Here is a 144,179-nt window from a genome sequence, read left to right on the forward strand (position 1 = left end):
TCATTTAAGACCCCTGAAGTCTTAGCTGGGAGCTCTTGGTTGAACTCTTCCAGCCCTTCTTCTAAAGTCCCAACTTGAGCTATCCCCAAAGAGGCAGCTGTTGGATTCCTAATCCCATTTAGTTTCGTAAAGATAAATGAACTCCCCAAGAGACGACCTGCAGACAAAAGGACAGAGAATAGCAAAGGTGAGACTCCTCTCCAAAGAGTCTTCCTCCTTAAGAACCACCAGCTCTGTTAGACCTGTGGAGGGAAAAGGGGGTGGTTTCTATGACCTCCTCCACCCCCCAAAGTGATCTTCCAGGTGCCAAGATGTTCATACATTCTTCCTTGAGAAGGCTAGGTCATGGAGGGAGGGGATATGTGGCACAAACACTTTCTCTCAACTGTACTGGGAACACTTCCTTATCTTGTTTGTTATATGTACCACGATGCTTATTGTTTTTGTTGTGTTGGCTGATTTCGATGTTCCTCAGAGTGGGGCACTGTTCTAGTTTGCTAGATGCTGGAAAGCAGTATACCAGAAATGGAATGGTTTTTAAAAGGGGGATTTAATAAGTTGCTAGTTTACAGTTTTAAGGTCAAGAAAATGTCCCAACTAAAGCAAGTCTATAGAAATTTTCAATCTAAGGCATCCAGGGAAATATATCTTGGTTCAAGAAGGCCGATGAGGTTCAACAGTTCTCTCTCAGCTAGAAGGGCATGTGGCAAACATGGTGGCATCTGCTAGCTTTCTTGTGGCTCTACAAAAGGGGCTCTCTCCAAAATGTTTCCTCTTTTAAAGGAGTAATGGGTGGAGTCACAACTCCATGGAAGCTATCTGGTCAAAAGTTACCACCACAATTGGGTGGGTCACATCTCCATGGGAACAGTCAAAATGCTCCCACCCAACAGTATTGAGGATTAGAGGACATAGCTTTTCTGGGGTCCACCACGGATTCAAACCAGCACTGGGCTCTTGGGAAACATGAAGCTTTTTAGCACCCGTTCTACACCTACATATCTGCAAGGGGTGGAGGTGGGGTATAGGGATCTTCATTTTCACTTTGTATCTTAGCTATATTTTAGGCATAGCTGATTTATATGAAGGTATAAACCTTGCCCTTTCATCTTTACTACCAAACCTTGCCTATTCGTCTTTATTTGAAACCCTGCCACAGTGACTAGCATGGGGAGGGTGTCCAGGAAATGTGGAATGAATGAAGGAAGGAATGGTACAGCATGTGTAGGGGGGAAATCTAGGGAGGGAAAGTGAGCAGTGAACTTGGAATCTGTGATGGGCAGCAACAGGAGGCAAGAGCAGATCAGCAATTTAATTTCACCGACTCCCACAGTAAGGTATTGGAGATAAACTTTTTAGGTAATATGGATTCACTCCAATGAACATTTTAAATGTGGTATTTAAGGAAAATGTCCAGAAGCAGCATTCCGCAGATTTGGGCAGAGAGAGGTCAAAAGCAGGGAGGCCAAAAAGGACAGAAAAGCAGGTGGAAGCTGATGGACTTGGTTTCTGGTGGCAGCAGAGATCTTTTGAAGAACAAACTCCTGCACTTTGGTAGCTGACCTTATCTTGGGAATGAAGGCGGAGATGAAATCCAAAAGGAGTACAAGATTTCAACACTACTTATCCAAGAGAAATAGTGGGATCTGTGACAGGAAAATGGATGTGGGGTGGGGAGTGCTGCATGGAAGGAAGGACTGTCAGTTCAGTTTCAGACGTGTGGAGCTTGAGGAGCTACGGGGCAACTGCCTGAGTGAATGCTGTATAATCACTCTTTGGACAAAGATGCAATGAGTGCCAAGAAAGTAGAGCATCTATCTTTGAGACACATATATTCTGGTGGGGAAGAAAGAAAAGCAAGCTGAAAAATTACAATAGTAAGTGTGGGCAAAACAGATTAAAACAGAGCCTGGGAAAGGGGTGGGGAATAGGAGACTGAATAATGGGGAAATACAAAGAATACTTTCTAAGGGAAATAACATTTGATCTGAGCCTTGAACAAGGGTGACTAGGATCTTACGTGAGGGAAAAGAGAAAGAAAGTCATTCCAGGGACAGGGAACAGGATGCGAGTTCAATGGTGTTGGAACACAAGCTATGAGTGCATAGGGTGTTTTCGCCAGTTTCATGGGGGAGCGGGAAAACGTAGCTTACATGCTGTCATGTCAGAAGTCTATCTCCCTTCCGTTCATTCTTTAAGATCATTGTATTCAATTTTTTAAAAAAGCACATTAAGATCTTGAGCTGAAGTGAATTTATATGAATTGGGAGAGAAGTCACATTTTTATAATGTCTTTGCACCTAAAACCTCATATGTCTTTCCAATTTGCAAGTCTTTATTTATGTCTTTCAATGAGATTTTATATCCTTATTTGTGTGGGCTCTGGCCATTTTTTATAACTTATTCCTAAGCAATTTATAATTTTGTCACTATTGTGAATGAAATATTTCCCCCCAGATTAATTTCCAGGGACTTGTTGCTAGTATAAATAAAAGCTATTGATTTTACATGTTTATCTTATATTCAGCCACCCTACAAAATTTTTATTGATTACAGTAGTTTTGTTTGAACTAGAATCTTTCAGCCAAAAGAGATTTTTAATCCAATTCAAGTTTTAATCAGTAAATGTGTAAAAAATGTGCCTAAAATTTAGCAAGTAGAATTAGAAAATGATTTTAAACTTCTCAGTTTATGTTTAAGTGCCAGCTCATATTTCAGATATTAATTAAAAGAGGCTTCCAAATGGGTAAGCTGTCTGGGCTTTTGTGACCACATCATAATTTTTTTCTCCTGTAACAAAGTACTTCTCCAATCAGTTGCTTTAATTATGCTTTAAAAAGACCACTTTTTTACTTACAACCAACAGTGAATATTTCATAGAGGGTTAAAGGAGCCCTGATGACTTACATAAAATTGGAACTTGAGTTTAGAGGGCTGAGGGTTTCATCAGTTTACATACTGTCAGCAATTTTCCTCCAATGAATTTTTGAAAAGGTGGAAATTGCATTAATTTGAATAGAAATATGAAATCGAGATTGCAGAGGTTTAACGGGCCATCGTCCCCTGCCTTGGAGACAGTCGAGATGCAATAGATTCATAGATCATCATCCAAATGGCAGGAGTAGAGGCACTCTGCTGCCACCCCTTCTCTCTGTCCTGCCTTCTCTCTTGAAGTCTCCCCTTCTGCTGTTCCACACCACTCCCAGCTCAGTCAGGCCCACGGTTGTCAGCAAAGCTGCAATTGAAGCAAATGTCCAACCAAGAGTCCAACGATGGAACAGAGCCTAACCTTCTCTTTCTGTCGGTGGCTTCATGCCTCCAGTGACTTCACTGGAAGTGGTGGGAGTGGGGGGAGAGTCACCTCATCATGAACACTACACTCCACACAAACTTGACCGAATCCTCTTCTCTCCAGTCTTCTTCTAAAGACTGGAAAGGGAGAGAGATGAGGTTTGGGGCTTCATTCCCGTGCTAGTTTGAAGCATGGCCCATAAAAGGCTATGCTCTCTTATCTATCTTAGAGGGATAGTTGTTTCCACTGTTGGGTGGGTTGTTTCTATGAAGATATGACTAAGCCCATTCAAGGTAGGTCTTTGTCCTTTACTGAAGACCTTTAAGGGAGCTGAGAGAGAGAGAGAGAGAGAGAGAGAGAGAGAGAGAGAGAGAGAGAGAGAAGAAAGAAAATACCCTGGGAGAAGCTAAGAGAGAAAGAAATGCCCAGAGACATTTTGGAAAGAAGTACCAGCAGACATCCCCATGTGCTTTTCCATGTGACAGAGGAACCCTGGATGCCAGCAGCCTTTTCTCAGAGATGGTATCTCACTCTTGATCCCCTCATTTGGACATTTCCATGACCTTGGAACTTTAAATTTGTAACCTAATGAACCCCACTGACAAAGGCAACCCATTTCTGGTATATTGCATTCCAGCTGCTTTAGCAAACTGAAACAATTCTCCAACCTCCAAGTCTCCTAATAAGCACTGGAGCAAGGTAACTGGTTCTGATGTGGGCAGCTTTTTTAGCTTGTGGGGCACTTCGCTTCTTTAGTTTGACTCGTACATCTGTGGGCCTTCATGACAATTCTGGAGCAAAAGGAAGTGTTCCATGCAGCATACCCAAAGATTGACAGGAAGCCCTTTGAAAAGTTCCATGGAAGATGTTAATTTTACACTGAAGTTTATTGATTTTCCTGGCTCAGTTTCTGTGCAAAAGTTGTGGGAAACTGGCAGTTTAATCAGAATCACTCATTCCCCACAACATTGCATCCTTTGAGTGATGACAACAATACAACAGCGGTATTATTTGTGCAATTAACAGAGTGTTTTTAGGTTTCATCAGTTCTGTTCGTCGAGTAGCCTTATTTTATGAAGTCACAACAAACATTTAATTAGTGAATGCTGAACCATTGCTACTCAGGGAAGCACAGGCTTAGGTGCCTATGATCCTCTGTTCACATTTTCATCAACTGATCAATAAATAAATTTAGGTCATGTGTGTTTCTGTTTAAAGACATCTTGTTTAATGTATTTTTTTTAATCCCTTAGCATTAGGCAACAGCACTGTCATACATGCCTGACTGGACCTTGTCTAGCTCAGCTATTTTTTCCATAAGACACACTACAGTCTTCTTGCATTTAGGAACACGGGATAGCATTTCAGGACCACCCTTGGGAGCAATTTTAAACAGGGAAATCACCAAAAAAAAAGAACAAAAATGTGAAAAATGTGGCACTAAATATACCATGAAAAGGACACTTATTTAGGGTATGAGAGCTGAAAGAAGGCAGAGTGTCGCTTTGTTTGACCTCAGCTGAGAATGTGTGCATCAAACAGCTCAGACTTTTCACTCTCTGTACATGTCAGCAAATGACCATAAGAGTGCTACAAGTACTGATTTGAGGGCTACAAATAAATTTTAGCTACTAGGTGAATTCGCAAACACAGAATCTGCAAATAATGAAGATTGGCCATATATGCTCACACATGAAGCCTGTGGTTGAGGCAGGGGAACAGTGGTTATTTTAAATGTTTACAGATACCAAATCACAGCTCAGCCCAGTTGAGGCACTTGTCTAAGGTATTGGGAGCTTGCATGAGGTTGAGTCAGGACCAGAGGCCATTTCTTCTGACTCTTTGTCTAGTGTTTGTTCCATATTTAAAACTACGGATCAAAGACAACCTCAAACAAAGACCTAGTTTTTCCTTATGCAACATTTTCAACCATTAGCTGACTGACTGAAACCCTCTACAGGAATTAGGGGTTCTCCCTCATAGGATTAACCCTGACTGATCCATTGGTTCCATGTAATGTGCTCTGGATACCTTCCAGAGGCCCCTCTAGATTCACTTGTTGCCACTCTCCACCCTGGCTTCTGTCATGGGAATCTATATGGACATTTATGGACTGGATCAATGCCTTCTGGTGTTGTTGGGTTGCTCCAAAGGGGAGCACCTGCAGGAGATCAGAGGATGGGAGGGAAGTGTGTTTGAGTACTTATTCCAGCTGTCTCTGCAGTAGGAAGGTCTAGTTGCCTGAAATCTATTGAAGTGAGATATTCCACTTCTCAGATCCTGCTGTGACATCACTCTAACTCTTCCCCCACATGCCTACTGGATGTTGATATTCAGGGAAACCTCTCAGAGCTGTAGGTCAAAGATGGTAGAGCTTTGTCCATTGGAGTCTCTGAAAGGACTGTACAGGGCAGAACTTCGAACCCTGCCTCACCCCATTCCCTGCCCTGATAATTAGATCTTATGTGAGTGAGAAATAAATTTCTATTGAATTAGACACTGAAATTTGGGGAGGTAGCTATTTAGCAGTTAGCATTATCCTAATCACTATATTGCATTTGGTTTGTTTGAGTAAGTTATATCTGTTACTCTCAAAAAAACCAGAAACAACCATTTCCTTAAAATACTCATAAACACGCATGAAAATAGACTCTATATCAGTAGTAGCTTTCATGCTTTTTAGATTGTAGCTTCATGACCAACTAATGAGTTCTGATGATAGCTTAAAAACTGTCCTCAATATGTATTTTACATACACACATGTAAATAAAGACCTGCCCACTGTCCACTCAAGGGCAGCAATGGGGAAAACTGCTGGTCTTATCTGTTTGATAAACCCTTGGATTAAATACTGCCATTGAACTCTTCTGAACAGGTTGAATATCACATCAAGCTTGTCCTCCCTACTTTATATAACACTGCTGCTCTTCTTAGAGGGCTGCAGGGACTGGGACACAATCCTTAACCTATGACCTATTGAGGAGTCAATTCATGTGTACTTCTCCTTGCTTTGCTAAGCTTTTTTTTTCCTTGTCAGTCCACAGGTTAAGTAAATATCTAGCATTAAAAGTACCTACACCACTTAAAAAAAAAAGTACCTACACCATTTTAGCACTGTCTTCATCTAAATGAGAAAAAATATTTAAAACCTTCAGTAGAGAGCCTAGCACACAGTAAATACTTGTCATATGCATGTGTGTATCTATTTCTATGGATATTATCCATCCACCCATCCATTCATATTTTGAGAAGAGTCACATTCTCTTCTACCCCATAGGACTGCTGATTCTCACTGAAAGAACTATGTCTAATCTCCACAAAGTATTCAGTAGTTAGGTGGACAGAAATGTGGGGTCTTGGATATTTGAGTTGTTTCCAAGTCAGCCCTTTTGTATTAGTTTTCTATTGCTGCCTAACCAGTTACCACAAACTCGGCAGCTTTAAACAGCATCAATTTGTTATCTCGTTGTTTCTGCAGGGCAGAAGTTTGAGCATGGCTTAGCTGGGAACTCTGCTCAGAGTCCTACAAGGCTAGAACCAATGTATCACCCAGGCTGTGTCCCTCTCTGGAGGTTTGACTGGGAAAAAAATCTGCTTCCAAGCTCCTTCATGTTGTTGGCAGAATTCATTTCCTTACAGCTATTATTGAGGTTTCTTTTTTCTTGTTAGCTGTTGGTGGGAGACCCTTCTCAACTCCTAGAGGCTGCCCTCAAGTCCTTGCCACATGAACCTCTTACAAGCTGTTTCACGACATGGTAGCTTAAGAGAATGTCTCTTGTTTGGACCCTCTTTTAAAGGGTTCACTTAATTAGGTAAACCCATCCAGTATGACAACCTTTGATAAACTTAAAGTCGGTGGGTTTGGGACCTTAATTACATCTGCAAAAATCTCATCACCTTTTCCATGTAACATAATATAATAATGGAGGCAATATTCCATCACATTTTCCATATTCTATTGAATAGAAACAGGTCACAAGTTCCACCTGCACTCAATGGGAAGAAGTTACATAAAGGTATGGATCCTTGGGGTCATTTCAGCATTCTGCCTACCACATCCCTTCAGATTGGTTTGTGCAATTCTCACTTTCCTGCCCTACTGGACAGGAAAACTGTCCTTGAAGATGAACTTCCTTGAAGATGAATGAATGAGAAGATGATGGATTCTAAGCTCTTTGGAAAGAGAAGCCATGCAATAACGTGGCAAATACTATGAATAGCTTGTCTTGTATCAATCTCCTGGGAAGACTGAGAAGATTTTAATCTTTTCTTTGGTGGTTTGTTAGATGTTGCCACTTACTGAAGAGAATAAGAGGAGATCTTAAGACATGGTTGTGGAGACCAAAGATCTTCATCCAGTTAAAATAAATAATTCTTATTGACCTCCTTGCTATGTATTAAAGCTTGTCAGGAATCTTAGGAAAAATCCTTAATTTTTAGAGACACCATTGTTCAAACTACTTGAATTTCTACCCTATTTCACAAGGTCCCTTGAAGTTTTCTCTAGGCCCACGTTGAGAAGAGTGTAATACTAAACACCATGATTTATAAGAAGTGAGGGAGAATGGTGATGAGTAGGGAAAGGGACTTGCTTTTCTCAGCAACAGATTCTATTCTCTCTTCAAAGTTTTAGAGGAGAGGACCATGAACAGAGAAAGAGAGAGAGAGGGAAAAAAAACATGTAAAGAAATTACTTGAAATCGAGTTGAGATTTGGCCTTATTCTTTGTCAGGCTTAAACTGTGAGACTAAAATACAACTTTTTTTTTTTTTAAGTGACTTAATACCAATGACCTGATTCTCCCCCTACTCCCTACCTCTAGGTATTTCTTTATACAAGAACTTCTGGGGTTTAATATTCCAAGATTATCTCCAGATGGTCTGAACTATTCTTTCAGTGATTTCCTAGTGGAATTTTTTTTCTTACCTGGGGAGAGGTACCACAGAGATCAATGCCAGAGGGCATTATTGAAAACATTGACCCAAAAGACGCTCTCCAGGCCACTGGAAGCATCTGCTTCACAAATGTCAGGCTGGGGGACATCACCAGATGTTAGTGTTAAAATACCATTTCGAAGACAAACATTGACTTCAAGGGCCAAGGGTCACCTAAACAAAGAGCCAGACTGGCAATGAGGCTCAAAGTGAGGGTAGAAAAACTAGATTCATGTGGCCATGACTCCTTCTGTGTTCTAAGCCACAGCTCACCAGACTTTCCAGGACTGTGGAAACCTTCTGCCTTCCATGGATAAGGTTGGCTGTTCTGGGGGAGGTGGGAGGGGAGTGATGGGTGGGAAACAGGAGATAATAGGGTAGGCACAAATTTAGCATCGAGATATTAAAATAGTTTCTTCGTATGGGATTTGGGGGATTCTTGGCACACAATTTAAAAAACAGAATATGAGAGGATTTTTAGGGTACCTCACCAATTCCATAAAATAAAGTAGGGGTCATTTCTTTTCTTGGTGTTGAGAAGGATAATCACTTAGCCATTCTAAGAATGGAGGGAAGATTTTTGCCCTTTTTGCTCACTGCTCTTGTCCATATTCTTAGTTCTTTCAGTATGGAGAACAGAGGATTGTGAGTAGGTAGGTAGGTTGTATGTTCTTCACAGCTCCTTCTTCTGGCATCTTTTCTCTATCCCAATCACACATTCTTTCATGCTTATGCATTTGAGGCAATGTTCACAAAAGATAACACCATATAACATTTATCATGTGGGTTCAGATTGGGAGTGGGAGCTGGGCCAAGATGGAGACTAAGAATAGAAAGAGAACAATGAAGAAGAGCCTGGCTTCTTTCCTTTCTTTTTTTGCATGGGCAGGCACCGGGAATTGAACCTGTCTCTGGCATGGCAGATGAGAACTCTGTCACTGAGCCACTGTGGCCCACCCTTCTTTCCTCTTTGACTCAATAAATTAAAGACACTACGAGAGACCAACAAGATACTGGATTGGTCACGAAATACCTTGACCATTAACCTGAAAATATGGAAACTTTTATTCCCTGCACCACCAAATACTTTACTATACCAAGAGTGATGAAAAGCAATCAGACTCTGCCGGCTTAAATATCTTATTTCTCTGAATCTGAGAAATACTTCCCCCAAATGAAATTTTGATGTAAGACAAATTTGTAGAGAACTATTTTAAAAAATAACTCACTCAAACATTTTTTGCAGACCTGGAAAGAGTATGAGGTGGTAAAACCAATAAAATTGACATTCTTCTTTTTTTCTCATATGTCACACATTGTTACTTGGCTCAGATGAGAAAACGTGCAAGAGTGATGACTGTAAATTTGGAAACCATTCTCACTTCAATAGAGTATCTTTTTAAAGAATCTTGGACTTTCAATTTTTTTCTTGATCAAAAGCTGGAGGATTTAACAGTTATTGAACTCTCCAGTTGTTTAGCAACAAGCCAGTAGAGAACACGATTCAGAGAATCCTTGTAGTTTGACTGCCTGATTTCATCAGAAGAAAGGCATTGCAGTTGGGCTACATTCTCCTGGACCTTTGAGGATGAGGTTGATTGAACATCAATGGCTCCAGTTGGCTTCAGGATGACTAGTGGATGCTGGGGAAGGAACAAGAGGTATTTAGTGCAAATGTACCACACTAATGCAAGGTGCTAATAATAGGGTGGTATGTGGGAAACGTGTATTGTAAGCATGATTTTTCTGTACACCTACAACTTCTCTAATAAATTTAAAACAGGGAGATGCTTACTGTGGAGGTACAGAACTGGGGTCTGTGGGCTCCATCAGGCATGCAGTGACTGAACACTCACTACCTCAAAGCACAGAACTTCCTTTGCAAAAATGAATGCTCTACTAGAGGCTCAGTTCTCTGCTTTAAGCCAGAAAAGAGATTTGAAGCAGCATTCATTCACCCTGCTTCCTGTCATAGTTCCCTGGTTTCCCATGGGAAACTGCCCCTCTTCCACTGTCAGATGCTAAAGTTCAGATGAAACGGACTCTACTCCATTCTCTAAGGTTGGCCACTGTGGTAGAGTGAATTATGTATCTCAACAAAGAGATACTCTTAATCCCCATTCCTGTGTGTGCAAGCTCTTCTGTAACTAGAACCCTTTGAAGATACATTATCAGTTAAATTGTGGATTCATTTGGGATCTTCTAAGCCCCTATTTAGGTATGGTTGGACTGAATCAAGGTGGGCCTTAAACTGTGCTACTAGAGGCCTTATAAAGGAACGTCAGAGAAAGCCACAAGAAGAAGAAAGGAGCCAGAAGTCAGCAGAAACTGTGAGAGCAGACACAATGAGAGAGAGATCACCGTGTGACAGGAGGGAGAGAATCCCAAGGCTTATGACAACCCAGCACCACAATGCTACAGACTTTAGGGAGAAAACATGACCTTGATAATGTCACGAGTTTGGATTTCTAGGCTTCCAAACTCCTGTTGTTAAACCAATCCATTGGGTGGGATTGTAAGCCAGGGTTCTCTACTCTCTTCCCTGTGGGTCTCACTTAATGACTCCTGGGGTTCACTTGTAGCATGGTGCCTGGGCTCCAAGAAAGAGTATTCCAAAAGGTCAAGCCCTACTGGACAGATACTAATCAAGCTTCCCCACTCATCACATGGGCAAGCCTAGAGCCAATGTAAGAAGGGACAACACTGGGCGCACGGGTGGTTCAGCGATAGAATGCTCACCTTCCATGTGGGAGACCTGGGTTCAATTCCCAGACCATGCACCCCAAAACGAAACCAACCAAAAAAAAAGAAAAGAGAAAAAGAAAGGACAGCACAGGGGCAAGAATCCTGGGATCAATGGATAGTAGGGGCACCAGATTTCAGTAGACCACTTTTATCTTCCTGTGTCTTCATGGTAAAGATCTTGAGAGCTGTGGTCCAAAGCCATATGGTACGGAAGTAAGTGACAGTTATCACGTTTCTTAGATGTCTTCTCAGACAATATCCTCTTGGTCACTCTTGATCCATGTGGAGGTTGAGGCTACCCATAGAACATATTATTAAATTATAGTGAACAATTTTATTTTGATTTCTCCTTTCTACTTCTCCCCAGGAACTTAGGGTGAGTTTCTGAACTTGTGATATTGACATAAGGTATTTCCTTCCATGTGGACGAAACAAATATTTTAAAAACAAAGAGGAAAATTTTATTTATTCATTTAGTCCACAAATATTTAGTCCAGTAAACTCAGAGCTTACCACATATTTGATACTTTCTTACATATGCTTGGTTTGGGAGAGTCATCTCCCCATGGAATAGTCTTTCTCTCTCATGTAATATCCTAAAAGGATGACATAAATTTCGATATTAAAACATTGTCATCCACAACCAGAAACACTGGTCTCTAGTCAACCAGAGCCTGCTATATGAGTGAGAGGCAATTTTTTTGTGGCCCAGTGAATCTCAAGTGACCAAAACAGGCTGCCTCTATGGAAAGACACTGGTGCCTTTGCCCAGTGGATTATCCATGTGTTAATACTGGTGAGAGAGATATTTCCGCAACTGTGCATTATGAGTGAGGTGGTGGGAACCAAGGAGCTGATGAATGAGGAGTGAGATTCTAAGTTTACACCGAAGGATAAAATAGTAATTCAAAATGAGCACCGGTCAATAGAAGACAAAAACAGCCTTGCTTGGAGGAAGGTGAGGCTGACTTCATTGAGAGAAAAAGATAGGCCGAACCGTATGGGTGAAATCAAGTTAAAACATACTGTATAGATACTATCCCTCCCCTAACAATTATATCATTGAAATTAGGAAGAGGAAGGATGATGAGGGCACTTTGAAAAGGTAAAGAAATCTGAAAAAGGAATTAGATGTTAGGGAGCTGGGAAAGGCTATCAATTCCATTGTTTTGCCTTGGTGAAAAGGTGAAAAGTAGTGATTGTGGCCACAGATCATCTTCGCACCAGCTAGGAGCTACCTCCTCCTACTTTTTTCCCTCTACCTTCTTGAGAAAGGTAGCCAAGACCTAGCTAAGATCTTGAACCAACATGGGGTACCCCTGAGCATGGGGGCTAAAGAATTTGTTGGCACAGGGTTAGGCCCCTAGGGGTGGGATTTGAGAACCTTGCTGGGTCCAGTGATAATCCTGGCATTATTTGCTCTGGAGTCAAGGCAAGAGAGAGCTTTTCTGAATTTGATGGTAGAATAGATCATTTATTTACATGTTCACTTCCCTCACAAGTCCAGGTTCACTGCCATTGGCTGATGCAGTGAATAGTGGTTGTTTTAGTTTGCTAGCTGCCGGAATGCAATATACCAGAAATGGAATGGCTTTTAAAAAAAGGGGAATTTAATAAGTTGCTAGTTTACAGTTCTAAGGCTGAGAAAATGTCCCAAAGTTAAAGCAAGTTTATAGAATTGTCCAATCTAAGGCATCCAGGGAAAGATACTTTGATTTAAGAAGGCCGGTGAAGTTCAGGGTTTCTCTCTCAAGTGAGAAGGCACAAGGTGAACATGGTCAGGGTTTCTCTCTTGGTTGGCAGGGCACATGGTAAACATGGTGTCATCTGCTAGCTTCCTATCCAGCTCCCTGGGAGGCATTTTCCTTCTTCATCTCCAAAAGTCACTGGCTGGTGGACTCTGTTTCTTGTGATTGCATTGTTCTGTTCTCTCTGAATCTCCCTGGCTTTCTCCAAAATGTTTCCTCTTTTATAGGATTCCCATAAACCCACCTGAATGGGTGGAGACATGTCATCACCTAATTCAGTTTAACAACCACTCTTGATTGAATCACATCTCCAGGGAGATGATCTAATTGCAGTTTCAAACATACAGTACTGATAGGGATTAGAAAAAATGGCTGCCTTTACGAAATGGGATTAAAATTAAAATGTGGCTTTTCTAGGGTACATACATCATTTCAAACCAGCACAGTGGTGTTGAGAGAACCTAGTACAATTCCATGCACATAGTAATTCTCAATGGTGCTGAATGAATGAACCAACTTTTCCAGCTGTATCTTACCTTTATAACCTTGTTATCCAATCAAACTGTATGTGTGTGAATGCATGTGTGTACTTTTGTTTGGGTTTGTGTATTTTTAAAGCCACCACCATTACTATTTGTTCCAGGGCTTGTTCAAATGCAACTTTCTCCATAAGCCTATCTCTGATCATTCCTAAGCTGAAGCCATCTCCCTTTCTTAAGAACCACCATAATATTTTCTTTATACCTTTATCTTCATTATTTTGTACTATAGTTTCATAATTACTTGTCCATCATTCCTTCTATATCTGATGGCAAAATTTATGCCCAAACCATCTTCCTGTTTCCCTAATACAATGTCCTACATCTGGTAGGACTTCAGTTAATGTTGGGTGGGTAGATGGATGGATGGATGGTAGATGCATGGCTGAATGGGAGATATGTAACACCATTAACTGTGTCTCCAAAATCTTCTCAATTGCTTGCCCCTGCTTTGTCTGAAGTCCTAGGAAGACAAGCCATTGGCCTCTATAAGCAAAAAGATGCTGTTTATTCTTAGCTGGAGCTTTCACCTAAATCCTTTCTTGCTTTTTATTCTGTTCAACTAAGATAAACTAGAAACCTCAAGAAATCTCTTTACCCTTCTCCCTTGTTGATGAAGGCCCAACAAACTGATAGCCATCCCTCTCCATGTTTTATTTCCTCATTCTGGCTCTTCATTGTTGCTCTCTCCCCTAAGCATCAGGACCTTCAGTCTCTGTCTTAGTAATCCTCTGCCAGAGGAGATGAAAGAGAAGCCACCATGATAAAGAAAATTTCCATCACTTCGCTGTTTCTAACAAAGGCTCCAAACTTTGTAAGTGATTTCTTGACCTCTCTGTGGGCATCTGTGTATACTTGTATGTGTGTGTGTTTGCATGTGTTGTGCCATGAAGAGTGATACAGTGTATGTCTAGATTTAGTATATTATTTATGATTTCCAAAGAACATTAGTCTGTGCCATTTCTATACATATGCATATACCCACACGTATAACCCACAAAAACTCCTTTGGATGGTTGCCTGAGCTGTCCATTGCCCAAACTCATTTTTAGAACAAAAGAAGTTTCAGGGTAAAAGCTGTCATCTGTTTCATTACAGAGTGGACATGTGGGAATACTATGATGCCTGAAGCTTTTTAGTTGAAGGAGACTTTGGGCCAAATCCGTTCCTGGGGCATTCAAGTGTAGATCCTATATATGTGGCCCATACTGAGTAACCTGTTTACAATTTCTTTAAAAAGCATATGGCAACCAGTTGTCTTTTGCTTTCTTCACTTAGAAAGACCCATGGCAGCTAGCTCTCTGGACTTACAGATGTGGGTTAGCTAAAACTGAAACAGTCAAGTACACAGGCTGGGTTTGCTCATGCATACTGCTCCCAGGTCATTCTGCCTATGGTCAGCAGTTGGGTTTGCTTGTTTGTTTATTTGTTCTGCTTTTCCTTACTCAGATCATATTGCTTATCTATGATTGATTCTGAGCAAAAGTCTAAAGAGGCGGCGATATCATTTTTTCCTATTTTGTAGAATGATTTTTGATATATATTATATATATATATATATATGCACACACACTTCTGTAAGCGTAGTGGTTTAAAAAAAATTTTTTTTTTAAATAGAAGCTTGGAAATTAATGCAGAATCTAACATAGTCGTTATTTATGTTTCAAGTATCATTTGCATGCTTTGAAATGTGTATGCATGTTATATATTGGATCATGCCCCCACATAAACATGTCCAAGTCCTAACTCTGTGTCCTGTGGATAGGAACCCACTTGAAATACGGTCTTCAAGGATTCCATTCAGATGAAGCCAAACCGAATCAGCGTGGGCCTTACTCCAACATGGCGGCAATGTTGTGAGCTGAGGAAATTGGACGCAGGAGTTGATGGGAGGCAGAAGGGGGCAGGTGGCCATGTGATGGAGAGATTGGGTTATGGACGGCTGGCAAGTCCTCATCAGAATGTTACAGACCGTGGAGAAAGCATGGGGTGCTGGAGCCTTGGTTTCAGACATCTAGCCTTCAAAACTGTGAGACAATAAACTCTTCCCGTTCAAACCAATCAGCCTGCGGGTTTTTGCTTTTGTTTTTGTTTTTGTTTTTTTGTATGCTGTATGGCAAGGGTCACATTTCATTCTTTTTCCATGTGAGTATCCCCTTATTGCTGCACCATTTGTTGAATTTGTTTGTTTGGGAAGAGTATGGCCTGGGAATTAAATCCGGGTCTCCTGCATGGCCGGTGAGAATTCTACCACTGAACTACCCTTGTACCCCCAGCCTGTGGTATTTTTATAGTGATCCCAGAAAACTAAAACACTGGGTTGCCCCAGAAAGCATGTGAGTCTTCCTCCACGTAAGGGGAGGGCTTAACGGCATAGCTATAAATATGACAATGTAAAGTTATAGGAATTGGGTTATAGCCTACTATTTTTTGCTCCCCTTTTTGGAGGAAAGAACAAATACAGTGGCAAAGAGTTGATTGGAAGATCGAGATTGAGATTATTATACATTGGCTCTTACTAATAGCTAATCTAGGAGAAATTAATTTTGACAGCTTTATTTACTCCATTCCTAAACAATAAATCAGCTGTCACAATAATATTTATGGCTAGACTTCAGGAGATAAAAAAGGGCCATCGGGCGGTGCGACGGTGGCTCAGTGGCAGAATTCCCACCTGCCATGCCAAAGACCCAGGTTTGATTCCCAGTGCCTGCCCATGCAAAAAAAAAAAAAAGGGCCATCGATGTGAAAGTAATATCTGAAGTGTTCATTTACACATTTGTGTCAAGCAGACATGATGACTGACCACTAAATGCTATCCACCTAAAACAAAATAGCAAAGATGTAAACAAACAATGGAACACAAAAATCTGGCAGATAAGTTCAGGAGAGTATTAGGTGTTATATCAGAATGAAACTGAGTATGATCTATGGACACGTAATGAAATGTGAAAATAGAAATAGGCAAGTGGAGAAAACCATCACTTCACTAGTTGGATAAAGCAAGCTGGGCTTTTATAATACTGACCCTAGAAGAAAATATTTTCAGGTTCCTTTTATTGCATAATATTAATTTTATTTGGTATACATACACACAGATAAATGTATATGTGTGCAGATTATATGTGTGTTGAAAATCTCCTTTATTTTTTACTCATCTGGTAACTTTTCTTCCTTCTGAGAGTTGACACTTGGAGTAGAATAGAGTCTGGCCTAATATAGGGGAAAATACCAGATTTTGTCTCATTTCAATTTTTTCAGAGGCTACAAAAAGGTTAGGGAGAGACAATAACCTGAAATGTGGTATCAGGATTCATGAGTCCATCTGGCATGAACCGGCTCTCTGATAATAATCCAAGTTGGCTGCACCTGAAAACAATGTGATCATTCTACAGAACACTGGGAAATGATCCAGTGGTCTGGCAGACTTCCAGAACAATCCTTCAGGGCCAGAACTTAGTTCTCCTTATCGCTCTGGGGAGATAGAACACCTAGATTCTAGGGTGCGAAGGAGTTGATAGATGAACTGGCATTTGCTACCTGAGAAAAGGTGTGGAGGAAACCACATTCTAGGAAACCCTAAAAAGGAAGACAATACCTGTTGATAGAGACAGGTCAGTCTGCTTTTATTATTAAGTCCCTTTTTGAATCATTTTACTCAGGCGCCAGCTATTGTAGGCTTGCATTATTTCCATGTGACAAAATTGAAATTTGTACACTGGGTAATTATTTTGTTCACTCAGCTAATGGCTTGGCATATCATTGGACTTTATTTGAGGTCACAGTTGTCTTCTTCCCTTATGATTCTTGGGCTGGAATGCAAACTTGGCCTTCTTGACCTCATCTCCTTTCACTTTTCCCTTGTTCATTATGCTTAAGCTTGTCCTCATCTCATGGCTTTGGTACTTGCTGTTGACTGTCTCTGGAACACTCTGCCCTAGAGCTACAGAAGGCGGGCTCCTCAGTGGCCTTCTTACGTCTGTTCATACATCATTCCACACGCTGTCCTCTCTAAATAAGCCTCTCCCTATCCTCAACTAGTCACTCTCTAGCATATCATCCTGTTTTATTTTATTTATCATGTTCTAAGATGAATTTGCATCCTTCTTTGATTACACATTTATTGGCTGTTTTTACTAATAAAGCCACACGTACGTCTGTTTCCACAGTGCCAAGCATAGTGAATAGCATATAGTGATACTTAAAAAGTTTCAGTGACTAAACTGGGTTTCGGGTTCTTCTTCAGCTCACAGAGCTCATCAGGTTATGACCACACTTGCTATGTTATAGCTTAAGGTTGGCTAAGTATTCCAGACTAAAATACTGATGGTGGAACAAATATAACAATATTTTGACTGATTTTCAATAATGTTGAGGATGATTTTTGAGAGGATAGGAAAGGGGTAAAAGGAAGGTAAACATTCTTAATTGTGAGGTGCCAGGGGTTTTCTTGGTTCTACTTTGTTGGCTGGCTTAGGACATCTGTTCGTTGGCTAGAAGCTGCCTTATTTATCCCCAAGCTGTTTGGTCTTTTCTTTTATCATGAGGAGGCCTTTGTGTTGGGAAGGAATTGTAAGACTTCCTGCTTACTTTAGCATAGACATCTGTTAGTCAAACAGACATTTCTCCTTAGACTTCACATGACTACTTTCAATGGAAATACGCTGGCTGTAAAAATTTTTTCCATCGGATATCCTTATAAGGAAAGCAGAAGACATGCTTATTATGTGCAAACAGCTATTACTATGAAAAAGAATTATTAACATGAATTAACTTTGATTAAAACAAAAACTAAATCACTTTCATTGATATAAACAGTTTGCTTTTCAACTGGGTTATTCATAAACTTCAATTATAAAATTAATGACAGATGCACAAGAAGTAATATATCTGGCTTCCACATGTGTGCAATGGAACTAGCCTTTTTTAAATACCCATTTAAAATCTCTTCCTTTTTTCATAATACTGGCAATTTGGAAATGATAAACTTATTATTCTAACCTATGCTATTTTATAAACTTTTCTCATTTAGACATCTTTTTTAACCTGAACTGTTTGTCCTTTGCTTTTACACTTGCTTATCTTACTCTTGTGCTCAAATATTTCATTTTCCTGTTGATACCAGGGCTGGGGTCATGAAATGTCCTTTTGCAAAGGATGAGGTGGGGCTTCTCCTACCCCATGATCATGTTTTCATAAACAATGAAATTTCCTGAATTGCTGTATAGTGGGATAAGAAAAATACTTATATTTAGTTGTTTTAAGCTTCTTATATATTATAATTTTTTAAACTACCTTGGGACATGTGAAACATCTTTTAAATATCCCTTCATTCACAAAGTTACATAGGACTTCTGATTTGGAGATAGCCTTAACATTGAGTGAGAGTCCAACGAAGGGAAGATAAACTGTCAATCATTCCGAAGGAAGCAGGTGCCATACCTTCTTTCCAATAGTACCTACCAAAGAACAGGATTAAGGAATAACGAGAGAACTGTAAAACTCACACAAGCAATGCAACAAGGAATATTTGCATATTAATCTTATGATGCTTTGGCCATATATGAATGAAGGGAAAATTATTTAGAAGTTCAAACATCTAGGGATTTATCACCTGGGGCCCAGGGAAACTCAAAATCCATGGATGAGTCACCATGGTCTGTGAACCCTTGAAGTTATGTGCAGCATTTTGTGTGCATGTAGGCATGCAGGCTCATATTTCAATCTTAGTGGTGGGAATAGCCTTTGTTTGGTTCTCAAAAAAGTGTGTGACCCACAAAGATGAAAACTCACTGAAAGAGCTAGCCAGTATTCCTCAAACTCCATTTAATGGAATTTAATGTTCTATGTGATGTCCTTAAATATCCACTGCAGTCAAATGTTTGGGAAACTTATTTAGTGTATTTTACCTATTGGAGAGTCATTGTAAACATTAACTTATCAAAAGCTCTAATATGTCCTACAGCAAAGAAACGTGTTTTACTTTATTTTACCTAGTATTTTATTTGAAATGAAACCCTGTTTTTGAACATCCCCTGGGCACTAGCAGCCCACAAAATGAAGTGTGAGAAATATTGAGCTAGATCGTGTTATCCAGAATCCCTACCGTTTAACATTAGGGACACTTCTTGAGGACCTGTTGTTGAAGGTTCTTTCTTGGATAGTCTAAGATGGGACTTCACAGACTAGAAAAATCATAGAATCTAAGGGTTGGAAGGGAACTTGAGGGTCTGGCTAATCTTCCATTGCATGGTTGACTCATCTCTATACATATCACATAAATGATTGTTTCCAGAACTTTGAAATCATGTTCTTGGTAAAGAATTCACTAATTCCCAAGGCCATCCCACCATTGCTAGGTTATTCCATCCCTGGTCTAGCTCCTCTCCAAGGAAACACACATCTGTCTTCAACATGATAGCCCATTAGCTATCTGAAGAGATCTGCAGCAACAGCAGCAGATCTTCTTTTTTTTTTTTTTTTTTTTTACATGGGCAGGCACCAGGAATCGAACCTGGGTCCTCTGGCATGGCAGGCAAGCATTCTTGCCTGCTGAGCCACCGTGGCCCGCCCAGCAGATCTTCTTGAAGTCTCCGCTCTAGAAAAGTGGCCTTGGGTCCTCCCATTGTTCCTTGTGGTTTGGGGGTCCCTCACACCCCTGGCTCTGAAATCTAGTTTCCCCTTAACTGAGTCTCACGCAAGGCATTCTGCCCACTCAGAGTGCTTTGCCAAGGTGAATGAACACTTAATTGAGGGGATGCATCCTCTTAGGTCCCCTTTTTAGAAAAATTCACACTTGAGTGTTTCCACCTTGTGTCTGTGACCATGACCACATATTCTCTCACCTGGGTGGGTAGAGTTGCATTTGTTAACTTTGTCCCAGCCAGTGCTGCTAGGGGAGGGGTGGGGAAGGGGGTGCAGATCTGACCTTAGCTTGGCCAATTGGATGATCTCTCCTGTGACTGAAATTCACTTACTTTAATCCACCTAATCTTTGCTAGAGGGTGGGATAGGGGCTTTTGTGGTCTGGAGGTGTGGGAGCACCAAATGCTGGGAGAAGCTCAAAAACATGACTAGAGGGAAGGAAGCATGGGTCAGATGTGCATGGAGACGTGGAAGTGTGTGTATGTGTGTGAGAGATACCGAGAGATAATACAGACAAAACTACCACTTCCTCCTCCCCATTTCTTCTGGGGCTTCATCAGACCTCCTGCCTTTGGGTTCACAGAAATACTTCTGATTCTTTATAATCAACTCTCCTTTTTTGCTTAAGCTAATTTGAGTGAGTTTCCATTTCTTACAACTTAAATACTCTTCACAAAAAAAACTCCAAGAGCTAGAAATTCCTCAAGAGAATCCCATAGGTAAGATCACTCATGTCTTGTCTTCCTAGAAGAAAGTGAGTGGCATACAGGGAGGAATGAGATTATTGCCAAGTTCTCCTAACCTGGCTCTTTCCTTCCTTTCCTCACCCTACTTTCACTCAATTTATTCATTTACCCTACTTCCATGTCTCTGCTTCTGTTATTCCTTCTCCTAGAACACTGACCCTTTCCTTTCAGTCTATGCAAATCCAACATCTTCTTTAAGTATACAGTTCAATTATTTGTCTTCTATAAAGCATTCCTTGACCACTCAGTAAATACTTGTTAAATGAAGAATAACTAGACTAACTGAAGAAACAAGAGAATGGTCCAATAAGGAAAGATGAAAAATATTATAATTGATTTAACTAGAAGAGAAGGAGAATTGTTAACTCACTAACATTGGGTACATAGAGTATTATTTCACAACTTTTGCCAAAGCAATCCTTCTCTTTCTTCATTCAAGCCAATGAAGCAGGACTTGCATAAAGAAGTGTTTGAAGCCATTGTATTTCTCAACTTTTGTGGGATTTACTTCTAGAGCAGTTTTTCAAGAGATGGTGGAGTTTCTTCTAGGGATTTAAAAATAACAAACACCTTTCTGGGACCCTTCTGAAGAAGTGACTTCCAGGGACTATTTCTAGCTTTTGGAGTCTCTTCTTTAGCACTTGGTGCATAGGACATGTTGAATACATATTTTCTGACTAAAGAAGCAAATGAACGAATATAGCTTCCATTCCTGAAGTTCAACCATGAGACAAAGAGCTGGGAACCACCAGCTAATTTGTTTTGGTGAAATGCTTTATCTGGAGGTTGGAAGAGATATCAGATAGAATCTGACATGTACAGAAATGCACTGAATTCTTTTATTTCCAGAGGAGACAACTAAAGTGTGTTTAGAGTTGATACAGGGGCAAGCAGGCCTGATGTTTAAATGCATGAGCCACTAAAAACACATTCCTGAATTGTGCTCCTTGGCTAGCAAACCAGCATTCCCAAATCCCCAGAACCCATCTCTACCACCAGCAAGGGAGCCAGTCTCTGCTATCGTGGTGGTATCATGCCATACTGAATATTTGAAAGGAGGAACAGCTATGTATATATCTGTCAGGCTCATTTGGAGTAGTTGGCACAGTCTGGAGAGACCAGGTGGCCCACTTGAGGATTAGAAAGAATCCAGCCCTGTTGCCAGATCTCTGAAGAGTAATTCAGGAGGAAATGGAAGCTCACTTTCATTCATCAATAAGAAAAGCCTTATCTGTAGAAAGTGAGAGGAAAATGCAAACAACAACAAAAACCCCCTTTGAGTGTGGTACCCAGGGCTATGCACAGGATGCCAGTTGGAACCTGGGTTCCTCAGATCTGCCCATATGGGCAGGAGAGGAGCAGCATTGCTGGATGCTGTGTTCAAGTCACCAGTTGAGTGTAGGCTGCCAAAGAATGTCGGGGCCCACTTTACCCCTTTTCCATTTCTATGGGTCATCAGATTGAGAGGCTTAAATTGAGTTCTCAATGTCTGAACATCCTGTTGTAAGATAACCAGCAGATTCAGGTCATTAGGTCAGCAGATTAAGTTGATCTTCATGAGAGGAAAAGGATTTTTTCCATCGCAATGGGTGTTTGAACTAAGTTAAAACCTGGCAAAGTGATCTGGATTCAGGGTTGAATGATTTATGTGTGACTTGGGAAAAGATATGATTGCAGAGTTATTCCTAATCTTTAGTTACAAAATAAACTTCACTCCTTTTATTTCCCTCTCTCAAAGGTACTCTGGTTTGAGCAATTGTGCCAACTTCCAAAGTGTTGATAGGAAGGTGGGATGATTAAAAGCCTTCCTTTTGGAATTCCCTGCAGACCCAGCCCAGATCCTGCAGGCCTGACCCCCATCAGCATCCGCTTGCTGGACTCTCTTCTCCCATTTATGTTCTTATTTCTACCATTGTCATCTTAAGACTTTTTGTTCTGTAAATCACTTGGAAAAAGAGTGAATTTCCATCAGCACTAATGAGAAACTTTGGCTTTATTGGTATAGAGCATGATTCTTATGCTTCTCTGCTGAGTGTATTTTTTAATTCTCCCAATTGAAGTATATCTGAAGTACAGCCTAACTTCTCAGTTAGGTCAAGGGCATTAAGTTAATCAAAATACCAAAGAGTAGGTCTACGTCCAGACGCAGTAGGAATGCTCCTGAAAATTGAAAAAATGGAAGGAAAAACAAACCCATTCAGAAGAATAATTTATCAAGGAAACATAATGGGGAGTGGAGACAGGTGGGGTATGGGAAGCTTTAATTTCAAATACCATGTTCTTTCTATGACAAGAAAATGTGAATGATAAAGTTTTTGTGTTTGTTTTCCATTTTCGTCTTGTTTGGCTTTGCTTTGCTTTTTTGTTTGAACAGCAGGGCTTCCTTATGGATCAGTTCTGGTGTCATGAAAACCTCATATGTAAAGCTATAATTCCCCCAGTATGGAGAACCAAAATTGATAATAGCTAAGCAAGAGAATTGTAGGTGACTTGCAATGTCACCTGATTGCTGGCCTCTGTTTCTTTAAGAATAAACTCTTCTCTGTTTATTTTCATGGAGGCAAAATAGAGAAAATTAATTATGATTACAACCCATAAAATTCCAAGTCCTGTGAAGGAAGAGAAACTTTCCATCCTGTCAAGAATTATATCCCCAGGGCGTGACTCAAAAGTGGGGTGGTCTCTGCCTAATGCATTCAAATGATCAATTCTGAAGACACTGGAGTTTCAAAGAGAGAAAGAGTTTATTGGTAAGCACAAGGCAGGAGATCAGATGGCCTATTGGCCTAAAAGTCTGTGTCCCCAGATTTTAATAATTTTAATAGTTTTAGAGTAGCAAAAGATGGGCAGGTTTTAGAATGACAACAGTGGCTCAAGGTGAAGTCAGAGATGATCTAATTATTGAGCATGCACAGTTTGATTACATGCTTAGTCACAATGTATGTAAGAAAATAACAGTCTTAATATGGTGATGGGTATGATTTTTAGTATTATAATGAGGTATAGATCACTTATAGGTTAAATTTTAAGCTACTGTAAATGTCAGGCAGGACTATTTTGGATAGATTCAGCTTCGTGTAGAATGATAGTTTAGGAATTATGATGGGTTATTTCTGAGCTGACTCAAGTTCCTGTATAAATAAACTTTAGGGCTGTCTTTTATGATCTTAAGACTCTAAAGTTGAAAGGATAAGGGGGTACAAATAGGGACAGTCAAAAAATTTTTACAATCACAAGATAAAGGTTGTATAGCTATAAGATCGTTATCGAAGATTGAGGCAGCTGGGTTATAGTTCAGTAATTTCATGTACTTCCTCGTGGCTATTCTAATAAACTAGAAAGTAAAAAGAGCATCTTTATAGTGATTCAGTAATCATAATTATTTGGTAATTCTTAATTTCTCAGTTACACTTGGTACATAGCATATTCTCAATATATATTTATTAAAAAGAATGTCTGATGAGGCAAACATAGGTCAAACTGTAGGGAGCAATAGATGTTTCAACAATAATAGTAGAAGACTTCAATATACCACTCTCCTCTATAGATAGAGGAGAATAGAAGGAAAAGAGAGAACTTAAACAATTTGATAAATGAATTAAATCTAACAGACATATATAAGTCATTACACCCCCAAACACCAGGATATATATTCTTCTCTTGTATTCATGGGACATTCTCCAGGATCGATCATTTGCTGGGGCATAAAACATGTCTTTATAAACTAAAAAAACATTAAAATTATTCAAAGCTCTTTCTCTAACTACAATGGAATGAAGCTGGAAATCAATAATGACCAAAGAACAAGAATTTTCACAAATATATGGAAATTAAGTAATGTACTCTTTTTTTAACTTAAAAAAAATTTTTAAACATAATAACATACAAACATGAACATTCTTACCATATGATCATTCCATACTTGGTATATAATCAATAACACACAATGGCATCACATAGTTGTATATTGATCACCATGATCATTTCTTAGAACATTTGCATCAATTCAGAAAAAGAAAGAAAAAGAAAAAAACTCATACCATATCCCGTATCCCTCCCTCTCATTGACTGCTAGTGTTTCCATCTACCCAATATATTTTAACCTTTGTTTCCCCTATTTTTCCTATACCCCTTACCACTCCCTTTCATTGATCATGAACATTTCAATCTACCAAATTTATTTTAACATTTGTTCCCCTATTATTTATTTATTTTTAATCCATATGTTTTAGTCATCTGTCCATACCATAGATAAAAGGAGCATTAGACAAAAGGTTTTCACAATCACATAGTCACATTGTGAAAGCTATATCATTATACAATCCTCTTCAAGAAACATGGCTAATGGAACACAGCTTACATTTTCAGGCACTTCCCTCCAGCCTCTCCAATATACCTTAACTAAAAAGGTGATATCTATATAATAATGCCTAAGAATAACCTCCAGGATAACCTCTTGACTCTGTTTGAAATCTCTCAGCCATTGACACTTTATTTTGTCTCATTTCTCTCTTCCTCCTTTTGGTCTAGAAAGTTTTCTCAATCCCTTGATGCTGAGTCCCAGCTCATTCTAGGATTTCTGCCCCACGTTGCCAGAAAGTTTTACACCCCTGGGAGTCATGTCCCATGTAGAGAGAGGGAGGGCAGTGAGTTTGCTTGTTATCTTGGCTGAGAGAGAGAACGCCACAACTGAGCAACAAAAGAGGTTCTCTGAGGGTGATTCTTAGGCCTAATTTTAAGTCGACTTAGCCTATTCTTTGTGGGGATAAATCTCATATGAACAAATCCCAGGATTAGGGGCTCAGCCTATTGCTTTGGTGGTCCCCACTGCTTATGAGAATATTAGGAATTCTCGACATGGGGAATTCTCGACATGAATTTTTCCCCTTTCTCGTCATTTCCCCAAGGGGACTTTGCAAATACTTTTTAATTCACTTTTCAAATCACTCTGGGATTTATCAGGGCATCACTCTGGACAAACCTACAAAATCTCATGCTCAAGGTTCCATGTACTATAATGTTCAATTAAACTGTCCACATAAGTTATATTAGGAAATGCCCTAGTCAAATTACAAATTTTGTACCAAATAAACATTTTTTGCTTTAGTCTTACACGCAAGTTAAAGTTTTAAAATATGAATTACCATCTATTTTCAACACCCTGAAATATTGATGTTCCTTTGTTCTTCCTCATGAAAAAACATCTTTTAAATTTGTACATTTAGTCACTATCATTGTACACTCTAGGCATTCCTAGATTAAACCATCTCAGTCTTCATCGTCTAGCTTTCCTTCTGATTTCATTTGTGCCCCGAGCCCTCCTCCCTCTATCATTCTCACATTCAGCTTCATTCAGCGTTCTAACATTATTGTATTACAGTTAGGTAGAATTGTGCTACCCCTTTCTGAATTTTTACAATCAGTCCTGTGGCACGGTCTATATCTCTTCAGCTCCAATTATTCACTATCTATCCTATCTCTATCTCCTTATGGTCTCTGTTCTTAACTGAAATTCTCCAAGTTCATTCACTAATGTTAGGTCATATCAGTGAGACCATAAAGCATTTGTCCTTGTTTCTGGCTAATCTCAATCAGCATAATGTCCTCAAGGTCCATCCATGTTGTAACATATTTCATAACTTCATTCTATCTTACAGCTGCATAATATTCCATCATATGTATATACCACAGCTTGTTTAGCCACGTATCTGTTGATGGACATTTGGACTGTTTCCATCTCTTGGCAATTGAAAATAATGGTGCTATAAACATTGGTGTGCGAATGTCCATTTGTGTCCTTGCCCTCATATTCTTTGAATAGATACCTAGCAGTGGTATTGCCGGATCATATGGCAATTCTATACTTAGCTTTCTGAGGAACTGCCAAATTGCCTCCCACAGTAGTTGCACCATTCAACATTCCCACCAATAATGGATAAGTGTGCCTCTTTCTCCACCTTCTCTCCAGCACTTGTCATTTTCTGTTTTATTGATAATGGTCATTCTCGTGGGTGTGAGATGATATCTCATAGTGGTTTTGATTTGCATTTCCCTAATAGCCAGGGAAGTTGAGCATCTTTTCATGTGCTTTTTGGCCATTTGTATTTCCTCTTCTGAGAAGTGTCTGTTTGTGTCTTTTGCCCATTTTATAACTGGGTTGTTTGTCTTTTTATTGTTGAGTTGAAAAATCTCTTTATATATTCTGCATACTAAACCTTTATCTGAAATATCATTTCCAAATATTGTCTTCCATTGTGTAGGCTCTCTTTTTACTTTCTTAACGGAGTTCTTTGATGCACAAAAGTGTTTAATTTTGAGGAGTTCCTTTTTATTTCTTTCTTCCTTCAATGCTCATGCTTTGGGTATAAGATCTAGGAAACTGCCTCCTATTATATGATTTATAAGATATTTCCCTACATTTTCTTCTAAAAGTTTTATGGTCGTAAGTCTAATGTTTAGGACTTTGATCCATTTCGAGTTAATTTTTGTATAGGGTGTGAGATATGGACCCACTTTCATTCTTTTGCATGTGGATATCCAGTTCTATAGTCACCATGTACTGAAGAGACTGTTCTGTCCCAGGTGAATCGGCTTGACTGTCTTATCAAAGATCAATTGTTCATAGCTGAGAGGGTTTATATCTGAACAATCTATTCGATTCCATTGGTCATTATATCTATCTTTATGTCAGTACCATGCTGTTTTGACCACTGTAACTTTGTAATATGCCTTAAAGTCAGGTACTGTGAGACCTCTGACTTTATTTTTCTTTCTCAGAATATTTTTAGCTATCCAGGGCACCCTGCCCTTCCAGATAAATTTGGTTATTGGTTTATCTATTTCTGAAAGGTAAGTTTTTAGGATTTTAATTGGTATTGCATTGAATCTGTAAATCGATTTAGAAAGAATTGACATTTTAACTATATTTAGTCTTCCAATCCATGAACACGGTATGCCCTTCCATTTATTTAGGTCTTCTGTGGTTTCTTTTAGCAATTTCTTGTAGTTTTCTTTGCACAGGTCTTTTGTATCCTTAGTTAAATTTATTCCTAAATATTTTATTCTTTTGGTTGCAATTGTAAATGGAATTTTTTTCTTGATTTTGCCCTCAGATTGCTCATTACTAGTGTATAGAAACACTGCAGATTTTTTAGTGTAATCTGCCATTTTGCTGTACCCACTTATTAGCTCTAGTAGTTTTGCTGTGGATTTTTGGGTTTTTTTCACATATATATCATACCATCTGCAAACAGTGAGAGTTTTACTTCTTCCTTTCCAATTTGATGCCTTGTATTTCTTTTTATTGTCTAATTGCTCTGGTTAGAACTTCCAGTACAGTATTGAATAACAATGGTGATAGTGGACATCCTTGTCTTTTTTCTGATCTTAGGGGGACAGTTTTCAGTTTTTCCCCATTGACGATGATGTTAGCTATGGTTTTTTCATATATTCCCTTCATCATGTTGAGGAAGTTCCCTTGTATTCCTATCCTTTGAAATGTTTTCAACAAGGATGTTGAATTTTGTCAAATGCTTTTTATGCATCAATTGAGATGATCATGTGGTTTTCTGCTTTGATTTGATTTGTTGATATGGTATATTACACTAATTGATTTTCTTACGTTGAAGCATCCTTGCATACTTGGATAGATCCTACTTGGTCATGATGTATAATTCTTTTAATGTGGTGCTGGATTCGATTTGCAAGAATTCTGTTGAGGAGTTTTGCATCTATATTCATTAGAGAGATTGGTCTGTAATTTTCTTTTCCTGTACTATCTTTGTCTGGCTTTGGTATGAGGGTGATGTTGGCTTCATAGAATGAATTAGGTACCCTTTCCTCCTCTTCAATTTCTTTGAAAAGTTTGATCAGGATTGGTACTAATTCTTTTTTGAATGTTTGGTGGAATTCACATGTGAAGCCATCTGGTCCTGGAATTCTCTTTTTCGGGAGCTTCTGAATGATTAATTCAATTTCTTTACTTGTGATTGGTTTGTTGAGGTTGTCTATTTCTTCTCAAATTAATGTTGGTTGTTCATGCCTTTCTATGAAGTTGTCCATTTCATCTACATTGTTTAGTTTATTTGTATAAAGTTGTTCATAATATCGTCTCATTGCCTCCTTTATTTTTCTGGGGTCAGTGGTTATGTCTCCTCTTCCATTTCTGATTTTATTTATTTGCATCTTCTCTCTTCTTCTTTTTGTCAACCTCACTATGGGTCCATCAATCTTACTGATTTTCTCATAGAATCAGGTTCTGATTTTGTTGATTTTCTTGATTGTTTTCATGTCCTCAATTTCATCTATTTCTGTTCTAATCTTTGTTATTTCTTTCCTTTTGCTTGCTTTGGTGTTAGTTTGCTGTTCTTTCTCTTGTTCTTCCAAATGGACAGTTAATTTCTTCTTTTTTGCTCTTTCTTCCTTTTTGATATAGGCATTTAGGGCAATAAATTTCCCTTTTAGCACTGCCTTTCTGTATCCCATAAATTTTGATATGTTGTGTTTTCATTTCATTTGCCTCAAGATATTTACTGATTTCTCTTGTAATTTCTTCCATGACCCACTGGTTGTTTAAGAGTATGTTGCTGAGCCTCCATATATTTGTGAATTTTCTGGCCCTCTCCCTATTATTGACTTCCAAATTCATTCTCTTATGATCTGAGAAAGTGTTTTGTATGATTTCAATTTTTAAAATTTATTGGGACTTGCTTTGTGACCCCGCACATGGTCTCTCCTTGAGAATGATCCATGAACACTTGAGAAAAAGGTATATCCTGCTGCTGTGGGGTGTAATGTTCTATAAACGTCTGTTAAGTCTAGCTCATTTATTGCATTATTCAAATTCTCTGTTTCTTTATTGATCCTCTGTCTAGATGTTCTGTCTATTGATGAGAGTGGTAAATTGAAGTCTCCAACTATTATGGAAGATGTGTCTATTTCTCTTTTCAGTGTTTGCCTCATGTATTTTGGAGCACTCTACTTCAGTGCATAAATATTTATGACTGTTATGTCTTCTTGTTGAATTGTTCCTTTTATTAATATATAGTGCCCTTCTTTGTCTCTTTTAATTATTTTACATTTGAAGTCTAATTTGTTGGGTATTAGTATAGCTACTCCTGCTCTCTCCTGATTGCTGTTCACATTGAATATCTTTTCTCAACCTTTCACTTTCAACCTACGTTTATCCTTGGGTCTAAGATGCATCTCCTGTAGACAGCATATAGATGGCTCCTGTGTTTTAACCCACTCTGCCAGTCTATGTCTTTTGATTGGAGAGTTTAATCCATTAACATTCAGTGTTATTACTGTAAGGGCAGTACTTTCTTTTACCATTTTGCCTTTGGATTTTATAGGTCATATTTAATTTTTCTTCTTTTTTACTTTTACTGATACTCTTCATTTCTACACTCTTCTCCACCCTCTCTCTCCTGTCTTTTCCTATCTGTCTCTAGTGCTCCTTTTAGCATTTCTTGCAGAGCCGGTCTCTGGGTCACAAACTCTCTCAGTGATTTTTTTCTCTGAAAATGTTAATTTCCCCATCATTTTTGAAGGATAATTTTGCTGGATATAGAATTCTTGATTGGCAGTTTTTCTCTTCTGGTATTTTAAATATATCATACCACTGTCTTCTTGCCTCCATGGTTTCTGCTGAGAAATCTATGCATAGTCTTATTGTGCTTACTTTGTATGTTATGGATTTTCTTTCTCTTGCTGCTTTCAAGATTCTCTTTCTCTTTTAAATCTGACATTCTGATTAGTGAGTGTCTTGAAGTGTGCCTATTTGGATCTATTCTGTTTGGGTACACTGTACTTCTTGGATCTGTAGTTTTAAGTCTTTCATAAGAGTTGGGAAATTTTCAGTGATAACTTCTTCTATTAGTTTTTCTCCTCCTTTTCCCTTCTTTTCTCCTTCTGAGACACCCACAACACATATATTCATACCTTCATGTTGTCATTCAATTTTCTGAGTCCCTGCTCATATTTTTTCACTCTTTTCCCTATATATTCTTTTGCTTGTTGAATTTCAGATGTCCCATCCTCCAGTTCACTAATCCTTTCTTCTGCCTCTTGAAATCTAACATTGTAGCTTTCCATTGTTTTTTTTTTCATGTCTTTTACTATGCTTTTCATTCCCATAAGTTCTGTGATTTCTTTTTTCAGACTTTCAATTTCTTCTTTCTGTTTATTCCTTGCCTTCTCTATATCCTCCCTTAATTCATTGATTTGATTTTTGATGAGGTTTTCCATGTCTGTTCAAACTTTCTGGATTAATTGTTTCAGCTCCTGTATCTCATTTAAATTGTTGGTTTGTTCTTTTGATTGAGCCATGTCTTCAGTTTTCCTACTATGATTCATTATTTTTTGCTGGCATCTGAGCATTTAATTTCTTTCAACTTGCTGGGTCTCACCCTCAGGGAAAACTGATGCAGGTGACTCTTTCCTTCTGAGAGGCAGACCCTGCTAAGGGGGGAAAACAGGTACCATACAGGCAGGGCAAGAAACAAGAAAACAAGAACTGAAAAACTCTGATCTGTTAAACAAAACTAATGTTCTAGTTTGCTAGCTACCAGAATTCAATATACCAGAAACAGAATGGCTTTTTAAAAGGGAGAATTTAACGAGTTGCTAGTTTACAGTTCTAAGGCCGAGAAAATGTCCCAATTAAAACAAGTCTATAGAAATGTCCAATCAAAGGCATCTAGGAAAAGATATCTTGGTTCAAGAAGGTCGATGAAGTTCAGGGTTTCTCTCTCATCTGGAAAGGCACATGGTGAACATGGTCACGGTTCCTCTCTTGGCTGGAAAGGCACATGGCGAATATGGTGTCATCTGCTAGTTTTCTCTCCTGGCTTCTGGTTTCATGAAGCTCCCTGGGAGGTATTTTCCTTCTTCATCTCCAAAGGTCGCTGGCTGGTGGACTCTGTGCTTCGTGGTGCTGCAGCATTCTCTGCTCTCTCTGAATCTCTCATTCTCTTCTTTTATAGGACTTCAGAAACTAATCAAGACCCACTCAAATGGGTGGAGACATGTCATCCCCTAATCCAGTTTAACAACCACTCTTGACTAAATCACATCAACCAGGGAGATGATCCAATCACAATTTCAAACATACAGTATTGAATAGAGATTATTCTACCTTTATGAAATGGGATTTATATTAAAACATGGCTTTTCTTAGGGGGCATGCTTCTTTTCAAACCAGCACAACTAATTAGCCTGTTCTGGAGATTGTTTTCACTTTTTTTTACTTAGGATTTTCTTGTTGGATGTCTTTGTTGTCTATCTGTTCTTTGACATTCAGTTCAGCTTATTCTAGACCTCTAGTTTAGGTTTTGTTTAACAGATCAGAGTCTTTCATGGCAGATACGAAAAACCCACCTCTTATTCGATGGTGAGAGACTGAAAGTCTTCCTGAGTAACTCAAGAACAAGACAAGGATGCCCTCTATCACCACTATTATTCAACATTGTATTGGAAGTCTAGCTAGAGCAATCAGGCAGGAAAAAGAAATAGAAGTCATCCAAATGGAAAAGAAGAAGCAAAACTTTCATTATATGCAGATGACATGATATCATACTTGGAAAATCCTGAGAAATCTACAACAAAGTTATTTGAGCTAAGAAACTAATACAGCAAGGTGGCAGGATGTAAAATCAATGTATCCAATCAGTAATGTTTCTATACACAAGCAATGACGAAACTGAGGAGTTAATTTAGGGAAAATTTTCATTCAAAATAGCAACTAAAAGTATCAAGTATCTAAGAATGAACTTAACTGGGGATGTAAAGGACCTGCAGACAGAAAACTACATAACATTGCTAAAAGAAATCACAGAAGAGCTAAAAAGGTGAAAAGACATCCCCTGCTCATGGATAGGAAGGTTAATTGTAATTAAGATGTCAGTTCTACGTAAGCTGATCTACAAATTCAATACAGTATCAATCAAAACCCCAATAACCTACTTTGATGACATGGAAAAGCTAGCTACCAAATTCATCTGGAAGGGAAGTAGACCCCAAATAGACAGAAAAATCCTAAAAAAGAAGATTGAAGTGGGAGGATTAATATTCCCTGATTTCAAAGCTTATTATGAAGTCACAGTAGTCAAAACAGCATGTTACTACCAAAAAGATAGAAGCATTGACCAATGGAATTTAATCAAGAGTGCAGAAATAGACCACAAAATCTATGGTAAACCTCTCTTCACAAGGCCCCAAATCTACTGAATTGGAACAAAATAGTCTTTTCAATAAATGGGCATGGGGGAACTGGATGTCGTTAACCAAGAGAATGAAAGAGGACTTTTACCTTACACCCTATACAAAAATTAACTCAAAGTGGATCAGGCACCTAAATATAAGAACCAGTACAATAAAACTCTGAGAACAAAATGTAAGGAAACATTTTCAAGAACTAGTCATAGGAGGTAGCTTCCTAAACTTTATACCTAAAAGCACCAGCAACAAAAGAAAGAATAGATAAATGGGAACTTCTTAAAATCAAATGCTTTTTTTGTTTGTTTGTTTTTATTTTTTTTCTTTTTCTTCTTTTACATAAACAGGCACTGAGGATTGAACCCAGGTCTCTGGAATGGCAGGCTAGAATTCTGCCACTGAACCACTGTTGCACCACCCAATTCAAATGCTTTTGTTGCTCAAAAGACTTTGTTAAAGATGAGTAGGCATCCAACTCAATGGGAGAAAATATTTGGAAATCACGTATCAGATAAAGGTTTGATATCCTGTATACATAAAGAAATCATGCAACTCAACAACAAAAGCACAAACAACCCAATTATAAATTGGGCTAAAGATATGAATAGGCATTTTTCTGAAGAGTGAATACAGATGGCTAAAAAGTACATGAGGAGATGCTAATTTTCACTGGCTATGAGGGAAATGCAGATCAAGACTACAATGAGATACCACCTCATACCTATAAGAATGTCTGCCATTAGACAAACAGGAAACTTCAAATGTTAAGGAGGATGTGGAGAAATTGGGATACTAATGCACTGCTGGTGGGAATTGTATAATGGTGCAGCCACTGTGGAAGACTGTTTGGCGGTTCCTTAGGAAACTATATAATTTAGTTTCCTTAGGAAACTAAATTATTGCCCTATAATCTAGCAATAGTACTACTTGGCATATACCCAGAAGAGGTGAAAGCAATGACACAAACAGACATTCGCACACCAATGTTCATAGCAGCATTATTTACAATTGCCAAAAGTTGGAAACAATCCAAGTGCCCATCAACAGAGGAGTGGACTAACAAAATGTGGTATATACATATGACAGAATATTATGCAGCAGTAAGTCAAAATGATGTCCTGAAGCACATGACAAAGTGGATGAACCTTGAGGACATAATGCTGAGTGAAATAAGCCAGACACAAAAGGAAAGACACTGTATGATTCTGTGTTTATGACTATGGTAAAGGTAAAGTCATGGGTTTATAACACAGAATAAAGTGACCGAGAGATACATAGAAGCTAGAGATGGGTGAACAGTTAGCTAATGACGTTGATCTTAAATGTAATGGAAAAGATAGTTCTGAAGGCGGTTTATTAGTGGGTCTATAAGTAATATTGCCATATTGAAGGTGAACGTGATTGAAAGAGGCTGTATAGACCCATGTGTCCTAGCAATTAATGCTACAAATATAAATAAGTTCTTGTATGAACTACTTGAAAGGTATGAATCTTGTACAAAGAGCATATAGTTTGGGGATTTGGGAGAAAACTGCATTTGCATGCTATGGGCTATGTTTAACAGGAAAACATCAACAGTACCACAGCAATACCAGGGCTAAATGATGGGGGAAGAGACAAGAGTTAAGGGGAAATTTCGATTTTTCTGTTTGGTGAGGGTGTGTTTATCTGTAATTTTTCTCTTGGGAATAATGAAATTGTCTAAAATTGAGAGTGTTGATGGGTTGTTGACTTTTGGTATTATGTATAATGCTCAAAGGATGAAGGTGGCAGAAGGGTAAACTGACTGAGAAGTAGAACAGTGAATGATGGTTTATACATATGAACAGATTTTGTGCTGCTACAACAGGAACAAAATTGTGAGGCATATAACATTGCAATTGAACCTGTGGGACATTTGTGAAGCATAATAAGCCAGAAACAAAAGAGCAAATATTGTATGATCTTATTTAGAAATAAGAAAACAAGGACTAGATCATAAGCTCTTATAATAGTCACATTTAGTCTGGAGTGATAATTGCTATCTCTGGATTTTGAGAACCTGTGCTATATATGTATAACCTGGTATTTAGAGATAAGAATGAAGCTGATCAGATCAGGATTAAGGTAATTCAGAATATAGGGGTAAAGAAGTCATTGTCTGCATTTAGAACTTCACCTACTCTATGAGACCAAAGGAGAAAAGGCTCATTTTGTCCAGAACCTAAATTTTCTGTAGCATATAATCTAACTCAATTTGTTTGGATAAATCATTTAAACAACCCAAACACATCCCAGAGTATAATAAGCACATAATAAAAAATTATTGGCAAGACTTTTATTCTGTGAAGATGGCCAACTAGAGTAGCTTGAAATTAGCCCTGCTCCATGGAAAAGTTAGAGAAGGGACAGGAGGGCAACTGAGGTGGCAATTCAGGAGTGCGGCTGACCTGGGAGATTCTTCTGCACCACATGGGGCAGCTCTGGTTGCAGAGGCTGAGGAACTGAGAGGCAGAAAGCTGGAGCCTGGCACAGAGGTGTGTAAGCATGGAGCCTGCGAAGTGCAAGGATGGGAGCCCAGGACTAGAAAGTAAGTGAGGTTGTGTTCTTTGGGTGCACTACCCTCACCAGCACAGCCCTGTGACCAGCAACTCACCCTAAACCCCATGTACCTGAATCATGTCACCTGCTCCCGTTCCTGGTGCTCCAGGCACCCCCACCCTCACAGCCCCCAGTGCATGTACCTGCCCCACACCCTCACCCCAAGTGCAGCCCAACCCACTTCTCCTGCACCCCTCCTGACCACTACCTCCCCCTCCTGTACCCTTTATGGCAGCACATAAAGGCTGTGGGCACTAACCTCCATGCCTAGGCTACCCCTGTCCCCCACCCATAGTGTCACACAGCCTCACCTCATCCTCCCTGACCTCAGCACATCTGTTTATGGCACTCCCAGGCCCATACATGTACACGGGCCCCCAATCACATCATTCAGCTCTGGGAACCGCACTTTACAGCAGTACTAGAACCACACATGTGCACAGCCCTCAGCCTCACTTCCCAGCTCTGAGAAAGTGGTGACCTACACAGCTGGGTCGCATCTGCCCCCAATCCATGAAGGCATAACACCAACCTGCTGCTACAGCTCTACACATGTGCACAAAGGGCCCCCTGCTTTAGACCAGAGCACACCAGGGTTACACCCCACAGACCGGGGCACAGCTACATCCTCCTTGGCCACTGGGCACCCACATTCACAAACATCAGTATAACATCCCCAACCTGCACCTATACCTGCCCTGAAACAAATCACTGTACTGAATACTCCACCCTGTGCCCTGCTCCCTGCCCTACAACCATCCCACAAACACAAGGCCTTAGACTACTGAAAGAAGTCAACTCCCAAAGTAAATCAATCAAGATATTTACATGCTATGAAGACAGCAGAAGATCACCAAGCATATCACAATGAAGACAGATGTAGCCCTGCCCAATGACCAAATTAAAACACATGAGGAGACACAGACATTGGAACAGCTAATCAAAGATGTTCATACAACACTACTTAATAAAATAAGCAGGATAGCAAATGATGTAAAGGAGATCAAGAAGACAGCAGACGAGCACAAAGAGGAATTTGAAAGAATAAATAGAAAAATAGCAGAAATCATGGAGATTAAAGACTCTATTGACCAAATAATAAACATACTAGAGACACACAACACCAGGTTTGAAGAGACAAAGAAAGAATAAGTGATATAGTGGACAGGATAATTGACTTCAAAGACTCAAAACAGCTAATGTCAAAAGAGATGGAAAAAGTTGAATGGGAACTCAGGGAAATGATAGACAAAACAAAGCCCTCAAATATAAGAATCACTGGTGTCTCAGTAGGAGAACAGAGGAGTAAAGGGCTAGGAAGAGTAGTTGAGGATATAAGGGAGAAAACTTCCCAACCCTCATAAAGGGCATAAATATACAAGTCAAAGAAACCCAACAAACTCCAAACAGGATAAACCCAAATAGGCCTTCCCCAAGGTGCATACTAATCAGTCTGTCACATTTTGAAGAGAAGCAGAAAATCCTCAAAGTGGCATGAGAAAAACAATTTATTACATACAAAGGGAAACCAAATAAGACTGAGTTCAAACTACTCAACTAGCACCCTGGTGGCAAGAAGGCAGTGATATGATATATTTAAGATCCTGAAAGAGAAAAACTTCCAGCCAAGAATTCTGTACCCAGCTAAATTGTCCTTCAAAATTGAGGGAGAGATTAAAGTTTTAACAGACAATGAAGCTCTGAGAGAATCTGTCAACAAGAGACTGGCCCTAAAAGAAATACTAAAAGGAGTTCTGCCAGCTGAAAAAAAAGACAGGAGAGAGAGGTCTGGAGGAGGGCATAGAATTGAAGAGTACCACTAAGGGTAATTTAATGAATACAAAGAGAAAAAGGGAAAAGAATGTATAGATCTGACAAATAAAATAAAAAGGATAAATGGTGGAATCAAGAAACACCTTTTCAGTAATAACTTTGAATGTTAACAGTCTAAACTTAACAATTAAAAGACGCAGATTGGTAGAATGGATTAAGGAACATAATCCAGCTAAATGCTGCTTACAAGAGACTTATTTTAGACACAAAGAGGCAGATAGATTGAAAGTAAAAAGATGGAAAAAGATTTTCCATACAAGTTGTAACCAAAAGAAAGCAGGAGTAGCTATACTAATATCGGACAAAACAGACTTTAAATGTAAAGACATTATAAGAGACAAAGAAGCACACTATATATTAATAAAAGGGACAAGTCACCAAGAAGATATAACAATCATAAATGTTTATGCTCCCAGTCAAGGACATTCAAAGTACATGAGACAAACATTAGCACAACTGAAGGGAGCGATAGGTGTTTCAACAATAAATGTAGGAGACTTCAATACACCACTCTCCTCTATAGATAGAACAACCAGACAGAAGATCAACAAGGAAATAGAGAAGTTAAATAACTTGATAAATTCATTAGACCTAACAGACATATATAGGTCATTGCACCCAAAGTACAAGGTTATACATTCTTCTCTAGTGGTCGTGGAACATTCTCCAGGATAGATCATATGCTGGGGCACAAAACAGGTCTCTATAAATTTAAAAATATTGAAATTATTCAAAGCACTTTCTCTGATCACAATGGGATGAAGGACGAGAATATTCACAAATATATGGAGATTAAATAATACACTCTTAAACAACCAGTAGGTCAAAGAAGAAATTGCTAGAGAAATCATGGGCTATCTGGAGGTGAATGAAAATGAGAATATAACTTATCAGAATTTATGGGATGTGGCAAAGACTGTGCTGAGAGGGAAATTTATTGCCTTAAATGACTATATTAAAAATCAAGAAAAAGTAAAATTGAGGACTTAACAGTAACCCTGGAGGAACTTGAGAAAGAACATCAAACTAACCCCAAAGCAAATAAGAGAAGAGAAATAACAAAGATTAAAGCAGAGATAAATAAATGGAAGAACAAAAGACCAATAGAAAGAATCAATAAAACCAAAAGTTGATTCTTTGAGAAAAATCAATAAAATTGATGGGCCACTAGTAAAACTGACAAAGAAAGAAAGAGAGAGGATGCAAATAAATAAAATCAGAAATGAGAAGAGGTGCGTTACCACAGACACTGAAGAAATAAAAGAAATCATAACAGGAGACTATGAACAACTATACACCAACAAATAAAACAACTTAGATGAAATGGACAAATTCCTGGAGACACACAAACAATTTACACTGACTCATGAAGAAATTGACGATCTCAACAAACCCATCACAAGCACAGAGATTCAATCAGTCATCAAAAATATTCCTACAAAGAAAAGCCCAGAGCCAGATGGATTCACAGGGGAATTTCATCAAACATTCCAGAAAGAACTAACACCAATCCTACTCAAACTTTTCCAAAAAACTGAGGAAAAAGGAGCTCTGCCTAATACATGTTATGAAGCTAATATCATTTTAATACCAAAACTGGATAAAGATACTATAAGAAAGGAAAACTACAGGCCAATTTCCCTAACGAACATAAATGCAAAAATTCTCAGTAAAATATTAGCAAAGCACATCCAACAGCATATTAAAAGAATTATACACTATGACCAAGTGGGGTTTATACCAGGAATGCAAGGATGGTTCAACAGAAGAAAATCAATTAATGTAATACAGCACATTAACAAATCGAAAGGGAAAAATCACATGATCATCTCGATTAATGCTGAAAAAGCATTTGACAAAATTCAGCATCCTTTCTGAAGAAAACACTCCAAAAGATAGGAATTAAAGGTAACTACCTCTTTCAATAAAGAAAATATATTTAATAAAAACTGAGAGCCAGCATTGTACTCAATGTAGAGAGAGACTGAAAGCTTTCCCCTTAAGATCAGGTATAAGACAAGGATGCCCATTGTCACTACTATTATTCAACACTGTGTTACAAGTTCTAGCTAGAGCAATCAAGCCCCCAAATCCTCTGAACTGGACAAAATAGTCTTTTCAGTAATGGGGCATAGAAGAACTGCATATTAATAGCCAAAAGAATGAAAGAGGACCCCTATCTTACACCCTACACAAAAATGAACTCAAACTGAATCAAACACCTAAATATACGAACTAGCACCATAAAGCTTCTAGAAGAAAATGTAGGGAAACATCTTCAAGACCTAGTAATAGGAGGTATCTTCCTAAACTTTATACCCAAAGCATAAGCAGCAAAAGAAAAAATATACAAATGGGAATTCCTCAAAATCAAATGCTTCTGCCCCTCAAAGGACTTTGTAAAAAAGGTGAAGAGGCATCCAACTCAATGGGAGAAAATATTTGGAAATCACGTATCAGACATAGGTTCAATTTTCTTTATATACAAAGAAATCATACAACTCAACAACAAAAGAACAAACAATTCAATTATAAAATGGGCTAAAGATATGAATAGACATTTTTCTGAAGAGCAAATACAGATGGCTCAAAAGTATATGAAGAGATGCTCATTTTCACTGGCTATGAAGGAAATGCAGATCAAGACTACAGTGAGATACTACCTCACATCTCTAAAGATGTCTGCTATTAGACAAACAGGAAACTTCAAATATTGAAGAGGATGTGGAGAAATTGGGATACTAATGCACTGCTGGTGGGAATGTATAATGGTGCAGCCACTATGGAAGACTGTTTGGCGGTTCCTTAGGAAATTAAATATCGAGGGGCCCTATAACCCAGCAATAGCACTACTTGGCATATACCCAGAAGAGCTGAAAGCAATGACACAAACAGACATTCGCATACCAATGTTCATAGCAGCATTGTTCACAATCGCCAAAAGATGGAAACAAATCAGATGACCATCAGCAGATGAGTGGATCAACAAAATGTGGTTTATACATAAGATGGAATATTATGTAGCAGTAAGACAAAATGATATCCTAAAGCACATGACAAGATGGAAGAGCCTTGAGGACATAATGATGAGCAAAATTAGCCAGACACAAAAAGACAGATACTGTTTGATTCCACTTTTATGAGCAGCATAATGGTATAATCAGAGGTTTATAATATAGAATGTAGGGGACTTAGAGATACATAGAAGCTAGAGATGGATGAACCGTTAGCTAATGATGTTGAACTCCATTATAAGTGAATAGATAGGAGTGAAGGTGATTCTCTAGTGGGTCTAGAAGTAATACTACCATGTTGAAGATGAACAAGATTGAAAGGGATTGTATAGACATGTCCCATTGACTCACACTAGAAGTATGGATGAGTTTTTGTAAGAATTACTTCAAAGATAGGATTCTTGTATAAAGAGTGTTTAAGTCCAGGGTACAGGGGAAAACTGCTATTGCATGCTATGAGCTATGTTCAAAAGGAAACCATCAGCACTACCACAGCACTACCACAGAGGTAAATAATGGGTGAGGGGCAAGAGTTAAGAGGAGGTTTAGATTTCCCATTTGTTGAGGGGGTGTTTATTGGTTTTCTGACTCTTTGGAATAATGAAATTATCTAAAATTGAGAATGTTGATGGACTGTGGACTTTGGGCCCTCTACATGATGCCCCATGAATGCAGGTGGCTGAAGGATGCACTGACGGAGAAGCAGAACAATGGTGTATACTTATGAATGAAGGTTGTGCTGCTACAAAAAGAAGCAATGCTATGAGGCATGCAATGATGTGAATGAACAAGTGGGACATTTGGTGAGACGAAATAAGCCAGGAACAAAAAAACAACAATGGGTTGGTCACCTTTGGAAAATGCTTATAAGAAAACAGGGGCCTAGACTGTAAGCTTTTAGAGCAGACAAGACACATTAAGTCTGGAGTGGTGATTATTATTTCTGGATTTTGAGCATCTGTTTTATATATATAACCTGATATTTAGAGATAAAAATGAAGCCAACCAGGTTGGGGTTAAAGTAATTCAGAACATAGGGGTAAGGAAGACAGTGTCTATATTTTAGAAACACACATACTGTTTGAGACCAATGAAAGAAAGTTTTATTTGATCTGGAACTGAAATTTTCTGTAGTACATAATCTTATTCAACCTATCTGTATAGCTCATTTGAACAACTGAAACACAGGAAGCACAGAATTAAAAAGAGGTCCTTTAATCCTTTATCAATTATTGCAATGCCTGGAAACATCCTAGAGTATATTAAGCAGATAATAAAAAAGTATTGGGCGCCATCCTCTCCCTCTTTGTCCACCGGCCCGGCGCGTGGCACCCACGCCCCGCCAGCCAGCCAGCCCGCCCGCCTTCCTCTCCCTCTTTGTCTGCCGGCCCGGCGTGCGGCGCCCACGCCCCGCCAGCCAGCCAGCCCACCCGCCCTCCTCTCCCTCTTCCCCCTTCTGCTCCGGCGGCACTCCATCCACCATCTTATCCTTCCCTTTCTCCTCCTGCTCCGGCGGCTCTCCAACCACCACTGTGCCCTCTTCCGCCTTCACCGGCTCCTCCACCACCGGCCTCGACAGCCTTGCCACCCTCACCGTTCCTCCTCCAGAACAGCTACTGGGGGAGTGGAGACAATACAGAGCAGCTCCCGGAGCCACGACAGAGATCAAAGGGACAGCGTACCCCATCCTGGAACAGCTGACTGTCTGGGAGAACCAGCTACGGTGAGATCGCCGAGGGGCGCGGGCTTTCCCGGGCGGGATGGCAAGCGGCCGGAGTCCCTCCCTTCCTCCTTCCCAGGCCAGCTGGCAGAATTCGGCAGGCGGTCCTCTTGGGCCATGGTGGCTGGCGCCCCCACCACGCGAGGCCCCCCGGACCATCTGAGAGAGTTGGGTCGGAAATCCCCAGACTGCGGAGAACGGTGACCGGGGGGGTCCCTTCCAAACATGTGACTCCCCGATCCGGCTGGGAACAGTGCACTCTCCCAGGCTGCGGCAGCTGGCGCCCTCCCGCCACGCTTGGCGCCCCGGGCCGACTAGGAAATTCGGTCGGGCGCTCTCCCGTGCTGCGGTGGCTGGCGACCCTCCCCACGTTCGGACCCCCAGGTTGGCTGGCACTCTTCCAAGACGCTTTGGCTGCCAAACCTCCCCTACGGCGAGAGTTTTCCAAAGTTAAAGGACCCACAGCAACTTTCACTGGTGGAACCCGTAGACAAACGTGTGCCACAAGCACCACCTACTGGGCAGGATAAGAAAAACAGAACCCAGAGATTTCACAGAAAAACCATTCGACCTGTGGGGTCCAACACCCAGGGAAATCTGACTAAATGTCCAGACGCCAGCAGAAGATAACGGATCACGCTCAGAAAATTGAAAATATGGCCCAGTCAAAGGAACAAACCAATAGTTCAAATGAGATACAGGAGCTGAAACAACTAATGCTGAATATACGAACAGAAATGGAAAACCTCTTCAAAAACGAAATCGATAAATTGAGGGAGGACATGAAGAAGACATGGACTGAACAAAAAGAAGAAATAGAAAAACTGAAAACAACAAATCACAGAGCTTATGGAAGTGAAGGATAAAGTAGAAAAGATAGAAAAAACAATGGATACCCACAATGATAGATTTAAAGAGACAGAAGATAGAATTAGTGATTTGGAGGATGGAACATCTGAATTCCAAAAAGAAACAGAAACTATCGGGAAAAGAATGGAAAAATTTGAACAGGGTATCAGGGAACTCAAGGACAATATGACCGCACAAATATACGTGTTGTGGGTGTCCCAGAAGGAGAAGAGAAGGGAAAAGGAGGAGAAAAACTAATAGAAGAATTATCACTGAAAATTTCCCAACTCTTACGAAAGACCTAAAATTACAGATCCAAGAAGTGCAGCACACCCCAAAGAGATTAGACCCAAATAGGCGTTCCCCAAGACACTTACTAGTTAGAATGTCAGAGGTCAAAGAGAAAGAGAAGATCTTGAAAGCAGCGAGAGAGAAGCAATCCATCACATACAAGGGAAACCCAATAAGACTATGTGTAGATTTCTCAGCAGAAACCATGGAAGCTAGAAGACAGTGGGATGATATATTTAAGTTACTAAAAGAGAAAAACTGCGAACTAAGACTCCTATATCCAGCAAAATTGTCCTTCAAAAATGAGGGAGAAATTAAAACATTCTCAGACAAAAAGTCACTGAGAGAATTTGTGACCAAGAGACCAGCTCTGCAAGAAATACTAAAGGGAGCACTAGAGTCAGAACTGAAAAGACAGAAGAGAGAGGTATGGAGAAGAGTGTAGAAAGAAGGAAAGTCAGATATGATATATATAATACAAAAGGCAAAATGGTAGAGGAAAATATTATCCAAACAGTAATAACTCTAAATGTTAATGGACTGAATTCCCCAATCAAAAGACATAGACTGGCAGAATGGATTAAAAAACAGGATCCTTCTATATGCTGTCTACAAGAAACACATCTTAGACCCAAAGATAAATATAGGTTGAAAGTGAAAGGTTGGGAAAAGACATTTCATGCAAATAACAACCAGAAAAGAGCAGGAGTGGCTATACTAATATCCAACAAATTAGACTTCAAATGTAAAACAGTTAAAAGAGACAAAGAAGGACACTATATACTAATAAAAGGAACAATTAAACAAGAAGACATAACAATCATAAATATTTACGCACCGAACCAGAATGCCCCAAAATACATGAGGAATACACTGCAAACACTGAAAAGGGAAATAGACACATATACCATAATAATTGGAGACTTCAATTCATCACTCTCATCAATGGACAGAACATCTAGACAGAGGATCAATAAAGAAATAGAGAATCTGAATATTACTATAAATGAGCTAGACTTAACAGACATTTATAGGACATTACATCCCACAACAGCAGGATACACCTTTTTCTCAAGTGCTCATGGATCATTCTCAAGGATAGACCATATGCTGGGTCACAAAGCAAGTTTTAGGAAATTTAAAAAGATTGAAATGATATACAACACTTTCTTGGATCATAAAGGAATGAAGTTGGAAATCAATAATAGGCGGAGTGCCAGAAAATTCACAAATACGTGGAGGCTCAACAACACACTCTTAAACAACAAGTGGGTCAAAGAAGAAATTGCAAGAGAAATTAGTAAATACCTAGAGGCAAATGAAAATGAAAACACAACATATCAAAACTTATGGGACACAGCAAAGGCAGTGCTAAGAGGGAAATTTATTGCCCTAAATGCCTATATCAGAAAAGAAGAAAAGGCAAAAATGCAGGAATTAACTGTCCACTTGGAAGAACTGGAGAAAGAACAGCAAGCTAACCCCAAAGCAAGCAAAAGGAAAGAAATAACAAAGATTAGAGCACAAATAAATGAAATTGAAAACATGAAAACAATAGAGAAAATCAATAAGACCAGAAGTTGGTTCTATGAGAAAATCAATAAGATTGATGGGCCCTTAGCAAGATTGACAAAAAGAAGAAGAGAGAGGATGCAAATAAATAAGATCAGAAATGGAAGAGGAGACATAACTACTGACCTCACAGAAATAAAGGAGGTAATAACAGGTTACTATGAACAACTTTACGCTAATAAATACAACAATTTAGATGAAATGGATGGGTTCCTGGAAAGACATGAACAAACAACTTTGACTCAGGAAGAAATAGATGACATCAACAAACCAATCACAAGTAAAGAGATTGAATTAATCATTCAAAAGCTCCCTAAAAAGAAAAGTCCAGGACCAGACGGCTTCACATGTGAATTCTATCAAACATTCCAGAAAGAATTAGTACCAACTCTCCTCAAACTCTTCAAAATAATCTAAGTGGAGGGAAAACTACCTAATTCATTCTATGAAGCCAACATCACCCTCATACCAAAACCAGGCAAAGATATTACAAAAAAAGAAAACTACAGACCAATCTCTCTAATGAATATAGATGCAAAAATCCTCAACAAAATTCTAGCAAATCGTATCCAACAACACATTAAAAGAATTATACATCATGACCAAGTAGGATTCATCCCAGGTATGCAAGGATGGTTCAACATAAGAAAATCAATTAATATAATACACCATATCAACAAATCAAAGCAGAAAAATCAGATGATCATCTCAATTGATGCAGAGAAGGCATTTGACAAGATTCAACATCCTTTCCTGTTGAAAACACTTCAAAAGATAGGAATACAAGGGAACTTCCTTAAAATGATAGAGGGAATATATGAAAAACCCACAGCTAATATCCTCAATGGGGAAAAATTGAAAACTTTCCCCCTAAGATCAGGAACAAGACAAGGATGTCCACTATCACCACTGTTATTCAACATTGTGTTGGAAGTTCTAGCCAAAGCAATTAGACAAGAAAAAGAAATACAAGGCATCAAAATTGGAAAGGAAGAAGTAAAACTATCACTGGTTGCAGACGATATGATACTATACATCAAAAACTCAGAAAAATCCACAACAAAATCAGTAGAGCTAATAAATGAGTACAGCAAAGTAGCAGGTTACAAGATCAACATTCAAAAATCTGTAGCATTTCTATACACTAGTAATGAACAAGCTGAGGGGGAAATCAAGAAACGAATCCCATTTACAATGGCAACTAAAAGAATAAAATACCTAGGAATAAATTTAACTAAAGAGACAAAAAACCTATATAAAGAAAACTACAAAAAACTGCTAAAAGAAATCACAGAAGACCTAAATAGATTGAAGGGCATACCGTGTTCATGGATTGGAAGACTAAATATAGTTAAGATGTCAATCCTACCTAAACTGATCTACAGATTCAATGCAATACCAATCAAAATCCCAACAACTTATTTTTCAGAAATAGAAAAACCAATAAGCAAATTTATCTGGAAGGGCAGGGTGCCCTGAATTGCTAAAAACATCTTGAGGAAAAAAAACGAAGCTGGAGGTCTCGCGCTGCCTGACTTTAAGGCATATTATGAAGCCACAGTGGTCAAAACAGCATGGTATTGGCATAAAGATAGATATATTGACCAATGGAATCGAATAGAGTGCTCAGATATAGACCCTCTCATCTATGGACATTTGATCTTTGATAAGGCAGTCAAGCCAACTCACCTGGGACAGAACAGTCTCTTCAATAAATGGTGCCTAGAGAACTGGATATCCATATGTAAAAGAATGAAAGAAGACCCGTATCTCACACCTTATACAAAAGTTAACTCAAAATGGATCAAAGATCTAAACATTAGGTCTAAGACCATAAAACAGTTAGAGGAAAATGTAGGGAGATATCTTATGAATCTTACAACTGGAGGCGGTTTTATGGACCTTAAACCTAAAGCAAGAGCACTGAAGAAGGAAATAAATAAATGGGAACTCCTCAAAATTAAACACTTTTGTGCATCAAAGAACTTCATCAAGAAAGTAGAAAGACAGCCTACACGATGGGAGACAATATTTGGAAACGACATATCAGATAAAGGTCTAGTATCCAGAATTTATAAAGAGATTGTTAAACTCAACAACAAAAAGACAGCCAACCCAATTACAAAATGGGAAAAAAAGACTTGAACAGACACCTACCAGAAGAGGAAATATGGATGGCCAAGAGGCACATGAAGAGATGCTCAATGTCCCTGGCCATTAGAGAAATGCAAATCAAAGCCACAATGAGATATCATCTCACACCCACCAGAATGGCCATTATCAACAAAACAGAAAATGACAAGTGCTGGAGAGGATGCGGAGAAAGAGGCACACTTATCCACTGTTGGTGGGAATGTCAAATGGTGCAACCACTGTGGAAGGCAGTTTGGCGGTTCCTCAAAAAGCTGAATATAGAATTGCCATACGACCCAGCAATACCATTGCTAGGTATCTACTCAAAGGACTTAAGGGCAAAGACACAAACGGACATTTGCACACCAATGTTTATAGCAGCGTTATTTACAATTGCAAAGAGATGGAAACAGCCAAAATGTCCATCAACAGAAGAATGGCTAAACAAACTGTGGTATATACATACGATGAAATATTATGCAGCTTTAAGACAAGATAAACTTATGAAGCATGTAATAACATGGATGGACCTAGAGAATATTATGCTGAGTGAGTACAGCCAAAAACTAAAGGACAAATACTGTATGGTCCCACTGATGTGAGCCGACATTCGAGAATAAACTTGGAATATATCATTGGTAACAGAGTCCAGCAGGAGTTAGAAACAGGGTAAGATAATGGGTAATTGGAGCTGAAGGGATACAGACTGTGCAACAGGACTAGATACAAAAACTCAAAAATGGACAGCACAATAATACCTAATTGTAAAGTAATCATGTTAAAACACTGAATGAAGCTGCATCTGAGCTATAGGGTTTTTTTTGTTTTTTTTTACTATTATTACTACTTTTATTTCTTTTTTCTACATTAACATTCTATATATTTTTTCTGTTGTGTTGCTAATTCCTCTAAACCGATGCAAATGTACTAAGAAACGATGATCATGCATCTATGTGATGATGTTAAGAATTACTGATTGCATATGTAGAATGGTATGATTTCTAAATGTTGTGCTAATTTCTTTTTTTTTTATGTTAATAAAAATTAAAAAAAAAAAAAAAAGTATTGGCAAGGTCCCCTGAAGGAGGGGAGGAAACCTGTGGAATTATTAAACCTTACCATCAGGGAATCCCTTGATACTGTGTCAAATCTTAGGGATACCCAAATCAATAGGCCATACCCTCGATCACAAGGCTTACTCTTGTGAAACTTATGTGGGTAGCAGAGAAGCTTAAACTTCCTATAGGCACGCCTAAGAGTTACTTCTGGAGGACCTCTGTTGCTGCTCAGATGTGGCCTCAGTCTCTCTAAGCCCAATCTGCAAGTGAAATCATTGCTCTCCTCCCTATGTGGGGCATGATATCCAGGGGTGAAAGTTTCTCTGGCGATGTGGGAGATGACTCCCAGGGATGTATTCAGACCTGGCACCATGGGATCAACAATTACATCCTGACCAAAAGAGGGAAAAGAACTGTAACTAATAAAGTATCAGTGTCAGAAAGAGTTTAAATAGAGTTGAGAGGCTACCCTGGAGGTTGCTGTTATGCAAGCTTCAGGTAGACCTTGCTACCTGTCATAACCTGCCAACCCCCAACTAGGACCATTCCAGCCAATCCTAAAGAACACCTAGGACAATATTTATGATTTGACAAGTGTTCCAGCACTAGAGTAACTTTCCAGAAACCTACAATCTCTGGATAGGTCCCTGGTCCAGATAAGTCCTGATACTTAGCCCAGCCTCTCGAATATTAGATAGTTTCATCTCCCTACCGCATCTTAGTGACAGACCCTTCCAATATAAAAAATTTAGAATTGCCATAGCCCAAACAACCCCAATGAGAGGTATGGAAACATCAAAGTTGATGGTGGAATTATACATAGAAGATAGGATTTAACAAATGAATATGAATGCTGAATCATTAAATTGATATCTCTTTTAGTCTCCAGCATTTTAGAGCAGCTAGAAGTAAAAACCTAAAATTGTGAAATTGTAACCCATGTCAAAGTCTGAAATATGTCCTACAACTAATTGTGGTGCTGTTCTTTGAAATTTATAGCTTTTTTGTATATATGTCATTGTTAACAAAAAAAGATGGAAGAAAAGTCGATTGTGATGATAAAAAAGTATGTAAGACCTCTAGCCTCCTATATTCTGGAGGAGCTAAAAGAAAAATATGAGAGGATTGTATGGCAGCCCAGGACAAACTCTGGGTTGTATCCTGTAATCACTTTTTGAAGAGTGCTTTGAAAACTATTGCTTTTTTATTTCTTTGTTTGGTATATATGTTATACTATATAATTAAAAAAGTTACAAAAAAAAAAAAAGGATTGGCAAAGTCTCTTGAGGATGGGAGAAAAAATATGGAACTATTAATCTTTACCACCAGGGAAACCCCTGACACTGTGCCAAACATTAGAGACACCTAAATCAGTAGGCCAAGCCCTTGATCTTGAGGCTTGCTCTTGTGAAGCTTGTGTATGTAGTGAAGAAAGTTAGCTTACTTATAGGTGTGCCTACGAGTTACTTCCAGAAAACCTCTTTTGTTGCTCAGATGTGGCCTTTCTCTCTCTTGAAACTGAACTCTGCAAGTAAAATCATTGCCTTCCCCCCTACATGGGTGCGGAGGGCCAGGAGCAATCAATCAGGCCCAAAGAGGAGCAATCAATCAGGCCTAAGTAGGGAAAGTCCCCACAACATTGGGGCAGAATGTCCCCAAGAGTTAAACAATAACCAATGTTAGGGAACTGAGGGAGTGGGATGTGTTTTGGCAACAGCTAACGGCATTTTTTTTGCTTCTATGATTATGCTTGTTTGCTAGTGCCTGCAAACCCACAACATGATTTTAGCCTTTATAAGCACACCTTGAAAACCTCTGGGGCTGCTCTCTGAATCTCCCTTCTTGGAGGTTTCTAAGGCAGTCACTGGCCAACTAATAAAGACTCCAAACTGTCTTGCAGTTTTGAATCGTGTGGTCTCTCTTTCAGTGCGCCCCACAATAACGGGTGACATCCAGAGGTGAAAATCTCCCTAGCAGCATGAGACATGTCTCCCAGGGATGAGCCTGGCCCTGTCACCATGGGATCAACAATGCCATCTGACCAAAAGGGGGAAAAGAAGTGTAACAAATATGGTATCAGTGGTTGAGAAAGTTCAAATAGAATCGAGAGTCTACTCTGGAGACAACTCTTACAGAAGCTTTAGTTAGACGTTGCTACCTTTCATGGCTTGCCAAACCCCAACCAAAACCATTCTTGCCAATCCTAAAGAACCTCTAGGGCTTTCTATAAGATTCTACAAAGGTTCAAGGCACAAATATTACTTTCTAGAAAACTACAACCTGCAAATGAGTTCCTAGGCCAGATAGATCCTGAAATGCCGAAGGGCCAGCCTCTCCAGAACAATAACCAGTTCCATCCCCTTATCCCATATTATCAGCAGCCCCTTCAACATAAAAAATTTAGAATGGGCATAGCCCAAATACCCTTTAGATAGTGTTGGAAAGATCAAAGGAGAAGGAGGGGTTATAACAGAGAAGATAGGATTTAACAAATGAATGTGATCGCTGAATCATTACATTGATATTTCTCATAGTCTCCAGTGTCTTGGAGTAGTGAGTAGTAAAAACCTAAAACTGTGGAACTGTAACCCCTACCAAACTCTGAGAACTTTCTTACCACTTATTGTTGTGGTGTTCTTTGACATTTATTGGTTTTTTGTATATATGTTCTTTTACACAAAAAAGAAAATAAAAGTTGATTGTGATGATAAATACACAGCTATATGATGATACTCTGAACCACTGATTGTACACTTTGGATGATTACATGGCATGTGAATATATAAAATATATCAATAAAATTGCATTAAAATAAAAATGTCTGAATTAATACATATCACAAAGACACAACAGAAGTAAAGACACAACAGAATTTTCATTGCTAGTTACTAAGAAATATTTGATAGAGTTAATCCTGCATAGTGAATATATGTGATACACACCTTCGTCTTAGTATATACTACTGGGATTTCATTGTAGCCATATCAAGGAAACCCAACCAATAGCTGCTTTTGTTATTTCAAAAGATTCTTATTGCAGAAACGTATGTAGCAATATTTCTTTGAAATGAGCATTCGCTCTATCTCTGCCTATGCTAATTCTAAGGATCAGTCTGGAATATCTGGCTGGCTATATGAAATAAAGATAGTTTGGATATTGATCGAAATGTACACGGTAAAGGTCATTGGTATCTGCCGCTGGGTTTGTAATAGACCTTCATGGGGTCTCAAATAAGTCCAAGTTGGAGAACTCAAATGATCCTTTCTAACAGATCCAAGCTCCATTGTTCAAAGTACAAACCTTGTTTTCTGAGCAAGATTTTATAAATAAATCTTGATTTAAATATTTCCTTGACAACGTTTCTTGATGGTATGTTCTTATGTATTTCTTGAATGAATGACTATAGAACCAGTTAACAAATCAGAGAATGCGGTGATTGGCTCCTCCATGCTATCAGAAGGGAAGGCACTTTTTAAAACACTAACTGTATGAATCACAAGGGGGGAAGAAACTACAAGTTTCAGTAACTTTTAAAGTCAAGGCCAGCCACTTCTGTTAATTATCAGTAGCAGTAAATACTAAGAAGTAATAATATTAAGCACCATGACAGCCTGAATATGTTTAGCAAAGTAATTCCTAAAAGGAATGTTAAGTGAAAAATTAAAGTGCCACATTAAGCCTTAAATCAAATCCACAAGCCTTGGCAAATATCTCTGCTCACTTTTGCTCCTAATGCTTATTATAAATGCTAATGCTAACTTAAATGCTAAATGTCCGTCCCCTTGCTGGCAGCAGAGGTTTGTAAAAAGGGCTGACCTTCAGGAGTGCAACACATGCTAATTAAGACAGAACATCTCACAGAGCTGCCTTGCACAAGTATTATGGGACAGATTTTTCTTTCAAATGAAAGAAATACCATCTCAGAACTACACTGAGGCACATGTAGAATATCAGCATTGCATACCAATGGCACTGTGCCAGTTCTGAACAGTAGCCCAGGAGAGCCCAACATCCCAGCTCAGGCTGAAATTCCAGTTCAGGTGAAAGCAGCGATATTTGGCACTGATCAGGCAAACTACACATGAACCATCACTCAATTCTCACGTTCTTGGAAGAGTTGTAAGCATGCCCACCGTGGGCAAAAGAGAGTGAACGTAGCAACATTACCCCAATAGGTCAAGTTTTTCTAGTTTACTTTCACCACTGGCAATTACTAAGATATTTATTTAGAAACTATTCCCCCCCCCACCCTGAATTTGGCTTCTTTTTAGTAAAGATCGGAAATCAGACATAACTGATTTTTTATGAGGTGGTTTGGTGATGTAGGGTGCCGATTTCTTGATACTTAGCTTTTTCTTTTCTTTTCTTTTAATGAAAGCTGACTTTGACCAGTGTGCAAGACGGGTGGGAGTGGGTGCATGGGTGGTTCAGTGGTAGAATGCTCGCCTTTCATGTGGGACCAAGGTTCGATTCCCGGACCAGGCACCACCCCTGCCCCCCCCACCAAAAAAAATAAAGATACATGGGAGTAAGGAGGCTGGTGTGAAGCCAGGGAAGTGAGGATGGGATTGCGTTGCTGGTCCAGGGCGAAGGGATCAGGACCTGAGCTGGAGGGCCGGGGCATATTTAATTACTTTGATGAGAAAGAGGAAAAGTGAATGTGAAACATGTAGAATCACAGAGTGGACACACAACCCCTAGCTGCTCCCCACCCCCACCTGGCTTGCATGCGTTGTTGCAATGTGCTTGTGCTTTCTATTTTGGTTTTTTTTGACCAATGAAAATGTTCTAAAATTGATTGTGCTGATGAATGCACAACTATGTGATGATACCAATGCTTATGTTTTAAAACACCATTTTCCACCTGTGAAATCAACATGGACTTGGATTGGGAAATGGGTGATATTGGGGCCCCTGACTACCTGTGATAACCGGACCACAGAAACAGCCACAAAATAAGTGTTTGCTGTGGGGCCGGAACCCTTGGCTCTGGTCTTTACTTAAGAAGCAAACTCAAATAGGGGAAGCCAGTGCTTATTCAGAAATGACAGTACAACCGTAAAGTAATACACATTTTGACACAGGCATGGAATTTGGTTTCTGGAATTCCTTCTTTTTCTCACTAATGCGATTTGTATGAAGCATTTGCCCTACCAACGCTTGCCTCCCCAACAGTAGCTCTTAGTGTAGGACAGCTCTGAACACTTTTAGGTCTCCAGGATTGATAATACAAATTTAAAGCCAGTTTCCTCTGGGCACATCACTGCAGTGTGAATGGCTTACCCAGGCAATGATTTGGGAAAACGGGTACTCGACATATTCAAATTGTTTCTGCTTTTCATAATTTATTTGTTTCCCTTGCCACCCTAGTCCAAACTTGCTAATCCCAAGCATTTCTACATTCCTCTAACAGACAATCATAAATTTCCAGAGAAGTAAGTGTCTCTGGGTCTGAAGCATAGTTACATTGTTTGTTTAAGATATTTGGAGACAGGGCCAAATGCAATACAAAACATGGTTTATGGCTTTTCATTTGGCATTGATTTGTGCTTCAAGGCTCAGAGTATCATTTCCTTTGAAAGGTTTTGCATTTTTAATGAGAAAATGTTTTCAATGACAGAGTTCTTGAAGAGCTTTACAGTGTTTAATTTTTGAGAAATAAGTCCATCAAAATAAAGTAGCTTAAAATTTTCCTTTTCACCTTAAATGATTGTTTTTAAAAGGAGTCCTCAAAGTTGTCTTTCCGAGGAGTTTTCCTTACTAAATCCTCTGGTGATATATACCCTGTGGGGCACCAATCAACTGTAAGTATTGACCATATTGTTACAAAAATCCCTTGTAAGAAAGTGACAGCAAGAAACATTACATAACTGCACATACCTTGTGATTGGGCCTAAGCCAGAACCTTTCCCAGGAGCCAAGGAGCCTCAACATGATTGGAGAGAAGACAAATAATCCAGATTCCTAACAGATAGCTGTCTCAAAGGAAGAATTTCACTGAAGTGTGAGCAGACCAGAGACTGATTGTTCAATAGAGAGGGGGGTATCATGTTTCAAGAAATCAATTGCCAATGAACAAGAATTAAAAACAAATTAAAAAGCAAGGTAGCTTCCTGGATGAGAAAAGAAATGTCTTTTCCCTGCTGGACTAGAAGGGGTGAAACAAGGGGGAGATAAGAAAGGACCTAACCTCCCAGGAGGACCACCACCCGTCACAGTGTTGCCTTTCTCCACTCAGGACCTTATTAGGAAAAAGTGGAACAAAGCAAAGAACTATTAGACCCAGGAGAGCAAATGTCAGTCACCTTTGGAAGAGAAAACATTGGTTGCCTCAGAACCACCTGGAAGGCTGAACCACCGGTAGAGTTTCTCGTTCAATGTCTAAAGGGGTCTGAGAGTTAGCGATTCTGACAAACTCCCAGTTGATTTGAAGTTGCTGGTGAAGGGACCACATTTGAAAGCCATCGTTCTAGCATGAGAGCCAAGAAAATGGAAGCACACAAGTTTAAGGTCACCTTGTGATGGATTGAATGTATTCCCTTTGTGGTCTGCACATGTAAACTACAATGGAGACATATACCTGGATAATTAGAGCTTGTAAGCTACTTTTTAATCCATTAAAATATTTCAAACACAGAAGTGTTTTTCTAGGGGTGGGAGGAGTGCAGAGGGAGGTAGGGGGAAGGGGAAGGGATATGTTTCTTAATCTCCCTCCATGACTTGCTTTATTGTCCTTTTTTGTTTTGTGTAGCTATAACAAGGTATTGTTTGCCTTAAGAAGACTCTTTTGACCTATTCTTTAATAATGGCTTTACTCTAGTTCCTGTTTGCACAAGGTCTGGAAAAAATAATGTTAGGAAACGGGGAGTGTGAATGGACAAGATAAGCTAGTTGCAAGATATGTCCTTTTCATATCTCTGATGTCAGTGGGGATAAAGGTCACAGGCAGTCTGAGGATGAGTTTATGATGTATTGTTACATCAAACCAAAGAGATGGTTTCTATTTGTCTTCAGACTAGGCCCTAAATGGAAGCCTCTGGAAGAGGTCATGGAAAAAACTCAGCATCTCTAGGAGTGACTTTTTTTGTCTGCAAAACAACACAAGGAGAAATAATATAAATATTCTCAGTGTTATTTAAACCAACTCATTTCAAATGCCAATTTAAAGTTCTTAACTCCTAATCTATTTTGCCTCCATTTCTAATCTTTGTTTTGTATGTTTGCCTCAGGCTTTCCATTGGGACCTTCTTGTACGTTGCTTAGTTATAGAACCAGTGAGATTATAATCAAGTGTCCCTGAAATTCTAGCATATATAATATTCCCTTGAAGTGAACAGCTCCATCATGAAAAATAAAAGCCCTTTCAAATGCTCTCTAAAACTAACAGCCCAACATAAAAGTTGGGTCTCATGTTGATGGCAGAGGCTTCCATCTCAAGTGCTTCAGAGGAGGGGTCAGGTATTTGGTTTAATCACATAAAACGCCATTGTCACATGGACAAGGGAAAACTCCCCTGTGAGCATTATGAGTCAAATGGTTTTTGAGTCAGGTTTCTGAGAATTGTAACCAAGAGTGCTAAAACCACAGGATGCTTTTGGACTGTAGGGATGGGAGGGAGAGCCCAGCATCCCCGAAACCTCTCTAAACAGAAACAAGGCACAGCTAGTGAGAAGGCTTCTGGTCCAACCAGCACCAACTGTGTTCATTCTTTCTGCATCTCTAGCTGTATCCAATTACCTTAATCATTCTAGACATTAGATAAACTCCTACCTCAGCCTAAGTAGAATCCAGGCCTTGGGACCTCTCTTAGCAGTATGACCCAGCAAGGAAGCACAGTTCTCTTCTGCATCAGCTTACCACTGGGAAACTTAGGCCCCAGGGCTTCCTGTGTCCCACAATAAGAAGCAGAAGTCCCTCTTTGCTCCTAGGGGATCCAGGTGAGTAGAGGGACAAAGGCAACCAGGAAACATATATGGATGCAGCTCTAAAGAAAGACTCCTGCAAATTCAGAAAGTAGGAAATGTCAGCACTTACCCAGTTCCCCCTTTGGTGCATTATAGTTTCTCTAAGGCACATTTCTCCCCCCAATACCAGGTGCCTAGACAGTGTTCTTGCTCCCTAGTGACCTCAAGCTGTGTTTTGGCTTCCCAGTGACCTGTGGGGCTACTCCAGGGCTCTGGATGTACCTCTCAAACCATCCTCTACTTCAAACTTTCCTGTCACTTCTGCCTTATGGAGACCATGTGGTCCAAGCCACAAACAAGTTTACCAGTTGCCTGCAGTGGCAAAAAAAGAATGTGCTAAAGAGAAGCACAAGGTGGAGTACATAAAATGAAACCATCCCAAAGAATCACAATAGAAGGTGTTCTCAATGAAGACAGGAATCTTGTCTGTCTAGTTCACCCCACCATTTCCCAATATCTGGCACAGTATGTGGCACTTAGTAGATGCTTCACAAATATTTATAAACGAACTCAATTAATGAACATATAAACCCAGGGTGGGCTAGGGGCCTGCTCTTATCTCAAGTGCTGGTGATAGAAAGAAATGGATCCACTAGCTCAGCCTTAGGCTTTAGCAACTGATAGAACTGAAGTCCTCAGAACCAGGTGGAGAAGAACTCAGGGAGGCAGCCACCGATGGAGAAGGAGGTGGTATAGGGCCCGAAGGAGGGAAAACACATGTTTATTGCATGCCTTTTTTCACTTTTGCTCTTGAAAAATGCCTTACTGTGTGTGCTTTTATGGATGAGGAAATTGAGGTTAGAGAGGTAAGCTAGTGAGCAGCTGAGCTAGGATATGCATCCAGATATTTTGGATCCAAAGTTCATGCTGATTAGATCAATTGGTGATGAGGAAAGAGGGTAGAGGCTTTCCCCCCACAAATCTGATGGATGATGGCTTAAATTTATTGTAACATCGCCTATGACCCCAATTTGACTCTAGAGGGCACTATTCTCAGCTATACATGGCTCCCAGCTCAGCTTCTCAGTGACTCCTAGTTCACAATTCCTGAGAGAATTGACCCAATCAATTGGCCCGGCTTGAAATGAATAAATACTAACTCATTTAGAATAAGTAAAAACTAAGTACAATCGTAGCTTCATTCCTTCATCTCCTCACTGTTGCTTAACATGGAATGAGATACCTTTAGGAGAGAGTGGAGATGGAAAACCATAACCAGTATTTCTAGGACAAACTGGTGTGGCCAGCATTCTTCTAGGATCCTACTCTTTCTTTCATTCTTCCATGAATATCTATTCCTATTTCCCCACCGAGATGAAAAGCCTATAGTCTCTCTAGTTCTTGCCCAACCACAGATGCATTATATTTCAGTCCGTTGGTGGTTTGAGTCTCAAGTGACTGAAATATGTTAAATATTATATATACTGTGCCAACTTCTGCTGCCAAAGTAAAAAAAAATGATGCTTTGTGGAGTTACTGATAAAATAGGATATTTTCTTCATTCATCTTGTCCTCAGCAGAAGCAAACAGAAACATTGCCCCTCACCCTTCCCTTACCTCCTTATAGATCTAGGCATCTCAAGGATTTTTCTTGTGTATTATGACTAGGGCTCCACATATTAGGACTTCTTCAAGAGAGTAGTATAAAGATCACTGCCTTCTGAGTGAAGAGGTTCTCTGCATGAACTCTGGTTCTGGAGTTGGCTCTCCCCTTGATAATAGTTATGCGGGATCCATCCATTCCAAGGATATATCTCCAGGTAAAGAAGTTGTGGGAGGGCCCCACACAGATTTATCTTCAAGAGAGAACATGATGCGAGGAGCTTTGGATCCAAAGCTGGAGTTGACAGCCTCCAGCTGCCCCTTCTTTGGGATCTACTGCAGCTTTATGCTGAAGCCATGACCTCCCTGAACTACTCTTAGCCAATGGTGAGACTGCCTGGGTTGTTAGAGCTGTGCCTTTCCTGCCCAAATGGGACTCTTCTAATGGGAATCTTTGTTATGGGGCTTCTCATCAGGCTGGTTGACATATCTCAGAGCTGCATTGCAATCTGAGCAATTTCCTGCTCAGTCCTCCTTTCTTCCTTCTTACCTTTCATAATTGTGGCATCTGCATCATGGACTGAAGATTTCCTTACTTTCTTCTACTCAATCTTCATTTTATTCTTCATAGGCATTTTCCCCAATACATAGCCTGCATGTCTATATCTGTATTTATGTCTGCTTTTTAGAGGACCTGAACTGACATGCAATGTTAGAACTCAGGGAAATTGTATGGCACCCAACTGTAGGAAGTAGATGTGGGACTCCTGGGGAAGAAAAGTATCCTTCACAGAAACAGGGATGGCTTCTCAGATTCATTCCTTGAGTTAGTGGCCAATTGGCATTAGTAAAGTGTAAGTAATATTGATTAATAGAGATTAGAATGATATCAGTCTATACAGGAGAGTGAGAATTCCTGTCTGTTGAATAGTTATGGAACTAATTATATTTATAAACTAAATAATTACATTATATATGAAAGAATTAACGCAACTTTCAAAGATGCCTAATGTAAAACAATGTTGGGAGAACCTGACTTTTAAAGGTGTCCATATCGTTGACTTCATAAGTTCCTACACTTCCAGATGAATGAAAAGCTCCTTTCTAGTCATTTCTGAGAAATCCCAACTGTTGTGAAGGAAAAAAGTCCTTGGAATGCAATCAGTTTTACCATGCCTTCCCTCAGGGAATTTGAAGTTTTCTATTTCTTGCATTTTCTTGACCATTCCCCTCCCCCTATTCTTAGTATTCATCTTTGTCTTTCATGATATAAGCTTTTTCCAATGCCTGATAATTCTTGGTTGTCTACAGAGATGTGAAAAAAGTGATAGGAAAGTATATGCGTGAGTGAGGGCTGACAAAAGGTGGACTTTGGTGTTGGATTATCTGGTTTAGTCAATTCACTGGAGAACTTCCAACTTCAGAATTTGGAGGTCTTTTCTCTTAGGTTGATCTGTTTCTCTAAAGAGGAATCTCAAGTCTTTTTCTGGAGTATGTAAACCTGGCTGCAAGTATCCTGTATATTCATTTGAGTGTGTTATAGCAATCAGAAATTTCCACCATTGAGTGACTTTTACTTAGTCCCCCCATTTCGATATGGCACATGCTCTAAAAGCTTTCTCTGGCAGCCCTGAATCTGAGTCTCTTGCGCTCATTTTCTCAACAGCATAAGCCTCTAGTTTTCTGCTCAGATAAGGAAGAGACTTCTGCCTACAGCAAAGAATAGAGAAGAGGATCTGTGAATCTAACTCCTTATATAAACTTTCAGTGAATTCTCCTGTTTTCAACTCTACCTTTCATACCCAGTTTCAGAGGCACTGCTATCTCCCATTCCCAATCTTTCTAAAATTTGTTGCACTATCTCCTCTCCCATTCTCTTTGTCTGGACTTATGTCTCTCTCCATCATCCTTATTTTGATGAGGTTTGATGTAGAACAAAGATAAGTGCATGTGTTCAATCATTCATTTTTATCTGGAAGGTCCTCCCCGTAAGTTCTGGAGGGTCTCTTTAGGGTAGCAAGTATCTCTCTGAGTAGTATAAAGTGGAGTCATCTTTAAGCCTTGAACTACATTAAGCTTGGAAGATCACACTTAACTCCACAATGTGACCCTGAAGAGAATGGGGAACATGTGGAATCTGCTGAGTATGGGTAGAATCAGCTCTAGGCAGCTCACACTTCAATGCACTTGACTTTTTGCATTGTAGTTAATTTTTTTGAGTTGCACAGGATGAGACTACAAATGGGATCTATTGTGCTGAGATAAGCTAAGAAACACACCAAAAATGCTAACTTGATTTTCTTTAGATAGACAAAAATCTCCTGAAAATAAAGGTACCCTCTAAAAATTGGTCTGGCCAAATTGGGAGATTGGTTACAGACAAGGGGATTAATTAAACAAATAAAAATATTGAGAATAATGAAGGGCATATAAATACAGAGGGAAAGAAAGGTAGATTGAATTCTGAAATGTTTGATTGCAATTGGAGATTACCAATATAGTGAGATGCAGATCTGCTTATGTGGATATATGCACTTATTTCAATAATATAGAAAAATAAATGAATTTAGATGTAAGTTCATGGTGTGTGGGTATGCGTGTGCCTATACATGTATTTCTTAGCTTTGTCTACTGAGAGGGAACAGCAATACCCGCAAAGCAATGAGTACATCTTTTAACTAGAGCTTAGCTTTTAAATGCCATTCTTCATTAAAAGCAACCAATTCCCTTTGAAGAAAAGATTGATTCCCAGCACAAGTAGAAAAAGTAAAAGAGGCGCCTGGAACATCTTTCAATATCATAAACCAAGGGAATGCTCAAGAAATGTTGGGCATATTAAAAGGACACAGAAGCCAGGTTGACAAGACTCACATTGGTCAACTCTGGGACAATTTGAGCATCAAAATTAATAATAGCAATGGATTATAGCCCATTAAATAAAATAGGAATCTATGTATTCATACTCAAAAATAATGAATAAATAAATGAGAAGAAGGGAAAACTCTTACAGTTGAAGGCCTATTAATAAATGTAGAAGGGATGATAGAATTAGAAAAATCACCATTCAACAACTGTGATAATAATTCATTTAGGTAAGAAATATCAGTGGATACTAGAACTAGCGAATACATTTTGATGACAGACAGGATATTTGCCCTTTAATATTTAAGTCTTAAAGTATCTCCCCACAAAATATTTTTTAATTGCGAAAGGATAACTTTACAGTGGAGAAGTCTGGCAAGTACCATCTTAATCAAGTCATCAAAGTTAATAACAACAGTAATTAGACAAATTAAAATTATGTACCACCAAATAGGATGCCATGAGACGAACTCTTCCACAATATGTTCCTGCCAAAAATCATAACCTGAATCTAATCATAACGAAACATTGGAAAAATCCAAATTGAGGGATACTCTACAAAATAATAGGCCTGTCCTCTTCGAAATGTCGAGATCATTTAAGTCAAGGAAAAACTGAAAAATGGTTCCATATCGAGGGAGATTAAACAGACACGACAAATAGCACACTCATCTTGGGTTGGATTTTTTTGCGATATAGCAGTGGTTCTCAAAGTGTGGTCCCAGGACCAGAAGCTTCAGCATCATCTGGGAATTTGCTAGAAATGCAAAATTTTGGACCTAGTGCCAAACCTGCAGAATAAAAAATGCTGGGTTTGAGGTCCAGCTTTAAACTGGAGTTTGACAAGACCTTCAATTGATTGTGATGCAGCTGAAGTTTAAGATCCACTGCTTTAATACAATCCACATATTGTTGGGGCATTTGTTGAAACTGTGGAGTAGATAGTAACAAAATATAAAGGTTTATTTCTTTATTTTCATGTCAATGTTTGTAGGAAATGCACACTAAATTATTCAGGGGTAACTGGAAAATTAAACTCTTAAATGGTTCAAGAATAAAAAGTTGTTTGTAATGTATTTGCAACTTTTCTGAAAATTAAAAAATATTTCAAAATAAAAATTTTAAAAAGGTGGGCTTAATGATATATTTATCATGTCAGGAAAACAGTTTACTCATATTAATTCTAACTGCTTTTATGTAAGTTAAACGTGGCAATAAATACAAAGGACATCTATTCCATTACATATATGGTTAAATCTGCTATGGAAAATAGTTTGTTCTCCCAAGAACCATCTGTGTTTATTTTCAGGTTGAACCAACCCTAAGGTTGCTAACATTCTTTAAAACCATGTTGATGAATGACACAATCTCTGAATCACATCAAAGCCAATATGGTTTCTTTGGGGATTCCATATCAGTGGAAAAACATTTCCGCTGAATAGCATCTGCCTGTCCATATGTAGAAAGAGTCAATACACGAAACTGGAAAATAATTGTTTTCAAATAATTGGCTAGATCCACAGATCCCCTTTTTCAGCTGCATTACTAATTGCCTGAATACAATCCATGTTCTGAATTTTTCCCTTGCTGTAGATCCTTTGCAAGACTTTCCATTGCACACAACTAAAATACAACAAGAGCAAAATATAGCCTGAGACAAGTACGTATGTTGGATTAGATTCAAATATGCAGGGCTTTATCTAGAAGGAAAAAAATCCTTTTAGAGTCAGACAGGAAGTGAATCAGGCCCATGGACCTTGGCGAACTGACCAATATGCAAACATTGGTGGTTGGCGGTTGTTTTTCGACTTTGGGTTGTCTACTTTGAAGCCATTGTACAACATCCAAATACCTAGCTTCATTCTCCATGGCATGTTGGTGGTTATGCATTTGCTCTGAAAATGTGAATGGAGAGTTTACTTCCAACTAACAAGTGTTCTTTCCCCAAACATAATCCTTCAGGACTGAATCTGATCAGTTATGTCACAACTGAGGAAGGCAACATTTGTTTTAATGGGGTTTATTTAGAACATCCTGCTGCTAGTATCAGCACAAAGATTGGGCAACTTCCACCAAAATAACTTTCAGTCTACTTATACGCAATTAAATGTTTATTTAAAATTTCCTTTTGGTTTTTACTGCTGTAAATGTATTGTTCATTTTTCACATACCAAGCGCTGTTGTTTAGTCTCAAGGGCATTACTTGTTACAAATTTAACAACTGTGACATATTAAAAACAACATTTAGGGAAGAAATTAGGGTTGAGAGGATGTGACCAGATGTTTCCGTGGTGTTTTGCCAAAATGTCACTTAAATGCCAACAAGATTATGAAAGGAATTTTTTCCCAAAGTCTCTCTACCCACTTGACTGTCTCCAAAATATGCTGCTATCATAGTGGTATTAAGAAACCAATTTTTTTTATTAGGAACTTGGGAAACAGAATAACCATGCATAAAATACAGGATTCCCATATTCCACCCTTTTGTTAATAACTTGCCTTGGTGTGAAACACTTGTTACAACTGATAAAAGCACAGTTTATAATTGTACTATTAATTATAGTCTGCGGTTTAAAGTAGGATTCTCTGTGTTTTCCAGTTCCATAGATTTTTAAAAAAATTTTTTATTCTAGTTAGTACCAAATATACAACCTAAAATTTCCCTTGTACCACATTCAAATATATAATTCCATGCTATTAATTACGTTCACAGTATTGTGCTACCATCACCAGCATCCATTACCAAAACTTTTCCATTGTCCCAAATAGAAACTCTGTTCATTTTAAGCCTTAAATCCCAATTCCCTAACCCCATTCCACCTCCTTGTAGCCTATATTCTAGATTCTGACTCTATGAGTTTGCTTATTCTAATTACTTCTTATTTCATACCATGAGATGATACAATATCTGTCCTTTTGTGTCTGGCTTATTTCACTTAATGTGAGGTCTTCCAGGTTCATCCATGTTGTTGAATGTATCAGAACTTCATGTCTTTTGATAGCTGAATAATATTCCATTGTACGTATATTTCACATTTTGTTCATCCACTCTTCACTTGATGGGCACTTGGGTTGTTCTTCTTTCGGCAATTGTGAATAATACCACTCTGAACATCGGCTTGCAAATATCTATTTGAGTTCCTGCTTCCAATTCTTTGGGGTATATACCTAGAAGTGAGATTGCCAGCTATGTCATATGGTAATTCTGTACTTAGCTTTCTGAGCAACCACCACACTGACTTCCCCAGTGGCTGCACCATTGCACATTCCCACCAGCAATGAATGAGCGCTCCTGTTTCTCCACATCCTCTTCAACATTTGCAGTTTTTCTTTTTTTTGTTCATAATAGCCATTATAGTAGGTGTGGAACAGTATCTCATTGTGGTTTTTTTTTTTTTTTTCACATGGGCAGGCACCAGGAATCGAACCCGGGTCTCCAGCATGGCAGGCGAGAGCTCTGCCACTGAGCCACCGTGGCCCACCCAACCTTTAATGGGATCATTGTGGTTTTGATTTGCACTTCCTTAATGGCTAAAGACATTGAGCATCTTTTCATGTGCTTTATGGCTATTTGTATATTTTCTTCTGAGAAATGTCTACTTAAGTCTTTAGCCCATTTTGTAATTAGGTTGTCTTTTTGTTGCTGAGTTTTAGTTATATTCTGGATACTGAACCCTTGTCAGACACGTGGAGGAAACTCATTTAGCTTTTATATTAGTCAGTTTTCTCAAAGATATTTAAAATATTTTCACTGTCATTTTTTCTTGTATAAATCCATCATGGCAATAGCAACAACTTTGTGACCCAAGTTTTCTTATGACTTAAACAGGGATGCTAGAACCCCCCTCATAAATCTCTTTGGAAATTAAATAAGACAATGTAGGTATAGCTCTTAGTTCAGGACCTAATAACAACACATTAAATAGTGTTATTACTATTGCAAATAAAAAGTACTATTTATTGACTGACCTGATTAGGATGCAAGCAGAAACACCAGCCAGGTACCTGGGCACTATACTGATTTATTAGAAAGGTAATCTTCCTTGTAGGAAGGACCTTGTAGGTTCCCCCGTAAGCTCCAGTCTTTTGTTGACATTGTTAATTAGTACTAGGAAGTATAGCCAATCAAGAGGTAGCCACAAAAGAAAGTCATTGATGTTTTCACAGAAATGGAGTGGTAATTAGATTATACTCCTCTGAGCTGATTTTTACATTCAAGAGTATTTAGAAGGAGCCTGTAGGTAAATACAACAGAAGAGATTGACTGAACCCCAAGCAGAGAACCTCACATTTGCTCTCCTTCTGTGGGAATTCTGTTGATTCCAGAGGGTTAATAGAACTTTTTAACAGTAGACTAGGGCTCTGGAGTTTTCATGAGTTGATTCACATTGAAAAATATACAAAAAATATAAAAGCCAGTGAAGCAAAGTCTGTACGAGAGAGGTTTTTCAGGGAAAAGGGATAAGCTTGATCCAAAAATATTTTTGAGGGTGGAGACATTCCAAGCATACCATTCAGTGACTGTGCCAATGGAATGTGGGCACAGCATAGGAACAGTGTCCAAGACTAGAGAGCTCTAGGGGACCAGGAAAATGTTCAGGAGAAAACACAAAGCAGCGAAGAACATCCTCTCCCCCTCCAACCCTCAAGGTTGTTCCTTGTGAATTGTGAATTGTGAATGCTGCATGAATTCTAGAACCATGAACTACGATTCCAAAATTTGGTGCCAAAATAGTTATAACTGCATCTTGGAAAATATGGTGGTTCTGCTCTAGACACACACACACATGCGTACACACATGCACACACATTGAATTGGATGTAGAGATTGAGCAAGTAACAATTTTTACATTTCAGTCCCAAACTGGGTATGACTTGTTGGTTCTTCTCATTATCTTTGACTCTAGGAAGGTAAAACTATCATAATGAAAATTTACCAAATTTTAAAATAAACATAAATATGGACTGCTTTGCCTTTTTTTGGGGGGGGGGGGACATGGGCAGGCTCCAGGAATTGGCATGACAGGCGAGAATTCTGCCACTGAGCTGCTGTTGCCTGCCCTGCTTTGCCATTTTAATCATGAAAAGATAGTCACTTTTAGATGTGGAGGAACATATCCATTTCTTTCCTCCAAATCCTTGAGTAAAGTTTATATGCTCGTTGTTATGGCTGGTGCTGTTTTCCTCATCAGTGTTTGTAATCCTTCAAAATATGAAAGGATTTTGATTGTGAAAAATCCCCATAAGTCCTAAGAACTGTATTGGCCCAAATTCTGTAGCTATGTTTTGTGATTTGAATCTGTTATGTGCCAGAGAAAAGCTTCTTTTAATTCAATGTTGTGGGGGCAGACCTTTTGTTGGGTGGGGCCTTTTGATTACATTGTTTCCATGGAGATGCAACCCCACCCATTCAAGGTGGGTCTTAATCAGCTTGCTGGATTCCTATAAGGGAGAGACATTTTTGGAGAGACCTTAGAGCTGAGAGAAGCCGACAGAGAAAGAAAATACTCCAGTAGAAGCCTGAGGGGCCCACAGGAGCTGAGAGCCATTTTGGAACGAATCTAGGAGAGAAGAGCCAGCAGATGTCACCATATGCTTTTCCATGTGACAGAGGAACCCATATACCATCAGTCTTTCTTCAAGAAAGGTAGCCTCTTGTTGATGCTTTATTTTATTTTATTTTATTTTATTTTGTATTTTGGCATGGGCATGGGCAGGCTCCAGGAATCAAACTCGGATCTCCAGCATGGCAGGTAAGAATTCTGTCACTGCACCACTGTCACAACTCCCTGATGGCTTAGTTGTAATATTTTTATGGCCTTAGAACTGTACATTTGTAACCTAATAAATCCCCTTTGAAAAAGCCAACCCATTTCTGCTATACTGCATTCTGGCAACTTTAGCAAACTGAAACAGAATGGTTATGTTAGTTTGTAGTATATCATCCTCGTTCTTCTATACAGACAAATGAAGGAAATATGAAGGTACCTGGATATTCAAAAAGGACTGAGGATTTTTCAACAAAAATTTAGTCAAATGTCTTTCCAAAAATACTTTGCAATAGTAGGCCAAGATGGTGGTATAAAACTCACCAGAGAACAATTCTCATAAAGAATCTTTGAACACTAGAGTCATGGATATACTGGACAAAGACTTAAAAAAAAAAAAGATCTTCAGTACATTCTAAGAGATAAAGGAAAACACAGAGAAAGAACTAACGGATATCAGGAAAACAATGAATGAACAACATGAGAATCGCAGTAAAAAGACATTTTTAAAAGGAAATACACAAAAATACTGGAGTTGAAGACTACAATAACTGAAACAAAAAATCTCTAGTGTTTCAAATGCAGGCTGGAGCTGGCAGAAGAAAGAACCAATGAGCTAGAAGAAAGGACAACTTAAATTATTCAAGCTGAAGAGCAAAAAAGAAAAAAAAATTAAAAAAGCAGAGTCTAAGAGACGTGTGAGACAACTTAAAGCATACCAATATATGCATTATGGGAATCCCATAAGGAGACCAAAGAGAGAAAGAGATAGAAGGAATATTCAAAGAAATAATGGCTGAACACTTTCCAGATTTAATGAAGAAATGAATATGAGTATTCATATTCAAGAAACCCAACCAATCCTAAAGAGGATAAACTTGAAGAGAACCATGCCCAGCCATGCTACAGTAGTCAAACTATCACATGCCCAGGATGAAGCAAAGTTTCTGAAAGCTGCAAGAGTAAAGTAGCATGTTATGTATAGGGGAATCCCAGTAAGATTAAGTTCTGGCTTCTCATCAGAAACCATGGAGGCAGAAAGGCAGGGACGTGAAATATTTAAAAAGCTGAAAGAGCACAATTGCTAACCAAGAATTCTGGTGCGACGGTCTTTTATAAATGAGGGAGAGATTAAGCCATTCCCAGATTTAAAAAAAAACAACTGAGGGAATTCATCACCATTAGACCTGTCCTACAAGCAATGATAAAGGAAGTTCTTCAGATGAAAGGAAAGGACACTAGACAGTGGATCAAAGTGGCATAAAGAAATAAAGACCTCTGATAAAAGTAAATATATGGGGCAGGCCACAATGGCTCAGCAGGCAAGAATGCTTGCCTGCCATGCCAGAGGACCTGGGTTCGATTCCCAGTGCCTGCCCATGTTAAAAAAAGTAAATATATGGGCATTATAAATGCCAGGATTATTGCATTGAATTTTTTAGTACATAGCTCCACTTTTCACTTCTCACAGGTTTTTTTTTGGTTTGTTTGTTTGTTTTCACATGGGCAGGCACCAGGAAATGAACCCCGGTCTCCAGCATGGCATGTGAGAATTCTGCCTGCTGAGCCACCATCACACCACCCTTCTCACACGTTATAAAATGCAACAGCATTAAAAGTAATGATTAATCTATGGTTTTGTGTATACACTGTCCAAAACTATAATTAGTAACAAGTACAACCAAAACGTGGAGGGAGATACGGGAACAGAGTATATCTATGTTATAGAATTTAAGTTGGTATCAGATAAAATGTGATTTGGGATGTTAAGTTTTTGCCCCATGGTAAACAAAGGAAAACATATGAAAAATATATACAGAAAGAAGTGAAAAGTGTCTCAATATGGCAAAATACAGTAAATAAATGTGAAAGTAGGCATAAAAGGAAGAACTGAGGTGCCAAAAGGAATAAGAATTGTAATGATCAAATAGAAAAATGGCAGAAGAAATTCCTGCATTATTAGTAGTTACTTTAAATGTAAATGAATTAAGCTCTTCAGTCAAATGATAGAGATAGGCTGAATAGATGTAAAGGATGACTCAATTATATGCTGTTTACAAGAGACTCATCTTAAATTCAAAGACACATCTGGTGTCAACTTGGTCAAATGATTATGCCCAGTTGTATGGTCAGGCAAGCACTGGCCTGACCGTGGCTGGAAGTGTATTTTATGGCTGATTGATAAACCAGAAGCCTGGTGTATTAAATCATCAGTCAGTTGATTGCATCTGTGGTTGATTACAACTGTAATTGACTAAGATGTGCCTCCTACAATGATATAATCCAATCAGTCCAAGCCTTTTAAGGAAACGTGTTCAGACAGTGAACCTCTCCTGTGGAGTTCATCCAGACTTTTCATCAGAGCCACCAGCTTCACAGCCTGCCCTATGGATTTTGAACTCTTTCATTCCTGTAGTTGCGTGAAATACCTTTATAAATCTTATCTTTACAGATCTCTCCTGTTGGCTCTGTTTCGCTAGAGAGCCCTAAGTAACACAACATGAGTAATTTGAAAGTAAACAGATGGAAGGAAATGTACCATGCAAATACTAACCAAAAGAGAGCTGTGGTATCTATATTAATATCAGGTAAGAAAGGCTTTAAGTAAAAAATTGTTTCAAGGGATGAAGAAAGTCATTATGTATTGATAAAGGGGTCAATTTAATAAGAACACATAATATATTTATCATTAAATATATATGAACTTAATGGCAGGGCCCAAAATATATGAAGCAAATATTGACAGATTTGAAGGAAGAAATAGACAGTTCTACTTAATAGTGGGAGACTTTAATGTAGTACTTTCAATAATGGATAGAACATCTAGACAGAAGATCAATAAGGAGATAGACAACTTGAATGATACTATAAACCAAGAAGGCCTAACAGACATACACAGAATATTTCACTCAAAAGCAGCAGAATACACGTTCTTCTCTAGTACACGTGGATCATTCTCCAGAATAGACCATATGTTGGGTCACAAAACAAGTCTCATAAATTAAAAAATATTGAAATCATAGAATGTCTCTTCTCTAACCACAATGACATGGAGCAAGAAATCAATAAGAGAGGAAGTAATGGAAAATTTACAAACATGGAAATTACACAATGCACTCACTAAGCACCATGGGTCAAAGGAGAAATCACAAGGTAAATTAGGATGTATCTTGAAGCAAATGAAATGAAAACACAAATGCCAAAACTTATGGGATGTAGCAGTAGGGATTTTATAGCTCTAAATGCTTACTTTAAAAAAGAAGAATGATCCTAAGTCAGATACCTAACCTCACAACTGGAGGATCTAGAGAAAGGAAGAGAAAATGAAATCCAAAGTGAGGAGAAGAAAGGAAAGAAGAAAAGATTAGAGCAATAGAGAGAAATGCGATAGAGAATAAATGAAAACAAAAACGTGGTTCTTTGAAAAGATCAAGAAAATCAACAAAACTTAACCTAGACTGACAAAAAAAAAAAAGGATGCAAATAAATAAAATCAGAAATGAAGGGGGAGACATTACTAATTAACCACAGAAATAAGAAGGATTATACAAGGATACAATGAACAACTATACACCAACAAATTAGATAACCTAGATTAAACGGACTAATTTCTAACAAAGCACATACTACATACACTGACTCAAGAAGAAATAGAAGACTTCACGAGGCCAATAACAGGTGAAGAGATACTGTCATCAGAAATTGCCACAAAGAAAAGCTCAGCACTAGATGGCTTCACAGATAAATTTTACCAAATATTCCAAGAAGAATTAACACCAATCTTGCTCAAACTCTTCCAAAAAATTGAAGTAGAGGAAACACTACCTACCTCATTTTAAGAAGCCCGTGGTACCCTGATACCAAAGCCAGAAAAAAGATAATGCAAGAAAAGAAAGTTACCAAAGAATATTTCTTATGAATACAGATTTAAAAAATCCTCAATAAAATACTAGCATATTGAATCAAACAACTCATTAAAAGAATTATACACCATGATCAAGTGGGAGTTATCCCAATTAAGCTAGGTTTGTTCAACATAAAATCAATTTATGTAAAAAGCAAAAAAGAAAATCAATTAATATAATACAGTACATTAATAGAATGAGGGGGAAAAAAACACAGTGATCATCTCAACTGATGCAGAAAAGGAATTTGACAAAAACCGGCACCCCTCCTTGATATAACACTAAGAAAACTAGGAATAGAAGGAAGCTTCCTCAACATGATAAAGGGTAGATATGTAAAACCTGCTGCTAACATCACACTCAATGGTGAAAGACTGAATACTTCCCCTCTAAGATCAGGAATAAGACATGGATAACCATTGCATCATGATTATTCAGCATTTACTGGAAGTTCTAGACAAAGAAATTAGGAAAGAAAGAGAAATAAGAGGCACCCAAATTGGAAAGGAAGAAATAAAATTTTATTTGCCAATTATATGATCCTATATACAAAAATACCCTGAAAATTCCACAAGAAAGCTACCAGAGCTAATAAATGAATTCATCAAAGTGGTAGGGTACAAGAGTAACCTGCAAAAATCAGTAGTGTTTCTATACAGTAGTAATAAACAATACGAAGATGAAATAAATATAAAAGTTCCATTTACAATAGCAACTAACAAAATCAAATATCTGGGAATAAATTTAACCAAGGATGTAAAGGACTTATACATGGAAAACTATAAAACATTGGTTAAAGAAACCAAAGATGACATAAATAAATAGAAGAATATTCTGTGAACATTGATGCGAAGATTGGATCCTGTGAAGATGTTGATTCTACCCAACATGATTTACGGATCCAATGCAATTCCAATAAAAATTCTGACAGACTTCTTAGCAGAAATAGAAAAGCAAACCATCAAATTTATATAGAAAGTTAAGGTGCCCAAATAGCCAAAGCCATCTTGAAAAAGAGGAAAGAAGTTGGAGGACTCATACTTCCCAATATTAGAACTTATTACAAAGCTATAGTGGTCAAACATGATGGTACTGGCCTTAGGACAGACATATAGACTAATGGAATCAAAATGAGAGTCCAGATGTACACTTTCACATCTATGGCAAACTGATTGTTCACAAGAGTACCAAGTCCACTCAATGAAGAAAGAATAGTCTCTTCAACAAATGGTGCTGGAAAACTGGGTATCCATATGCAAAAGAATGAAGATGGACCTTTACCTCATACTATATTAAAAAAATCAACTAAAATACACCGAAGATCTAAGTACAAGAACCAAAACTATAAAACCCCTAGAAGAAAACATAGGGAAGCATCTTTAAGACCCTGTGTTAGGCAATGTTTTCTTAGACTTTACACAAAAAGCATGAGAAACAAAAGGAAAAAAATTGATAAATAGGACTTTATCAAAATTAAAAACTTTCATGCATCAAAAGACTTCATCATGAAAGTACAAAAACCTACAGAATGGGAGAAAGAAGCCACATATCTGATAAAGATTTAATGTTCAGAATATGTAAAGAAATCTACCACTCAACAACAAAAAGACAAACAACCCAAGTTAAAAAATGGACAAAAAACTTGAATAGACATTTCACCAAAGAAGACATATAGATGTATAATAAGCACATGAGAAGCTGCTCAACACCATTAGCCATTAGGGGAATGCAAATCAAAACCACAGTGAGATACCATTTCCCACTCTCCAGAATGGCTATTATTTAAAATAAAGTAACAAGTGTTGGGGACACATGTGGAGAAAAAGGAACACTGACTCACTGTTGGGATGTACAATGGTGCAGCCACTGTGAGAGATAATTTGGCAGTTCCTCACTCAGAAAGATAGGTATAGAATTACCATATAATTCAAGTATACCCAAAAGAATTGAAAGCCGGGGCTTAAACAGATATCCACACACTGTTCATAGCAGAATTATTCATAGTTGCCAAAAGATGGAAGCAACCCAAGTGTACATCAACTGATAAATGGATGATCGATATGTGGTAGTATATACCTATAGTGGAATGTTATTTAACTTCAAAAAAGAATGAAGTTCTGATACATGTGACAACATGAATGAGACTTGAAGACATCATATTGAGTGAAATAAGCCAGACACAAAAGGACAAATATTGTATGATCTCACTGATATGAAATAAGTTTAATAAGCAAATTCATAGAATTAGGAACTAGAATACAGTTTATTAGGGGTCTAATTAGGGGTGATGAATCAGGAGTTAATGCTTAATCAGCACAGAGTTTCTGTTTGGCGTGATAGAAAATTTTTGGCATTGGATGGTGGTGATGGTAGCACAACATTTTGAAAATAATAGCACCACTGATTAATATATTTGAATGTGTTACAAAGGTTTTTAGGTTTATACACGTTACTAGGAAAAGAATTAACAAAAGACTTAGGACTGTACAACAAACAGTGAGCCCTAATGTAAACTATGGATTATAGTTAACAGTACAAATATAATATTCTTTCATCATTTGAAAAAAGGTACCTACCACACTTATGAGAAGAATCAATAATAAGGGGGCATATGGGAGCTCAGTATTTTCTGCATGATTTTTCTGAAACCTATAACTTCTCTAATACCAAATTATGAAAAAAATAATTTGCAGTCTCTTTTACCAATGAGGCACTCTTTTTTCTTTTTTCTTCTTTCCTTTCTTTTTCCTCCTCCTTCTTTTCCTCCCTAGCCCTTACACACACCTCTCTCTCTCTCTCTCTCTCTCTCTCTTTCTCTCTCTCTCCCATAAATCTATTTAACCAAAGAACAATTCAATTTATGGCAAAGAACCACTCAGGAGGTTGCCTGGAGGTAGGCTGTTTCAATGTTTATCAAAGGTAGGGTGCAGCTTACCTCAATTGGAATCTCCTTCTAAACTTTCAAAATTTCAGATTACTGGCCCCCACTTCATTCTGACAGAGTCACGTTCCCTGGGGAGGTGGAGGGAGGGAATATGCAGACAGTGAAGCTGCATATTTAATGAGCTCTGCTAGTGATTCTTCTGCAGCTTAAATGTAGGAGCCTCTTCAAAGTGGAAATTATTAGTTCTGGTCATAAAAGCCAATAGTGCCTTGTATTGCCTGCTGTTCTTCTCGCTTTGAAGAAAGCATCAGTGGCTCAGTGCCTTGGAACAAATTCTAGTTTAAACCAAAATGCAAATCTATTTCTCTCTTGTCAGTATTTTCATCTGGCTCTTCCACAGGCTCAATCATTCAGCCTTTTTCATACAGAACAGCATTTGGAGTTGAAACAGTGCCCAGAGCATTTTCATTGTTGATCCTTACTTTATTCCTAACCCTTCTATGTTCCTAGACAGTGACTATGATCCCCATTTTCAGGCAAGAAAAGGGACATAGTTGTAGCCGAGTCACCTGACAGTCACCAGATGTGAGACAGAGCTAAGGCTCTGCCAATACCTTCCAGAACAGTGAGTGGTACTTGGAGCTTGACTGCTTTTTGGAATCACCTGGAGAGATTTAACACTCCCAATACTCTAGCCACACCCCAGGACACACCAGCCGAACCTCTGGGGATAGGACCCAAGCGTCAGCACTTTGTAGAGCTTCCCTTGTAGTTCCAATGTTCAACCATGGCCAAGAATCACTGTCCAGGGCATTTGTAGGAAGTCAGTTGACGCTTTCAGAATATCTAGGTGAGACCATTAACATTTTTCTTTACAGATGGAACTTTCCTTTTCCTCTCTGTGGTACACCCTAATAGGGGAAGCAAGTTCAGAGGGTATTTCTTATAGAAACCTGCTTCTGGAAGCTAATTTTAAAAAGCGTCTGTAGTGTATTCACCCACCATCAGAGAAGATCCAGTTTGAAATGTTGAAGTATGAATGTGGGAGGTGTTTGAAGTACAAAAGCTAAAATGTTGGAGGTGTTTAAAATATGAACGTAGATATACTCACTGTGTATACTACTCCTGCCTGATTGGGACCTCCCCCCTCACCACTCCTTCACTTTATCTGTTTCAAGATAATCCATGAAATTTATCAGTTTTCAGCTCTTTGTGGTCTTCTCAAGAGCCAGTAACAGATCTCCAGTGAGCTGAAACAGGGAAAGTTGTTTTAAACCATTGACTGCTTAATAAATTAGCACCAGACGGCTCTTAGCTTAATTTATCTCCAAGAGCCAGTTTCCCAGGGTATCAAAGCAATACCACAAGAAAAATTATTTCCATTAAACACCACAAAAATGTCTTTCCTGTGATACTTCACTGAAAGGGTGACATGTACGAGATTCTCAGTCACAAAACAGGAAAGAAATGTTTGAAAGTTAAATTAAAAAGTAAAGCACAGTTAAGATTTTATTGAGCTTAAACCCCATTCCTACCCCCTAAACATATAAATCTGTTCTGTGTTCTGTGTCTCCCACTCAGATGGGTGATAAATTTTGGATGCTGAATTCTTATGTCTCTAAAAATAACGTTTACCTAAAGTGAAGTGCAACATCTGGGTCCACTGGGGGGAGCATGGGGTGGCCTTTCAGGTTAATTATTTGTGTGGTCAGGTTAGATTTCCCAACCCTGACTATGATATCCAGTTTTGTTTCTCTTGGCCCCTTCCCACTACAGGTAAAGCATCCTGTCCCACCGACTTTCCCATCGGTCTGCTCCTTCATGCAGAATGTCACCGACCTTGCCTTGACATTGAGGAAATGGAATATTTCCCATCTGTGCCTGTGCCAAAGGGCCTGCTTTCCCTGGGGCATCTCAGTTACTTTGGTTAGGAATGGATGGAAGAGTCCCCGTAGAGTGTTGTTATGATGGTACTGTCAGAAAACAGCCATGGGTGTCCAAGGTTCTTAGAAAAGCATCTCTTTCTGCCCTCTCGATTAAAGGACATGTCTGATTGCCTAGTCAGAGAGTGAACTGAGACGGTCCATATGCATCTTCAGGGACTGTCCGTGTAAGCAAGATAACAAGGCTGGCCTTAGATTGATCATAACAAGAACTCTTTACAACACCCCAGTCCATATTTCAAAATAGGCTAATACAGTAGAAAAAGAAACCTATGAAGGAATGCAGTGAAAGCAACCAGCTGCCCAGAGCGATCCTGGGAAATGGGGGTCTTTAAAAAATTTTTTGAAAATATGGATAACATCACAGACAGTCTCGAAGTAAATTTTTAAATTCTCTAGATCTTTGTATAAATTTGAGTCCAAACATTTTCATCCCCAGCATAAATTTTTCTAGGCACTGACTCAAAACTCAGGAGTTATCTTTTCCTTTTTCTCCTTTCCCGATCAAATCCTGCATATTATTCCTTTTCTTCTTTTCTGTTTTCTTGGTCACCACCTCACTTTAAAACCTTACTCCATTGGAAAAGACCCATACTCATATTCAGATCTTCAGCCTTCCAAATTTCTAAAGGCATTATACACACCACCGTTAGAGCAGTCTTCTGACCGTTGCCTCATTTAGATCACTTCTCTATTTAAACTTTTTCAATGGCTCTCCCATTCCCTAATGAATAAAACCTTGGCATTCAAGGCCTTTACTGTTTGGCTCTAAATTATGCTTCCTGCCTCGCGCTACTCCTCATGTTCCAGCTAAATGAAGGCCTCTTCGCCACCATTTCTTAACCTCATCTTACCCATTTTCATCTTTGGCTCTTGTAATTCCCTCTATCTGGAATGTGACACTTTCTCTCATCTCTCCTTACTGAAATCTTATTTGTCTTTCAACATCCAACTGAGAAGTCACCTTTGTTTCATAAAGCCTTTATGGTCATTTCACAGAAGCCTCCTTGGCCTCCCTGTCTTTGACATTTCATTAGGGCTACTCTTAGGGTCCATAATATATATTGCCGTGTACTATGGTAATTCAGATAACTTGCTCTTTCTCTCTCAATGGGCTGAAAGTTCTGGAAGATATAAACCATGTGTTTGTATTCTCTATTATGCCTTGTACATACTAGATGATGAATGATTGAATAAATGAAAGAATAAAGTTAAGTGATAATGCCTTCCCTTCCTAATGCTTGTACTAAGAAAAGTGTGGCATGGTGACCTGTAGTCATAAATCATGTATTAAAAAATTAACCAGGGCAGGCCACGGTGGCTCAGCAGGCAGGAATGCTTGCCTGCGATGCCAGAGGACCTGGGTTCAATTCCCGGTGCCTGCCCATGTGAAAAAAAAGAAAAAAAAATTAACCAAACCATATATATGATAAAGGTTTAATAGCCAGAATTTATAAAGAAATCCTTCAACTTAACAACAAAAAGACAAGCGACCCACTTTTAAAAAAATGGACAAAAGACTTGAATAGACATCTTTCCAAAGAAGATTAACAGATGGTCATAAAGCACATGAGAAGACATCATTAGCCATCAGGGAAATACAAACCAAAATCACAATGAAGTACCATTTCATACTCATTAGAATGGCTGCTATTAAAAGATGGAAAATAAAAAGCGTTGGAGAGGATGCAAACAAATTGAAACACTCATTCATTGCTGGTGGCAATGTCGATATGGTACAGCTGCCATAGGCAACAGTTTGATGGTTCCTTAGAAAATAAAGATAACAATCCCACTTCTAAGTATATATCAAAAAGAATTGAAAGCAGGGACTCAAACAGATATTTGCACACCAATGTTCATGGCATTATTCACAATTACCAAAAGATGGAAGCAGCCTAAGTGTCCCTCAATTTATAAACAAAATTTGGAATATACATAAAATGTATGCATGTACAACCCAGGAACAAAAAGGCAAATATTGTATGATCTCACTGATTTGAAATAATTAGAATAAAACACTCATAACATCAGAATCTAGAATATAGCTTACAGGTGGACAGGGTGGGGATAGAAAATGTGTAGTTGTACAGTTTGAAAATATTATGTACCCCCAAAAAGCCATGTTTTAATCCTAATTCAATCTTGCGGAGGCAGCCATTTCCTTTAATCCTGATTCAAGACTGTATGTTGGAAACTTTGGATCAGATTACCTCCATGGAGATGTGACATGCCCAATTGTGGAGGTAATCTTTGGATTACGTGGAGATGTGACTCCACCCATTCCAGGTAGGTCTTGATTAGTTTACTGGAGTCTTTTAAAAGAGGAAATATTTTGGAGAGAGTCAGATGGCAGAAACAACTGAAGCCTAGAGGCCTCAGAGCTGACAGAGAGAGCAGAGGTAGACACCTGGAGAGTGGTTGCTTCAGAGAACAGAGACTTGGAGATACTTGGAGTGCAGCAGACATCATCATGAGATATTAAGCAAGCAAGAACCTGGAGAGAGCCAAGGGAAGCCAAGAGATGAAAGCCAGCCTCAGAGAAGCAAAATGAGGAACCCCCACAGGATCAGAGGCTGAAAGCAGTGGAGCCCAGGAGCAAGGAACCGGCAGATGCCAACCACGTGACTACCCAATTGACAGAGGTGTTCTTGACCCATTGGCCTTGCTTGAGTGAAGGTAACCTCTTGTTGATGCCTTAATTTGGATACTTTCACTTCCTTAGAACTGTAAACTTGCAATTTATTAAATTCCCTTTTAGATGAATCTGGGCTCAACAATGCCATCCTGACCAAAACTGGGGAAAGAAGTATAACAAATAAGGTATTAGTGGCAGAGAGAGTTCAAATAGAGTTGAGAGGCTACTCTGGAGGTTACTCTCATGCAAGCTTCAGTTAGATGTTGCTATCTACCATAACTTGCCAACCCCCAACCATAACCATTCCGGCTAATCCTAAAGAGCACCTAGGGTGATATATAAGATTATACAAAGGTTCCATGCACTACAATGGAAACCCACAACCTCCAGATGGGTCCCTGGTCCAGATAAGTCTTGAAATGCAGAGGGGCCAGCCTTTCCAGAACATCTACTAGTTCCATCTCTCTAACTCATATTACTAACAGCCTCTTCCAACATGAAAAAGTTAGAATGGGTATAGCCCAAATACCCCTAAACTGTGGGAGAAAGATCAAAGGTGATGATGGACTTATACAGAGGAGGTAGGGTTTACAAATGAGTATAATTGCTGAATCATTATATTAATATTTCTTTTAGAAATGATGGCTGTGTCATTGCCAACTGGAAGAAAGGCAATCCTTCTTTTAAGGTGGCAGATAATTTGATAAAGTTTTAAATTTGAGAATTTAAAAGTGGCAAACTGGGAAACTTAGTTGAAGAGATTTCCAAATCAAATGGGAAAATGCAGCCTGGCTTCTCCTTGCAATTTACAGTGAAATGTGAAAGGAAAGGGATACACTGATAACTGAACTCTTGGGTACCAGAAACCAGAAATTGACAGACTGGAAAATCTGGACTTCCAGAAAGTGAGACCCCAAAAGCTAGTGCCCCATGTGAGGATTTAACCAAACATGGAACCAATCAGCCATGTTGGCACAAACCAGGCTTGGAGATGGAGTTATCCAGGAAGGATTTGTGGAAAATCCTATTATCTGATGATTTTGACCCTTGTATGCTGCATGCCAAGCAAACAAATTTCTTTTTGTGAGATATGTATGAATGAAACCACTGCCAGTCTGGTCTAAAAGTGACAGAAAAAGGACAAATGAAGGAAAAATGACTTCAAAGGCAGAACCATGGGAGATAAGATCTGGAGTCAAGAAATCTCTGGCCAGGAGAGCAGACCCACCCATACATGTGGAGAGGGTGAAGTTGCCTCAGAGGCAGAGGGTGGGAAGCATTTGGTACTCCAGGCCTTAGAGTGGGTGGAGCACATTTCCCAGAGAGTGGGGAGAGCCTGGCCACCACCCCACTGTTCTGAAAGGTTTGAGTGTGTGCCCCAAAATTGGCCCAGAGTGTCACTCAGATGCTTGAGGAGGGTGGGGCCAAGAACAAGGTGACTCTCCAATGCTCCCAAATTGCAACCCTCACCCCAGTGTTTGGAGAGAGCAGGGCTTCTGCATAAGTCCTTGAAAAGTGTGGGACTGCCACTCTCTCAAGCCCCACGATAAAACACCATTCTATAAATTACTCGCAGACCTTAAAATCTAATGATGTATGCCCTGTGTATGTCAGAACTGTTTGGGTCCAGTGACTCTTGTTTTCCTTTCAATTTATCCCCATGGAAAGGGGAAATTTTACCCTATGTCTTTCCCTCCTTTGTATATTGGAAGCAGATAGGTTGTTCTGAGTTTCACAAGTTTATAGCTAGAGGAGAATTTTGTCTTAGAACAGACCATGCTTGTAGCTGATTTTAATGAGACTTGATACTGTTTTTCACTTTGTACTATATTTGTATTGTTGCTGAAATTGTTTAAGGGTTTTGTGATATTGTGATGGAATGAATATATTTTGTATGTGGAAAGGACATGTCTTTGGGGGGTCCAGAGGGTAGAATGTGCTGGTTTGAATCTGTTATGTATCCCAGAAAAGCCTATGTTCTTTAATCCAATCTTGTAGGGGCAAACCTTTTGTTGAGTGGACATTTTGATTAAGTTTTGTCCATGGTGATGTGACCTCACTGATTCAAGGTGGGTCTTAATCACTTGCTGGAGTCCTTTAAGAGAGCTGAGAGAGAGAGAAAACTAAGAAATAAAATGCCCCAGAGAGAAGCAAGCAGGACCCATGGGAGCTGAGGGAGCTGTTTGAAACCAGAAGTTGGGAGAGAAGAACAGCAGATGCCACCATGAGCCTTTCCATGTGACAGAGGAACCCCCATGCTGCCTTACCTTAAAGAGGTATTCTCTTTTTGGTGCCTTAATTTGGACATTATCATGGCCTTAAAATAGAAATTTTGTAACTTAATAAATCCCCTTTGTAAAAGCCAGTCCATTTCTGGTATATTGCATTCCAGCAGTTTTAGCAAACCGAAACCTATGGGGATCTGTATTTTATGCGTGATTGTTTTGTAAACCCACAACTTCTCTAATAAAGAAAAAATTAAGCAAAGATTGCATAACTTTCTGAAGATTTAAGTCTCAAACCTGGCAACGGTCTGGTGCAGGTGGCCCAGGAGCTGTCTGAGCGAGTTCACCTTTGGCATGCTTATTCTGAAAACCTGGCTACAGCACTGGGGCACATAGAGAATTTAAAGGCAGAAAGGCAAAAAGACACTTAAAAGAAAAAAAAAGGTTTGAAATGTTGCAATGAATTCTCAGTTCTGGTCAGCCTGTTTGGATCACACGATAGCTTAATACACGGGAATAATTGAACCTTAAATACTAACTTCTGATTATTCCTTTGCAAAAAGATTCTGGGTAAATGTGATCTGTGCATTGCAACAGCAATGCATATCTGGTCCTTTCCTTCTCTTTTGTGTTGTTTTGGTTTTTTCCCACAGTGCCATGCTTCGTTAGCTTAAATAAAGTGAAGGAATTGTTCAAACGGTTTGACAAGTAAAAGTGAATTAATTGGAGCTGGTGTGACTGTGGCTCAGCAGGCAGAATTCTTGCTTGCCATGCTGGAGACCTGAGTTCAATTCCCAGTGCCTGCCCATGCCAAAAAAAAAAAAGACAACAACAACGTGAATTAACTGGATAATTCAGGCCCCACATTTTTCCTTTTCTTTAATAGAAATGTCTTAGATCTAAGCTTGTCAATATTTACCGGCATTTCTCTTAATTTCACTTTGCCTAGGCAACCTCAATATTTTTGTTACATGAGAACAGCATTAATCTTAACTACTCCATGAGACTATGAGGATTAATTAACAAATGTAAAAATGCATACTTAAAAAGTGCTTTGTACCTTCTAAAGCACTGTACACATGCTTTCCTGTTCTAAGTATTATTCAGATAAGTTGGTTACTCTTTGGCCTGTATTTAATACTTTGATCCACGCTGCTTTTAAATCTATCTAGGTTTTTCTGATAGGTTGATATATGGATATATTCATAATTTAATGGACAGTTATTCTTTATTAGATATTAAGAAACCTAGAAGTGAACCCAAGCTAGGAATTAGATTAAGTTGACTTGAAAAATACCATTTGTGGGGTTTTCAACAAAGTTTTAGACTCTTTCAACGCTTAGAAAATCTCCTCTAAAGCAGTGCTGTCAAAGTGTAGTCCATGAACCAGTACTGGTCCATAAGCTATTTAAACTATTTACTCCCGGTGGCAACGATAAACAAATTTCTTAGTTCGCCACAACCACCATGATGGCTGCAACTTCTGCTTATTGCCCCTTCTCCTCTTCTTCCTCCTTCTCCTCCTCCTCTTCTACTTCTTTGCCTCCTCCTCCTTCCCGGTTTCACACACCCCACTTCAGCTGCTCCTTCTTTTTTGCAAGAGTTTCTTGATTTCCAACCTGGCAAAAATGCTTTATCTGCCCACTGACCGGTACTTGGAGTCGTGCTGCCCTAATGGCATTTTGATATTTGGGTCTTCACCCATGTGTTCATTCTTCAACAAACTTTTGTTAACCCCCATACTAGTTAAAGCCATCCTCGTTTTTGTAATAACAAAGTCTTGAGCTTATAATAAAAACCTTTCTCCGATATGTCACAGTCTATGCAAGTGTCTCCGGCCCAGTGGGCTTCTATGTGATATTTGGGGAAATGGCTCCTTCAATTTTGTGGATGACACTGTCTCCTAAGCTCTCAGAGTCCTTTTTATTACTTCAACAATGGGGAAGGAGATGCTGAGAAAGGAACGGCACATCAGTTTAGAGTGACACATCATTTTTGCTTACACTTTATTTCTGAGGACAAGTGAACAGGCCGTCCCTCACTCCCATGCGAAGGGACTGAGAAACACAGTTCCTGCTTTGTGAACACTTCCAAGAAGTAACAGTTCACTAGGGAAGGGGAGCAAAACATTTTGATGGCCATCTGGCTGTCTTCATCTACAAATGCCTATGGTTTGTGTATGGCTCTGAACCAATGCTTCTCACATTCTACAGTAAATGGTCAATTATTTTTTTCTAAATTTCTAACCCGCCACAACCCAATTCTTTAAAAATATATGATAAAAATGAATTACCAGAGGGTGGGCCACGGTGGCTCAGCAGGCACCATTTCTCACCTGCCATGCTGGAGACCTGGGTTTGATTCCTGGTGCCTGCCCATGCAAAAAAAAAAGAATTACCAGAAAAAGAAATAAACCAAAGATAGAGCAAATAAAAGGCAAATTTTCTTATTATTCAAGACATCAGGCAAAATCACTTTGTCAAATTGTATATGATTTCTCTACTTAGTTCATCGTGGAGTAGTCAACCCAGCACAGAGATCGGCTTGGTCCCTGGACCACATTTTGAGTAGCAGAGTTTTATACCCTGGATTTAATACCAATAGTGAACTTGACATTTTTATTTTTTATGTAGAGAAATAAACAATCAGCAAATTAAAAAATAAGATAATTTTAGATAGTAACATGAGTTGTGAGAACATGTGAACATCAACATGTGGCCCATTATGGGGGGGATATTGACTCACCCAGCATCTTGTGGAGAGACCTTTCTGAGAAGATTCCTTGTCATAACCAAGATGGAACAGTGGGTTCAGAAAAAGGCATTTAGAACAAAAAGATTCAACGTCATCTCAAGCTATCTAAAGTTATCTTCATTTCATTTATGACTTCAAAACTTTCATAAGGGTTTTAACATAGATCCCTTAAAAAAACAAACCAGGAGATATAACAGAAGTCTTTCTAAAATCTCTTATTCTCTCCTACTAAAATACCATATGTATGTTGATTATTTTTTATAACAGCCTCATTGAGATATAATTCACATATCAATGGAATATCATATTTACCATAGGATCAAGCAATTCTACTTCTAAGTATATATCCTCAAGAGTTGAAAAAATATGTCAACTTGAAAAAATATATATATATATATTTTTTTGCATGGGCAGGCACATAAAATTCACCCGCTTGAAGTACACGATTCAATGACTTTGAGTATTTCACAGAGTTGTGCAACCAACGCCACGGTCCATTTTAGAACATCTTCATTACCTCAAAAAGAAACCCCATACCCTTTAGCTTTCAACTCCTTTCCCCCACCCCATTCCGTCTCTAAATACCCTAAGTAGGCACCCACTAATCTACTTCTGTCTCTATAGATTTGCCTATTCCAGACGGTTCCTATAGATGGAACCGAATACCATGTGGGCTTTTGTGATGGGCACCTTTCCTGTAGCAAAATGTTTTCAAGATTCATCCATATTGTGGCATGTATCTGTACTTCATTCCTTTTCATAGTTGAGTGATATTTCATTGCATGGATATACCACATTTTGTTTATCCATTCATCAGTTGATGGACATTTGGATTGTTTCCATCTTTTGGCTATTATGAATAATACAGTTGTAAACATTTCCTATAAGTTTGCAAGTTGGGCAGGCCACGGTGACTCTGCAGGCAGAATTCTTGCCTGAAATGCTGGAGATCTGGGTTCAATTCCTGGTGCCTGCCCATGCAAAAAAAAAATTTTTTTTTTTTTCAGATTGACATATTTTTTCAACTCTTGAGGATATATATATACTTAGAAGTAGAAATGCTTGGTCCTATGGTAACTCTATGTTTAACATTTTGAGGAACTGCCAAACTATTTTCCAAAGTGGTTGCAATATTTTACATTCTCACCAGGAGTGTATGAGAGCTCTGATTTCTGCACATCCTCATGAACACTTGTTTTTTTTGTTTGTTTGTTTTTATTTAAAGTAACATTTATGGTTTGGAAGCAGAGCAAGTCATATAATATATACAGTGTGACAACATTTAGGTAAAGTTTAAAAATATGAGCAGAACAAGATTAGATATTGTTTAGGAATGCATACATAGAAAATAAAAACATAAAAACAAGAAGAATGCCAGAATTAATAGAGTGGTTTCCTAGAAAGGAGGGTGGAGTATCTTGGGGATTTTAATGCCATAATATATTATTTCTTAAACTGAATGGTGACCACCTATCTGTGTTTGTGTTATGTTATGCTTTCCATTACATATCTAAAATATAAAAAAAGTAAGCCCTGATTATGTGAACACTTGTTTTTTTTATTGTAGCCATCTATAGTGGATTTGATTAGCATTTCCCTGATGACTTATGATGTTGAGAATTTTTCATGTGTTTATTGGCCATTAGTATATCTTCTTTGGAGATCCTTTGCCCATTTTTAAATTGGGTTGTCTTTTATTTTTAAGCTGTAAGAATTCTTTATATATTCTAGACACAAGTTTCTCATCAGATATATGATTTGCAAACATTTTCTCACATATTGTGGAATATCTTTTCACTTTATTGATAGCATCCTTTGAAGCATAGAAATTTTTATTTTGATGAAGTCTAATTTCTCAATTTTTTTCTTTTGTTGTTTCTTCTTTGGGTGTCATAGCTAAGAATTCATCACCAAATCCGAGGTCATGCAGAGTTTAGGAGAAAACAAACTCCTATATTTTCTCCTAAGATTTTTATAGATTTTTCTCTTACATTTAGGTCTTTGATCCATTTTTTTGTGGATGCATGGTCTGGAAACGAATCTGGGTCTCCTGCATGGAAGGTAAGCATAGGTCTTTGATCCTTTTTTGAGTTAATTTTTTGAATATGATGTGCAGTAACGGTCGAATCTCATTCTTTTGCATGTGGGTACCTCATTGCCCCAGCACCTTTAGTTGAAAAGACTGTTCTTTCTTTCACTGAATGGCCTTGTCTCCATTGTCAAAAACTACTTGACCATAGACACATGGATTTATTTCTGGGCTGTCAATTCTATTCCTTTGATTAATCTGTTTATCCTTATGACATCATCACAGTGTCTTGATTATTGCTGCTTTTTACTAAGCTTTGAAGCCAGGAGGTGTGAGTCCTCTACTTTGTTTTCAAGATTATTTTGATTATTTAGGGTCCCTTGAAATTTCATATGAATTTTAGCATCAGCTTATCAATTTCTATAAAGAAACCAAGTGGGTTCTGATAGGGATTGCATTGAATCTGTAGATTAAATTTTGGGGATTATTGCCATGTTAGCAACATTAAGTCTTCCAAGCCATTAACATGCAATATTTTTAATGTATTTGAATTGTTTATTTCTTTCAACAATGTTTTTTAGTTTTCAGAGTATAAGTTTTGCACTTCTTTTGTTAAATTTATTCTTAGATAGTTAATTCTTTTCATACTATTGTAAATGGAACTGTTTTCTTAATTTCGTTTTTGGATTTTTCATTACGTGTGTATAAAAATATAATTGATTTTTTATATATTGATCTTGTATCCTGCAACTCTATTGAACTCATTTATTAGTTCTAACAGTTTTATAGTGTATCCCTTAGAATTTTCTATATACAAGGTCATATCTTCTATAAATAAAGTTTTACTTCTTCCTTTCTGATATAGATGCTTTTATTTCATTTTCTTGCTTATTTGCTCTTGCTAAAACCGAACCTCTAGTACAATGTTGAATAGAAGTGGTGAGAGTGGGCATCTTTGTCTTGTTCCAGATTTTAAGGGGAAAGCATCCAGTCTTACGATATTAAGAGTGAGATTTAGCTATTCATTTTCCATAGACGCCTTGTATCAGATTGAAAAAGTTCCCTTCTTATTCTGAGTTTGAGTGTTGGGTTTTGTCAAATGCTTTCACTATGTCTATTGAGATGATCATATGTTTTTTCTTTATTTTATTGAAATGTGTATTACATTAATTGATTTTCAGATGTTAAATAAAACTTGCACTCCAGGGATAAATTCCACGAGGTCATGGTATATGATTCTTATTATATGTTACTGGATTCAGCTTGCTAGTATTTTGCTGAGGATTTTTGATACATTTATTCATAAGATATATTTATTCATAAGATATATTTCTTGCTATGTCTGTCTGGTTTTAGCATCTAGATTAAACTGACCTCATAGCATTACCTGGGAAGTTTACCTTTCTCGTCTCTCATTTTTGGAAGAGTTTGTGAAGAATTGGTATTAATTCTTTTTTCAATGTTTGGTAGGATTCAGCAGTGAAGGTATCTGGGCCCGGGATTTTCTTTCTGGGATCATTTTTTTTTGTTATCAATTCATTCTCTTTGTTTGTTAAAGGTCTGTTCAGATAATCTCTTTCCTCTTGAGTTAGTTTGGGGGTTTCTTTCTCTGGAATTTCTGCATTTCATATAGGTTACTCAATTTTTTGGCTAACTTGTTCATGGTAATTACTTTGATTTTTTTATTTCTGCAAGGTTGTTAGTAATGCTCCCTCTTTAACTTCTGATTTCTAGTAACTTGAGCCTCCTCTTTTTTTCTCAGCTAGAGGTTTGTCAATTTTGTTAATATTTCTAAAGAACTAGTAATCGGTTTTGGTGACTTTATTGCTCTTTAATTCACTGTTAATTTCTGCTCTCATCTTTATTATTTTCTTTCTTATGCCTATTTTAGGTTTAGGTTGCTCTACTTTTTCAGTGTCTTAAGGTGGAATGATTGAGATCATTCTTCTTTTTTCTAATATAGGCATTTGGAGAAATAAATCCCCCCCCACACACACACAGTGATTTAGCTGCACCCCATAGGTTTTGTTATATGCATATTGTGTCTTCATTTTCACTTGTCTAGAAGTATTTTTGAATTTCCCTTTTGACTTCTTCGTTGATTCATTAATTATTTGGTAATATTTTGCTTATGTTCTACATATTTGGGAATTTCCCTAATTTCTTTCAGCTGTTTACTTCAATTATCGTTCCGTTATGGTCAGAAAATATTCTTTGTATTATTTCAATCTTTTATACTTAATTGAGGTTTGCTTTATGGCTTAAGTATATGATCTACCCTGGAGAATGTCTCAGCTATGTTATGTGAATGTATATTGTGCTGGTATTGGGTGGAGAGTTCTATAGATATCTGTTAGGTCTAGTTAGTTTACAGTGTTGTTTACATTTTCTATTTCTTTGTTGATTTCCTGTTAGCTGTTCTATTATTGAAAGAGGGATACTGAAGTCTCTCACTATTATTATTAAATTGTCTGTTTCTCCTTTTCTCAGTTTGTGCTTCATGTATTAGTGAACCTTTATTAGATACATTTATGCTTTATAACTTTTTATCTTTCTGATGGACTTCCCATTTTTTTCATTATGAAATGCCTCTCTTTATCTCTAGTAACATCTTTTGTTTTAAAGTCTATTTTATTTATCACTCTAGACACCCCAGATAAAGTGGATGCTGTTTTCGTAATATATCTTTTTCCATCCTTTTATTTTGAATCTATTTATATCTTTGAATCTGAAGTATTTCTCCTATAGACAGCATATAAGTTGATCTTTTTTTTATGATTCATGTCTTTTTTGTTCCTCTTTTCTCCCTTTACTTCTTTCTTTTGCATTTAGGGAATATTTTCAAATGTAGCATTTTCTTTACGATTTTTCACTAAAATTTTTTTAGTTATTTCCTTAATATTTGCTCTATGGTTTGTAAATGAACTTCAGATTAATATTCCAGTGAGACACAGAAATATTATTTCTATAAAACCCTATTCCTTTCTCCCTCTTTGAGATATTATTGTTATACATATTACATTTATAAGTTTTACAAACCCAGTGATACATTGTTATAATTATTTTTTTATACAATTTTATGTCTTTTAAAGAAGCTGAGAGAAGAAAGGAGATTGGGTATATGTTGACAGCTTTTATTATATCAGCCTTCTTATCATCATTTCTAGTTCTCTTTATTTGTTCCTGTGGATGCGAGTTGCCATCTGGAGTCATTTCCTTAGTTCAATACAACTTTATTTATACACACCTCCTTTGTGCTATTATTGGCAAATACATTACATTTCTATATGTTATAGGTCCATTGATACATCATACATGTACAATTGCCTTTTAATCATTAAGGGAAGAAAGGAGAAGGAATATGCATTTATACTGTCTCTTTTTTTGTCTCATTGTGTGGGTTTTTTTTTTTTCACATGGGCAGGCATTGGGAAATGAACTTATACTGTCTTCTGTAATTATATATTACTGTTTCTCGTGCACTTTGCTTTTTTGTATGGATTTAACTAACTGGGTCACTGGCTTTTATCTTGAAGAACTTTCTTCAGCATTCTTTTGTAAGGTGGGTCTACTAGCAACAAATTCTCTCAATTTTTGTTTATTTATGAATGTGCTTATTTTATTTTTGTTTATTTATGAATGTGCTTATTTTGACTTCATTTTTGAAAGATAGCTTTGCTATCTTTGATATAGGGCTCTTGGTTGATTTTTTTTTTTCTTTGAGCCCTTTGAATATGTTTTCCCAGTGTCTTCTGGCCTCCATTGTTTTCTGATGAGGAGTCAGCTGTCAATCTTATTGGGGTTCCCTTGTATTGGTTTATTTATGACAACTTTTAAGATTTTCACCTTGTTTTTGACTTTCAGCATTTTTACAATGATGTGCCTACTTAAAGATCTCCTCACATTTATCATACTGGCCTTACTAGATTTTATTGAATAAACATATCTTCATTTGCTGTATGCCTTACAACAATCAGAGACTTTAAATGGGTGTCTATTTTTAAAGTAATTTTTCACCAGTTTTGCTGGGGAGTGGGTCCATGGAGTTCTCCACTCTGTCATGCTGGAAGTGGAACTCCTACATGTTGATTCTTTCATTCATTCTCTCATTTACCCATGTTTATTGAATATGTAATATGTACCAGGTACTATGGTAGGAACCAGAGATACACGATGAAAGAAACAGACCTGGAACTTGCTGCATAGTGGGCAATAATGTCAAAAAGTAAAACAAAAACTGCTTGGTCAAACCTCAACAAACAACTGATTGTTTTCTGACCATAATGAAATGATAATTGAAGTAAATAGCTGAAAGAAATTAGGGAAATTCCCAAATATGTAGAACATAAACAAAATATTACCAAATAATCAATGAATCAATGAAGAAGTCAAAAGGGAAATTCAAAAATACTTTGAGACAAGTGAAAATAAAGACACAATATGCACATAACAAAACCTATGGGATGCAGCTAAATCAGTGTGTAGAGGGGAATTTATTTCTCCAAATGCCTATATTAGAAAAAAGAAGAATATCTCAATCATTCCACCTCAAGACACTGAAAAAGTAGAGTAACCTAAACCTAAAATAGGTAGAAGAAAGAAAATAATAAAGATGAGAGCAGAAATTAACAGTGAATTAAAGAACAATAGAGATTACTAGTTCTTTAGAAATATTAACCAATTACTAGTTCTTTAGAAATATTAACAAAATTGACAAACCTCTAGCTAAGAAAAAGAGAGAAGGCTCAAGTTACTAGAAATCAGAAGTTAAAGAGGGGACATTACTAACAACCTTGCAGAAATAAAAAAAAAAAATCAAAGTAATTACTATGAACAATTTAGCCAAAAAAACTGATTAACAATTAGGGTAAATGTCAGAAAAGAAGGTGAGGACTGTCTGCATTTCCATTTTACCCTGCAACAAACAGTATTATGATTACTACACTGGTCCGTCAGACTGTGACAGAAGCAACTCTAAGAGAGGTCCCCATTACATTTTTGGGGGGGTGTTGCATGGTCCAGGAATCGAGCATGTGTCTCCCTCATGAAAGCATTCAGTGGTAGAATGTTTACCACTGAATTACCATGCACTCCCATTATATTTTGAATGAATTAATTAATGAATTAATTACATTAAATATCCTGAAAGAATCATTCTTTGAGAAGGAGAAACATCTAGAATCAGGCAGCTTAGCACCTGTTGAAGAAGAAAGGGAAGGTGGCAGTGTGGTCATGAAAAGCAAAGGATGGTTTAAGGTAGGAGAAACTTAGAGGTATAGGGCCTAAGGACTTTGCATTAAGACTTTTAAGTAAGTGATTAAACGTTCTTTTTTTTTTTTTTTTTTTACCATTATGGCTAATTCTAAGTCAAAACAAGCCTTTGGAAAGAATAATTATGCAATATTTAGGGTACATAGCGCTTACAACAGTTAATGTAGGCAATTGACATTAACTGAAAGTGTACTATGTGTTGGGTTCTCTCATGTAAGTTTCTCAATAACTTAATTGTTATGAGTCATGGTTCATCTGCCTTCAGAGTAGAGCTAGCAACATCTGCCTGACTGACTGAGTAATCAGGTGACCAAGGGCATCATTAAATCCACCTCTCCATCAGAAAGCATCATGCTGCCTTGATTTAAAGGCAGCTAACTCTTCCTTTGCCCTTTAAACATTGTTTGAACTGGTGATATTTTGTGATCTAGAAGGAGAAAAGAAAAATAATAGATTCCCATTCTATACCATACTTGTATACTTTTGAAACACTTATGGAATATATGGTGAATTGCATAGCCATTTATTTTTCAATTTTCTTTGCTGAGTTCAACAAACACGTATTGAATATCTACTATGTGTCATGCACTGTGGACAAATTGAATATGATAGGGTCTTTCTCTAAAGGGTCTTGTACTCTATGTGCTGTAGGGGAAAACTTACAGGGCGTCAAATCAGTTCTCATTAAAGTTTATTACATGGAAGGCAGTTCTGGAATGGGGGTGATGCGGAGCACCAGGGAGGATGTTTATATTAGGAAGGTAAGGTGCAGGCCATAAAAGCAATTCTCAGGCCTGACTGCCCAACCGAAAACATTTTACCTAGTGGTAATAACCTCAGGTGCTTCTTGGGGATGGAAAGCTTATTGCCTCCTATAGGGGATACCTCTTCTTTTTTCAATTTATTCCTCCTATTTTGAGTAATTGTACAACATTTTTCTTTTCCATTTAATGTGCTGGTGGAGCTGACAATGTCAGTGCCGCCTCTTTTTCTTTCTCTACTCAGCAAGGGGTAGGCATGTGACCCATGCTAGGACAATGAGACATTATTCCCCAGGAATTTGTGTATTGACTAAGGGATACTGACTTAGGGCTTTTGGATCTGTCATTCCTGTGGTAATGCCTCAAAGAGATAGTTCAAGAATTCTTGTGGCTGAGTCTTTGGAGTTTCCTGGGTTCATCCTTCCCCAGGTCTTATTTTTCCATTCTTTCTTTGATTCTACATACTACTGGAATCCTTTTAAAATACCTTTTAGCATAATGTGCCCAGAATTTATTTCTATTGCTTGAAACCTCAAAACCATACTGTTACTTAGTATATTCAAATGTAAGTTATTACTGGAAACCCCAACTTGAGCACCTAGGCTGAATTCATTCTTAGTTTTAGATATTTTCACCTAGGCTGAATTCATTCTTAGTTTTAGATATTTTGGGGCATTTTCCTAATGACTCATGATGTTTCACATTTTTGCTTGCTGTTATTGGCCATTCAAATATCCTCATTTGTGACATGTTTTTTAAGATCTTTTGCCTTTAAATTTTTTTTTATTGTTTTCTATGTTGTTATTAAGTTGTGAGAGTTCTTTGTATATTTTGAATACAAGTTCTTTGTTGTGTACATTTTTTTCAAAATTGTGAAGTCCGGTTCATCAACTTTTCTCTTCAATGGTTTGTGTTTTTGTATTACGTCTAAGAAATATTAGTCTACCCAAGATCACAAAGATGTTCTCCTGTATTTTTTTTTCTGTTTTGTTTTATTTGTTTGTTTTTTTGGTACAGTTCTGTTTGTTTGTTTTTAATTGTATTCTGGTAACATATACACAACCTAAAATTTCAATTTTTCCCTGTGTTTTCTTCTAGAAATTTATAATTTTAGGTATAATTTAGGCCTATAATCTATTTTGAATTAATTTTTGTGCATCATGTGAAGTGAAGATTGCTGTTTCTTTCTGCCAAAATATATCCAGTTGATATCCACTTGTTAAAAAGACTTTCTTTTCACATTTGAATTACCTTAGTGCCATTGTCATAAATCAATTGACCTTTTATGTGTGGCTCTATTTCTGAACTCTCTATCCTGTTGCATTGATATGTATTCTATCATTTTTTGCCAATACTAAACTGTTTCTAGTACCGTGACTTTATAGAAAATCTAGAAGTCAGGTAGCATAAGGCCTCCAGCTGTGTTCTTTTTAAAAATTGCTTTGGATATTCTAGATCCTTTGTATTTCGATTTTGGAATTTCTACAAAAATGCCTATTCAGATTTTTATTTAAATTCCACTGAATCCATAGATCAATATGATAAATAGTGCTATTTTATCAATTTAAAATCTCCCAGTCATGAACATGGTATATTTTCCCATTTATCTCAAGCTTTTCTAGTTTCTCTTAACAATGTTTTATAGTTTTCAGTGTTTTGTAATTTTCAGTATAGTGGTCTTGAATATGTTTTGTTAGATTTATTTCTGGGTATTTTTTGTTTTAAAAAAATACTTAAATTGTGATTTAAAAAATTCATTCTCCGAATGTTTGTTGTTAGCATATAAGAATGCAGTTGATTTTTATACAGTAACCTTGTATCCTGTGGTATTGATAAATTTGTTTATCTGTTTTAGTAATGTTTTATAGATTCTTTAAGATTTTTGACAAAAACAACCATATCATCTTTAAGTAAGGATATTTTTAACTTTTTCATTTTTTGCAATGGCAAGGACTGTCATTACAATGTTGAATAGAAGAGGTGGAAGAAAAACTAGACTTTACTCTCTGGCTGGTCCCCCTCTCCTTTCTTTTAAAGCTGAGATCCTTACAGAATAGGTACACATCCTTTGCCCACCTGCTTATCTCCCATTTACTTTTTTAACCTGCTGGTTGTTAGCAATGGAGTCATTAAGGAATCCATGCAGGACAGAAAGTTAAAGTTTAACAGGTTTATTGAATGGAAAGAAAGCAGAGAGAAAGCAGGGAGAGATCAGGCAGGCAGGAGGCAGCAAAACCTGCCAATGAAAAGAAAGAAAAGTGGCTCTGGCTCTTTGTTGTGGGAGCTGCATTTTAAAGCGAGAGTGATGCTGGGAGAGGAGGATCCCTTTCTGCTTCCTTCTTTGCTGTGTCTGTTCTAACCTGTTTGCTCCTTATTTTTTGCCTCGAGGAATGTTTGGCAAGGGGAGTCACAAGTTGTGGCCAAGGGGGAAAAGTCAAAAGTTTGGCTGTTGCAGCAAGGGGGTGGGGTACAAGTTTCATCCCTTGTGACCTGTCATTCCTGCCTTTTGATTAATATGTATACTTGGGATGGTTAGGCTAGATTTAAGGGAGGGAGGTGGGGAGTCATTTGTCCTTCTTGGCTACTTCCTGCTGGATGGGGGTAGGGTTAGGGGCTTTTGGGGGTGGGAGCAGGATTTCCAATGCAGCGGTTGTCAGGGGCCGAGTCATCCAATTCTTTACCTTGAGAGATTTTGGTAGCTTAGGGTGTTGTTCCTGAAAGAGCTTAAAAGTAACATGTTATGAACCGAGGTAATTGTGTGGCATAGAAATTGATTTATGAGCTTGCAAAACTGAGGTGCTAAGGTGAGAAGTATTAATAAAATCAGAGGCCGTGTAAGGGGAAGTAGGTAGGAGAGCCACAATGACATTTTAAACCAGGAAGGGTTTGCGCTATGTTTTTGCAGCCAAGCAAATTTGAAAACATCTGTGATGGAATTAGACTGCTGGCTCCTGTGCCTACCTCTGCTAGGTTAGAATGGCTAGCAGAGGTAGAAGAAAAACATAACATTTCAGTTTTAGGTTTATGTTCAGGGAAATGGGAAAGGATTGGTTAATGGGGGCTGCTGAAATTTTGGGTGACAGGTAGGCCAAGGTATATATTCCCATCCAGTTAGTAGGTAGATGAGACTTTTATGATATTTTACTAAAATAGACTAATAATGTAAGAAAATTTTGTTATTTTAACAGAGAGAAAACTGAAATTTAATTTTGTATTAATATATTATTTGACACTAAAGTTTCAAAACCTTTTTTATATAGACCCATGAGATTTTCCCAATTTTGACCATAATTTTCCTTTCCACAAACATTTTATACTTACTATATCTATTCAGGCTTTGTTTACTTTTTCCTCATTCTGTGATAACCATTTATTTTCTCTCAAGACAGAACTATCCTTTTTTTTCCTTTTAATAAAACCACATCCTTTATATCCTTTATAGTTAAGTTCCTAAGCAAACATTTTATTACATACAATGATCATTAAAATTAAACTTGTCAGAATAACGTCAGATATTTACAACACAGTGGGAATGTTTAAGGTTGGGTTGGGTGAAGATTGTGGCAAAGAGGGAAAGCAGCAGGACTGCAGGTGGCATGAGGCTTAGCTTTGAAAGTAAGGGAAGCATGAACACTGAGTTTAGCTTAGCTAGAATGTTTTGTCCAAGAAGGGGGACTGTGTATGTAGGCACTACTAAGAATGAGTGGGAAAAGGATGTGTTTTGAAGAGTGCTGGCTATGGGTGAGGTTTGTAGTGGGTGGGTGCTTGCTCCCAACTATAGATTAATTCCAGCTACAGATGCGAGGGGAGGTTTTAAGGGCTCCAAAAATTCAGGTAAGACTGAAAATGTGGCTCCTGTATTAACCATGAAAGAGATGGACTTACCTGCCATGAGGATGGCTACCCTGGGCTCGGTTATGGAGGTGGGAAGAGTTCAGGCTGAGGAGCCCAGGCCACACTAGTCTTCAGTGGCTGGGTCAAGGAGGTCTGAGACTCCAAATCCTGAGGAGTGGCCGCCTGTTTAGGGCGGCTGCCTGTTCCCGAGGTGCAAGGCTGAAGGACAGTCAGCTTTCCAGTGTCTTGTCTTATGGCAGAGAGGGCAAGTCCCTGGAGGTGGCTTGGGATTAGGGCAAGCTTTTGTCCAATGTCTCTCCTGGCCACAGTCAAAAACAGGGACCCGGGGGTGCTTTAGTTCCCAATTTTGTTCCATCTTGCTGGGCATGGGTGGATCCTCACAGGGCACTGGCCAATAATAAACAGCGAGCGTCTTCCACTCCTTTCTGAGTTTTTCCTGAGTTGATTTTTTGGTTTTCCTTTTCTCCTACCTATTGTTGAAAACATGGAAAGCAATTTGGATGAGTTTATCCTGCGGTGTTTGGGGTCCTTGTTTTAGTTCTGGGAGTTTTTCTTTTTTTCTTTTATTTATTTATTTATTAATTTAAAAAATTTAGCAACAAACAAACTAAAACATTAACATATGATCATTCTGTTCTACATATATAATCAGTAATTCACAATATCATCACTTAGTTGCATACTGATCATTTCTTAGAACATTTGCAGCAATTCAGAAAAAGATTGATTTCTTTTTTCTTATCTGATTGACAAACGAAAACAGAGGAAAAAAAAGATTATACATACCATACCCCTTCCCCTTGCTTTCATTGATCACTAGCATTTCAAACTAAATTTATTTTAACCTTTGTTCCCCCTATTATTTATTTTTATTCCATATGTTCTACTCATCTGTTGACAAGGTAGATAAAAGGAGCATGAGACACAAGGTTTTCACAATCACACAGTCACATTGTGAAAGCTATATCATTATTCAATCATCCTCAAGAAACACGGCTACTGGAACACAGCTCTACATTTTCAGGCAGTTCCCTCTAGCCTCTCCATTACATCTTGAATAACAAGGTGATATCTACTTAATGCATAAGAATAACCTCCAGGATAACCTCTCAACTCTGTTTGGAATCTCTCAGCCATTGATACTTTGTCTCATTTCACTCTTCCCCCTTTTGGTGGAGAAGGTTTTCTCAATCCCTTGATGCTGAGTCTCAGCTCATTCTAGGGTTTTTCTCAATCCGTTGATGCTGAGTCTCAGCTCATTCTAGGATTTCTTTCCCAGTTGCCAGGAAGGTCCACACCGCTGGGAGTCATGTCCCACATAGACAGGGGGAGGGTGATGAGTTTGGTTGTTGTATTGGCTGGAGAGAGAGGCTATATCTGAGCAACAAAAGAGGCTCTCTTGGGGGTGACTCTTAGGCCTAAATTTTAAGTAGACTTGACCTATCCTTTTTGGGGTTAAGTTTCATATGAACAAACCCCAAGACTGGGGGCTCAGCCTATAGCTTTGGTTGTCCACACTGCTTGTGAGAATATCAAGAATTCAACTTGGGGAAGTTGAATTTCTCCCCATTCTCACCACTCCCCGAAGGGGGCTTTGCAAATACTTTTCCACTCACTGATCAAATCACTCTGGGTTTCATCGTAGTTCCCAGAGTTTTTTATGAGTGTCAGGAGCTGATTGTATAATGAAGTGTGTATGTAGGAAAAGGCGCCTTTCAAGTGAGGTTGGATCTAGATTAGTGTATTTTTTATGGTGTTGAATAGGGTCAATAGAAAAGGAACCTAAATGTTGTTTTATCTGTGAAAGATTGGAGAGTGAAAAAGGAACTGGCAATGCCTTCGTGTCCTGCTACTTCCCTTAAGGGGAAAATTTCCAGCGGAGGAGGAGGCAGTGGAGGATGAGGAAATGGGGGTGTTGGTATTACAGGGAGAAAACAGAGGGGGGGGGCAAAGTGATTGAGGATGGGGGAGGGGACTGGTCTACGTGACTGGGTGTGGGGGGGGATGAGGAGGAGCAGAAGGCTTGGGGGAGGGAAAGCTTTGGGGGAAGGGGGAGGAGGGGAAGAAGGGCAGAGGGTCGGGGAGGCCATAATGAGGAGGCTGGGTGGCTGGGTCGAAGGAGGCAGTGAGAGGAAGAGAAGAAGGGGAAGAGGTAGACGGTTTCGGAGTGGAAGGTTTGGGTCTGTCATTTAGGAGGAGGATTTGGTAGGTGGTTAGAGATGAACTAAACAAGGGTTTAGCATGGAGCATCCAGAAGGCTTGGACATAGGGTACCTCATCCCACTTTGTAGATCACTGCAGGAAGTGATCAAGTCAGTAAGAATTTTATAATTAAAAGTACGTTTTCTGGCCAAAGGAAGGAGAGGGTGAGGAAGTAGGAAAGAGCCACGATATCCTGTGGGCCTATTCTTTGGGGTCACAATTCAGGAGTGGAGACCGGATCTCTGAGGGGCAGAGATGGGCGTCCCCATGTCCAAGCCAGAGAGAGTGAGTCACCGAGTGGTTTCTGGGCACTAGGTGTGGGGCAGCGATTGCTAACGAGCCCTCCTGCCCACGGGACGTGGTCCGTCAGTTTCCAGTGGCTGGGCCGAGATGTCTGAAATAGCTATGCTCGTGTAGGAGGCTCTGACTGAGTGCTCAGATTTGAAAGAGAGAGAGAGACTGGAGCCTCCTGGACCCAAAAGGAACCTCTGCGTGTGCCTGAGGCCAGTCTGCCATAGACCCCACAGAAGTATCCCGCCAAGCAGTCCCACAAAACCCACACTGACGTGAGCTTCGGTCTATGGGACTCTATTAAAACCAACTTCTCAAAGGGGCAAAAGGCCTATTTATTGCAATATCCAGCAGGCTTTCCCAGTTCTTATCTTTCTAGACCTTTGTATGCATTTGCCCTTGTCCTTGCAGCCCACTCTTTGGTTCCCAGACCACTTACTTTCAATTTCCCTAGGCCTCCATCATGGCTCGCTGTTATTCTGTTGGACTGCCAGGGTTCTGTCATTAACCCTTTTCTCGCTCTGTGTGTTCTCCTGGGGCACCTGCATTCCCTCCTACGGCTGCAACTCAACATGAGTACTTATGCTTTCCAAATCTCCATTTCCTGTCCTGATCTCAATTCACTGCCAAACCCAGTATCTAGCTCTCTATTGAACCTTTCTGCTAAGATGTTTTGTGAGTACCTGAAATTCAACATCTATAAGGCTTAGCGGACTATTTCTTTTCTTTTAGTCTGTCTCATTTTCTTGAATTCCTGACTAACTAAACCAGTAGAAATTCTTCAAATGTACAAGACTATTTAATGACTGTCTTTGCCCACAGGATTCCTTCGGCTCTCTCCTTTAGTCTGGTTCATATATCCAACTCAAGTCTCTGCCCTTAAAAGACTTTTCCTGTACAGCCACATTTCACTTTAGCCAGCTAGAATTGGAATCTGTATGTGTCATGGACTCCATTCAAAGCATCTATAACATCTTTTGAAGCACATATTTTCATTTTTGTATCTCTAGGGACCTTAGTAGGTGCTTATTAGATGTCTATAATTATATGAGTAATACACTCAAGCCTTAACTTAATAACCAAGTGTATCAATCGAGTTCAAGAGGAATTAGTTAGGCTACTCATGCAGAAGACTGTTATGACAAAAGGTCGGCAGTCTATAATACAGCCTATGAAAAAGGAGTCCCTTGAATTCAGTTTGTCTGTTTTTAAAGGGAAGGGGACAGATACCTTAGGCATCCAATCAGTTCTCCTTGCTGTAATTCTGGGCTGAGTAAGTAAGTAGAATTTAGCTTCTTGTGTATATCTGAGTACAGATCACAACAGACACATAAAGTGAACTGATTAGAAAAATTGAGAATCCAGTCTGTTTAGAAGTTCTGATTCTCATTGTAAACAGAGTCATTGGCATTTGGCCTGTGTGGGTTTGGTAAAAATGAGTTGACCTCCCTAAGTCTTATCACCTCTGCATATCCTGATAAAACTGGTCTGGTCTGCAGAGCTAATCAGACCTGGAGCAGGCGCCCTTGTTTCCACCTGTCTCTGTGGCCTACCTGTTTCAAATCCAAGCCACATGCCATGGTCTTCCTGCTAACCAAAGTATTTACATTATGTTTCATCAAAGAATTTCATAGTGGGAAAGCCAAGGGTAATTTAAGGGCTGCTAATATTATATAAGGAGATGATCTCGGATCTCTTTGCTGGATATTTTCACATAGAAGAAGAGTGGGATGTCCCTAGCAGTTGTCACTGTTGAGAATTAATTCTCCTAAAGTTATGAAATGGGAAAAGAAGTTAAAAGACGATGAAGAATGGGAATATCTAGACCAGAAGGCAAAACTACAGTGGTAGCTGTAGGCCAGAAGGTAGCTGTGAAGGCCAGAAGGCAAAGCTACAGTGGTAGACATTAAGCTGTGGGCAAAAAGTTACTGAAGATAGGAAAGGCTGACAAAGTAGAGGTCTTAAGAAGAGGAGGATAAATGTGTGTGGGTGGGGAGGAGTGGTGATGGAGGTGGGGGGCAGAGGAATTGAACGTAAAACAGAGTTGATAATTTGTAATGGTGCCCATTTCCTCCAGCTATAAAGTGTATGCTATGTCCCCTAACAAATGCTGGAAGTCAGTTTTGACATAGGCCAGTTCTAAAGTCATTGCACTAGGTTATATTGTTGAGGCACTTTTTCCTCATTTGACTTGGGTTTCTAATCCAGCACAAAAAAAGATATCATTTATTCATTCAAGTATTTATTGAACCTAGAATGGGTGTCAGGGACTAGGGATGGGACTGTAAGCAAGCTGGGTGGTGTGATGGGCAAAAAATCAAGGAACCCATCATTTATTATTTGGCATGATAATCTGAGGGAGTGCAGTGTGCACAAGGTGTTATGGGAGCTAATAGAAGGGGTACCTAATCCCAATTTGGCAGCCAAGGAAGACTCCCGAGAAATGTTCCCCATTAGACTGGAATCTCTAGGATAAAAGGGACCTTCTCTGGCTTGTTCATTCTAATACTCCTAATACATAGCACAATGCCTTGCATGTGATAAAGTGCAATAAAACTATGTAGAATGATTGGCTTCATCAAAACCCATGTCTCAATGGGAGATGCAGCACCAAATCCCGCTCTTTAATTCTGAGAGGTTCTTTATGAGAAGAAAACAGATGTATCTGGAAATATTGCTTAATTAAGCTGATATTGAATTGCCCTTTAAGTTTCAGGAATATCAAAATTTTGGTGTGGATTCCTAAGTATAATGGACTCACTGTAGCAGATAAAACCAATGAAATGCCAATTTTATACTTTAAGCATCTGAAGAAAAATAATTATGTAAAGGCCAATCGAAACACAGTGTTATAATTTGAATGTTACTAACTCAATGAAGCAAGTACACACTCCGACTTGAACTCTTTCAGAATGTGTCTGTAGTGTTTTCTCTGGATATTTACAGATAGCTGAAATACCTAAGAATCCTTTCACTATTATTTGTAGCTACTCCGTGCCCAACTAAGAAATTAGCTGCCAACTCTCCTATTCTAGTGGCTAAAGTCTGGAAGGCAGGCAAAACAACAGCTTCAAAGTAGCCTTCATATTCAAAACTACCACAAATAGGGTGTGCAGGGAAAAGAACATTAATTTCAAGTGAGAAGATTTACCATTTAGTAGTTTTATAAGTCCAAGCCTGTTTTCTTAGTCTATGAAATTCAGATAATGATTCTTGTCTGGCTGCATGGCTATGAAAATCAGATGAAATAACTTTGAAGACTCTAAAAAGCCATATAAATGTTATTCATTAAAATACATTTATGAATGCAAAGTGGAATGCAAATTGTTGACCCTGAGTGTGGTCCTTGATAAATGATCTCTAATGTTCCATATTGAATTCCAAACCTCCTGACCTGCTAACAGTTCATTTCATAAGATATTGAAAACAATTTCTCACTGAGTGAAAAGATTTAGGAACTGAATAAAATAGCAAAAAAAAAGAAAAAAAAGAATGGTCCTCAAATCCACATTAACAATCAAAATTGTTAACATTCGCAAATATCTCCTTAAAGGATATTCTTTTGATCATTTTGAAAGCTTTTTAGGTTTTCTGGGGTTTTCACTGAAGCTAATATGGAAAGCTCACTTACCCAAGTGGCTTGGTTGACTAATTAGGCACCAATTTGAGGGCTCCAGCTGTCCAAATAAAACCTGCCTTGATGGTGGAAAGCTCAGAACAAGGCTGGAAAAGGGCAGGGTCCAGACTAGAATCAAATCAAGGCCACGTGTGTCAGAGAAGCAACATCTTTATAAGACCAACGGCATTTATTTTGACTATAACTAAGAGAAACGAAGTACCAGTTACCACTAGCAAGGGTGATTTTTATCTTGTCTTTGCTGACCTGGAAGAAAGGAAAGGAATCTTAAAAGGCTCCAGCAGCTGCAGGAGCCTTCCTGAGAAAGGACATCTCCCGCACATTTCTGACATGTCTTGGATTTTTCCGGCCTTACCTTCTGTTAGAAGAAATTATGGACGGAGTTGAATGTCCTCCTCCATGCAATAGCCCATGTAGGTGTTATCAGCTAACCCAACACTCAGCAGAATCAGTAGCTTCACAATCTGTTTCGGGTGAGGGCCAGCCATTGCTTTGCCAAGGGTTTTGTGACTCCCTCCTGGTTTGGTTTCCCTTGGAAGGAACTCTCTCCCAGCACCTGTGAGCCCTCACCCTTGAGGGATGGTTAATGTGCTAATTACCCCGAACCCAAAAATGTAAACTGTAAACAAATGAGAGCTGTGTTTATAATCAATCAGCTTTATGACCTTCTGATGGTGATGATATCAGTGGCGTTTACACTGGAAGACCGCACAGCGTTCTCCAGCAGCTGGCTGCTTATGTTGCGTTAGAGCAGAGGATGCTGTGGCCCATTAATTGTAGCATTTGCACTGAAGGGAATGTCACCTTTTGCCAAATGGCCATTCTTGGGTCTTGGGATTGCCAAATAAATTATAGTTTTAAAAAAAAAAATCTCAAAGTCAGCTTGGAAGGTTTTCAAATAATCCGTGGTTGGAAGGCCCTGTAGCTCCCCACCCCACCCCCAAATGAAAAACCGAAAAATGCATTCTTTCTGAGTTGTAACTTGATATATACATGATTTGAAGACAGAAGATAGACTCTAATCCCAAGGGGGGAGAGAGAGAGAGAGACAGAGAGAGCGAGTTTGGCTTGGATGCACAAAGAATTGCTCCCCCTTCTGATTGCGGGAATGATCTCTGGTACAGCACTCTCCCAGCCCCATTGTCTGATGCCTCCGTTTCTCCACCTGAAGGTGAGGTTGAAATTACTCAACAGCAGATGCCTGCAGAACACTTTGTTATCATGAGGCCAGGAGGATCCACACACAGTGTAAATATCATAAAATGTGGCAAGGGAAATGTTTACACCAATCTGTGGTTTCTGATCAAAGCCAAAATTCTGGGCTCTTGAATGAAAACTTCTGGCTGCACATGTGATATTTGCAGCTGCCTTCGGCACCTATAAAATATGATTTGCGAGGTGCCGAACAATGTCCTGGGGGGTCTCCAAAGCCTGTTCCTTTGGCACCAAGATCTTTTCATACTGAGCCCTGCCAACGTGTGAAGATATAGGTGTGTGAACTTTGGCTGCATTTTGGGTTTGTTAACAGTGCAAAGGATTTGCCAGTGAAACCCCAAATGCATTTTACCCCCAGGCACCTTACCCTTCCTTTATAGACCCCTGGGAAAACCAAGCCCATCTGGTTCTCATTCATTTACACTTTACCCATCAAAATGTTGGTTTTGGTTGGATTCCTTTGTTTTCATTTCAGGAAACCTTTAAGAATGCAGAGTGGGGGGAAGATGGGCAATTAGCAAGTAGCTCTGATGACCCCAAGCTCTCGTCCTGTTTCTAGCTTTACTCTTGGTCCATTGTATGACAACAAGCAGTTTTTCCCCCACTTATCAGCTTCCCTACTTATTTTTCTTTTTAAGTGGAACTAGTGCTTCACTTCTCTGTCACCACGGGAGAAACTTTAAAACAAGCTAGAATCTGCAGTGTTTCATATGAGGGGACAGTCACAGGATCTGAGATTCTGCATTTTCTTTCTTTCCTTTTTGTTTTTAAAGAGCCAACTGCTTCTTTTTACATTCATGAAAGTGAGTGAGTGGCTGGGAACTGTTTATACCACCAACTTTAGGGAAAAAGGAAAAGGAGGGTAGTACATTTTCTTTTTTTACTTTTTTCAAATGCTCTTGATGTTATGGATATTTGTAAGCTGGGAGAAAAGTAAATGTCTATTTTCTAATCTTTTGAGAGGTTTTATATCCCCTAGAAGCAGCTTCTTTCCTAACTTATAGTCAAAAGCAGTAGATGCAAGCATTCTAACCGGGGCCAAATTCCTTCCTTGCTTGCAGTTGTAAACTTGCTGTTCCTTGGAAGTAGAAATAAAGCTGGATTACATCCTGTCTCCCACACCACCAGAAAAAGGAGAGATTACTACCTCCTCAGTCCTTAGTTTACACATTCCTGAATAACAGCCACACTCAAAACTTTGTAGGCATGTGAACAATATCTCATTTAAAGGATATACGACTGTTGCCGAATTTATTGCAGAATCTTAAGCAAAGTTCTTGTTTAACGATTTACATCATTGGGCTAAGTGATCAAGATTTGATAGTGGCAAAACTTTGGTACTATTTTGAGATATCTCAGTAACATCTCAAGACCTATATTGTTTTTAGTGATGTGATAGAAAGGTACCCATATAACTCTACAAGTTCATTTCCACGTTACCTGGTAATGGCTTTCATTTTTTTCAGGTAGGCCAGATGATGGAAGAACGATATAATCTGCAGTACTAAATTAATTGGACAAAGGAAACCTTGCTACTATTATGGGATTTAAGAAGTTCCAGAATTACCAGGGCAGCTAAGGCTTTGCATTAAATACCATTTGTCTTAGTTTCCTGGGGCTGCTATAACAAATACCGCAGGTTGATTGCCTTAAACAGCAGGAATTTATTGTCTCATAGTTTTGGAGCCTAGAAGTGCAAAACAAAGTATTGCAGGTGATGCTTCACCCAAAATCTGTACTGTTCTGGTGACAGTTTGTGCGGAATCTAGAACTTGATTTCTGTCTCTGTCGTAGGGGATCTGTCTCTTTCTCTTTCCTCCTTTTGCTGCTTCTTCAGCATCCAAATTTCTTCTCCTCACAAGGACCTCAGTCATGCTGGAATAAGGTTACTCTCATTCAATTTGACTTCGTCTTAATGGAATCTTCAAACATCCCATTTCAATGAGTTCCCATCCATAGGACCAGAGGTGAGGATTAGAACATGCCATGTGGGTATTGTAGGGAACCTGATTCAGTCCCTAACACTATCCAAGGGGTGGCAGCCTAGGCAGGCATGGAGAGCCTGTGCCATGGGAATCTAATCTACCTGGCTCCACTTAGCATGAACGACAGCACATTAGTGAGTCTCTGTTTCCTCATTTATATAGCAGAAATAATAAGAAGGTCCAGTCCAGTGGAGTGCAAGTAAATGCCAATTTCCATAGTGTAAATCTTCCCACTGTGGTTGATTTCAAGCTGCCAGTTAGAGCTGGGGAGAGATGATCCCAATCAGCTCTCAGGAGTTGGGACAAGCCCACACCAGCTCTCCACTGACAGTATCCAAAGCTTAGGTGAGGAGTGTTCAATGAGATGGAGCAAGTGCGGGGCTTGATATTGTGCTTGGGAAACGGTTTATTTCCTTGATTGACGTCATCAGTTGTTATTTAAAGTTAGATTTTAAGGAAAAATGTATTCACTGGATATATATATATCCCATTTTGGAAACTGAAAAATTTAAATTAAGAAATTCAAAAATATAAAAATTAAAACGATTGTCTTAAGATTGAGGAATGGTGTTTATGTGGCACCAGATGTGATCCTATGTATTTGTCTATTAACTTAGAAGTTCTCTATCAGTGCCAATGCTCTGGATCCCCTGGCTCTTTCATTAGAAGTTTTATCTCTAAAAGGTCTCTGTCACATCTCTTTAGGTTGGTTAATTTATCCAATAAAATGCCTGGCCTACCATATTGATTTTTATCATAAACTGGGTATAGTGGAAATATCCAGTAAAGACACTGGCTGAGAAATCTTGCTTTTCACAAGCTCTTCACAGGCTCAAACCAGCTGATACCAACTGTATTAGAAGCAGCTAACTGACCACCAAAGTATGGGCCCTCCTTCTATAGCACAGCTGGGGACTCTGTTTCCCAGGTTCTTTAAATTTTGGTGTTGCAAATAGGACAAGTTCTGGCCAATGGGTTGTGAATGGAACTAATACGTGCCATTGCTAGGTTGAGGTTGTTAAGTGTTCTATGTGCCCTCCCTACACTTTACTTCCCTTTCATAGCAACCTTAGAGAGTCCACATGTTGCACATGGTGACGTCACAAGATTCAAAGAGACTGGACATCTGAGACATTGCTTAGGAGGAGAGCTGCTCCAAAGAGATGCCCATCAGGAAATAACCTCATAAAATTTTGCATGAGTAAGAAATAAACTTTTACTATGTTAAGCACTGAGCTTTGGGGCTTATTTGTTATAGCAGGTAGTTTGTCCTGACTAATATACTGGCTGACACTACATACTATATGCACAATAAAATGCATTTTATAGTGAAATTGTAACATTGGTTGATAAGACAGCCATCACCCGTCTTGTGGTGCCAGAAATTGGTGACAAAACAACCTGGGCTAGAAGCAGTTTGGCTGTTTGAACTTGATTCTGATTCGAAACTGCTATAAAAAATGTTAAAGCATTCCATATGACTCTGTATAACTTTCTAAATTCACTTAATTTCGCTGAGAGATATCCAAGAACCATAGTGATATTGAAGCATTGTTTCATTGGAGAATGTCCTAATTGGGGAGTGTTATTATATCGTGGGAAGGAACCCAGCTTTTAGAGTCAGATAAATTTGCGTTTAAACCTTGGTCATGCCATTCTTATTGTGTGACTTGGGTAAACTAATATTTCTATGCCTTAGTTTCCCTTTTTTCATAAAAATGAGAAAAATGATACTTCGCACATATGGTTAGGTAAAATAATGAAATAATATAATATGCTTAGCACAGTGAATGATTACAGCAATTTTATTGTTATTATTTCTCTCATTCCTGTTGATTATTATTGCTGTCATGGTTATTCGCTTACTGAAAATAACTTGGAAGACTTCTATCTCCCTAAAACTTCTGTTTTGGCTTGATGTTTATAACATCTAGCTTGCCAGACCTAGTCAGCATATATCGGTTGGGTTTAAACCATCTGGAAGAGTCTCATGAACTTAGCTGCCATTGCCAAGCCTTTTCACCCTCAAGAAAATGGTCTCAGTATGGCACACACTTCTAGCCATGGTTTGAAATGGGTGGTGGAAGAGTTCTTGGAACTTGGTATAGCAGAGCAGATAAAACCAGGAGGGTCCAGCTGAATTTCTCACTGGGTCATGTTTTAGATTTGTCTTCATCTTCTCTATCTGGACTTTAGATTAAACTTTGAGACCAATATGACAGCTGTATTGACCCTACATGGTAAAATGACTGCAAACTACCTAAGGGCAGAGATTCTGTGTGTTTTGCCTTCCCCAGTATCTCCAATGCCAAGAGCAAGGTCTGGTGCATTGTAGTTATTCAGTGAAAACCTGAGGAATGAGTAAAAACCTCTAGGAAATACGGGACTGGACCAGATGCTGCCGTGGGGGCTTCTCTGAGTCCAGTTGGGCTTGGTAGGACAGTGCCATGTTAATCAACTGAAAAGATATTCCTTTTTGCATAACTATGTAATGCACCTTTTCCCAGCATTACCTGTTATTGTTTTTCAGCTATACCTCTTGAGAATCACTCAGCAAAGTGATAGAAGCAATAATTCTTCTCTGGCCACTGAAATTACTGAAGTAGATTTGCCGAGTACGTCTGTAGAGATAGAGGATGGCAAAGCCTTGCAAAAGATATCCCCACTCCAGTAAAGGAACGAGTTTAATACAGCCCATATTTATTTTTAAACAGCTATTATTCAAGCATGGACAGGGGATATGCACTAGAATAGTCAAAGGGGTGACTGCTATATAGAGAGTGCTGTGTATGGCAGTTTTTAGGTTGTTGTAGTTTCTTAGTGCAGAGATTTCAGGGAAGAGGGAGTGCTTGTCCTAATTAGGATTAAATAGGATAAAACATATAAAGAAACTAGCCCAGAGCCTGGCACAATGTAATGCCCAATGAATGTAGCTATTTATATTTGTATTCTTGTAAGTGATATGAATGTCATCACTGTGTGAATGCTTAAGGAACAGGCACTAATTCCCCCAGCTGCCAGAAGTGTTGGCTGATGGTGGCTCAAAGCTGAGACTGTCTCCAAAAATTGTCTTGGCTGAAAAGAGGTGCCTCACTGAAAGATAGACCCCTCCCAGGGGCAGCCTGCCCCCAAAGATTGGTCATTGTGTGGGCAAAAAGGTCTAGCATCCCAGCCTCAATTTAGGACATCTTTGAAAGGTCATCCTTGTTTCACAGCATGCCTGCAGAATGTGCTGAGGCCCCTGAGGCTCAATTTCTTCCCCTGCCAATCCTGTTACCCTCCCTTAGAGATGCTGCCACCAAGAGTGCTTGCCAGTAAATCTATTCTGCACAGAAATCTCTTGCAGTCCAGTTCCTGGTGAACCTGGCCTCTGACCATTAGTGCTGGGAATGGTCTTGGGAAGAAAATTCTAAAACAGGATATCGGAGTGAAATCACTGCTGGCAAAGGATGACCCCTTCATTGGTGATAGATGGAGTACGGCTAGTCCCTGGCATGCTATAGCAATACGATTCTACTAGTGCTCAACTGAAGTGGAATGCTGATGCAAAAGGAGCGCAAGGGCTGAGTGATATCTCGGGTGCTCAAGAGAGGTTTGGAGGAGAGAAGGTAGTACTTATAAGAGCAAAGAAATTGAATGACTCTTGCTGAGGGCTGTCAGTGTATTTGAGAAAGTCGGTGAGAGTCTGTCTAGAGGGGGTTAATAATTGATTATGAAAGTGAGAGGGCCTCTTGGACAGGAGGAATATAAAAAGTTTCATCTTCTGTAGTCAGAGGATAGGAAACCTGAGGATCAAGACCAAGACTTAATAAGATAGCAGAGCTCCAGAGAAGGTTGAATCTCAACTTCCGCCAGTCTCCTATACCAAGGCCAGGGCTCTGGCTGAGAAGGAGTAGGGCTCTAAATCAATGTGCAAGAGAATCTTGAACACTGTTGGCCCCTCTGGGCCTGCAAAAGTGGCCCACCCTCCTCCCAATAAATTGCAGGTGGGCATAAGAAATGAAATGGGAATTTGGGGGCAGTTTTGCAGAAGCCGTAGAAGACACGCGAAAGCTAGAAATGCAGAGATATCTTAAGTTTAATAACTCATAAATGTATGAAATGTATATGATGCTATGTGTAATATTATCTGTACAGTATGCATGTTACTGTTTAATAACAGTACACAATAATAAACAGATACACAATTGTTTTCTCTTAAAATTAAATTTGTAGTAAAAGAACAGTGGTTCCATGTGCTGGGTGGGGGCTGTCAAGCATATTTATGGCCATCTCTCATGTGACACCTGGCAGCGACCGCGCAGTGATCTTTGCATCTTGTGTTTCGTTTAATTGTCATAAACTCTGTTAAAACCATGGGTCTCAAGCGTAGTGTCCCTAGTGGCTCAGAAAGTGCTCCTACGAAAGAGAGAAAAGTGGTGAACTTCAGGAAACAAGTAGAATCGTTAGATACGCTTCGTTCAGGCCTCCCTTGTGGCGTTGAGTCCACCGTCAGGCACATCAAGAAAAAAGAGAAGGAAATCCACGAGGCTACACCAACAGCTGCAAAGATGTTGCATAAACCTCGAGACCCGTATCTCTCCCATAGAAAGGGCACCCTTCCTTTGGAGGCAGGATTACTATTATAAAAGGCATTTGGGGGCGGGCCGTGGTGGCTCAGCAGGTAGAGTTCTTGCCTACCATGTGGGAGACTCGGGTTCGATTCCCAGTTCCTGCCCAAGCGGGAATAAAAAAAATGCATTCGGTAAACTTTGGCATCATTGGAGAAAAGACAAAGTCTTATTTGATTCCCTAAAGGAAAATGAAGGAGAAGGGTCTACTCCTACAGATTTTCAGGCCAGCAAAGGCTGCTTTGACATTTTTAAAAAGGGGTTCAGCCTTCAGAATGTAAAAGTAACTGCAGAAGCAGCATCTGCCCATCAAGTGACAGACAGGGAATTTCCCAAAATCCTGAAAAAAAAATTTCCTTGGATTTTCCAGGTAAGGGATTGCCACGTCCCTCACCCCGGCGATGTGGGAGGGATATTAAAGGAAATGCTAGCTGAGTGTAAGGAGAATCTAAGCTGGAAAAGGAGGAAGGCCTTATGTATCAGTTGCATGCCATGACCAGCTGTAGTGGCTGGGGCAGCAGTTTGCCTGATTAATCATTACTTTCTAAGTTTCCCTGGGAAAAGAAAGGGCTCTGTTCCCAGATGCAGTGAGCTTGGCAGAAAGGGTGGGTGGGTCTGAGTCGCACAAGGTGGAGTTTAGGATGTGCTGTGGTAGTGCACCCAGGTCCCTGCTCTCCCCTTAGGATGGAGACACTCTTATTGCCAGTTCTATTTCCTTGAGCTCCCATCTGAGTGTCTCTATCCAGAGCTCACTAGGGATGAGTACAACAGTGAATTTCTGATCGCAGAGACCCATTTGCTTTAAGAACAAGGATGGAAACACTCTTTCCCCAACTGCCCCACATGTGCTGCCCACAGGTGGCTTCCCCAGGGACTGCCCTCAGCTGCAGGAAGCTGCCTCCCCAGCTGACATCTCTCCCTGGGGTAGACCCAATATTTGCCAATATAGGGGGACAGAGTTATGACTTAGTCTCGGTGGAGGACATCTCAGAACTCCCCACAGGATCAGCTGAGGTTTCTATGGCCACTGCCTTCAGCTCAACTCCCCCCTCTACCCTGACTTCCTTTACTCCTAGAGGGGTCATTTTTGAGAGCATTCCCTTATAGATATTCCTACCAAGAGCACAAAAACCTCCATCTCAGAGACCATTTCCCAAGGGAACCCAAACTAGGACAGCGATGATCAGAAGAAAGATAAGGAAAAACAGACAAATAAAAGGAGAAAATAATCTTTTATAATTCTACCATCCATTTATTAACACCTTAATATATTTCCCTCCAGTTTATTTTCTATTAATATATACACTTTTTAAGTATTTTTTTTACCATGCATACTGTTTTCTACCTTACCTTGTAAACTTAATATATTGTGACTTATGATGTCATTCTTCTGCAACTTCATTTTTAACTGCTGCCTAATTTGTAATATGGATATACCAAAATCTTATTGCATTATTTCCAATGTTTCATTCTTACAAATAATGTTGTAATAATCATATCCGTAGGCAAATTTTTGTCCACCAGCAGTTATTTTCTTTATTTATAAATGTAGTTGTTGGATCAAAAGCTGTGAATATTTTATATGCATATAAAATCACACTGGTTTCCAAGCATGATTGGGTTCTTTAAAACATGCTTACTTCTTGATCTTCAACTCTTTAGTGCTGGGGAGTAAAATGACAAAGATGATTTATCACTTCTAATCCTTTTCAGAATAAGTAGGCCTCATTTTATAAGGTTTGTTTTATTTAGAGAATTTTGTTCTATTTCATCCAGTATGTGGGAATACCACAGCATGTACATTTCTCTCCCATTTAATTTTTTTTTATTTTAAAGAAGTTGTGGGTTTACAGAACAATCATGCATATAATACAGAATTCCCATAAACCATCCTATCATCAACACCTTCCATAAATGTGGTACATTTATTACAATTGATGACAATACATTTTTTTGTAATGTACTATTAATTATAGTTCATGGTTTAACTTCATGTTCTCTGTTTGTGTACCGCAGTTCCATGGATTTTTTTTTTTTAAGTTATGCTATTACCATACGGACAACCTAACATTTCCCCTTTTAATCACATTCAGATATATATTTCAATGCTGTTAACTTTTTAATTTCTTGTCTCAGCCAGAGGCGAGGGCAGAGTTAAGACCCCCTCCCTTGGTAACTCCTGGTCCCCATTGATGCCATCTATGTTTACATAATTTTAAAATTTAAAAAGAATTGCCTGGAATTGTACCACTGTTCGCCGGAAGGGACAATTGTCAGACATGAAAGAGTGGAGAGGCGATGCTCCACCAGAGGCAGAGCTCTCGTTCCCATTCATGAACTTCTTGGAAGAGAGCAGAAGTAATTGGTTTTGAGGTTGTTTCCACTGCCTTTGAAGGACAATTGAAGTGCTCATCAACATGTGCCAAATATGTTCATAGAGTGCCTCTTCAGTTGAGTATCTGTTTTAAATAAGTGAATTTAAAGGGTCCTGTAACTCACTTAAATTGCACCAAGATGGGAGACTGGAGACAGGATATAGCTTCCAGTTGAAATTCCTTGATCTCTGGTTTAGTCTTAATTTTATAGATAACAAAAGCCATCATTTGAAGAACTTTAACCAGTTGTGTTCAAATTGGTGTTCAGATGGGCCACAGGCTGCAGGCCATCCTCAAACTTGTTGGTTCAAATCCATTTTCTTCCTAATGCAAAGGCTTGGCATTCTTTTGGTTTAATGACCACATATAGTTTTTGATTTGAAAAATCTATTAAATTCTACTCTGACCAGAAGAAAAGCAAGACTTTTCATACCTGAAAACTGGGAGCCAAAAAAAAAAACATGGTGCTGTGTGGTGAGTCCAAAGAAATCAGCTGCAGTGGGTCGTTGAGTTTCGTCCTGCCATCCCCCTTTCTTCTTCCCAAGCAAAGCCCAACTCATACTTTTCCGAGACTGGGTTCTTGATCCAGTTTAATGCAAGAGGTTTGAAGCCTCCATGAGGTACAGGTCTGGCCGAAGCACCAGGTGGGATTTGGGTGATTATTGGAGATAGCAAGAGGGCTTTGTTAGAGAACATGAAAGTGAGAACACTAATTCAGAATTATTCAGAGAAAAAAAGGCCTGGACATGCAGTAAGTAAAAAAGGATCAGCCTGGAATTCCATGGTATCTTGCCAGTAATGCAGAAGGAAAGGCGAGTTAGTGGAAGAAGATTAAGGAGAACTGATATCTAGACTCATTGCTGCCACTAACTAACTAGGTGAACTTGGACAAGGGAGTCATTTAATCTTCCAGGGCCTCAGTTTTCAAATACTGTAAAATGAAGTCTTTACACATGAAAATCTCTATGGTCATTTTCATTTTCAATATGAAAACTTTGTGATTTTCTTTCTAAGAGTGTTCAAATTATATCTAATATTTTCTTTATAATCTCAGACACTTTTAATGTTTGAATTATGGACCTGTGTTAGCATCTATATGTTAAGTCTTAATTAGATAACTTACTTTTAGGTTATTGTTCACCTCCTTTCTCTTTTTCCTCTCTGTCCTGAATGCATATGGACATCACATCCTTCACCTAATGCTCAAAATGCATGGCTGCTAGATGACTGCTGACTTCACCTCTCAACGCTGCCCAGGATTCCTATTATATTGCTCATTTCAGTCTTTCCACCACTTTCCTAGGCAACTGTTTCATATCTTATCCTCTTTCTCATTGTGTGGTTTGAAACTATTATGTACCCTGGAAAAAAACATGCTCTTTTAATCCAATCTTGTAGGCAGCACCCTTTGATTGGTTTATTTCCCTGTTCAAGGTGGGTCTTGATTAGTTTACTGGAGTCCATAAGAGAGCCAACACAGAGGACAGACACCTAGACATGGACATTTGGAGATGCTTGGAGAATTGACATAGAAAGTCCTGGAATCAGAAGCTGAAGACAATGCAGAAGCGAAGGACCAGGAGGTGCCAGCCACATATCTTCCCAGCTGACAGAAACCTCAGAGGTGATCGTTCCTTCTTGAGTGAAGGTATCCTCTTATTGATGCCTTAATTTGTATGTTTTTATGACCTTAGAGCTGTAAACATGTAACTTAATGACACCCCTTTGTAAAAGCCAATCCATTTCTGTTATATTGCATTCTGGCAGCTTTAGCAAACTGAAACACTTATCATTACTCTCAGCTGATAACTCTGCTGCCTATTTTACTGAGAAAATAGAAGTACCCAGAGGAGAATTTATACAAGACGCCATTGCCTCATTTACTCACCTATCTTCATCTTTACCTTTTACTCTACCTTCATTCCTGTTATGGTGGATAAATTATCTATCTGCTTATCTAAAGCTAACTCCTCTACTTGTGTACCAAACTCGATCTTCTTTTGTCTACTCAAGAACGTTGCTCCCGTAATTGTCCCCTCCTCCTCCAACTTACATCATCAATTTTTCCTTCTCTAATGGAGATCATTCTCTAGCATGCAAACATGCTAAACTACTGTTTATCTTCAATGAAAATCCTCTCTCATCCTCCATTTCTCCTCATCTATTGCTCCACTTCTCTATTGCTAGATACAGCAAAATTTCTTGAATTATTTTTACTCATTGTTTCCAATGTATTCCTTATGATTGTTTTTGAACCTGCTCCAATGATTTCCCTGGGTATAATACTTAGGACTGATATTACTTGACTTAGCTCACCATTTAATCCAATTAACCACTCTTTCTTTCCTGAAATGATTTTTTTTTCATTTGGCTTCGGGGCATCTTTTGGTTCACACCCTGCGTTACTGCAACTCTTCGCGTTCTCTTTTGCTATTTCCTCCTCATCTCAGTGTCAACCTGGGACTGCCCCAGTGTACAGTTCTTAGACCTCTTCTCTGTGCAAACCCACTTCCTAGATGATCTCATTCAGCCTCTTGACTTTAAATCATCTATACTCTAATGGCTCCCAAATATATTTCCAATAAAGAAATTTCCCCGTACCTTCAGACACAGTTAGCTAACTAATCTATGTGGATACCTGATTGACATCTGTTTTAGTTTGCTACTGCTGCCAGAATGCAACACACCAGAGAAGGATCATCTTTTTAATAGGGGATTTATTACTTACAAATTTACAGTTACTTGGAGGAAAGGCAGCTAGCTTTCATCTGAATTTCTCTGTCACATGGGAAGGCACATGGTGATGTCTGCTGGCCTTCTCTCCTGGCTTCTAGGTTCCAACAGCTTTCCCTGGGGCATGTCTATTTTGCATATCCAAACGTCTGGGTCTGAGCTACTGAGCTGTCTTCTGACTTCTCCCTTCAAGTCTCCAGCTAAGTAAATTAAACACCACTCTTTGCAGAAGGCACTTGCCTTAGCCAACTGCAGATGTAATCAGCCACAGATGAATTTCACATGCTGAAGATTTAAGTCCACAGTGACAGAACAACAGGGCACCGTCATCTGGCCTAGTTGATACCTGAATCTAACTACTACAGCATCTCAAACTTAATGTGCCTAAAATCACACTCCTGATTCCTCCCTCATTTCTAAATCTGCACTTCCCATAGAACCATCCGAGTGACCGGTCACTCCATCCATCCAGTTACTCAGACCAAAACTTAGACATCTAAGAGAACTTCCATCTACATACTATTTCGTTGGTGGCCCTACCATCAAAATATGTCTAGAACGAACCACTTCCTACCACCCCCAATGTTATTGTCATGGTCTCCCTGACTGGCCTACTTGCTTCTGTTCTTATCTTGTTTATATTCTCAACCCAGTAGACAGAGCACTCTTTAAAACTTTAAGTCAAGTTATGGGATTCATTTGCTCACAATCCTCCAGTAGTTTCTTAACTGGCTCAGAATAAAACCCAGAAGTCCTTACAATGGCCTACAAAGGCTTTAAATTATCTCCAGGCCCCCTCACCACAACTAGAACTTCTCTTACCCCCTCACCTACCACACTGTCCCTTCTTCCCTCCAGTCTAGCCACACTGGTTTCCCATCTGTTCCTGCTTCACTGCCTTTATACATACTTTTCCCTTGGCTTGGCATGCTCTTCCCATAGCTAACTGCAAGGCTCCCTATCTCTCTTTTTTGAGGTCTCTATTCAAACTTATCTGAGAGGCCTCCCCTGACCACCATGTATAAAATAGTCACCCACTCTGCACTCCTAACCTCTTCACTTTTACCCCATTTACTCTTTCTTCATAACAATTTATCTCCATCTGAAATATATGTACTTTAAACTTTTTTTTTTACTGTCTTCCCCCATTAGCTTGGAAATTTCACAAGGGCAGGGGCTTTTTCTCTTTTATTGCTGAGCTCTCAATGCCTACAGCTAAGCTTGGCACATAGTGAGTGCTCAGGACTTATTTATTGAGTGAATATGTGAATGAATGAAGATATTCAGGCTAGTCTCATAGGTTTTGGAAAAATTGAATTGAAGAAGTGAGAACGAAGGTCCAGTTGTCTAGCTGGGGGCCATGCTACATATGTCATCTGCAGATATGCAGAGTCAAGGAGAATCGTTACAGCTTAGCTAGCAAACATGAGAACTCTGAAAGTCAGGAAGGTAAATTCTCATGTTGTGAGTTGATAGGGTGAGGCAATGATACATAGGTGCAAAAGGAGAATTTTCTATTCCAGATAATCAGTTTCTTACCTATTGACCATGTCCTTAAGTATATCATAATTCAGTAATATGCATTATCGAAAGATTGCTTTACAAAAGTGCTATTCCATTAGCTAATGTGTGTGTTTGTGTGTAGAGATGTTCCCGGTAACATGCTAGATGGCAGAACTGAAGAAACCACCATCTCAGTAGAAATACATGGTCCATTTGACATAATATTTCCTTGCCAATAGCAATGCAAGAAAATTAGAGCAAAGCAGAGACATACACTTGATATCACAATGTCATTTGTAAGGGTAGAACTCCAGTTCAAACTAGCTAAAAAGAAAAGAAAAAAGGAGGGTATTATTGGCTTATATAGCTTGAAAGTATAGTAGGTATTTTTAGATATAACTGGAATGAGGGACTCAAATGATATAATAATTCTCTGTTTAATCTGTTGGATTCTTCTTTTCTGAGTTGGCTTCATTCTCAAGCAGGCACTTTACAAATGGTGGTAAAGATGGTTTCAGGCTGCTCCAAGATTATGTGGTCCCAAGCCCCACCACATGAAGTTGGCAAGAGACAGGTTTAAAAGGAGGCAAAACAGGGAAAACCAAAAAGCAACATGGCATTTGTGAAATTTATTCAAAAAATCTAAGTGTATTTTTATTTCCTTGAAGTTGATGAGATAGATTTGTCTCTTAAGATTCAGAAACATTACTATTTCTTATAGTAACATAGAAACATATGTTTCTTATAGAAACATTATATTGTAACATTATTATATTATTATTATATTCCTATGTTTCATACAGAAACTTTACTATGTTTCTTAGAGCCCCATCATGTTTTGCTTCTTCTGAAAATCTTTCTGGCATAATGTTATTGTTCCTAATTGCATTGATGAGGCTTTGGAAACTTTAGGCCAAGCACAATTTAAATGCTGCTTAGCCCCTTTTGTGTTGCTGTCATGACTTGAAAATTATGGAGACCAGGGCAAAGTCTGTGGTATCTGATGCAAGCAGTGTGGCCCTCCACTGAGACAGTCATATTGAAAAATATTGGTCATATTCTGCTCCAGAGTAGCATGCAGCTTGAGAATAAACTCAAGAGTTTAGGGAATTAAAAGGCTCTTCAGGCATTTCAGTAATAAAGTTTGGGTCTGGTCATTGTGAGTCCTGGGTCTTAGCCTTCGCAGACTGCTTGATCCAGGGAGTGGGGTGGGCATCTTAGCCTTGTTCTTAAAGCAAATGGGTCTCTGCAATCAGAAATTCACTATTATACTCATCCTTAGTGAACTCTGGATAGAGACTCTTAGATGGGAGCTCAAGGAAATAGAGCTAGCAGTAAGAGTATCAGTGTTTATAGTTGCAAGCAGCAGAACGAATTCTGGCTGATTTAATTACGAAAGTATGGATTTATTTTCTACTTTTGTTATAGTAACGTGTATACAATGTAAACATTTTCCCTTTTAACTATATTCAATTTTTTTTTTTTTGCATGGGCAGGCTCTAGGAATCAAACCCCGGTCTCTGGCATGGCAAGTGAGAACTCTGCCACTGAACCACAGTTACCTACCCCTATATTCAAATTTATATTTTGATGCTGTTAATTACAATTACTATGCTGTGCTGCCATCACTACCATCCATTGCTATATATTTCCAACATCCCAATTAGAAACTCTATATACATTAACTTCCCATTCCCTTCCCCCACCCTGGCCCCTCCTCGCTATAGTCTAGGTTCCGACTTTGTGAATTTGCTTTCTCTAATTATTTCATATCATTAGATGATACCATATCTGTCCTTTTGTGTCTGACTTATTTCAATCAACATGATATTTTCAAGGTTCATCCATGTTGTGCCATGTATCAGGACTTCATACCTTTATACAGCTGAATAAAATTCCATAGTGTGTATATACTGCATTTTGCTTATCCATTTATTGGTTGATGGGCACTTGGGTTGCTTCCATCTTTTGGTAATTGTGAATAATGCCACTATGATCATTGGTGTGCAAATGCCTGTTTGAGTACCTGCTTTCAATTCTTTTGGGTATATAATTGTGGGATTGATGGATCATATAGTAATTCTGTACTTAACTTTCTGAAGAACTGCCAGCTGTCTTCCACAGCAGCTACACCATTTTACATTCCCACCAACAATGAATGAGTGTTTCTATTTTTCCACATCTTCTCCAACATTTGTAATTTTTTGTTTTGCTTTGTTTTGTTTTTAAATAGTATCCATTCTAGTGCGTGTGAAATGTAATCTTTTGTGGTTTTTATTTTCATATCCCTAATGGCTAATGAAATTGAAGATATTGTCTTGTGCTTTATGGCCTTTTGCATATTTTCTTTGAAGAAATATCATTTCTGCTCTTTTGCCCATTTTTTTAACAGGGTTGATTTTTTTGTTATTGAGTCGTAGGATTTCTTTATGTATTCTGGATATTAAACCTTATTGGATGTGTGGTTTCAGAATATTTTCCCTTATTGTGTAGGTTGTTGTTTTATTTTCATGATAAAGTCCATTGATGCACAAAGTTTTTACCTTTCATGAGATCTTACTTATCAATTTTTCTATCGTTACTTGTGTTTTGGGTGTAAAGTCTAAGAAACCATTGCCTAACACAAGATCCTCAAGATGATCCCCAATGTTTTCTTCTAGTATTTTTATAGTTCTGGTTCTTATATTTAGGTCATTGATCCATTTGGAGTTGATTTTTGTGTGTGGTGTGAGGTAGAGTTCTACCACCATTTTTTTGCATACAGACATCCAGTTTTTCCAAAATCATTTGTTGATGAGACAGTTCTTTCCTCATTTAGTGGACTAGGCACCCTTGTCAGAAGTCAGTTTGCTATGAATGTGAGGGCTGATTTTTGAACTTTCAAATTGATTTCATTGGTCTATATATCTGTTCTTGTGCCAATACCATGCCATTTTGATTACTGTCACTTTATAATCAATTTTAAGATTGGAAAGTGTGAATCCTTCAGGTTCCCTCTTTTTCTATATGACTTTGGGAATTCAGACTCCCTTACACCTATAAATTTGATAATGAGATTTTCCATTTCTATAAATAAGGCTGTTGTAATATTGTATGGGATTGTGCTGAATCTTCAAATTTCTTTGGGTAGAACTGACATCTTAATAATACTTAGTCTTCCAATTCATGAACATAGAATGTCTTTCCATTTATTTAGGTCTTCTTTGATTTATTTTAGCAATGTTTTTTTTAGTTTTCTATTTAAAAGTTCTTTACACAGTTGGTTAAATTTATTCCTCTATAATTGGTTCTGTTATTTACAATTGGAGATGGAATTTTTAAATATTTCCTCTTCACATTGTTTGTTGCTTGTGTATAGAAATACTACTGATTTGGGGGCATTGATCTTGTATCCTACCATGTTACTGAATTCATTTATTAGCTCTAGTAGCTTTGTTGTGGCTTTTTTTTTTTTATGGGATCATGTTATCTACAAAAAAGGATAGTTTCAATCCTTCCTTTCCAATTTGGATGACTTTTATTATGTTTTCTTGCCTAATTGCTATGTCTTGAGTTTCCAGTATAATGTTGAATAACAGTGGTGCTAGTGAGCGTCTGTGTCTTGTTCCTAATTTTAGAGGAAAAGCTTCGGTCTTTCACATGGAGTATGATGTAAGCTGTGGGTTTTTCACATATGTGCTTTATCATATTGAGGAAGTTTCATTCTAGTCCTAGTTTTCTAAATTCTTTATCAAGAAGAGGTGATGGATTTTTTTCAGATGCCTATTCCATGTCAATTGAGATGGTCAAGTGTTTCTTTCCTTTTGTTTCATTAATGTGCTATATTTCTTGAATTGATTTTCTTATGTTGAACCGACCTAGCATACCTGGGTAAACCCCACTTGATTATGATGTATAATTCTTCTAATGTGCTGTTGGATTTGATATGCTAGTACTTTGTTGAGGATTTTTGCATCTATATTCATAAGAGATACTGTTCTATAATTTTCCTTTCTCCTGTACCTTTACCTGGTTTGTTATGAGGGTAATGTTGGCCTTATAGAATGAACTAAGGTATGTTCTCTTCTTTTCCATTTTTTTTTAAGAATTTGAGCAATATTGGTGTTAATTCTTCTGGGAATGTTTGGTAAAATCTACCTGTGAAACCATCTGGTCCTGGGCATTTCTTTGCTGGGAGGTTTTTGATTACTGATTCAATCTCTTCACTAGATATTGGTTTGTTGAGATCTATTTTTTCTTGAATCAGAGTAGGTAGTTTGTGTATTTTTAGGAATTTGCATGTTGTATTGAATTTTTCTAATTTCTGGCATACAGTTGTTCATAGTATTCTCTTATAGTCCTTTCTATTTTATTGGGGTCAGTAGAAATGTCCCCCTTTCTTATCACATTTTAGTTGTGTCTTTTTCATTGTCGGTCTACCTAAATATTTGTTGATTTTATTGATCTTTTCAAAGAAACAACTATGCCTGTTTAATTATTGTGGACCCCAGAAAAGCCATAACCTTTAATCCTCATTCAGTATTGTTGGATGGAATCTTTTTGACAGTTTCCTTGGAGGTGTGACCCACCCAATTGTGGGTGGCAACTTTTGACTAGGTGGTTTGCATTGAGATGTTTCTCCACCCATTCAAGATGGGGTTGCTTGCTGGAGCCCTTTAAGAGGGAACTATTTTGGAAAAAGCTTTAGAGCCCATGCAGCCAGAGACCTTTGGAGATGAAGAAGGAAAATGCCCCTGTGGGAGCTTCATGAAACAAAAAGCTTGGAGAGAAAGCTAGGAGATCTCACCATGTTTGCATGGGCCTTTCCAGGTGAGAGAAAAACCCTGAACATCATTGGTCCTCTGGAACCAAGGTATCTTTCCCTGGATGCCTTAGATTGGACATTTCTACAGCCTTGCTTTAATTTGACATTTTCACAGCCATACAACTGTAAACTTACGATTTATTAAATTCCCCCCTTTAAAAACTGTTCCGCTGCTGGTATTATCGTATTCTGGTAGCTTCCAAACTAGATCATCAACTTTCGGTTTTATTGATTGTCTCTGTTATTTTTTATTTATGCTTTAATCTTTACTATTTCCTTTCTTCTGCTTGCTTTAGTTTGCGCTGCTTGCTGTAGATCTCCAATTGGGAGGTTACGTGTCTGATTTGAGATCTCTCTTCTTTTTAAATGTAGTTATTAAGAGCTATTAATTTAGCAGTTCCTTTTGCTGCATCTCATAAGTTTTGGTATGTTATGTTTTTTCATTTACATTCATGCAAGATATTTCCTCATTTCTTTGTTATTTCTTCTTTGACTCTTTGGTTGTTTAAGGTTATTTCTTCTTAGACCCTTTGGTTGTTTAAGAGTACATTGTTTAATTTCCACATATTTGTGAAATTTCCATTTCTGTCCCTGTTATTGATTTCTAGTTCCATTCCACTGTGGTCAGAGAAGAAACATTGTATGATTTCAATAGTTTGAATTCATTGAGACTTGTTTTGTGACCTGGTCTATCCTGGAGAATGAGCCATGTGCACTTGAAGCTATGTGTATTCTTCTGCTGTTGGATGAAGTGTCTGTGTGAGTCTGTTAGGTCTCCTTGGTTTAGGGCATTGTTCAAGTCTTCTGTTACTTTACTGGTCTTCTGTATAGATCGTCTATCCATTATGGAAAGTGGTATATTGAAGTCTCTTACTATTAATGTTGAACCATCTAATTCTCCCTTCAAATCTCTCAATATTTGCTTTATATGTGGTTGTGCTGTTAGGTTCCTATCTATTTGCAATTGTCATGTCTTCTTATTGAAGTGAGCACTTTATCAGTATAAAATAATCTGTTTTGTTCCTCGAAGCAGTTTTTGGCTTAAAGTCTATTTTATCTGATACGAGTGTATCTCTTTTGTTTACTACTTGCATGGCACATTTTTATCCTTTCACATTCAACCTACTTATGCCTTGAATCTCTTGTAAACAGCATATAGTTTGGTTATTCTATTTTATCCATCCTACCAATCACTGTCTTTTTAAAATATGTATATGCTGTATGGTGGGGTCACATTTCATTATGTTTCCATATGAGCATCCTGTTATTGCAGCACCATCTATTAAATTTTTGTTTGCTTTGCTTGTTTTATTTTGGGGGAGGAATGAGTGCAGGGAAGTGCCGGGACTGCAAATCAAACCTGGGTCCCTGCATGACAGACAAGAATCCTACCACTGAACGACTCCTGCACCCTCCAATCACTGTCTTTTGGCTGGAGAGTTTAATTCATTTACATTTCATGAAGTAACTACTGATAATATGGGACTTTCTTCTGCCATTTTACTATTTCATCTTTGTAAGTTTTGTATCTTTGTTTTTTTACCCTCAATTCTTTCATTAAAGCCTACTTTCATATTTATTTGATCTTTTTTTGTACCATCTTGAGTTCCTTCTCATTTCTTTCTGGATATATTTTTCATCTATTTATTTGTGGTTACCATGGGATCAAAATTTAATACCCTAAGTCTATAACTATCACATTTGATTTCATACTAACTTAACTTCAATAGCATAGATATACACTGCTTCTATACCCCTCATATCTTTGTGTATTGTATGTCCAAAATCATAATTTATCATTACTTTTTACATTATCAGTTCAGCATCTATACTAAATAAAAAGTGGAGTTATATAAAAAAATACAGTATAAAAGTACTGGCATTTTTATTCACCCATACTGTTACTTTTAACACAGGTCCTTATTTCTTTATGCCCCTTTGATCCACTGTCTAGTGTCCTTTCCTTTCAGTCTGAAGAACTCCTTTTGGCATTTCTTGTAGGACAAGTCTCAGCGCCTCCAACTTTTGTTTATCTGGGAGCATCTGAATCTGTCCCTCATTTTTGAAAGTAAATCTCACCAGATATAAAATTCTTAGTTGGCGATTATTTTCTCTAAGCATTTTAAGTATTTCAACCTACTGTCTTCTTACTCCACAGTTTTTGATGAGAAATCAGCACTTACTAATTGGGCCTCCCTCATATATAACACATTGCTTTTTTATTTCAGCTTTCAGAATTGTCTCTTTGTCCTTTGAATTTGACAGTTTGATCATCAAATGTCTGGGTATATAGCTTCGATTTTATCTTATTTGGTGTTTGTTGGATTTCTTAGTTGTGCATATTCATGTCTTTTGCCAAGTTTGGGAAGTTTTCTGTCATTATTTCTTTGAATATTTCTTCTGCTCCTTTCTTCCTTCTCTCTGTGGTACTCCATAATGCACATACTGGTACAGCTGATGGTGGTCCACAGGTCTCTCAGGCTATTTTTGCTGTTTCTAATTCTTTGTTCTTTCTGCTCCTCTGCCTGATTCATTTGAATTCTCTTGTTTTCAAATTCGCTATTCTTTCTTCTGCCAGCTCAATCTGCAGCTGAAACCCCCCTGTGAATATTTCATCGCAGTCTTGTGGTCTTCAACACCAGTACTTCTGTTTGGTTCCCTTTAACATTTTCTACCTCTTTAATGAGATTCTTGTATTGTTCATTCACTGCTTTCTTGTTATCCTTTGCTTTTTTCCTACATTTTCCTTTATGTCCTTGAGCATATTAAAGATCAGTTTTCTTTAGTCTTTGTCTGGTATGTCCACTATCGGGTATTCCTCATTAATGCTTTCTGGATTTTTATCCTTTTCCTTTGGTTGGACCATCATCTCCTGTTTGTTTGACCTTTAATCTTTTATTGTATGCTGCACATTTTAGTATTTTAAAATGTTTACTCTGGGATTTATTCCCTATGCTGTCTTTTTTCTTGAGTGTGTATCCAGTTAGAGATAAGATGGAGATTTTCTTGAGTGCCAGGAGCTAACAAAATGAAACAAAGCAATGCAAAAAAAGAACTTTCACAATCTATACAAATATGCTTTGCATTGGCCAGTGCTCTCCTTTGGAGCTCAGCTTTCCTGTGAAGAAGTTCAGCTCCAGGCAAATGCAAAGTGCAGGGTATTTCCTGTCTTTTCTGAGTCTATGTCTTGTCCTGGACTTGGGTTTGCTAGTGGCCTTAGGAGTTCTCCTACTTACAGGAATTTGAAAGCCCCTCTACTCCCTAGGATACAGACCTTCTCCCCTTCGGGTCCTCCACTACAGAATTTAAAGCAGGTAAGCCTTTGCCCCCTGTCTCTTGACTCAATTGTTTCTTACACTGCTTTTGCTGTTCCAAGCTGCTTTTACCAGGAGGGCAAATTGTGGGAGGGAGGGTGAGCCAGAGAGGAATCTCCTACATCAGTATTTCCCAGCTGTAAGATGCTAGAGAGCCACAAAGGGGGCACCAGCTGGCTGTGCACTGCCCTGAGGAGGATTTGAAGGAGGGGCTAGCAAGGCTGCCAGGAGTGTCTTCTCTTTGCAGCTGCATTTTCTTGATTTGGCACTTGCCCCAGGAAATGTGACCCTAAAACTTTCCACATTTTTGAGGAAAAGTACCCTCTTTAAGATTCCTCTGCTGCTTTCACTGGGGATAAGTAGGAAGAATGGCCTCCCTCAGAACCAGGTCCCCAACAACCTGAAGTAGCTGATCAAAAGTAGCTATCGGCAATCAGACCACACACCCCTGGATCTTGGGGAGCTAGGTCTTTACATCCCACCCTGGTACCTGTCAGCTGCACCAGGAGCCAGGGCGGAGGAACCCACCACTGCCAGCCATGCGGCTGGAAGATGTGTGAAGGTAACCACTTCCTAGAGAGTGAAATTCACTGGTTTATATCACAGTTTAACCTCTTCTTCTTCCCACTCTTCCCTGGATGCTGCAGTGTTCTACTAGATTCTGGAGTTGAAAAATAGTTGGTTCAGTCAGTACCTGCCTGTTTAATAGTTGTTCCAGTGGAGGAACTGATTCCTGGAGCTTCCTACTCTGCCATCTTCCAAAATTCCTCCTTAGTATCATTTTTCATACCATATGTACAGAAGAGAATTGTGACACTGGGTGCTGTGCCCCTCCCAGCTAGAACCAAGAAGCACAGATGATCTTGGGCTTCCAGGGACAGGAGCTACAATGAATGTTCTGCCCATATTAGATGACCAATAAATATTTGCTATGAGTCCTGGGCAAGTCAAGCAAGGGGTTTGCAATTACACTGCCCATCGCTAGGGAACCTCAGTTTGCTTGCCATATTGTCATCTTTCTGAAGTGTATCTTATATATAGGTTAGCTTATACTGTAGCTTTTTATTAGTCAAATCCTGACTAAGGGAAGCCAATCCATAAGTTCACTTTGGTCTGCTTATGTGGTGGCTTTGTACAAACATGATCCTAGGGCATAGCATGCGATGACAGTGACTGATTGAATGAAGGAAATCCACTCTTGGGGGCTGTGAGCTTGTACTTATAGAGAGTCAGCAGTCGGTACTGAGAGCAGAGGTTAAAAGTGTATAGTGAAGTTATGAGTGAGTTGAGTCCATAAACAGACACTTGAAAGAGAGAGAATAAGCAAGTTGGATCTTTGTTGGAAGCACAAGCAGAAATAAAGACATGTAGAGCTTCCCTGGCATGTGTCACAGCCAACATTATACCAGCATTGCACATGGGGTCTCATTTAATCTTCACAATTGAATATAGTTGAATATATTCACCCAATAAAATAGTTGAAATTATTATCTCCATTTTACCTACAAAGACATTAAGGCTGAGAGAACTGAGTAACTTGCTTAAAAAAAAAAAAAAAGGCCCTGGAATTAAAAGTGGCAGAGCTGGGGCTCTGAGTTGGGGTTCAGACCTAGATCAGCTTAGAAGAAGAGGCAGAGCAGCTGAATCAGCACAAGACAGAGAGCCAAAGCAGGAGAAATCAACACCTGCAGCTGGGGGACCGCTACAGTCCCTGGGTCACCGCAGCTCAGCTGTGCCTCAAGCTATTTTCCTGGCCCTGATCTGCCGGGAGTTCTAGCTGAGACTCTATCTTTCCTGGCTGTATATTATTATGATTAATGCTTCACTGAGAAAGGAAATTTGAATGGCTCTTTTTCCATAAAGCCTTCCTACTCAACGTGTAGTCTGGCAACAGCAGATTCAGCATCAGCTCAATGCTCCTTAGAAAAACAGTATCTTGGGGTTCATCCCAGACCTCCTGAATCAAAATCAGATCTTTGAACAAGACCCCCAGGTAATTGGTAGGCACATTAAAGTTTGAGAAGCACTGTCTTAGAACACTAGTTCTCAAACTATACAATGGGAGTTTAGAAAATTCTATTACCTGGGACCCACTCTCAGAGATTCAGATTTAGTTGATATGGACTGTGGCCTGGGTATAAGGACTTTTAAAAACTCCCCAGCTGACTCAAATGTTCAGCAAACATTGAGAACCACTGCCCTAGGAACTGTCACCAGTGCATGATGTCGTGACTAACAAGGACCTTCGATGTGATCTGAATGAAGATTAGGGAATCATGAATGACAGTGGACATGATAAATACAGATGTGTTCATCAACTCTCAGAAGACTAGAAGTACATGAAGATGGAGAAAGGTTAATCAGTGAACAAAGAAAGTGAGTGCAATACAGTAAAATTAAAGTAATTATGGATGACTATGTTTAGCTTTTCCCCTTCTCCTGCTTGTTACAGAGAACCTTCTTATTGGTGTGTTTTTAATTTCCCTGTTCTGAGAGAAGGGTTTTGCCTTTTCTGTCCTCATATTATATGGACTCAAGAGGAGAGGGAGGGAAGGAGGACATGAAGCAGTGGCCAGGGTGGAGTTTTAAGAAGTTTGGGGGTGGATTTGAAGAAGAGAGTGCTGCCAGTGAGTGTGGGTTTTGAAAAGATTGGGGAGAGGATTGAAAAAAAAACACACAAAAAACAATGGTGCATGGGCGGTTCAGTGGTAGAATGCTCACCTTCCAAGTGGAAGACCTGATTCCTGGAACCATGCCCCACCCCACTCCCCTCCCCCCCCCAAAATGGAAGAGTTAGAATGTTAATTAGATTCTAATTAGTATCCTATATGATATGTGAGAAAAGCACTTAATTTCTTTTACAGTAATTTTTCACCTATTAGACTGTCTACTTTAAATAGGACCTATTTGAAGGCTGCACCATGTGTGTTCTGGTTTTAACAGGTTTGCATTAATGTAGTACTGCTTTTCTTGGGAATTGAACTTAGGAGATCATTATCCTTAGAGATAGGCCAGGCTGAAAATAAAAATAGACTCAGAAAAGGTTGAGATAACCTCACAATGTCAGAGCACAGGGGACTTTCACAGATATGTGTGGTTGACAGCCTGCGGAACTGCTTATAATTGCCTTCATCCAGCTCCCTAACAAGGACTCTTGGTATTTCAGTTTGAGTGGACTGCTTGCTCTTTGCCTACTCTGCTTTTCAACTCTTTCTAAAGCTAAAATGCTATTTTAGCAACATTGCCCTCTCTTTTTTGGCTATGGAGAGATCGGTTGGTTTGTTTTTTGTAGTTAACAAGGGAGCTAATGTGACTGAGAACAGATTTTTCTGGAGAAACTTGCTTTATATCTCATGGGTAATCCTTCAAACAAATCAATCATTTCTGAAGTGACCACTTGTCCTTTGTTCCATTATTTAAGAGCAGGAAGTTAGAAGGACATCGTCATTTTCTTTCAAAAAAATGATCAACCTGGGGAGACCTCTGTAGAAATAGTCAAAGGAAACCATCAGGAACTGTGTATATAACTTTGGAAATGTTTTTTTAATGCTGTTGACTCTTAATTATTTGATTTGGTAGGTAGGAGTGATAATGCCTACCTAAGAGGATGGTGAGAAAAATTCAAGGAGCTAGTATTACATAGGAGGTGCTCAATAAATTATAGCAGCCATTAATTTGCCTTGATTCTACACAATGATGATATATTCTTTGCAGTCATCCATGCAATAGATGACATTTCAGATTTCATTGTCAAGGAAGTTCAGAAGTATTGTTATATACTGTATGTATTAAGATACGTAGATTATTATCTTAGGTTGCATTCACTAGAAGCAGCATCTGAGACAGGGATCCAGCTGCTCTTCAGAAAAAACCTATAAGACAATGAGGAAAGTAGGAGAGAGGAGAAGGAGTCAAGAAATGATGTGGTTTCAGATCAAGTTAAGGCTTACCTTGATGTAAGAGGTCCTCTGGAGTACCACTCCCACTTCAAGCTCATCTCACACTTTCATTCTTTATGCGACCACTGTAGGACCCTAAAACATTGTGGAAGCATCAAAAAAAAAAAAAAAAGTAGCCACTTATTTTGATATCTGAGTCCTTCAAGTTAAAAATTGCTTTGCAGCAGCTTCTCTTCCACCACTTCTTCCTGAGTGAATCAGTCAAAATTGCCCTACAACTAAAAACAAAACATTTATTTGTTCATGAATTTAACCACCTTTTGTTGAACATCTGTTAGGTGTTCAGAACTAAAATCATGGCAAAAACGATAAAAATTATCAATGGCTGTTTTTTAACTACTTAAAAATAACCAATTGAACACAAGGTAGTCATAATAATTTTTTTCTATACAGCTAAATAAAACCTGGTGCTTAAGCTGTATTTGTATAACGCTGTATCTGTTCTAAGGCTTGTTTAGATTTGTTTCTTATATATTTAGGCAAACTTGAAAACCAGCAGCAAACCCAGCACCCGTATCTGCTCCAAGCCATTCCTGACTGGGCACAGAAATCAGAAGAAATTTGTTGGAACCAAGATGGGGATTGGAAATTGGTAGATCTAGAAATAAGTGATTTCTTACACACTATATGTAATTATGACTAACATCTATTGCATAATAGCTACTTTTATGCATCATAATAATAATAAAGAGTTCCTGCAGGGAAATACAAAGAACTGAAAATTTTCATTTCAACTCCTCAAGTTCCTGGCCTTAAATGCATTTGGTGACATCAACCAGAGACACAAATGTAAACAAAGCAGGAAAAAATCTTTAAGCCTCCATTAACCATCTTATTACAAAGCCCATATTTGGGAATAATAATTAGTATACTCTGAAGGGGCAAGCTGGGAAATGTGTGTCTGTCAAGATTCTTTGTTCATAAGCAACAGAAATCAACTCTGGATAACTTAAACTGTAAGAGAATTTATTGGAAGGATAGATGATTGTTCTCAGAATAAAAGAGAAACCTTAGGAATCTGACTTGTAAAGAACAGGAATCCCCAGGAGTCCAGAGATCTAGGAAACTAAAACTGCTGTCCTCTTGTTTGGATTTCCCTGTAAGGGAAATCGGCTTCTAGATTACTTAAGATTCATATTTCAGGGAGAAAGGCATCTCATTGGCTTAGCCAGGGTAGAGCTGTGCATCTTCATTCACCCACTCATTCATCATTCGTTCCAACACATATGTTCATTGATCTCTGCCATTACATGCCACGTGTGGGGGTTACACCGCTTGAGTGGCAGCCCCAGCACAATACATTCAGTGGGAAAATGGGTCATTCCTGCACCAGAAAATCATGGTGCCTGTTAGCAGAAGAAGTGGGATGGGTCTTGGGTGTTCAATACGTCTAATAAGCCATATATGATAGTCTCCCTCCAGTGCACAAGCATTTATTTATATGTTTGCTCTTTTTTTGAGGCATAGTAACAATTCTCCTAGAGCTTTATCTTGTTTTGGGAGCAAATTTCCAACTGTCCCAAATCACTTGGCTAGAGAATGTTAACTCCTCCATGCTAGTACCGTTCTAGAACCTAGCAGAACCCAGCGGTGGCTGTTCTCCTGGGACCATCAGCCTCTAGCCGTATGGCTTCCTTCAGCAGTTTAGGCAGAACATAATCCCAAAGGCCTGGTGAGTGTTGTTCTTTTTTAAATTTATTTTTAAAATACAAAACGACATACAAACATGAATATTCTTACTATACAAACATTCCGTGCATGGTGTACAATCAGTGGCTCACAATACCATCACATAGTAGTATATTAATCACCATACATCATTTTTTAGGACATTTGCATCACTCCAGAAAAAGAAGTAAAAGCTCACACATACCATACCCCTTATTCCTCCCTCTCATTGACCACTAGTACTTCAATCTACTCAATTTAACATTTGTTCCCCTCATTATTTATTTATTTTTAATCCATATTTTTTACTCATCTGTCAATATTGTAGATAAAAGGAGCATCAGACAGAAAGTTTTCACAATCACACAGTCACATTGAGAAAGCTGTATCAGTATACAATCATCTTCAAGAAACATGGCTATTGGAACACAGCTCTACAGTTTCAGGTACTTCCCTTTAGCCTCTCTAATAGACAAACATACCCTTTGGAATTAATCTAGAAATAAGTGATTTCTTACAAAACAACATAATTAACTATATGTAATTCTGACTAACTAAAGCTAAAAAGGGGATATCTATAAAATGTGTAAGAATAACCTCCAAGATAACCCCTCGACTCTGAACTCTCTTGGCCACTGACACTTTATTTTGTCTTATTTCTCTCTCTCTTATTTCTCTTCTTATCAAGAAGACTTTCTGAATCCCTTAATGCTGAGTCTCAGTTCATTCTAGGATTTCTGTCCCATGTTGCCAGGGAGGTTTTCACCCCTGGGAGTCATGTCCCACATAGATTGGGGGAGGGCAGTGAGTTTGCTGTTGGCTGAGAGAGAAATGGCCTGGTGAGTTTAAACACAGCTGCCCTTTTCTTTGTAAATTCTGTTAAACCCAACCCTTGTTTCTCTTCGCCTGATCATTACCAATTTCTGCTTCCCCGACTCCACCACCATCCTCACATTCACATTTATCTCAAGTTTTCATTTGAGTGTAAAATTCTTGTAGGTTTAATTTTCCATTTCCGTCTATTGATGAGAAAAAGATGATGAGTATGTTGTACCACCACGTTTCCTTTAAAGGATGTTTCTTCTCTTCACTCTTTTGTTTTGTGTTCTCAGAGTTAACACTGGTTCAAATAGATAGGTATTTAAATTTGAAAGCAAAGATAGGAAAACGACTACATTTCTTAAACACAGCTCAGCAAGAGCTAAGGTAGGAAAAAGATTTACTTTTTTAGTTTCCCCATAAATCATAATAAGTTGTCTTTGTCATCAGAGAATAACTCTTTTTCTTTCTTTCTTTCTTTTTTTTTTTAACATGGGCAGGCATCGGGAATTGAACCTGGGTCTGTGGCATGGCAGGCAAGAACTCTTGGCCTACCCAAGAATAACTCATTTTTACCTTCATTGTTTATTTTCTCATTCATTCATTCATTTCATTTATTCGCCAAGCAATTATTAACTATCTCTGTTTGCCAGGCACTATTCTTCCCTTGAGTTTGGTTTTAACATGAACTTAGGTAAAAGAAGGGTGAGATAAAGATTTGAGTGGATTAGCATAAACTGGTCAGAGTTTAGACCAGAAAGGAACTGGGAATAGTTTCTATGAGAGCCTCATTCACAGATCTGTGTCAGTGACAGTCTAAAATTCCAAGTTCTCAAGCAAAACCTAAAATGGGCTCTCCTTCCAGTCCGGTAGCTGTGGAAAGAGCCTACTCCGCGTTGGAAGCTGTCCTGTCTCCCGGTTCCATAAAGAAAGAAGGAACTCAAGTGTTCTAAAAGCGGATGGTGACTCAGCTCCCTGGACCTCAGCAGGCTTTGTTTTATAGAAGCAATAGTTATCAAGCCCACAACTAGCTCTAAAGTTACCATTTTGCCAATTGTCAGAATTTCATCTTGCAATCTACTGGTTTGTTTGCAGAGTAAAATTATCATCCACCTGCTTCTAGAAATGCACGCAGATGTGCATGTTTTTCTTGTTGCATTGTTGGTGATAGCAAAAGCTTGGAAATAGTCATCAACAAGGACTGGTTAAATCATAGTTTAGCAAAAGAATGAGGCTGATAATATATGTGTTTATAGGCAACATTCATCAATATAAACTTGAAGTAAAAAAGTGAAGCACTGAACAATGTGTACAGCATGCTCTAAAGCTCGCTTCCTTTATACTTTCCAATATATGCACTTTCCAGTGGTGGTACAAAAATGGGTGATGTTCCCTATTCTTCAGGCAGCCCTTCCCTTATTTTTTTGATGTAGTCATTAATTATCTCTTTTAAATTTTTTTCTTATTTGGAAATGATTGCAAACCTATAGGTAAACTGCAAAAATAAAAATAATACAAAAAATGTCCTCATAATTTTTGCACATTTCATTTATTGTTAACATTTACTTTATCTTTATTCTTTCTTGTTCTCTGTTTCTACATCTCCCCCCCCGCACACACACACATACTCTACACAATTATTTTCTGAATCATCTGAAGTTAAGTTACTGCATGGCTCATTTCCCCTAAACACTTCAGTGTGGATTTTCTTATATATTATCTTTCATGGCCACAAATGGTTATCAATTTCAGGAAATTTAACATCAATATAATATTTTTATCTAACCTATTAAAAAAGACATGTTTTTCCCATATACAAGATACATTAGTTCCATCACAATATCAGAGAACCTTAAACCATTTCAGTATCAATACAAATGAAATAAAAATTAGAAACAGTACAAATTCCTATCAAAGTTAGTTATGGGCATGGTCTTTCTAAGGCAAAATTATCCTCTGACTTTGGACCTTTGAAAACTCATAACAAATTATTTGCTGCTAACATGCAAAGGAGGAACAGTCACAGGATACACATACACGTTTCCATAGGGAGGAAGGAACACAGGGGTCACCGGACCCGTGAGGTTCTGAAAACCCGCAGGGCAAAGTCCATTAGATTTCAAAGTCTGAGAATCATTTATCTTTGGGGCTTCTGAAAGAAGCAGTCCCACCCTTTCCAAAGGCCTACACAGAGGCCTGCCTCTCTCCGAATGCAACCTTGGGGGACATTGGGGAGACCACCTTTTTCTCAGCTCCACCCTCTCTAAGCATTGGGGCTGCACCCTGGCTCTCTGCCATCTCCAGGGCACATGCTCAACCCTTCCATGTGGTGGCAGCCAGGCTGTCCCCAAACCCCAAGGAATGTGCTTCACCCTCTCCAAGGCCTGAGGCAGCAAGACTCTTCCACTGTAATGAGGTGGAAGGCCCATCCTCTGCCTTTGGGGCAAACTCACCCTCTCCAGGGGCTTGGGTGGGTCCACTCTCCTGGCCTGAGGCCTCTTGACTTCAGACCTCAGCCTCCATGGTTTTGCCTCTGAAGATATTTTTCTTCCGATGTGTCCCTTATCTGAACCCCCCAGTCCAGACTGGCAATGGCTCTGTTTATACAGGTCCCAAAGCACTCTCGTTGGCTTTCTATGCAGTAGCCTTTGATCATGCCCATCAGACATAAGAAGTTTCCATAAATCCTTCCTGGATAACTCCATGTCCAATCCTGGCTTTTTCTGAAATGACTGACTGGTTCCACATTTGGTCAAGTCCTCATGTGGGGTACTGTTGTCTGGGATATCCCTTCCAGGAAGCCAAGAATTCTCCAGAACATCTTCTGGTTTCTTTATACCCAAGAGTTCAGTTCTCAGCTTATCTTTTTCCTGTCACATTTCACCACAAGCTATGAGGAGAAACCAGGCTGCACTATTGACATTTAATTTGGAGCTCTCTTCCGCTGAATATTCAAGTTCATGGCTTTTAAAATGAGCTTTCCAGCCAAAGCCTCTAGTCAATTCTGCCAGATTATCTGCTATTTTAAAACAAGGTTCGCCTTCCTTCCAGTGTGCAATAACACACACCTCATTTCTGTCCAGAGTTTCATCACAGGTATCTTTGGAGTCCACATTTCTACCAACAGTCTTTTCAAAACATTCTAGACCTTCTCTATCAAGCTCCCCACAACACCTTAAATCTTCCCCTTATCCATTTAAAAAGTTGTCCCAATGTGTTTGGTATTTGCAAGCTGCAGCAGCAGCACCCCACTTCTGGTATCAAAATCTGTTCTAGTTTGCCACCTGCCAGGATGCAATATACCAGAAACAGAATGGCTTTTAAAAAGGGGAACTTAATAAGTTGCTGGTTTATGGTTCCAAGGCCAAGAAAATGTCCCAACTAAAACAAGTCTAAAGAAATGTCCAATCAAAAGCATCCATCTGGGGAAAGATACCTTGGTTCAAGAAGGCTGATGAAGTTCAGGGTTTCTCTCTCAGGTGAGAAGGCACATGGTAAACACAGTCAGGGCTTCTCTCTCAGCTAGAAGTGCTCATGGCGAACACAGAGTCATCTGCAAGCTTTCTCTCCTGGCTTCTGATTTCATGAAGCTCCCCGGGAGGCATTTGCCTTCTTCATCTCCAAAGGTTGCTGACTCGTGGACTCTCTGCTTCATGGTGCTGCAGCATTCTCTGTTTTCTCCGAATCTTCCATTCTTCAAAATGTTTCTTCTTTTATAGGACTCCAGAAACTTATCAAGACCCACCCAAATGGGTGGAGACATGTTATCACCTAATTCAGCTTAACAACCACTCATAATTAAATCATATCTCCAGGGAAATGATCTGATTACAGTTTCAAACATACAGTATTGAATAGGGATTATTCTGCCTTTATGAAATGGGATTTAGATTAAAACATGGCTTTTCTAGGGGACATACATCTTTTCAAACCAGCACCCCTTTGTTTGTATTCCAATTTTGTCCGCTGACCTAATAATGCTATTTATAACATTTTTTCCCCTCCAGTATAGAGATCAAGTCTGGGGCCAGGTATTGCATGTAGTTGTCATCTCTTTTTAGCTTCCCTTAGTCTGGAATGTTTCCACACCCTTTCTTTGTCTTTTGTGATATTGACGTTTTCTTAGATACCATCCTCACCACCCCAACTCCACCCCACTGTTTTTTAGTAGAACATTCCTCAGTTTGGGTTTGTCCAATATCCCCTTGGGTTTAGACTGAGTTTACACATCCTGGGCCAGAGCACCACTTAGGTCATGTGCAATCTTCTCAGGTACCATGCTGGGGGCACTTGGAGTCCATCTGTTCCTTGCAGGTGATGTTCATTTCGATGACCTAGTCAAGGTATTGTCCACATTTTCCATTATATGCTTACTGTGTTTTTTTTCTGTCTTGTAAATATTAGGCCATCAGTGTGGAGACACTTGAAGACGATGCATCTATCTGCTCTTCATGCATATGTCCTCTTGGATGTTGCGTCCACTGATGAATCTTGTCTGATCCAGTCTTCACTATCCTCATGGCAAAATGATGATTCTCTGGCCCCAGCACTCCCTTCCAATTTACCACCTTCACCTGGGCATTTTCTCAAGGGCTTCCCCTCCCCCCATTTGTTTGTTTATTTATTTAATATCTATTTATTATTGGTATAGACTCTTTAATTCTTATTTTTCAAAAGTGTATCATTCATTTCTGTACTTATTTCTTTAGGTACGCAAATGCATATATTCTTGTTCACATAAAATACCAGGCAATAGTAGATATCTCCATGTGCCCTCTCAGCTGAGAGAGAAATCCCGAATTTCATCAGTCTTTCTTGAGTGAAGGTGACCTCTTGTTGTTGCCTTAATTTGGACATTTCAATAGCCTTAGAACTGTAAACTTGTAACTAATAAAGTACCCTTTTAAAAAGCATAACAAAAAAAAAAAAAAAAGTACCAGGCAAATGCAGCTTTTTGTAGCCCTCACATCCAATCAGATTATAATCCCTAAAACCCTCCAGTGGGGAAATTCTGGTCCATCACTGTTTGCATGAGGCACACACATATATAATTAGATATACACAGATTCTGGCACGCAAAAAGCAGGTAGCAGGGGTTGCCTTGAAAGGAGACTGAGGGATAGGGGTCTGAGGTTAGAGAGAAATTGAATTTTTACTTTTGTAATATTTGAATTTTTTAAACAGATAGATGTAATAAATTGTCAAGTAAAACAACAACAACAACTTGTTTTCTTACCGAGCCAATGTTAATAAAGCTAAGTTGATTTGGCTTTGCTACTGTGGAACACAGTTTGTTTTCCCCATCATTAACCTTTGAAGCTCCTTTTGAGAATTCTCCAGGCAAACAGCTTTCGCTCTCCAAGTGTCCTGTTTGGTGACTGGCATTAGTTTGGGTCTGCTTTTGAAGGCAGGCTTCAGATACCGGCGCTACGAATTCTGACCCCTGACTTCTTGGACTCAGAGTGGAATTTGCAAACACAGTGTAATTGTGGTAGCAATGCAATTCTGCTTTGGCCCCAAGCTGCATTCTACAGAGTTTTGCAAGCTGGTGAATGGGAGACTGTATGTGCTCAAGCTCTCATTTAAGCTATTTTTCTCAGTCATTTAGCTGCATATATCCCAGGTGAGCAACAATGGCTATTTTGGCCCAAGGAAGTGATCTGGAACTTAAATAATTGCCTGGAAGCCTGCCATTGAGTAGCTCTTTATTCACATTTTGGACAATTTAAACCGCTGTCTTCAAATCTACACAAAAGAGAACTTAACATTTCTTCTTTACCTAAAATAAACTCCTCCGTTTGAAAACATTTGCTCTCACTCTGAGTAAGAAATCTTCCATGAACCCTGCAAAGCTGTTGAGGCTCAGAACTGAGCAGTTTATTATACACAACCCAGGGCTCTGCTGGCCACTCACAAGCAGCCTTGGGTAATTATTCCTCCATTAAGCCTGCCTGCAGACAGGCAATGAACAGAGCTGTGGTCATCCTTCTTTGAAAAAAATTAAGTGGCCTTATTATAAACATGGGCAAGCTGGATTTTTTTTTCCTGAGGAGTTTTTGCATCTGAGAGCTTTGTGGTTTTCTTCATCTATTTGATAATCATTAACATGCTCAATAGTTAACCTTCAAGCAATGTGAAACTTTATATCTGTGCTCCGCAGCATCTGTCCTCCAATGCAGGTTGAGGTTTACTGAGGCTGTTTTTATAATCAGGGGTGGTAAAATCAGGAAGATGCACAATGGGTGTGGATTGAAGTGCAGTTCACCCAACATTCTAAACCTTAAATTAAAGTGATGAGCATAAGCGCTGCAAACAGAGGGTTTATTTATTTATTTAATTTTTTTCTACTAAATTTAAATTTTAAATTACCTACAATTACCAGAAACCATCTCAAAGCTAGAAATTAACTTCTTAGGCACTGGTCCCAGCAGATCAGCTGTTAAATGGACCGTCGGGTGCAGCTGACCTCTACTCCTATTTTGCCCGCAGCCCTGCACGCACCAGCAAGGGGGGGCCCGGGTGCCGGGGTCACGGGACAGGCGTGGACCATTGTGTGGCCATATTTTTATGGCTTCCCAAATTACAGTTTCATGACATTTTCCTGAAATACTGTGCTTGTTTTCCTTTTGAGCACAAATGACCATTTTATTTTAGATTTTAATTTAACTATTTTTATAGAGCAGGTTTTGTCATCTGGTATTTAGGGCATGGAATTGGGTCTAGAAGCCACTGGGACTATTCCTGGCTGGTTACTGTCTCTGTTGAGGCTTCTGTTTCTATGAGAACATAGTGGCCTTGGCTCCACCTTTCCTTCCAGTGTTGACTGATACACAATGAGGTTGACTTGAAATCGGCCCTGTAGAGTCCTTTGAAATGTTGAATCTGTACTTAGTACATTTGGAAATGGATTAATTACTTTAAACCTCATGGCTTCTTGTGCCTCCAGAAACCTTGTAAGGAGTGTCCCTACCCTGAGTCCAGCTCCCAGACTGTCTCCAAAGTGATTTTTCTGAAATGCAAAGTGATGCCAATTTCCTTTTAAAAACCCTTCAATATTTTCCATCATCAAGCACCATGCTGATTTGACTCCTGTCACCTTCTCTGCGTCACACTCCACACTTCTACAGCACTAAATTGTTTCTACTTCTACCCAACACATTAATCTTTTATTCACTTAAGATACCTTGTTTCATCCATTTGACTCTTTCTGGAATGCTTCCCTTATTACTTCTTTACCTGCTATATCATAACTAACACTTAAAATTCTATTTAGACCATATCCTCCAAAAAGCTCTCTATAAATCCCTGCACTCTGATTGGTACCCCATTGAATTTATTCATTTAATAAAAATTTATTGCATACCTACCATGCAGTTAATAGTTTTAATGACTGAAAGTTACTTTACTCTCATTAATCCTTCTGTCCATCTCTATCAATGCACTGATTACATTGAAGTAAAATGATCTATTTATTTTGCTATTTGCTCCACTAGACTGTGAGTTCTTTAACATCAAGTTTTATGATACTCATTTTTACAATTTCATTGCTTATAACATGGTGCCTGGTCCACAAAAAGTGTCCAATAAATGTCTGTTGACATATGAGCAGGGGATGGTGGTGCAGGTTTAAAAACATGGCCACAATTTTTTTTTAATTTAATTTAATTTTTATTTTTAAATTCTTAATGATAAAACAAAACAACATACAAACACAAACATTCCTGACATATGAACATTCCATACTCAATGCGCAATCAATGACTCCAATATCATCGCATAGTTGTATATTCATCACCATGATCATTTCTCAGAACATTTGCATCACTCCAGAAAAAGAAATAAAAAGAAAACAGAAGAAACTCATACATACCATACCCCTTTACTTCTCCCTCTCATTGACCGCTAGTATTTCCATTTACCCAATTTGTTTTAACATTTGTTCCCCCTATTATTTATTTATTTTTAATCCATATTTTTTGCTCATCTGTCCATACCATAGATAAAAGGAGCATCAGACACAAGGTTTTTACAATCACACAGTCACATTGTGAAAGCTATATCATTATACAATTATCTTCAAGAAGCATGGCTACTGGAATACAGCTCTACAGCTTCAGGTACTTCCCTCTAGCTTCTCTAATATACCTTAAATTAAAATGGGGATATCTATATAATGTGTAGGAATAACCTCCAGGATAACCTCTCGACTCTGTTTGGAATCTCTCAGCCACTGACCCTTTATTTTGTCTTATTTCTTTCTTTCCCTTTTTGGTTGAAAAGGTTTTCTCAATCCCCCAATGCTGAGTTCCAGCTCATTCTAGGATTTCTGTCCCACATTGCTAGGGAGATTTACACCCTTGGGAGTCATGTCCCACATAAAGAGCGTTTGCTTGCTGTGTTGGCTGAGAGGCCACATCTGAGCAACAAAAGAGGTTCACTGCAGGTGACTCTTAGGAGGCCTAATTTTAAGTAGGCTTAGCCTATCCTTTGCAGAAATAAGTTTCATAAGAACAAACTTCAAGATTGAGGGCTTGCTTATTGATTTGGTTGTCCTCACTGCTTACCAGAATATCAGGCATTCTCCAAATGGGGAAGTTGAATTTTTTTTTAACACTCCTGCATTGATTAATGAGGACAATGTTTCCTTTCCTCGAATGTGGGAGGTGAGTTGGGGGCTTGTGACTGCTTAGACCGAGGCTGCTTTGTCTCAGGCCCCAAGGTCATGAAAGGTCATGCAGTTTTGGCTCTTGACTTGTGAAGTAGGTACTCTTGGAGTTCTGAGCTGCCAGGTGCAACAATCCTGAGGCCACCATAGTGTGAGGAAGCTCAAGTCATGTGGAGAGGTCACTTGTGGGTGCTCTGCTGCATAGTGCCAGCTAAGCCCAGCCCAGGTGCCAGATGGGCAACCGAAGAATCTTCCATATAATTTCTAGGCCCTGCCTGTGTGAGTCACTGCCAGCTGTTGAGAATTCCCAGCTGAGGCCCTAGACATCAAGCGGAAGAGATGAGCCAATCCCACTGAGCCCTTTAGAATCCCTGACCCACAGAATTCATAAAGTATAAAGTGGTTATTTGTTTGTTTGTTTTTATTTTATAAGAGTAAGTTTGGGGATGGTTGTTGATGCAGCATTAGATAACCAGAGCAGGTGTAGTTGTTGTCCCAAGGTTTGGTGCAGTAAATTTTGTTGGGGGTGGAGGTGGGGGTCACAGAAAAGGAAAGAGACAGCAGACATAGCAATCCTTACCTCAGGGATCAGGCTTTTGAAGAAGGAACTTTATTTTCTATAGTCTCAGTTGAAAGGTCACTGAGAAATAGATTTCTTGGAGTATTGACTATGACAAAAAGGGTTGAGGATGGAGAAAGGTGCTGGCACTGGAGACACCTTAGGACTGGATTTGGTGGTTAGGACTCACCAGCCTTCCTTGTTAGGTGCCTCACTAGTGAAGCATTAGGAAGGATGTGGTGGAACAGTGAGTGCTGGATCTGCAGTTGGCTCATATGAGTTTCAAGGAGATTGATCAAAGGACATGACCAAGGCAGGAAGCCCTGGTGTGGTTATTCATTTGGGATGTCTATTGCTGGCTCTGCCAGGCAGGATTTTACCAGATCTTTGGATACAACAGGGCTATAAGGTTGGGGGAGTAAGGTGATGGAATTTGGCATTTATAAAATGCTTTGAATCTTTGAATAGGCGGTATTGCTTGGACAGTGAGATGTCCACCCCACCCCTCCCCCACTCCATCCTGCCCACTTCCTGGGTCCTGGCATGCATCGGCATAACAAAAAAGAGCATTTGGTAGTGTGACTCAAGGCTGAGAAAGAGTCAGAGACTTTCTTAGCATAAGAAGTATGCCCAAGGGAGGCCCATTTTGGTAACCTGAATGCTTTATATCTGCCTCACTTGAAGGATCCAAAGTGCCTGCACCTACCTGCCCCAGCCCCATATAAGAAAGTAGATGGGACTCAGTGAGTACGAACCCATGCAAAAGACTGGGGAGAAGGAGAGGTGGGAACATCTGGGGGAGGGGGGGAGGCATTGGTGTGGAGAAAGAGAAGAGGAAATACAAAGAAGAGAAATTTTATTCCCTCATGTCCATGAGGGAGGTGAACACATGGGTGACCTTTAGGGTCCATTTGGAAGGACGATGCCTTTTTAGAAGCTAGAGAACTGTGGGGTAGAACAAATGAAATCATTCCTCTCAACCATGGACTCTCTAAAATTGGAAGATGCTACTCAAGCCTGAAGTAAAAGATGGCTTTGTACATTCTTTTGGATTCCAAACATATATTGGACTGACTAACAATAAATTTCTTTAGTAATGGGCTATACCACTCCTTCATTATACTATTAAAGATATAATACAAGGGTTTCATTAAAATAATTATTAAGATTACAGTATGATGTTAGAACAAAATGGTGGGGAGGGGGTTGGTACAACACTCATAACCATGCAGTGAGCTGAGGTAAGGAAAGGTTTATTGAGGGGAGGAAGAGTGCAAGGGAAAGAGGGAAGGGGGATGCTTTCTTCAGAGGACTCAAGAAAATTTCCTCTGTGCTGCCATGTGTTTTTCCTTTTATTCTTTGAAGTTTGCCATCCTTGATTTACCTGGAATTCTGCCTTTGGTTATTTGTCCGATTACTGTTGGCTGGTACTTTTGCTTCCTTCTTTCCGTGCCTGTCCTGACCTGCCTGCTCTTAGTGATGGGGCCATACCATTCTTTGATGTGGCTCATTGCCCCAGGCAGCATTTGGCAAGAGGCATCATGCCTTGTGGCAAGGAGGAGGGGGAAGGGAAAGGGTCACGAGTCAGTGGACCATGAGTTTCGGCCATTGCTGAAGGGTGAGGTGGGGGTGGGGGGCTGAGTATTGTCCCCTGTGACCTGTCATTCCTACCTTTTGTTTATTATAGATTTAAGGGAAGGAGGCAGGGTGCCATTTGTCATTCTTAACTGCTTCCTGCTGGTTGGGGTGGTGTTAGGGGGCCTCAGGGATGGAGGCAAGATTTTCGATGTGACAGTAGTCAGGAGCTGCTTCATCCAGTTCTTGCCTTGCAAATCTTTGGTAACCTGGCACGTTGTTCCTGAAAGAGCTTAAGATAATATGTGATGGACTGTTTTTTGAGTTAGCGAAGTGACTGTGCAGCATAAGAATTGATTAACAAGCTTACAGAACAAGGGTGCTAGGGTAAGTAAAATTTTAAAAATGACAAGTGGCCTTATAAGCGAAGTAAGTAGGGGAGCCATGATAACATCCTGAACCATGAAGAGTCAGCATTAAGTTCTTGTAGCCTTCTAGCCCATTCCTTAAGTTTTTTCTTTTTTTTTTGCTGCATCTCAGACTATTCCAGATTTATTAACATAGAAACAGCATTCCTTGTTGAGGAATAGGCAAAGGCTGCCTTCTTTGGCTGTTAGCAGGTCTAGTCCATGCCTGTTTTGCAGCACTACTGCTGCGAGTGAATCAATCCGGTCTTGTACATCAACTAAAACAGCAGAGAGTTCCTTCATACTGTCTTCGAGTATTTTTGACAGTAACTGTGAGGTTACACCACACTGCTAACTCCAGTACCTACCCCTGTTAGGATGCCTAGAGTAGCTAAGAGTGGCAGGAGGATGACATCATGTTTTGGTTTTACATTAATGTTAAGGGGAATGGGGAAAAACTGGTTAGTAGGAACTATTGAGATTTTGAGTGATGTATAGACCAGGGTGCTGGTTCCTGTCCAATTGGTAGGTAAAAGAGATAAGTTGGGGAAACACATAGGAAGAATACTCCTTGGTCTACAAGAAAAATGAATGGTTTGTCAATGCATGATGCTGTCACTGGTAAAAGAAAAAAAAAAAGAAAAGGTACCCTAAAAGGTAAAAGAGTAGGAGAGAGTGGCCCCAGTTGGGGGCTGGAAGGTGGAAGACTGCATGTGGTTGTGAATTACATAGCATTTTGTTTCCTCTTTATAAAGTGTAGACTGAGCTGTAGTGTTAGAAAGTGGGGATAGTTTGATGATGTGGAACGTGTATTTGGAGTCAGTGTAGATGTTGATGATTTTGTCCTTGGCTAACCTCAGGGCACAAATGAGAGCAACAAGTTCTGCCTGTTGGGAGGTGGTTTCTGAAGGAAGTGGTCCAGATTCTATGATTTGGGTGGAAGAGACTATAGCATACCCTGCAGTTTTTTTTTTTTTTTCAAACAATGGCAGGTACCGGGAATTGAACCCGGGTCCTCTAGCATGGCAGGCAAGCATTCTTGCCTGCTGAGCCACCGTGGCCCGCCCTACCCTGCAGTTTTGGGGGAGTTTTTGGAGGCACTGTCATCTGTGTACCAAGTGTTAGTGGGTTGTGATATTGGACTATTTTGTATGTTTGGGAATGGGTGTAGATAATGTTTGATGGTTTCTAAACAGTCATGTAAAGAGTTATCACTTGAAATTGGTAGCAAAGTAGAGGGATTAAGAGGTTGTGGGATGTGGTGTAGGTGTATTTGAGGATATAGTAGGAGTTGCATGTGCAAAAACTACATTCTGGAGGGAGAGGAATTGCTGATGGCCTGGTGTGTCAATAAGGAAGAGATGGTGCGGCTGGATGTAACTGTAATATTGGCGTATGGAATCACTTTGAGGGCTTCCTTTGATAGGAGAGCTGCAGCAGGAAGAGCCCTGAGGCATGCTGGCCACCCTGAAAAAGGGGCATTTATGGGTTTGGGAAAGTATGCAGTTATTTGGTGACTGTGTCCATATTTCTGATTTAGAACTCCTAGTGCAAACCTATCTTTTGTGTGGGTGTACGTTGAAAGATTCTTGAGAGTTAGGTAGCGCTAAGGCTGGAGCCTGGATTAGGGCTTGTTTAAGTTGGTTGAACACTTTGAGAAATGCTGCTGTAAAAATTGTTGGTTGATATAATGGCCCACTAGACTCTTGATTTAAGGGTTTGGTTAAAATGGCAAAGTTAGAAATGCAAGAGTGGAAAAAATTAACTGGGCCCAGAAAGGAGAGTGGGCCTTTCTTGGTGGGTGGGGGTGCCATATTTGTAATAAGGGACCTATGCTGTGAGGTGATACCCTTGTGAGTAGGAGTGAGTGTTAGTCCCAAATATATGTCTTGTGGCATGGAAAATTGTCCCTTATTGCTGGAGACTTGATAGCCCTTGGAGGAGAGAAAGTTGAGGATTTTGATGGTATGTTGCTGTGATATTTCTAGTGAGGGGCTACAAAGGAGCAGATCATCTACATATTGCAGCAAGGTACTCAGACTTAGGTGCAGTTGTTCTAAGTCTGAGGCCAAAGCCTGTCCAAATAAATGGGGCTGCCTCTAAATCCTTGTGGAAGCACTGTCCATGTGAGCTGAAAAGTCTTTTGTGTGGTCAGGTCCATCCATGTGGAGGCAAAAACGTCTTGGGAGTCGGAAGACAGAGGCATAGTAAAGAAAGCATCCTTTAAGTCTAGGACTGTATAGTGCATAGTGTTGGGAAGGATTTGTGAGAGGATAGTATAGGGGTTAGGAACTGGGGGTACAATGGGGACTGTCGCCTGATTGACTGTAAATCTTGGACTAGTTGATATGAACCATTGTTTTTTTTTTAACTCCAATATGGGAGTATTGGAGGGGGCAACTGTAGGGCGTAAGATTCCTGCAGTGAGAAGCTTGTTAATAATGGGCTTGAGTCCTAAACTTGCTTGGACTATTAGTGGATATTGAAGGATGTTAGGGATCTGGAGGGGATTCTTGAGTTTAATAGTGATTGGAGTGTGATGTTGAGCAATGGTGGGGCGTTCAGTGTCCCAAAAGTTAGAATCAGCTTGTTGTAGTCAGTGCAGGATATTCAGGGTTGGGGTTTGAGGGAAGTCTTGATGAGGGCAAGCAACAGTATGGCAGGTGGCTCAAGACTTTTGTTAGAAGCTAATGAAAGAGTAAGGACTACGTTTAATTTAGCTAGAATGTCTCGCCTCAGGAGGGGAACTGGACATGTAGGTATGATTAGAAAGGAGTGAAAAAAGGAGATGTTTTGAAAGCTGCAGGCTATTGGCAGGGTTGGTAACGAATGGGTGCTTGCTGCATCACTTCCAACTATAGATGTGAGGGAAGGTTTTAAAGGCCCTGAAAACTCAGGTAAGACTGAAAATGTGGCTTCTGTTTCAACTACAAAAGAAATCGGCTTACCTGCCACAAGGATGGTTATGCTGGGCTTGGCCATGGAGAAGGGAAGAGTTGGGGTTGAGGACCTTGGGCCCCATCAGTGTTCAGTGGCTGGGCCGAGGAGCTTGGAGACATGAAATCCCACAGGAGGGCCACTTGCCAAGGATGGTTGCCTGTTCCTGCTGTGAGAGGCCAAAGGACACTCAGCTTTCCAGTGTTTTGTCTTATGGCAGAGAGGGCAAGACCCCAGATATGGTTTAGGATTAGGACAAGCTTTTACCCAATGTCCCTCCTGGCCACAGCAAAAACAGAGGCCCCAGGGTGGCCTAGCTGCCAATTTTATCCTATCCTGTTGGGCCTGGGTAGAATCTCGCAGGGCATTTGCCAATAGTAAGTAGAGAGCATCTCCATGCTCCTGTTTACACTTTTCCATGAATTGATCTTTTAGCTTCCCTTTCCTCTTGTCTATTGTTGAAAACCCAGAAAGTAACCTGGAAGAGTTCACCCTGTGGTGTTTGGGGTCTCTGCCAGCTTCTGCAGTTTTCTGTGAACGTCTGGAGTAGATTGTGAAATGAAATGTGTAGAAAAAGGCATCCTTCAGGTAAGGCTGGATCTAGA

The sequence above is a fragment of the Tamandua tetradactyla genome, chromosome 12 (genome assembly GCF_023851605.1).
Source record: "Tamandua tetradactyla isolate mTamTet1 chromosome 12, mTamTet1.pri, whole genome shotgun sequence".
In the NCBI taxonomy this organism is placed as follows: domain Eukaryota; kingdom Metazoa; phylum Chordata; class Mammalia; order Pilosa; family Myrmecophagidae; genus Tamandua; species Tamandua tetradactyla.